Source organism: Phaethon aethereus, assembly GCF_964289735.1.
Source record: "Phaethon aethereus genome assembly, chromosome: 19".
Lineage (NCBI taxonomy): Eukaryota > Metazoa > Chordata > Aves > Phaethontiformes > Phaethontidae > Phaethon > Phaethon aethereus.
Genome location: NC_138595.1, coordinates 271,299 through 415,477, shown reverse-complemented (window position 1 = coordinate 415,477; position 144,179 = coordinate 271,299). Strand labels below are relative to the sequence as shown.

Genomic DNA, 144,179 nt, shown 5'->3' with positions numbered 1-144,179 from the left:
GACCAGCTTTCCTAGCCATGGGCTGAGCATTGTCTCCGCAGTTCTCTAGGACTGATTTCCTGCAAGATCTCACAGAAGAACATTTCTCAACACGAACCAGCTTTTCCTGGGAGAAGCATTGTTTCCCCCATGGCACCCGTCACACCACCAATGAACAGTGAGCCTGTGCCCAGACTTCTTCCACTTCTGATGGAACACTAGCTTCTGGAGTGGTATGAGGTTTACAGTCTGGCATGTTAAAAAACAAAATCAATGAGCAACCAACAACAAAAAGCCCTATTTTCCCAAGATCTGGATGTTTCTGAGAGCTGGCACATCTATTTCTGCACTTCTCAGCAGCTGACCTGCTGCTGTGAGCGTTCACAGGACTGGCATAGACTGCAGCCTGCTGTTCAGAGTCCTGCTGAGTCAGCTGTTCTGAACCAGCACATTCCTGCTGTGCAAACAGCTCTTCCTGCCTGCCCACATGACTGTACTTCCAGAGCAATCGTGCTATCACTGCATACGTTTCATGCAAACCACACATGCGGTTTCAAATCCCAGACCCAACATCACAAGAGGTGCGTCATATAAAGCCATCTTAACTTGTCAGACAATCATTCTTTTTGAACCAGATTATGTTTCATCTAATTTGTTGAAATAACACTAATACTCAGAAATACAAAATACCACGTAAGAAAGTTTGGTATGAGTGTTAGGAAGCTCCCTCAGGCAGGGGTGCACCTCTTCATTGGTGCATGTGCTAACACAACATAGCTTCATCCTTCCCTGGAGCCTTGGGTTCTCCTCTACAAATAATATACAATAATTTTAATAAGGTTAAGCCAGAAGACATGCAATGAGAAAGTACAGTACAAGGTCTAAACTCCTTTAAAAGTCAACGGGAAAGAAGGCTCTCTAAATCAGTTTTCAACTGTAGTTCTTTGTGCCCAAAAGGTTTTTCAAAATTCATGATAAATGGATTGCATGCCTAACTCCCAACTGACTCCTCTGAGAAACTGATGCCTGACTCATTAGGAGGCCTGGAAATTCCCACTAGTTACCCATCTGCACCTTAAACCATGCACATAGCTTTGGAAATCTGGCCCCACATCCTGTAAGTCTTAGAAAACTCCAGCCCAAAGGCTCTTTATAATGTCACTCCTTTGGCAATAAAGTTAGCAGCCGAATCAATACTGACACTGGGAGCTGTCTTAAACCTGAACTATGGATTTATTGTACCAAGTTCATGATAGATAGAGTGCAACTTGTGCAGACTGGCATCTTTGGCCTGTATCCATCTATGCTAAAAGCAAGTAAAATTCCAGTTGCTGTCTGAGCTCCTCATTACTCTAGTGCACAGAAAAATGGGGACCTGCAGCCTACCAAAATACTGCTGAATGGTTACTCACAAGGCACATCAAGCCTTGCTCCTGCCCTCTTTTCAAAGGCAGGATAAGAGTCCTTCCCTAGCCTACTCAGCCTTTCTGGAACAAAGCCAAGAACAAAAGAGGAAACCAGGAAACATTGGGTATCCACATCCACTCTTGGGAAACTGGAAGAGTGCTGGCTGAATTGCCATTTCAGATATTCAGATATGACCTTCACACACCCCCTCTGCCATTTAAAGTGCAATGGCCCATGTCTAGAACATTATCTCCGCAGTAAAACAGAGATCTTGGTGGGGGAAGAAAGCAGCAATACTCTTAGCTGACACAACCACAAGGAAAAAGAAAGCATTATAATAAGGGTGATATCAGAGCCAAGAGCATCAAGAAAGAAGCCTCTTATTAGAGTATGATTCAACAGTTTTTACAAACCTCCTCTTTCAATGGACTTCATGTCCTAGGGACCCCTAAGGCACTCAGTAACTGCTGCTTTACAGTGCTTATTCAGCATTTTTAAGCTTGCTAATCCTGTGTAGGATGAGTTCCCCAAAAATCTGAAAAGAGTCAAGCGGGGATAACTCCAAGAATATCATCACCCCACCAGTGATGACATTATAAATTAGTGGTGCCATTTGGGTGCAACATTTTATTATGCAAAGCTCTTTGCTGCATTGGGAAAAGAATGAAGCACCTGTCACGCTACATTATTAAAAGCAAGGAAGTTGCCATATTACATTTGCTTGATCTGCAAACCAGATTTTTAGCATTTTTGTTAGCAACAGGCAATATTTCTGCATATCCTGTTCTTTTCTCTGCACATATAACATAGCTGGAACAGCACTTTAAAGTAGCAGCTTGGATAAGTTTCATTTTGGCATCTTCAGCTGCATCACAGATGTACTGAAATGCATTCTGATTAAGCACTGGAAAGAAGACAACTTCAATACTTAACAATAGTGAAAGACATGACAGGCTCTTATTTCTCACTGCTGAAACCTGCTTGCAGTCTTCTCATATACCTACAGCTACTTCAGAGGTTCTTCCAGATTCCCAGTACAGTAGAGAGTCCAACATGTCAGACTTCTTTATCTCCATGTCATGCTGATTCATGTGAAGAGCTGTTTCAAGGCAGAACAAGTCCAGTTTCAACAGAGACCGGAACATCTCGGATGCAGGTTCACTTCCATGCTCCCTCAAGCTCCTTTCACTATTACTGTAGGTACATCTATAACGACCCACCTCCAAGCCTGTTTAAACACAAGAGGACACAAGATGCCTTGGGGCTTGGTGCCATGTGCTCCCAAATACATAGGCAGATTTACCTATGCATCTGTGTACCTCATACTCTTGCACATAAAGTCAAGGCTCATCTAGGAATCACCCTGCGGTCAGCAGGACGAACGACTACAGGCTGATCCAGTCTGCTAAGATAAAAGGCAGAGAGTATGTGTAGTCTAGACTGACCCTTAAGCATGACAGAGCCAAGCTTCCCCCCGTCCCCACCTCCTTCCTGCCAACCTCACTTGAAGCCCTGCCACTGCATGCACAAGACTAGCCCGTGTCACCCGTCTTGTTCTCCCACGCTACGCCTCACTACCACTCAAAATGGGACACGGGCATTCTTCTCATCTCCTAAGATAAAAGCATAGAAGTTGAGTGGGGTATATTAACAGGTCTGAATACTCAGATATGATACTAATGATACAAATATTGGAGAGGGTCCTAATCTTGTCACAGGTGGTTAAGATCACACTTCCTACAATGAAGCAGCACGTAACTGCTGCAGTACCATATTGGATGCTTTGAGCAGGTAGCATTACAGTTCATCTGTTCCTGGGATTGCAGGTTTGGAACACAGCTGTAGGCAACAAAGCACAAGGGGGTAGTATGGGGTTTCATTTACCAGGGCAACATCAATACCACTGTAGGTAATGACTATGAAAGAAACAGAAGCCTCACTTGTGCTTTGTTCTGCTAAGCAAGTTAGCAAATCTACATATTTTCGTAGAGAAAGTTTTCTTGATAGCATCAGACAAATATCTAGGCAGAGGAAAGAGTCACATGGAACAGGGAAGCGTCTAACAAGCCCAAACCAACCCCTCCAGGCTAGAAAGCTAAATGTGAAATCAATTCTAAACAAATTCAGTGCTTAGAAGTGCTATTCAGACGATCCCCAAATGTGTACTGGTCAAAATAAAAATGATTCAATTATCTCTGTGCACTACTTTATTTGTTTAGATCTTATCAGCTGATGTATGGTCTTGTTTAATTCTTTGAGGTGTATTTAAGGGAAACACTACTAAACCTCTCACACTTAATAGGCAAATAAACAATAATGCAGTATGTTAAACATTTTAATGACAGTTTGCATACTTACTTGCAGCTATTCCTTAACAGTTAACATTTGAGCAATATTTATGTGAATTTAAAGAGCAATTGAATTATACTCTGGAGATAAATGTGGTTTAGTACTCAAAACTATGTAGATATGTATGGAAGTATGTCTCAGATCTGTGACATCCAGAGAAGTCAGGCAATATATAGTAATACATCTGTGAAAAAAACACTAGAAAAATATATATTGCCTAAAGTCCACTGTAGAACATGGCAGTTAGTCTGTTAGATATAATTGCTGCTAAAACCTTGATAGCAGCAGTAGAAGCTAACAGATAAAAACCAAGCCTCTGTCATTTGAACTAACAGCAAAGTCTGTCAGCATACACAGTTCAGACCCCATCTAGAGAAAGCAATCTGTCTATTAAGTGATCTGGACAAGACCTGGCTTGATTTAACACTAGTGCTAACATGCTTCCTGACTTCAGGCAAGTCATCTCACCTCTTTGTACTACCCTTCTAATTTTTTATCCATTTCATTGCATTTCATCTACTTTCACCAGAAGTTCTTTCCTGACAAGGAACCTCAAGGTTAGGGTGCACAGGAACATTACCCTGTTCATTATACTATTGAGAATAGGGCCAGACATGTCATTGTCTAGAACTTATTGGTAAAACCACTTCAGACACCGTACCCTGCCATTACTTCAGGCTGCCGTGCTCAGCTCTGCATTGTCTTCTCCCTGCTTTCTCTTCTTCTTGTGTGACCAACCAGTGGCTATTGGAAAATCTGTATATGAGATAACACATGTACAACATGTTGATTTAGGGACTGTCCAGCACAAGACAGAGATGCCTGGGCAGTCATTATGCTGTCAGCCAGGAGCTTTAAGTTAGAAATGTGAAGGTATTATCTAGATGCACAGATGATATCTGTAGCCCATGCTATAGACTTCCTAAGTCCAGGTATTAGGAAAAAACTGCAGTCTTTATCACCTCTGTGGTCCCACACATTCAGGATATCACAGAATCGTTTGGGTTGGAAGGGACCTTTAAAGGTCATCTAGTCCAATCCCCCTGCAATGAGCAGGGACATCTTCAACTAGATCAGGTTGCTCAGGGCCCCGTCCAGGCTGACCTGGAATGCTGCCAGGGATGGGACATCTACCATCTCTGAGCAACCTGGGCCAGGGTTTCACCACTCTCAACATGAAAAATTTCTTCCTTCTATCTAGTCTAAGTCTACCCCGTTGTAGTTTAAAACCATTATCCCTTGTCCTATTGCAACAGGCCCTGCAAAAAAGTCTGTCCCCATCTTTCTCATCAGCCCCTCTCAGCCCTGGCAGCTGCAGGAAGGTCTCCCCACAGCCTTCTCTGCTCCAGGCTGAGCCCCCCCACCTCTCCCAGCCTGTCCTCCCAGCAGAGCTGTTCCAGCCCTCGGAGCGTTGCTGGGGCCTCCTCCGGCCCCGCTCCAGCAGGTCCATGTCTCTCCTGTGCCGAGGGCTCCAGAGCTGGACGCAGCACTGCAGGGGGGGTCTCCCCAGAGCGGGGCAGAGGGGCAGAACCCCCTCCCTCGCCCTGCTGGCCACGCGGCTTTGGGTGCAGCCCAGAACATGGCTGCCCTTCTGGGCTGGATACCGTACAGCCTGTAGCAGAGCTACACAAGTATCCATAGCTGAAGGGAGTGAAGAACAGACAGTTGCTGTCTGCCCTATCCCCTCGGAGCGCACGGCGAGGCTGCTGGCAGGCTTGCCTTTCCTCCTCCCGGAGCACACCAAGCCCTTACCCGCCACCGCCTGCCCTGTGTCCCTGCCTCGGTGGATTTTCGGTGCCCTGCGGGATCACAAGTGCAAGCAGCTCCATGAACAGGCAAATTGTTAAACGCAGGCCACTGTCCAGGATGAAGATCTGCATCCAAGACATCTGCTCTCGTCTTCGCTTTTCACATTACTCTGCCAGCTTGGTTTCCAAATACAATTGTTTCCTTGAATTTGCTTTCCATTTCGAGCTCTTTTTCCATGCAAATACTTGTAAAGACTCCTGTAGAGAATGAATTTAATTGCGTACTCTTTGTCTTTCTGCCTCTGGGGAAGTAAGCAACAGCACTCTCCAGAGCTCAGCAGCAAGGGCAACATGAAATATTTCAGGATGCAGGAAAAAACCCACAAGGTTTATTTCCAAGCAGCTTTAAAAGACCAAGTGCCAGAAAGCTGATATTTTTCCTGATTTAATGTCCCAGTCACAGTTTTCTCATGCTATTTGTTTAAAAGCCTGAGCTCCTCTTAGACTCTTACCTGGCTGGATGCTTTTGTTTTGAGAGGGGGGAAATTGCCAACTCAGCTGAAGGCATTTCTCTCCATAGCCACAGTAGCTGTCACACAGCACAGATCAGCTCTGGACGAGGCCTAAGCCAGACTGGGCAAGTGTTCTCGCTGTCACTAACGCTGCAGCGGGCAGCATGAGCCCCAGTGCCTCCCGGAGCAGAGCCAGGGCTGCCGTGCTGAGCACCCTCCCAGCCACACCAAAGCTGCCAGAAAAGCCTTGATACCACCACTGAGAAAAGACATTACATAGCTACAAGAATTCAATTTTGTTGTGAAGTTCAGAGGATGAAATAAGTTACTTGGAGCTCAGCTGGCTACTTGGGAAGGGGAGTTTTGCCATTGCCTTGTCTCTGTTACATTAAAAATAATGCCAACTGACAGGGTGATAGCATACTTAAATATCTATAAAATGAGGGAGAGAATATAGCAGCTTTGCTTCTACCTAAATGCCTGAATATTGTGGAATATCTGTTTTAAAATTTGTCTAAATGATACAGAAGCAGAATTTTGATAGAAGTAGCAGCAGCTCTTAGCATGATGTGGCTACACAATTTTCATTTAATTGAGTGTAAATGTTTAATTACATTAGGGATAGCCACAAGAACTCCTTAGGCCTATGAAGGCAGCCAAAAGCAATTTAGCACCTGGCTCATAATAGGGTATGAAATGGAACTAGACATCTGTGCATAATAAAATAGGCAAAACTAGCAATGTTCTACATCCAATTCACTTTGTGATCATTGACTGAGGCCTAAGCCATAGATTAAAACAAAGTATCTTCTTTTTGATGAGGAATCTGAGATCTATACCTTTCGGGACTTCTAAATTCAATTACTTTTTCTTATTTATTTTCATTTAGACATTCAAACTTTATGCAGTCAATATTAATACACTGCCAGAGGCCTTATAATTTATCTAAGGAAACAATTTGACTACTGCAGAGCAAATACTGGCTGCAGCTGACTTTTCTGGCCAAGAAGCCCCATCATCAATGGCTGTTAATGGTGAATTTCCTTACAGTGCCATAAAGGTAAGGGAAAGATTGCCAGCACTGTGCAAAGCTGCAACATGGACAAAGAAATGACTGGTAAGTTTTGTATCCAGTAGAAAGCACAAATTCTGACTACACCAGCATTTTGCTCCTGGTGCACAGCTCAGTCTTTACTCGTCGTTTCCTTTGCACTGAAGGCAGAGCCTGAACCACCTGTGAAGCATGGAGAGAGGTCTCTGCGGGACAGGCACGTCCCACACTGGTGGGCTCCCTTTGCTGGGAGGAGCATGGTGGAAGAGAAGTCCCAAGGAGGAGGCAGAGGTGCCAACTTCTGCTTTATTTATTATTTATTATTACAGGCTTGCACAGCATGACTAGTGCTGGGCTTTGTTTTCCCAGACTTTCCACAGAACTTTCTACCTTTCTGCCTTTGGAAATGCATATATTTTTATAACAAAATTCAGTGTTTAAGGGGTCAATCTCCATGGTTGCAGTTACATTTCAAACATCTAGAGTTTGTTTCCAAAACCACAAGAGAGACTTTGACAAGCTTTGTTCTGCAGCCCAGTCAGTGAGGAAGGGGAAAGCATGCCCAGGTGAAGGCATTTGCCTCAAGCTCAGGGACAGCACCCACATGGCCAGCACTGCTGACAGCCAGCTGGTCCCCCAGCTCAGAGCAAGGAAGGGAGGGGTCATAGCCTCTCCTTGCAGCTACATCAAAATTACATTCTCAGGCCAGAGATAGCAACTTCAAACACTAAGTTTTAAAATAAAGATGAGCAGAATGACAACACCATTTTAACGACCCTCTGCTTCAAGGATGTGACTTAAATAAAGCTGGACTGTTCACAGGCAGGCTCAGGCCTCTATCAGGACCACAAGTGACTTGCTCAGATTTGTCATCTTCAGGGAAATAGGAACTCCACAGATAGATTAACTCCAGGGGCTGTGTATCACGCTGGCCTCAATGCATAAATCATCCGTTGTAGAAGATAGCTGTACTCCTCTCCTGTTTCATGCACCCCACTGCTCACTGAACTACGGAGTCTGATGTCAATACACTGCTGCAGTTGCAGGCCAGCAATTCAGACAGGAACAGTTTGTTGGCACACTGCTCCCCAGCCAGCATTCAGAGGGCAAATAATGCAAATCCTTATTTAAACTCAAAAGTGGTAATCCAGGTCTTCATTCTCCTGTATGATCTCTTCCACCCTGTTTATTCTTCTCTCTACCCTTGCTGAATCAGGACCTAGTTCCCAATTGTGTCACAGTCCCTGGAGTAACTTTTTTACAGGTGCTCAGCACACACAGGGATGCCAACCTCCCAGCTGGCAGTACTGCCACACTCATTTTGCACATGTGAAAATGCTGGGCCAGAGGCAGGGAACCTATACCCCTAGCCCCTTTCTTCTGTCCTACCACTGCATCTTAATGTCACCAAAAGCATTTTGCACAAGTAGCAGTGAGAGCTTCAGCAGTCCCTGTGCTTGTCACTTATCCTACTAGGCAAACAGCAATGCAATCGATTACTTTTATAGAAGGTTTGCTTATCACAGTCAATTCCCTGCAAAAGCTTGTGCTGCTACAAATCCTAATTCACATAGAAATACCTCATAGCACTTCATTAAGGGAAGCAACTGGCAAGACTGTTTTCATAGCAAAATTCCAAGCTACAGGTTTACCCAAAACCAGTCCACTTCTCTGGAGCCAGAAAAGGAAAGCTGCTTCCTAAAAGGCAAATCAGAAATCTCAGTTTCTGCCTTCATAAAGGTTGTCACAGGGATGCCGTGATATGAGAGAAGTGGTGTTTCACTGCCCCCTGACTTTGCAGACTAAATGTGCAAACAGTAGCATAGTCAGGTTGCTTACTGCCATCAAACACAGCAAAGCAGCAATAACCCAGATGTCAGAAGTGCATTATGCACCATTAGGGTTTTTTTTTTCCTAAACGGCTTCATTGATATGCATGATGCTATATGCAGGACATATATCCTGGACCTACATTATTCCGCTTTGCAAGCGTGGGGAGATTTGTAATAATGAACTCTGCATCACAATGATATTTTGTCTGCTTAGTGGTGAATCAAAATTGAATATTAATTGTCCCAGAGAACAGAACAGAAGAGATGTATATGCAATTCTGTCATACTAGATACTGCAACTTTCATTTACAACATGGAAATTACCTTCAGTGTTGTGCCAACTGCAGTAGGATGGGCTCAAATCAGGCATTACCATGGCACACAACTTTCCCATGTCTTTTGGTAATATCCTGCTTGGCTCCCATTTCACTTTTCCAGGACCACAATATGCTGGTTTCTGAGATTCTTCTGCAATTAATACTACACTCAGACTTTTCAACTTTCTAGCCCTTAGCCCTTCATTCATTGCAGTACTACAAGTCATTAAGGGCAAGATCTTGTAATTTGCACTCCAAGAGTCCATCTCTTACTTGCTACCTCACTCTATAGGTGCCACACAGGTCTCCCAGTGCAATCTTTGCCCTCCACACTCACAACTCCAGCTGGCTTCCCTTTGTGCAGAGGCAAACAGTGAAACACTTCGTAAGATTAGCCCAGACTGATCTTTGAATGCTTACTGTATGTCCTTTACAGCACAAAATGGCTGCAATTTGTAGCCATTTTGTAACTTCTCTATATTTTCCTTTTGGATACCATATCAAGTGTCCTAGTGAAAGCCATACAGATGAAAACTGCTACATTTCTTTTGTCTAAGAAAAGCAAACATACAAGGTTACTCTAATACACTATTTCCAATAAATCTGCACTGATTTTTTCCATTTACATCCCACCTTTAATGATCCCCCCCCCCCCAAAATGTTCTAAAGTATTACATACTGTGGAAGTTAGTGTCAGTTAGTTTAAATCACTAAGGATCAAACTGAGTTAAATAGGCATAACGCACTTTAAAACCAAATTAAAATGTCTAGGCAGAGTTATGAATTAATTTAAGGAAACTTAATATTAAACTGGTACAATTTTCAACACAAGCGTATCTTGATGTTGCTAATCATATGCAGGAAGTGGTGTCAATGAAGATGTCTCCAAGTGCATTAGAGAAGTCTGCAACAGGGAGAAGAACGCATCATCACTCCGTCAACAATTCACTGTTCTCAGTTTTAGCTGCAAGGCAAGAAGAAGCCACTGTGAGACGGCACACAACAGGCCAACGCTGCGGCAGCTACAGTGTCTCAGAGGAGCCCGTAGTCACTGGCAGGCAGCAACGGCAATGCCGTGGGCCAGCTTCACCTACTAGCCCCACCGTTTACTCCAGGGCTATTCTAACAGACAGGTATTGGCACTTCATGGACCACAGCAGCATTCCAGCACCCTGCCTCAAGGCAGCTACATGTCCAGCAGCACTCCATCCCAGTGCCATCCTGTTATCGCCCGTGACTATAAACAGTCAATCTCATGCAAGTGATGCAGGATTTCATAGACTTTACAGATCAAAATGTCGTTCTGTAGCTAGAACAAGCAGATATATAATCTGCTTGGGTTGCAACCAGTTTGCTTTCTTTTGGTTTTCATTGCAGAAAAAATCTTAGCTGTACCTTGAAAAACAGCACAATGTACTAGTAGTGTAATTTGAACTCAGTGGTACTTAATATAAAAGGACAAGGAAAGTTAACAAGGTGTTGTTTCCCTCCTGGGAAACTTTTACAAAGTCAGAAGTAACAAATTTTTCCTGTCACTTGAAAACATGAGTCACAATTTAGGCTTTTAGCAGATAAACAGACTTGGAAAACATCAGTAATACATTTGAGTTACTCTTAGCACTGAATGCAAGATTTCTTTGCTGAGAAGCTGAATATATGGTTTTCCCGTACAGATACCAAAACATGTACCATTGTCACTATAGTTTAAGATTGACTTTAGGCCAAGTTTAAGCAAATTGAATTTAAGTCAGCTAGGAAGGAGTCTGAACTCAGCTGAAATAATCTACTAAACTGAGCTAAGAAACCTTATTGCAATGTTTCCTCTGCTTTAATGGCACTATTACCTTCTTGAGAAATGAAACTCAGTTGAACAGACTGATTTAACTTTTATAGGTTAATACCTAATGACTAAAAACATAAAAGCAATCTATGGAATAAGAGGTGGATACTATCATTAAGAGTTTCTGGAAAGACAGCTATGGATTAATTTTCACAGGATTATTCCTAATCACTGCAGTAATCAAGCACACACCCTCTTGTAAGGGAATCAGGAAGCCAAGGTTTCTTGGAAAACCCCTCCCTCCCACTTGTAATTGGAATAATTTTTTGGCAAGTTTCTTTAATAAAGGAAGCATTGAGGTAGGAATTGTATTTGCCATAGTCCTGTACTTAAATATAAGTGCAAGGCAATTTATTTCATTGTCAATGTGAAAAGAGTAGTAGTGGGAAAACAATTTGTGCCAGCCAGGCATCAATACAAAGCCCCCCAATCATTGCCCTGCCTTAGCTCACTGTTTCAGCCAGAAAAAAAGCCATACAGAAATTTCCTTAAAAATCAGTCATTAGCATTATAGAAAATCATTTTAGCTATTAATCAATTCACATGTGCTGCAACACAACACAGGACAGAATATTGGCATATGAAATCAGCTACGCTACTGTTTCTATGTACTACTCTGAACCATTATTTCTCACTCCACTGACTTCAGCATCCATTAGCATACATTGCTGATTTGGCAACTTATCTTGACTGGGTGATATTTGGTAATTATTTTACAGCCCTAGCTCCTGAAGTCCTGGGAGTACATCAAAAGTTCAACTTTCCATTGAGAAACAGAATGCAATTGTAGGCCTAGTAGTTAATACAGTGAAAGTGAGAAAAAGTAAAAGGCAAATATAAAACCTCAAAACATACATTTTGAACCCCGAGACATTCAAGGGCTCTGTACTGTTATCCTTTCTCACATGTGGGCTTGAAGGTATTGGACGTGGATCCCATATGAATTCACTACCATAACAGCAAATCAGCTGTCTTGCTTACAGCAGCGAAGGACAAGGTTGGAAACAACAAGCCTGGAAAAGGTTTGGGTCCTGATTTCTTCTACACAAAGGTGCTTTGGTTTACTTTGTCTTCCAGACACTGCTGCCTTTTGGGATGGAGCATTGCACAGGACAAATTCTTAAGTGGTTTTGGAGACTTTTGGTCCCAGCCAAGTGCCCACTGCCACCAGCACTCACAGGTGACAAAGCAGCCTGAACTCCTGGAAACTCCCCATGGCCTTAGTGCTGGAGAGCAAGGTGGGGTGCAGCTCCCTGTATAGCAATGTATACTTCCACACACGGCAGCAATGCTGAGCTCTGTTACAAGGCATCACTCAGGCACCAGTGAGAGCTCTGCATGAAACCCATATGAAGGTGTTTCTGATGGAGCTAAGGTGTCAAAGCACCCAGGTTTCAAATAAATTTTATAAATAGGTAATACAAAAAAACATAAAGTGTCAGTCCCAGTATGCTGCTAAAGAGGAAAAAATTATTCTGAAGTGTTATCCTGTTGCTAGGTTACACCATGCTGGTCAAAGCTTTTGCTCATTTCCCTACTAACTTCACCCTAGAAAGCACACAAAACACATGTTGAGCTGCTTCAGGAAGCCACCCTAAACCTGTCAAAGCCAAACCGTAGTCTATAACAGCTGTGTTTACTAGAGCAACTGTGCCTTGCCCACTGAGGCTCGTTCTCTTAAGTGTTGTCAGCTGTGTATATATGGACACAGGGAATTTCATGCAGAAAACAGTTTGTTAAATATCCTGTGCAACCAGCTATAATTGATCGAGCATTATGCCTGTGGTGAGATAATATTGGCATTATCTACTTTTAAACTCTGACACATCTGTATGGCCGTTCTGCAGATAGGTTCACAGCTAAAAGCTCATCCTTGAAAGCAATTTTTTGGTGAGCATACAAATGCTGAATACAAAGGATACTCTGCCTAGTGTTTCTTTGCTTTTAGGGATCAAAATCAGAGCCACTCACTGTTGTTCAGCCACTGCTATTCTAGGAACAGTACTATTCCCTCCTCTTTGAGGAGACCAATTCACAAGAAGGAAGAGGCAGGAGGTCAAATCATCTTGCATGGTACAAGCAGGGTATCTGGGAACACCAGACCTCAGAAGTAACTGAACTAATGTCATTTCTTTATCAGGAGATGCAGAATTGTAGCCCCCAAATTCAATGTGCTAGCAATGATTAACGCAATAACTTTCACTGTCATTAGCCCCTGTATACTTTATCCAAGTCATAGAAAGGACCATACAGGAGTTATAGAAGACCGTGCTCATTATTCCCTCTGAATCTTTAAGACACAGATAACTGACACCAGAAAACCAAGTGGTGCTGTGTGCTGGATTTGTGACCAAAACAGTGCTGATAACACAGGGGTGCTTCAGCTGTTGCTGAACTGCACTTGCACAGCATCAAGGCCTTTTCTGCTTCTCAGGCTGCCCCCCATCCAGTGAACAGGAAAAAGGCAGGAATAACCAGCTGTACAAATGCAGGATGAGAAGCAACTGCCTATGCAGCAGGCATGCAGGAAGGCATCTGGCAATTATTGTGGATGATAGATGGAATGTGAGTCAGCACATGATGTTGCTGCAAAACATCAGCTGGAAAGAATCCAAAGGGTATATCTGAGGTCTTAAAAACTTGGTCAGGAAAAACAGGTGAAAGAACAATTTAGTCTAAAGTAATAAGACTAAGGAAGTCAGGTACAGATGTAAAGGAAAAGGCAGCTAACATTAACATTAAAGGGTTCTTTTCGAGGGCAGAAATGCTAAATATCAAACTGTCAAGAGTATGCTCTGAGACAGTCAATCTACTACTGAAGATAAATGCATGTCTCCAATTATGTCTAAATGTTCATACAAGAAAATGGCTTCTCCTAGAAACTCTGAAGCACCATCTCAATAGGAGCAAATTTCTGCTCTTTGAAAGGGGTAAAGAACATTACATTCTACCATCTATCTCCCTAGGAAAAAAAAAAAATCTGTTAAACTAGTGAAGCACTCTATTTACTAAAAAAGAAATGTAATTACCTTCCTCTGAGAAATTCCCCAGTGGATCATCCAATTAATTAAAAAAATATTAACCTGTAAGGGTCAAACTTCCTGTATCTAATCTCAACACACCGTTATTTTGTTGATCAATTAAGAAAACATTCAGAAATATGTGGGGATGTCTACATAGCACATGTACATTTATATACTCTTTGGTAGTAATGTTACATATGGTAATTAAGAGGATCATAGGAAAACAAGTTTCTATTTCAGCATTATTTTAAGACCTGCAATTGTTCAATCTTACCCTACCAACTGTCGATCATTTTAATAGCACATATTTACTGATAACACTTCACTATGTGCTAAGAACTTGCTGCATTCTCCAAATCATTAACAACAATTCAGCCTCAGACCCCTGTGAGAATATCAGTGAGTGTACAAGTAGTTACCCTGGAGAGAGACTGCACCTTTTATCTGCTGATGCAGTTGCCACAAATCTCCAAAGGCTCAGGAGCAGGCATGAGAGCTATAGCAAACAGAATCCACCTGGGGAATCTTCCACTGACCAAGATGTTTTGCATCAAGTCCCTTTTGGAGCAGGAGCTTCAAATCTAGCTTCAAACACTGGTGACACAAACCTACAGGCAAGCTGGATACCTCAACTTGCTTTCTAATCAATGGCTTAATTAGAAACAGGCACACGAGAACATAAGTCATTTGACCAATTTAGAGGTCTACCTTAGAATGCAACAAACTGCAGGACAGATAGTTCATTTCTCTTTGTAGATAATAAAAACTCACTGAATTGATACATCAGGCTCAGGTCTGGGATTTCTACACTATTATCTCTGAAGTCTGGTGACATACCTCATTCCTGATGTATACTGGAGTGCTTTTTGTTAATTCAGAAATGCCACCTTCTAAGGGATCCCTTTCCGCACCACTTCAGTAAATGTCAAGGTTCCAGGCTGGCTAATATTTTGTTCAACATGCCTGGTATCTACAAAGATACTACTTAATATCATACAGGCCTGTGTGAGATGTTCCTAATGGCTGACCACATCTAAAACCAGAATCATAAAGGTATGGATGTAAAAAAAAAAAATCAGAAGTAGCCAGCAGAAAGAACCGCAACAGCACATCCACACACATCGGGCTGAGCAGGATAGCGAGCAGCAGCATAGTGCATGAGCACCTGCGTCCCACGGATTGACACAAACAGATTGTTCACTGCCCATCAAGCCACTTTGAGGCCAGTTGTCCATCTTCTCACTCATATAAGACACTGAAGACTAAATTCGCATTCTGTGCAATTATTTTTGGCTGATAATCATAATAACTCTACCTTTCCTGGAAAAGTACAGGAGACACTGTACTGTCACTGGAAATTAAGCATTAACCACTACGGAAATGGACTAATAATAATTTGTGTAAAAGAAGAGCAGTGAATTACCTCTAACTCTACCCACACATTTTTAGCCTTCAGAAAAGGGAATAACTTCAAAATAACAGGTAGAGTTTTCAACATTAGGAAAAGTGGGAGAGATGCATAATTTCAGTTAGTTTTTTCTTTTCTAATCTAGGAAAGTTTTTCCACAATTCCAAATTGATTGTGCTTCTTTCTGACACATCATTTGAAGAAAGGAAAATAACATCCTCAGCCGTATTTAGAGTGGGATATCTATACACCTCATTCTTTGAGCAGGTCTGAAATTCAGAAGCATTGCTAAAAAGCCTGATTCTATCAGAACCTCTAATGCACTGCAAATGTGCCATGCTTTTATTGACATTTAGTTTAGGGAAAAAAAAGCGTAAGTGCTCCAAAAGTGGTATGCTTTAACATTTTCAGAACTAAATGTTAAAAACCTCTTCATTTCACTACATACTGTAACAAACAAATTAAAAACAAATAATTTTGTTTGTCCGAAAAACAAATAAAATCTGAACATGTCAAGAGACCTTTTTTCTACCAAGAGTTTCCTAGGCCAGATGAAAAGAAAAATCTCAAACCTACAAGTCCTACAGAAATAAGAATTTGCACATCCCACTGAGTGCTATTAATATGCTCTGCAAATTTTATTTTTTAAATGGTTGTACAAATTAAGCTTACTTACTATATAAATCAGTAGAGCATCTCAAAAAAATACACTTCTTGCTATCAGCTACAGAGCTTACTTCTTTCCCTTAAGCATTATCTTGGAAAAGCTAAGATGATCACTCAACTGGCAATTATGTGTAACACTCCACACTGGATCACACTGACTGAATGTAGTGGAAAAAGTGTTATTTACCCCACACAGAATTGCAGCAAGGCTCTAATTCATGAGATCAAAATTAAAATGGAGCTACATATTTATTTTAGATATGCTGCAATTGTTAATTTACAATGCATCATTATCATCATTCTGTAAACAAGATTTTCCTAGTTTGATGAAATTTTAATTCAAGCCTCCACTCAATGTCTTCATGTTTGTAAATGAAGGAATTGCATTTAAAACTTAAATCTCCATCAGTGTTTAATTGCACAATTCACACAGGTAGAAAAGTTCAACAGGGACACCATGAATATTGGTGCAACAGCAGCACATTACCTAACTCGACATTTGACTCAATAGCCCGTGATCTTAAGTGGCATTGTTTCTTTCTCAGGGTGCAAGAAAGCTACGTTGGGAAAGAAAGTATTTTGTAAGAGGTACATTTACCAAAAACAGACTTTCAAGTACTTGAGCCACTCTTCTTGTTACAGATGGGACCACAAAACTCAAATACAGTTTACTGTGCTTAAATTCAGTGTGTTAATCAGATAATTTGGGAGAAAGGGCCTGATGGAAAAAGGCAATGAGCAGAGAGAGCTACTAGCCAGAGGAAGGGTGAGGAGGTTAAACAATACCACAGGACAGAGCCCATGGTACTCAAGTGTTAGCATAGGACAACGCATTCCCAGCCTTCGCTTAGAAGATTTGCTACCTGTTTCATACCCTAAATCTTTTCTGTCTTCCTTTTAACTAGTCCAGCCCATAGATGAAAAGACACTTTTCCCTAGAAGTTTTATTTGACCTACATTCAAACCATTGCATTTTTGCACAAAACTACTATTAAAAGAAATCACTCATGGATTATTTTATCCTGCATTTACTCAAATATTTAGAAACAGCAGCAAGGAATGAAAAGAGCTAGCAATAACAGTGGCAATGCTTACCACTTAGAAAAAATTTAATCACTGATGGTTAATGGTGTTTACTACTGTGGCACTTAGTCAGATTGGCATTCCTTTGGTACCAACCATAGACACATAATAGAAATTAAGATAACAGTTCAAGCTCACTGTGATATCATTAAATGATAATTTCTTCATTTATTCAGAGACAGCAGGTGCTTTTGACCAAAAGCTGCTCAAAGTGGATCTTCTGAACATTTGAGTGTTCAGATGCATGGCTGCAGTAGTCCAGGGACTTTTGTTAGTCAGGCTTCAGCATCCTTCTTCCAGCCCTCTTAAACTTCTATTTTTCTTCCACATGTGCAGGCACATATTTCTTCATAATTGCCTTTCCCTGTGCTTCTGCTCACTACGGAAGCTGATGCTGCATCCATCCCTCACTGCTCAGCAGTGAGGAATAGAAAGGGTCCCTTTTTGACCCTGAGCCCTAATAAGTATTTGCATGATGTCCATTTTTATAGCTTCCTACTAGAAGCATGTAATGGTCCATATTTATGTGCTACCCATTTAAGAAGGTGACACCATCAGAGCAGGAGAGAGAGAACCCCCTACCACTGAGACACTTTAATATGTTCCTGCTATCAGCAGCTCATGTAGAGCATCACTTTTCTTTAAAAGCTCTAATTAAGATATTTGTCAGGTGATTTGAGGGATACATTTCAGCTATTAGTTTACTTCATAATAAGCAGACACAGATGCTTCCAGCGGGGTGAACTGCAAGACAGAATTTGTTTCCAGTTCAAAGTTTTACCAAGTTGTGTATCCTGGAATCCACACCCCCCACACACAGCCTTTCACTGGGATCACGCTGGGTACTAGAAGTCCCACTGGAATATGTAAGAGATAGAAGCATCCAGGAATTAAAGAGGGAGCAATACGGAAATCAGCAGCACACAGGAGAAGACATCCTAGATAAAAGACACTGTAGCTGATTATCCAAGCTGCCCAGAGTTGACATGTTGTACTGGTTTCAGGCAGAAAGCCTGTAAGGATACAGGTTTTCTGGTACTTAGTGGGGCACTTCACACTGATCTTGAATAAAGATGCTTTATTCAGACTACACAGACTCTTAAAATTGTGAGAAGCCAGTAAGAATATTCACGCTCTCAGAAATACTTGTGGCTCAAAATGCCTACCCAATGACACACAAGCAGTTAGCTGAGGTACAGCTTTCCATCAAGTAAAATACTGTCTATGGTCCATTACACAAAGTTGCAGCAGTATCTGCTGCAGTACAGACAATCCAACAGAATGGTTTGTCCTCAAGGGATTAAGACCGAGGAGAGGAATCCAGGTCTGTCTGAAAACGACTAGCCTCACCAAGGAACAGTGATGCTAATTAATGAGATTGTGAAAGGTTTTCTCATCCTTCCTTTCAGCACAGCCCTAGGGAGTGTGGCATATTCAGACCATCATCAAGCGCACAAACCAGTTATTTCTGTGTAAACAGGCTTAAATTCAGAGCAATTCACATTATACTTCAGGATCTTAACTCCAACTCACATGATGTCTATGCAAATGGATAATAGCAGGACCACCACATTTTAGATAAATGGGAAGAAAAATCAGAACAATCATTCCCACCTGCACCAAGAGGCAGCCTCGTTATACATTCAACATCAAGTACCTCTCAACAATTTACTCAAATTATCAACCAGCATGTTCCAGTAAGCAGCTGTCAAGAAATGTGTCATTCTGATAATGTTCTACGTATAAAAGTTAAATGTTGATAGACCTGCTTGCAGTGTAGAGGAGCAAGAAGTCTCAGATGTTTCAGTTCAAAGGAAGTGGGAGCCTAAAGCCCTTCTGATCTGGTGGTGATACGCAAACGTATACTTATCCATCCTGCTGATTCCCAAGATATTCAAGCAACTAAAAAAACCTCATGACAAGCAAGTTAGCAATACTGAGGGTCATAGGATACCTGCAAAAAGAGTACACAGCTATAGCACATTCATAATAATACTTTCCCAATATATTCTTGGGACATTGGTCTTCTCGCCACTTGGGCTTTGAGTCAGACATTTTTGCATTTCTCAGTCCACAATGATTCTCTTTATGAATGTCCCAGCTTTTGAACACACTTAAGTCTTAAGTTGTTAAATCAGACAGTGCAACAGACATGGAAACTGAGTTGCACAAATGGTGAATACAAGAGAAGCACTTCAGCTCCACGCTCAAAGCCCATGGAACAAGCTGAACAAAAGATAAGGCAGATGCAGACTGCGTACAGAAACTTCTCCCCCACATAGTGTACTGCACCTATATGCCTCCCTTCACACCAGGCTATTTACAGATACCAATTTCTAGCCTGTTAAAGTGTCACCTTAGCTTTTTCCACCCTATTAGGGGATTTTCCTTATAAAACTCTTCAACCTTCAAGACTGATGGTCCAGGATGTATTTTTTCTCCTGACAGCATGCTTCTAACAGGCCCAGCAACTTTTTTTGTTTATATTTTCCTGAATTATTGAAAAGATTTGATAGCAAAGTGTGTTAGAAATAAACACAAACAGTGAATCTATAAATAGAAACATGCAGTACTAAGTCAGTCAGTGGAAAATACTTCCTGACATGTGATATTTGGTTCACAATCATTCTGCAAATTGGAAGTTGAAGATAAACTACTGCAACAAGAGATTGTCTTTCAGAAAAGTCAGTTCATGAAAAACATTATATGAACTGATTATTTCAAGAAGCCTCCCCTATCTGGCAGCACTATACTTTTCTCCTAAAAATGCTTGAGGATTGACTTTTGTCAGATAAAATTGTTCCAGCAAAAGGTCCACATACAGAAGATTATACAGTTTCCTAACATCAGCTGACATAAGGAGTCACAGTATTTTGTCTGTGTAGCCAGCAATAACTTAATAGTCTGATCCTCTGCAATGCTGATGTTTGCTTTGATAGATACCTTGCAAAAACTGCTCAGCTATTCCTGAAGTTCATGGGAAACAAGCTTCATTACACAAATTCCACTTCCACCTGCACTGAAGGTTTTGTGACCCCATGATCCCAGTCTTCCCACAGCATGGGAAGCAGAGTGGGGCCCAGGCCTCCGCAAGCAGGCACAGGGCATCTCTGCTCCCTCTGGAGCACGGAGAGGCTGTTACCACCAGCGAGGGTGCTGCTGTTCATCACCAGCTTGCCACTGACATCCTCCAAATTCATCCCTGTGTTCAACCGCAAAGCTTCAGATCATGCGCAAGTGGGAAAGCTAGGTCTTTAGCTGCAGTGTCCAGACAGAAGAGTAAGCAGATCTGCAAAATCTACTGGCAAACGAAGCCACAGGCCTCACCCCCCAATTTTCTCTCATAAGGAAGTTCCTCTGAGCATGTCTGCTCAAAGTTGATGCTCTTACTCCATCAGCAGAGACATCCTCAGCCAAGTTCAAGAATCTGTATTTCAGGTAATTTTCAGCCTTCCCCACCTTCAGAGCTCAGTGCCATTTCTTTGAGTATGTAATTGTTTGGATTCAATACAAAGAAAACTGTCAGCTGTTCATTTACTAAACCTGAGTGAACCTTTCCAGGAAAACCTGCCGGGGTTTATCGCTCCTATGTCTCACTTCTGATGATATTTTGCTCTTCTCCTACGTTATGATTTCCCAAATTGACCCTTGCCATATGCCCTGGGAAGAAGAAAGGTGCACAGCGCTGCACTCGCACACGCCACCCCTACGCATGGGAAGGGAGCAGGACTCATTAGAGCCGGCTTACCCAGCGAGCCTCACATTTGCTGTGCCTTCAGGAGACCTAAGCAGAGAACAGGCTCAGTACAGCCACTCACTCATTTTCAAGAGAGGGGAGTGCGAGCAGGCACCACATACTCGTGTCTGTCCTTGCAGGACAGATCAAGTGTTGTTAAGTTGCAGAGATGGTGGCGGGTATTGAAAGAACAAGTCACACACACACAAAGTCTGGAATTAAAAACATCTCCTTAAGTATTAACTGTAACTTTTAGTCCCACCACTTACCCACTCAGGCCTGACAGACTCTCCCGTTGGGGCTGCATGCATCTGATGAGCATGGCTGGCTAGTGGCCATCCCCAACCCAGCCCTTGCTTTCAGGGACAGCCTTGCAGGGCACTGCCTGGGCTATCAGATCCAGGCTGCCCTTCAGCAACAGTGAAGAGAAAGTGCTGAAGATGTGAGCCCACAGCGAACAGCCGCAGCAGCCCTGTTTGCGTGTTTACCAGCACCCAGCGCCTGCGGGAAGCAGAGGCAGGTCTGTGTTGTGGGCAGCAATACATTCTACTGACCCATGTCATCTCCAGCCCTTGCCCAGGCCCAGCTCGTGGAGTCCAGTCCCCCACCAGAAGCGGTGCTCTCCCGCGTCCCACAGGGCAGTGCCACTCCCTCGCGCCTGGAGGAAGCAGCACAAAATCCAAGCAATTGATTTTTATCCAGATCTCTGATCCCAAAGACAGCAATATAGTCTTCATCGCCATCACCACACTCTTCATTCAGTAATGCATAGCCACATTTCAAATACCATTACATGCTGGAAGAGTTAATCAAGCATACATTCAATTTGCAGCCAGCATAAGGCAAGAGTAGTATACTGCTGCAATGGCACAGAAGTTGCAAACAAAGCAAGAGCTGCAAGGGAGAGGAGCCCACTGAGACACGTGAAGTGGTTCCAGGGCCAAAAATGTATTGGCACAGGTGCTAGGCAGCAAGCATGCTCCCCACCATGAACTCTCCTCATAAACACAGAGGCTGAAACTTCACAGGAAAAGGGTGTAAGGAGGATCAATGGAACTAAAATTAACACTGAAAATGTCTACAGGGGAAGCCCAGCCCTTATAGCTGGTTGGCTGTATAAGGGGCATCACAACAGCTTTCTAGACCTATGCTATTTAGCCTCCAGCACAGGATTTTACAAGTTACTTTGAGATTTAACCTCACAGTGCTACTACAATCAGGGCAAGCATCAGCCAAAACAGGACAAATCAGCAGTAGGAGACCCAAGTGACCCGCCAGGCTCCCACGGCAAACCTCCAACTGGGTTGGCAATACAGCCCTGACACCCACAGCCAGGCTATGGTGGAGCTGGGACTAGTGCTCCTGCAGCACCGACAAGGAAGAGCATATAGACCCAAGCTCAGCTTGAATAGCACTACCAGGTCATGGAGGGTGTAGGGGACCCAAGTGAGGCTGGTTGTGTCCAGCTGGCCCATTACCACCACCAGGGCAAGGACACCTGTGGGGTCTTCCCAAGAGGGGTTCCTCTCCAGCTCCAGGGCTCCTGAACAAGGGGGATGGGGTCTGGACTCCCTCAGGCCTAAATAATGCATTTCTGAATAATGACACCGATTTACCTTTCTCTCAGTGTTTCAGTTAGACCAAATCTCAAAACTAGCAGAATCAAAGGGAAATCTTTCTACTGATCTCTCGGGCACTTTGGACTAGGCTCTTATGGAGCTATTTGTGGCACTTGGGTTTTATTCTGCGTTACAGATTGAACCTATTGTTAATCAATGCACCGGTGACACTATCAGAAAGACAATGTGACATTTCCATGCTACCAGTTTAAACAAGATTCCATGAAGAATTTGACCTTTTCTCAGTCAAATTATAAATGTCAAAATTGCAGGAATACATCTTTCAATTACCGTCACCTTGAAAGTGAAAAATGCTGGAGGAATTACACTTAAAATATTACCAAGCCCACATATATTTCAAATGCAATCTCCCCTTTCAGGATGGATTCTTCATTTAAGAAATGCAATGAATCTTACGCAACTTTTCCACACAACAGTGACAATATTGCAGATTAAGCCTAGCTTTAAGGAGGGGACGCCTGTGAGCTTGTTGGAGAACAGCAGGAGCACAGCTGCCCCAGGAGGGAGGACAAGCCAGGAGCCGAGGGTACGCACGGCACAGGCTGGGAACTGACTGCACCAGCAGGATACAGTCCCACAGCACCTGAGCAAGGCAGGACGGCGACAGTCACAGGTCCCACTGACAGCCCAGTCATCTCCAGGCCACACAAGACAATGAGTCAGAGCCAAGGTCAAGCTGAGAAGTCCAGTCAGGGAGTCTGGATGAGCAGGGCACGGGACTGGACATGGGTGTACTTGTGGCACGGCTTTGGCAAGGACCAAGGACTGGCCTGGTTGCAAATGGAGCTCTTGACCATGGGCAGAGGTTGCAGGGCAGGCTGGCTGGAGCAATTAGAAATGTGCCTGCAAATGTAATGATGTATTATTTATCTCAGAATTCTACTGAACTAGCAACTGCGTACAAGTGCAAGGTATTTTTTTTCAAAGTTGCCCCTAACAAATACTTACCATATTGTTTTGAACTTTGCATATAATTAAGGAAGGGGTGTTATTGGATTCCTGCTCAGCTCTTGGAGACCCTGTGCAATCAGTATAATTATATGGTCACCATGTGCAGACACGGTTAACTCCCATTCTGAAACTACTTTGTCAAAAAGTAGGTCTTGGCCCAGACAAGCCCTCTGGCTTGACACAAAAAAGTATCAGTAGGAGATTTACCTAGGCAGCAACAGGTTGGCAGTATTTTTAACGTAAATAGGCATTTGTATCCCTTGGATGGATGCGCACAGCATTGGTACCTCCCGTGGCCAGGAAGGGCAGCAGGGCTGGTGCCTGCCTGGGCTGCCCAGGAGCTGTGCGGGGTGGCCGGGAGGTGCTGGGGCACAGGCACTGCCCTGTCCCATGCTGCACTGCCTGGGCCTAAGGGGCAGGCAGGATTCTCATTTTTATTTCAGCCTGACTCTTGTAAAGCCCAGTTAAGAACTCTCCCTTCTGTTTGTCTGCATCCTAAAGGAAATCTGACAGCCTCTGCAGGAGCTCCGGCAGCTCATGCTGCAGCGTGGCAGGGCCCAGGGAACGCCCGTGCCACACCGGGAGGTGGAGGGTCCTCCCTGGAACAGCGCTGGCTCGGCGAAACGCACCGCTTCAAGCTGCATGGTCCTTCCTGGGTCAGACACACACCCGAAACCACAGGCTTGTTTGGATGGGGTTTGTTATTGTTATCACCATCTAAGAGGGCCTATGCATTGTTTTCTAACTGCCAGCACTGCTGGGGATGCTGTCAGCTGAGCCCTGGCTTGCAACTGCCCTACTCGGGGTGCTCACACAGGCCCTTCCTCTCCGCACACTCAGCCCAAGGCATCTTCTCGCCAAAAGCCACAGCAACCAGCATCATCCACTCCATCAATTACCACCAAGCCAGAAGGGATAAAATGCAGCATTGATTACTTTTTCTTTTCTAAACACATGCCTTCAGATTATCACTCGTGGTCCTTGTCTCCACAAGTTGCACACTTGTGTCAGAAGTATGCAAGGGGTAAAAGAGTTCAACTCAAAGTGATGAGACTCCAAACATTCTTCTCAAGAATATTATGTCCTTCCAGGTTTTAATCAGAGGGCAAAATGAGTCTGACATTTCATTGATCCCTTTTCTCTAACCAGATCAGCCAGCGGATGCATTCTTTTTTCTTCCCATGTTGGGGCTGATAGCTTTAATGTGTCTTGTATTTTCCCCTTAACAAAGATGTTTGTTTAATTCCATGATGCAAAAGGTATTTATTTTCTAACTGCTACTCAGCTGGGAAGAAATATCATTCCACAAATACCAACACCGTCCCACAATATTGTCCCAGAAACGCAAGAGGGACCCCACGAAAAGAGGGCTTTTTTTAGCACCACTCAGGCACATGTGCTGAGATGAGCACTGCAGAGACCTTACAGCGAATTAAGCAGGAGAGGACAAAAGTATGGAAATTACTAGCATGTTGCCTGCCATGCCAAGGCGAGCTCCGTGCCCAGGGGAAGCAGTTGGTGCCTGGAGGTGCTCATTTCCCTCCGGCAGCAGCTGGCTTCCCCGTGTGAGCGAGGGGTGGAAGGCACGGGCACCAGTAGCAGGGAAGAAGGGTCCCTGGCTCCTGGGGAACAAGCATCTTTCTAACACTCTTCTTTTTCTGAGGCTCTCACTTTTTCCAGAAAACTTGCCTCCAAATGAGTTCCCTAGGAAGCTGAAAGTAAAGCCCAGAACCAATTTTAAAAACGGAGCCAGAAGCATCCACAGAAAAGTTCGGTTTAAGGGGAAATGCTGCAAAGAATAAATGATCCAGAGTTCCTGCTGCTCTTTAAAAGACAAGTTGCATTTTTCCTTTTGCTTTCTCTCTCCTTTGAAAAGAATGAGACTGAGAGTCCAGCTTGTCAAAAAAGTAGCAAATATTTCTGTTCAAAGTAACTGTGCACACCAGGGTTGAAATTTCAGAGAGGCTCTAATCCTATTTCAGTTGCAGTTTACATTTCAAAACAGGCTCTTTCTCTGCAGAGGTGAATGTCAAGTGCTGAATCCATCCGTGTCACTGTACATCTGTCCCACTATCCATACACCCATGAAGGTATAGGATGTTCATAATTGTAGTATCTGAGCACCTGCTCTTTGGGGGAAGGATTGCTACTTTTAACGCAAAGAGTTTTAGCTCAGAAAAGAAAAAAGAATATATACCAAAGAGTCTATGAAGACCCCTAAATTTCAGTTGGTGCCTTCTTTGGGAAATGGAAAGCAATTACTACAGTGCTAGGTGATACCATAAAACCCCTAGATAAATGCATAATCATTTATTAATTACTCCTAATGCAGGTAGAGGCCCAGAAGTCCTTGGACATAGATATCCTACAATGAGACTATTTATTATGAATCATTAGCATGACTTCCTCAGATTGGTCTGCAAGGACCACCACAGATGAAGAAACAACTGTTTCTTCTCTTCCAGTTCTTGCTCATTTTATCACATCTTTTTCGTTTCTTATTCTTTCCTCTCACGGCAGCAATGCTGAATACTAACAAGACATATGCATTTAACCGTGCTCAGTCATTTCCATGCTAATTAATTCAGGTTCCAATATCTGCATTTTGTGCAGATTTGGTAAATACCCTTTAAACTGGTGATTTCATCCCAAATCTTCTCCTGTGGCAGAGAATATTTCAGATCCTGCCCACCTCTGCTTACGATGTCAGTACAGGGATTATTTTAATTAAAATGCCAGATGAGAAAACCATTAGAAAGATAACAAACAGGCCAGATCACCCATTACCCATGGCTGGTATATATACTGGATTCTAATCCAATTTATTAAGGTTTCAAGCCAGTAAAACAATTAATTTTAAAATGCATTTCAGTCAAGATTAAAAACTACTTTGTTGTGTGCTTTGTTTTTTAAGGCACAGGATGAATGAGCCACAGAAGACAGCAGAAAAGCATTTTCTTCTAGTTTTCGTTTATTAAGGACACAAATGCGGTGATTACTCCTAAGTGAAATTCATCGGAAGTCTCCTGGCTGTTTATATACAACTTTAACACTAGTTGAAATACTTCAAATACTTTGAAAGTGATGTTAGAAGACAGCGTTTTTCTACTGTTAATTGCTTTCACTCAAATACCTCCCACATTAAAACATCAGCCACAGAGGAAGATGTCATTATCCTGCTGGATTCAGTGTTGGTGCGGCCTCACCTTGAGCATTGAGTGCAGTGCTAGGACCCATAATTTAAGAAAGGTGTGAAGGTCCTTGAACATGTCCAGAGGAGGGCAACCAAGCTGTTGACAGGGCTGGAAGGAACATCCTATGAGGAGCAGCTGAGGACTTGGGTTTAGAGAAAAGGAGGCTGAGGGGCAACCTCATTGCTCTCTGCAGCTTCCTGAGGAGGGGACGCGGTGAGGGAGGTGCTGAGCTCTTCTCCTTGGGATCCAGGGACAGGGTGCCTGGGAATGGTTCAAAGCTGTGCCAGGGACAGTGTAGACTGGACATCAGGAAACATTTCTTTACCAAGAAGGTGATCAAACACTGGAACAGGCTTTCTTGAGAGGTGGGGAAGAGCCATCTCTGATGGAGTCTCAAACTGCAGAAATCAGGACTCCACTTACCCTCCTCCAGAATGAAATTAAGTTGGCTACAAAGAGTAGTTGACAATAAACAGGTATATTTTACAGTTCCACTACTTAATCACTTAGATTTGCAGTCCAGCAAGATTAATGTCTTGAAACCTATTTATTCTGACTCCTAGATATTCAGACTCTGTGAATCCAGACTAAATGGGACATACGTTCAAACCACATCTGGCTTTGAATCTGATTAAAGGACACCAAATTTTGCTGCATTTCACAAGTCTGGAACGAGAGCTGTACATGACAAAACATGACTGCCCAAAGAAGATTCTGCTGCCCTGGAATATTCTGTCCTTCCCACTTGCAGGTGGTAGGCAGCTCTTAAAGCCTTCAAGGGAATATTAAATATTCAAGAAAAGCTATTGAAATTATTAGATATGGGGCCACTATGCAAGTACATACAATATAATTACCTCATATTATGTATTTTACTGAGCTCAAAATTGTAATTATTATGTTGGGTTATGTTACTGCTTAAAAAAAATAGTAGGAAAATCAGAATGATGCAGGAAAAAAACCTCGTTACTGTGCAATATTAAGTGAAAGTACTGAAAAACAGAATAGTGTGTAATTAGACACAAAGCGTATCCAAGCAGATATTTACAGTCTTCATTACAATGCCAGACACTAAGTCAGGGAAGGCAAAAATACGCTCCAAATACAATAAAAGTCACCATCAATTTTGCATGCCAGAGGAACCTTTAAAATGAACAGGAAAAGACTGTTTCTTTCTGCAGATAAACTTCACCAAAAAATGGCTATTCAGTTGTGATGTATTCTGTTCTTTTGAGCACCTTTTTCACAGTTTTTCAGTTTGCTTTTTGGGAGGGAGAACAAAAAGGGGAGAAGGAGGAAAATGGAAACAAAAGAAAATACTTCTGTCTTTCCCAGCATAAAATGCATTTCATAGCAAAAGCAATCAGGAACAAGAGGAGAAAAAAACGCACCCTACTTCTATGCCAAAGTTATATCATGAAATAATAGTTTAAGACCTCACTGTATTCATAACCTCCATTTCAGTACAATTGCTGTATTCACCAAAAAGAAATATAGGGTGGCAGGGCTGGATTTATCATTGGAGTTTGCACGCTGCCGTAAAGAATGTCCTCTATTAATGAGGTTTAATAACAGCTGTTGGTTTAATAACCTTAGAACAGATCATTAAATTCCTTCACATTTCCCAGAAACAGATGGAAGAAATGCAAAAGTGTTAAAACATATGGGAGAACATATTGAAATCCAGCAGCCTCCTAGAGCAGCTAGGAATCCTAATGCTGCAATCTCTCAGTTTACACTGGTCTCCTCGCGGGTGCCTAAGGTGTGTGCATTGTGGAGATGATGTAAATACTGAAAAGAGGATAGAAGAGGCTTGATGTGCCATAGGGAGCATTTCTTCTGGCAGTTTATCATCACTTATGCTATGTTTGCAGGCACAGATTTCTTTTCCCCTCTATTTCTTTGTTAGCTTCTTTCACCGAGAACTTTGAAACATTAAAGATCCTCATACACAGAGGAATCCTTTCATCAAAGAACTGATAATAAGCCTGTGAATGTAGGTGACCTTCTGCATTTTCTAGAACAAGAAGAAGATTCATTTCAGGAAATGGGAATCTCCCAACAGCTTGAAAAAGAAATCACAACAGGTCCCGAATACAATTTTTTCTGTGATCAGGGACACTGTGGCGTTCATATATTGGCATATAATTTATGCACAAGTCTTAAACACTGCACGAGAATACCTAGGAACATTTGAATGAAATATTGTTGGTATTGTTGCTAATACAGGTGAACCATGGTGGCAAAACTCAAAGCAAACTTGAAGCCGAAAGCCACAAGGAAACTAAAATGGGAGCCCAGCCACTTCCACTTGATGTCTGCAGTATGCATGCTCCCTCCCTCCTTCCCTCCCTTTTTTTGCCATTTCCCGTTCATTTTGGCTTCCCACAGCATGTGGTAGAGCTCCATGAGGAAGGCCAGCATGGCCAGCCTGGGCTCAGCTCACTTGTGGAGCCAGGCAAATTCAACACTGTGCAACTTTCCACAAGTGCAGGGGAGAGCAGGATTGTCCTGATAGAAAAAAAGTAAACTAGAGCTGGATGACTACTGGAAGAAGTCTCCCTGTATAAATGAGCTGATGGCACACATGGGGAGAGCAATACAGCTGAATGCTCTTTGGTTTTCCTCTGGAAGACTATTCAGCCACCCATACAGCTAGTAATATTGAAAACAAAACACACCAAAAAACCCCCAAATCTCATGAATATAGAACAGATACAGATCTTGAGCTTTTGCAAATTAATATTGATTTAGGCCAGCTAGGGAATCTGTCCCCAAACATGTGTATCCAAAAGAAATTTCTTGCCAACAAATTCTTGGACAAATCACCAATAATGGATAACTGAAATCTCCTGGGAATGCTGGTGGCTCAGGTCTGTAATCTGCACAATGGAACTGCCGTGGTTAAAGGCAAGGGAGGAAATCTCCTGACATGAAATTCAGGTGCACAGGCTCCTGTTCTCATCAAAGCTGCTTAAAAAGATTAAAAAAAAAAAAAGGCAAGATGCTTTTTCCTATCAGAATTTTAATAGAATTTTTGATCAAATTTATTTGCAACTGATTTAAATGTAAAGAGCAGACTTCTTTGTAAGAGGCTGGATCAGGATTCAAGAGGTCTGGGACTGATTGCTATGTGATTTTTGAGGCAGCACATGCAATTCCTCTACACAGAGGCCAACAGAGCAAGGACAGCTCTCCAGCTCTGATCACCTCTAATGGCTGTAAATAAAACAGAGGCTGTCTCTCCAAAGGTAATATGCTTCTTTTTACGAAAAAATTGGTTATGCAATGATTATGCACTGAGATACAGGACACTACTGTGGATGTTCTTGCCAGGTTAATAAAGTTTGAGAGGAGAAAGGGGAATTTTCAATAGCACAGATGTAGGTATTAACTTTCAAACTTTGCAAATTAAGCGCTTGGAAGGCACGTAGGGTGAAAAATGCAATAAATCTATCATTATTAGTTCCTTGCTGTTATCAAATTACTCTGCCTGCAAACAGCTAATGATGACTAAATAATACTGATTTGCATTGATGTGTGCCTCAAGCTGTCCAAAGTGAATTCTAACTTATAAGTCAATTAGTCAGTTAGAAAAAACATGATTACAGACACAAAATGTTGCCCAATTTTCCTGTTGCAACTTCCCTTTCTTCTGATTTATATTGCTGTCATAGTTTAGCCCCAGCCAGCAATTAAGCACCACACAGCTGCTCACTCATTCCCCCCACCATGGTGGGACGGGGGAAGAGAACCTGAAAAAAGCTCATGGGTTGAGATAAAAAACAGTTTAATACAACAGCAAGAGAGAAGGAAACAACAATGATAACAATAATAATACTACCGACAAAGCAATGCACAAGAACAAGTGATGCCCAATAGAGCAATTGCTCACCACCCAGTGATCGATAGCCTGTCCCTGAGAAGCGATTGCTGACCCCCAGCTAACTCCAGTTTATGTACTGGGCATGGCATTATGTGGCAGGGAATATACCTTTGGCCAGTCTGGGTCAGCTGTCCCAGCCATGCCCCCTCCAAGCTTCTTGTGCACCTCCTCACTGGCAGATCATGGGAACCTGAAAAGTCCTTGACTTAGTATAACCACTACAGCTACTTAGCCCAAACTGAAAATTTCAGTGTGTTATCAACATTGTTCTCGTACCAACTCCAAAGTACAGCACTATACCAGCTATTGTGAAGAAAAAACGTCTCCATCCCAGTCGATACCAGGACAGTTGCTTTAACAGTTTTATAATGTTCCACCAAAACCTGTTTTTCCTGGATTCTCTAGTCTAATCCTTGCACTTTTTTCTGTGAGTTGTAATAAGCAATTATACCCCACTTGCTACAAGTCATCCCTGCCCTCTTATTGTATGTATCAGGTGTTGAATACATGGGTAACATAAATGAATGATGTTTTATTTATTGCTGAATCCTCCAATGGATGAGAACGAGTGTCCATAATTTTCCCCTTGCTGTGAATCTTGTAAAAATTTTTGTGCATTTCTAACAGCTCTCTCCAACAGTGAGCATCAGATCTTAATTGTGCCTTGTCCAGGGCAGAGTGCTAAGCCCACTGCCCAGTAATTTCCCAAGTCATCTCCATTTCTCACATTTTCTGTAGGGAAAGATCATTCCTTACTTGTGTTTCTCCACCCCGTGTCTGGCTTTGCACACCTTCAGCCCTCTCTTCTCTGCTTCTCTCCCACCTGGAAGAGCTGCAGTCCCTTCTGCTGCCTTCTGGGCAGAAGCTGCTCCTAGGTCCTGGTGATCATCCCCACCATTGCAGGTTGCATGCTTCCTCACTGTCCTTCACCCCTTCCAAGCTCGAGGGACTGCTGTGCAGCACTAAGCTAATGGTACATAAGAATAGCTAATTTAGAGCTATCCTTTCGTACCTATAACTAGAGTTGTTTCCTTCCCAGTGCATATACAGACACTGAATTTCATTTTACATGTTCCTGGTCAGCCATTTATTGAACAGCTGTAGAAAATCTTTCTGTCTGCTTTATTTATAGCTGGAAAAATACATTCACCATTTTACTGGTCCCTTTTTGCAGGGAAATGGTGACCAAGTAAAGCAGCAGGTCCTTCACAGATCTATTTGGTCTCACTTAGCATTTCCCCATTATGAAAATTACTAATTCCAGTCTTTTCCAGTTGTTTAACAGGACACTAATCATCAGGAAGACCTCTCATTCTGTAACAAGAGTATGACAGAATGAAGAAAGGAACAGATCCTTCTAATAATTTTCCCTGATTTGAATGGTTATAGCCATAGATATTGGAGTAGCCATCAGTGCTTTTCATAAGACCGTAACAGGTATAAATGATATTTCAAGTCACAAAAGGCATTTTTAAAAGGCTACAGCCCACACCACAGACCTTTCATATTCATGGAGATGATAAATGACCCTGTCAGTCTGCCAAGACAAGTCACATTTGGGTCCCTACCAAGCATCCCAGATGCTTTATGGTTAAAGCATGATCTGGAACAGCACAGAAGACTTTGGATCACATGGGATCTCTGACCACCATCTCCTGTTGCACCACTTCATGCTGTGCTACTCATTGGGCTCCCAGTGCCCATGACCTTTGGTTGTTAATTCTGTCAGGAAATAGAAATGGCCTGCATGGACCTGAAATCAAGCATTTGTCTACTTCCTCCAATGTCTTTAGCCTATGACCTTTTTCGTTTTTTTCTGGTTCCCTTTGGAAGACCCAGACAACACAGTAAGTAGAACCCTAATCAACACGCCAATTTCTTTTGAAAGCAAAATCAGAGGTATTTTCAGAAGGTCTGATTGTCTCTACAAAATTGTTGGCAGAATTGCTTTCATTTTCCTCAGATGCATAATTTAAAAAAAAAAACCTAATAGGGATCTTTATACTGGGCCAAATTTCCCAGAGGCCATGTTACTTTTATTAAACCTGCAGTAGGAATCAGCTCTGTCCTTTATGTCTTCAGCTTTTTTTCTGGATTCAATTGGATGTTATTTAAGCACTTCAGTGAAAAACTAAACAATGAACATCGGTCTTTCTTGACCTATATGCAAATTATCTCCGCTCTCTCTGCTCAAAAATGCCAGGTGTTTTTATCTCCTCTACAATTATCCGCTTGATGAAATGTCATAGCAAAGCTGTAAGAAAAACTGGGCTTTTTTATTTCCTTTTTTTTTTTAAGTCCTATTGCATTTTCTGGGTAAAGAAGAGGAAGAATGCTAAAATACTCAGAGCTAGGTCTTCAGCTGAGGCTAGCGAATCAAGACCCACAAGGTTTCAAACAGTTTAGATTTGCATCATACAGTACCGTGCCACAGCTGCACAAACAAGGCTAGCGCTATGTATCCTTGTTCCCAAGCACTGAAGCAGTTCTGCTCATCATGTGGCAGCAGCACAAGTGGCCAGTTCATGATGCGACAGGAGCACAAGTCAGGATTGGGCTGTAAAGCTGTCCCAGACATGTCTCACCTGTAGGCAAGGAAGATGGGATTTTTGTAGTGAAACCCCAAGAACTGCTAGAGGTTAAGGACTTACTGCAACACTTCAGAAATAACACAACTTGCAAAGCTCTAGAAGATAAAAATTTTTGGCGTAGGTACGCCTCGGCTGCAGCAGTACGTTCATGAACAGAAAAGTGCTCAGGATTTCAGCTCCCACCATCAGTAACATCTTGAAGGCATCACACAACAACATACAACTGCAGGCTGTCAAAGGCTAGCATAAGAAGAACGGTGATGATCACTCATTTGTGTGCAAAATTTAAATAAAATATCAGCAAGATGCCTGGAACCTGTGCAAGGGTTGCACAGCAGCCTTGTTAATTTGTGTTTATCAGCTGCCGAAAAGGAGACTGGTTTGAGAAAATACAAGCATAAAGCCCCTGGTATATTATACCTAGCTTGAGCTAAGGTCGTTGAGAGATTTCTTAACATCTTCCACACAGAACAAAATTAATACATGCAAATAAGAAAGATTTTACTGGGTTTGTAACTCTGTCCTCAAACTGGGAATAGTGAAAAAGTTGACAAAAATGTCCAAGTCTGTTCAACACCTAAAAGAGGGGGAATGAAACAATGCTATTTGTCAGTCCAAGAGTCCAGTGTAACAGCATTCTGCCCATATTGCACCAGCTGAAACTTAGCAGCAGATGTCAAGATGTCTCTCACACAAGGGGAAACTATCCTGCAGGGTAGACCTTAGTCTCCAAAAGACAGAGATCTGATTTACAGAAAACACAGAGCCTGCATCTATTTACATTCCAATAATTCTTTTTTTGTTTTGAGGGGTGCTTCTTTTCCAGCTAATTTGAAGATTACAGTTTTCAACTCAGCAGAGAGGCAGTTGGCAGAAGAAAATGAAGCGCAGACTGAAAAACAGCCAGACAGAACCTTAGTGTTTTTTCTTTTAAGCATAGTCTGGAATGCATACAAGGGCCAGCAATCTCAGAACAGATACGATTTTTCTTTCCCTGCTCTCCTCATACAGGCTCTGACCATGGTAAGGCAAACAGAGAGATTTTCCTTAGAGCATGAGGGATAAGTTTCAGTTTTCGTGCTGCTGACAGCAGTGTAACTGAGAATTAAGAGCTGATTTTGTGTATTCACCTCGAGGTATGATCAGTGAAACAATTTTTAATACAAGCAGGTGAAATTAAGATCTGATTAAGTCTGATTAAAAATAGTTCCCCCTTCCCTCCCAATGGTCTATGTCTGGGACAATAAAGGCTCAAAGGGAAGGTAAGTACCAAATCCAATTACTTCTCAGAGGCACAGCTGCGCACTGGAGTGCAAGTCATGCTTGTAAAATAGCCACTTTCTCTGTTAAAGATAAGCCTGAACTCGGAGAAATCTATGGAAACATAAGAGCATTTAGTAGTTCTGTTTCTCGTACTGCATGATGTGGTGAAACCTTATATCACACAGTATGCTTTTCTTTTATATGGCTTTCCACTTATATATCCCTAAGCTCTAAGCAGTCTCAGTATCTCCATTTTGCAGCTGGGGAAGCTGGGGAATGAGCAGGTAAATGCTTTGCCCAAAGTAACCCAGCAGATAGTGATAGAGAACACATTAGAAATCCAAACCATAAACATTTTACAGTCTTTTCACAGATGGAGAGAGGGATCTCTTACATTTTCAGTTTTTCTGAACAAATGTACAGGAGCTATGGAAGAATAAAAGTACCCAACACCAAGCCACTACAGTCTTCCTTCTTTCTCTATTGCACATGTGAAATAAAACTCTCCTTGCTAGACAGTAATGAGCTTTTCTGCACTTCTTCACTAGCAAGGTAGAGACACTAATTTTCATTCCAATGGAAGGCAAAATTGCAGTCTGAAATATCAGTACATACTGAGGATGTGTCCTGAACAGCAACACAATAAGACAAACAGTAAGTAGCATACACCTTCAGGTGATATTAGTTTGCTATCCCAGCTGGGACTTTCTCCAGGGCCAGCCTTCTCAGACTCCTTTGCAAAGGAAAGAAGTCTGTCCTCTGCCTTTCTGGGCAGCTGTGGCTTCCTGGAGACATTTTGCTGGCATGCTCAAGAAAGCAGCGCTACCCCTCAGCCAGGTTGAGCTCTTGAGGCTGGGGGCCAGAGCCTTCAGTCAGTGGGAGTAGGTAGGTTCAATGGTGCTGTGAAAGTTTTAAACAATTTCACAGCTGTGCATGAAGGATGTGCAGAACTGCTCCCAGAGGAGAGCTCCCCATGCCTCCAAAACGATGCTCTGAATAGGCTTGAAGTAATAATCGGATGGTACCCTGAGTCCCAAATAGTTCGGACTAGGAGCTCAGCACAGTCTCTCTTGGCCTCACTGTCTGCCATGAGCATCTCTGCTCCTTGCACAGATGTTCCTGCATCCATGTCCAGGTGGGAGCACAGGTCCCTGCAGGTATCTCCTTCCCTCCCAGGCTGGGGACCCCTGCACAGGGCCAGTATCAACTGGCGCAGGCCGTAGCAGCTTAGTGACCACCAAGAAGAGCACAGGAGCCAAATAATGGCACACAAGTGCCATGGTCTTTCTGTGTTTTCTCAGCTTTTGACAAGACTGGAGAGGTCTGGCCCCTTTTCATTGCTCTCTCAGCAGAGTAATCCTCAGTTTCTGCTTCACAGCCCTATTTGGTGTTACCTGGCTGCTATTCTCCTCTTCCTCATTGCTCACATTTTCTATTTACTGCAGACAGTAAGGAAAATGGCTACTTTTGGCAGTATTTTCTAGTATTTGAGGAAATGCTTTCAAGCAGTAGCTGAATTTTATTTACTATTTCCTTCTAGTCATTTCCTGAAAGGCCCAATTTGCCTTTCTATGGGCTGCCATACAGAGATCTGAAGGCCTGCCCAGGACTTACCCTGCCTACTCCAGCCCGACCCAAGAGCTCTCAGCTCAGACAAGCCACACCAAGCCCTGAGGTATCTCCATCTCTGGGATGGCCATTGGCACACACAAGAGGACAATGCGCTGGCAGTCAGGGCATGTGCACCCGGCGATGTGGCTGACCCAAACCCCAGTGATGAGACCATACTCACATTTTATTGGACTTGGACAGCAAAAGAGGTGAGGGCCTGAGCAGCAGCAGATGACATACAACAGAACTGACCAGATCCTTCCTGTTGAAAACATGTCACAGATCCAGGCCTGGGCATGTTGCCCTTGCCCTAGGTCAGTCAAAATGGCACCATTTCTTATAGTCTGTAACGGGGACAAATGGGCAATGTCAGCCTTCAGAGGAACACATGCATACAAGCAGCATTTTCATTTTGACAGGTAAGAAAGTACCAAAGCATGAAACAGACCTTCTATTTGGAGAAGAAAACACTATCAATAAGATAGAGGGAGAGAATTCACAAAGGCATTTTCCTCTCTCTGTGTTCCCCAGTAGGTCTAATATCAGTACGCCTCAACCCTCCCAAATGATTCATTTAACCTTCACAGTTTAATCATAACAATAATATCTGTCCTTTTCTCACAGCACCTGATGATTGCTGTATTCATTACAGCAGAGCCGTACATCCTCTGAAAGGAAGCACGCAGATGCTAGTCCACCACAAGGCACATATTTTCTCCCCGGGTTCTAGCCAAGTGTTTGGAAATAACCTTTCTAATATACAGTAACCACTAGACTGTAATAGCTTTTGTTCACCTGCCAAGAAAGGTTATAAAGTTTTGCAGGGATTTTTTCTAAGCAGATTCACCCCCAGTTTTAAAGGACATTTCCAAAGTCCTTTTTGCTGATTCTTCCCTCCCTGGTGATCCTCTGAGCACCACAAGGTGCTCAGGACTCTGCTGTGTGTGAGAATTGCATCTAGCATGGGTCTATCCTCCTGCAGGTGGCTCCTCAGACGCACCATGGTAAAGGTGGTCCGGGTGCTTGTGAGATGGACCAGACCCACTGTCCCCTAGCCCAGGGAGCACGTCACTTTGGTCCTTGTAAGTCAAGAAACTGAAAGTCCCTTTTGGGCTGTGACTCTGCTGGATTAGGTTCAACATCTAACCCTAGAGCGGGATCGACTTCCCACTAGACTCACATGCCTATACGGACCACATAGGCAGACCTGGGCTGCTTCGCTTCAGGCACAGCATGCAGACGTGAACCTGCCATCAGCCAAACCCCACCCCAGGAGTCCCAAGCAGCCACCACAGTTCCCTGTCCCGCTCAGGCCCTCCTTTACAACACATCACCCACTCTGAAATTAACAGCCATTAGGCAACCTGATACTTGTGAAAAATCTGTTTGGCAAGTCTCTGCATACTGAAAATACTGTAAGACCTGACTGCAAGAAAAGTGTCTCATCATAGAAGACAGCAAGAGCTGAAACCAGACCCTGTACCCACCCAGCACCTCCTCAGCAGATCCACAGGCTCCAGTGAGGGGCCCAGGCGTTTCGTGCCATGCTGGATCAATGCCACAAAGCAGCTGATCAGTCATTCCCACCCGCAGGGATGTGGAGGCTCCATTTTTCACATTCACAAAGTCCTCCCAAAACAGCGCAAACAACCTGCGAGGCCACTCAGACAATTTGTCCTCGTCAAGACCTCTTTTCCAAGGGGCAGCAATAGGTGATGGCAGATGGGAACCAGATGAAACTGATGTCTGACACACCACCCTCTGCAATTACTGCAAATAATAACCTCTCTAAAGATGACATATTCCTAATAAAATTGTGGGCGAGGGGGTGACTCAGAGGACCAGACCACGAGGCTGCAAGCAGCTGTGCCAGCAGAGGCCATGCAGTTGTTGCTAACGATGCTCAGGGCCTTGCTCCCTGTGACTGCCCTGGCCCGGGGGGGGGCTGCACAGGAGAGCCCCGGTCCTCAGGCAGGCTTGTCAGGGCTGCCACCATGCCAGGCAACGCATGGCCACAGCAGACGCCCAGCCGAAGCTGTGCAGCCGCAGTGCAGCTTGAGCACCAGAACGGGGACAAGAACCATCTCAACAACAGCCCCGCTCTGGTGATCTCTAGCTGCTTGTCTGCACAGGGCCCTCTGAAACACCCTCTTCAGTGTCAGCCACCCACCCTGTTGTGACCCTGCATGAAATACAGATGCCCAGAGAATATATGTATGCACACACGCTTGAAAATAGTCCAGATAGTGGTGCTGCAGCTCCTGGAAACCAGAGAATGAGTTAGCAGTACAAAACCAGGTAAATTCTCTTTTTCTGTGTGGCTTTGAGCTTCGGCATAGAATTGAGCCCTAATACACAACAGAAAATATATATAGGCACCTACGTACAAAGCATCATTCACACAATGAACATACGACTAATCTGCAAAATTACAGGCATCTCAAATTCAACTGACATCAGCTGTTTCAGGACCTTTACACCCTTGAAATCCTACCTTTACAATCATACACATCTACCTACTGCACCCCCAGCAGCCAGCCTGTGGCTATACCAGATTCCACTGGATCCCTATGCTGTCTGTCCCTGAAACACGATTCATGCGGATTCCACCCTAAAGTTAAGATGCAGCACACCTTGTCATTACTTCCATTTACAAATTACCTGTTCCAAAACATCACTCTCCCATGAAAGCCAGGGCATGATTTTTATTAGAGAGCACACTTTTTATTGCAAATTATGCCCTTAATAAAATTCATAAAGGATAAATATAAAGGAGAAAGGGTCTACTTCTTCATTCACCTAAGTCACAGATTACAGCCTACTTGTCAGATTCTTCCTTTCTTAGCTCCCCAGTAGGCTGTAATTGCACAGAAATCCATGAAGGAGGATTTAAAGGCTTGTGACAGGATAGCATATAGTGGACACAAACTTCTTCTGGTATATTATAATATAAGATCACATTTTCAGTTCAGGAAGATGAATTGTACATATTACTTGCTGAATTTAGAAAAAAGTGTCCACACACCAGCACAGGTCATGGGACAACTAGTACACATCCTGCTAATATAATCCCTCCCAATAGTACAAATATTGATCCAAATATTTGGCCTATGTAAGTCAATGGAAGTTTATTGACTTCTTCTGAACAACACCTGTTTCTATTAGTTCATGATCCAAACTATGAGTATTAATTTTCATCTACCCTGCAGACAGCTATGTTTGTGCCTTGCAGACTGAGCTGGCTGCACAGCTGAGGAAGCTGTAGTCACCAGCTGCTCATTACCAGCCAGAGAGGAGCCTATCCTCAGTGACATTTTAGCACGGTCCTGCTCAAAGTCTCTGCCCCGAGAGACCCCAAGCCTCAAAGTGAGATGCAGTACGTGAGCACACAACCATTCCTTGTATATACTGTCAGCATCGTACCTTGTCACCAGTGCTGTACTTCCACTGTGCTCCCACCACCACCACCAGGTACCACATCCCAGGCTGTGGAGGCACTTATGTCCAGCTGAGAATGCAACAGCCTTATATAGCTAGAGAGAAAAAGGGGAAAAAAACAAAATAAAACAAAACCAAAAAACCACAACAAACATAACACAGACATAGCACTTGTCCCCAGGGACATCAGTACAACAGGATCTCTCCACACAGTCCAGATGACTGAAATCTCTGCACTATCATTTGGCCAAAGATGGAAAGCTTGGTGTGGTATTAGCAAGGTTACAGTCAGATGCTTTAACTATGGTATTAAACATACAATAGACTAAAATGAGTCAAGCCTAAAAATCTGCATGTCTCCAAATTTATCTTTCTGTTACCCATCTGCAATGTCCTATATGTTGCACCTTGGCAGACCTAAAAAAAATCATCTAATACCTTCTGTACAGGAGAAGAGTTTAACTACAAAGTTTTGGCTTCAAGGTGATTTTAAAGGAGGGATTCTTAAAAGTTGTTTTCATTTCCTCCTAACTGTATTCGAACAGTACCATCTGTTTATCTAATGCAGTCTCTTGAATGCATGCTCCACTCAAGTCACAGATGCAATAGATTCATTAGGTCATTAATCACTGATGAATTGCCTTAAAAATAAACATTAATCTTTGTTTGGGAATTTTATTTTTCTGTTCTGATAGCGGATTAAAGATCTGCCTAGATATTAATGTTCCAAATAATATATGTTTTGCTTAGGTGAAGAAATAATCCATTAGATTCAAAAAGATAGTCTGATAACATGTTTTCATTATAAGATGTATATATAATGATTTAAGCATTTAATTAAATATTTCTCTGCCAGTCCAAGAGAGATCTTCCTTCTAGATACTTAAGACAGTTTAATGGATAAAAAGTGGTGTTTATTCAGCTATAATTGAGAAGATTAATACCATTTCCTTTTAAGACCAACTCCCATCCAGTTACCCCAGTTTCACTGACCTCAGCAAGGCTCTACCATGGCTGAACATCGGCTCCCCCAGATAAACACAAGCATCAAAGCTGGGACCCCACTGGACAGAGTGGCCTTTGTATGGGTACTTGCATTTAAAATAAGACAAATAAAATCCTCCTTCGTCAACTGGACTGCAACTTACTGCACATTGCCACATCAGGAAAGCAGGAGCTCTGAATCTCAAGACCTTGGCTCAGTGGATGTATGCATGCGGCTGCACACAGAAACCTTTACAAATATTTTTATCTTTTTATGTAATCTGCAATGGATTTTGTTAAGTTTTGTATCTCCCCAGTAAGGTTGGCACTGAATGCAATTCCCACATAAATAGGCTGACAGGCAGTTTATAATCCATCTACAATACACTGCACCTTCTCTGTTTACACAAATAATTCTAAGTTCACTCTTTCCAAAGACTTCTTTTTCTTCAGCAAAACCCAATTACAATATTAAGCCATAAACCCAGGTCTTGTCTCATTGTTTATTTATGGTAATTTTCATAAACAAATCGTTCCTGTCTTCTCTAAATTGGTAGCACAAAATGAACAAGTTTATCAAAGTCATCCCAAACTATGTATAAAGTAATTGTGGTTTTGTAAATCAAACTCAGGTATGTAATTATCGCAAATAGTATTTCCCACATTGCTCACTTGAGCAGAATGGCATTTCAGTGAAATTTTGCCTAGTAATTGATTATTTTCAAAAACCATAATTTCAATTCACAAGGATATACACAAGTTCATATGCTTTATTTATATACACACACTTCTACCTGCCCTTTCACATACGTGCCTACCACAGTGCATCATCAACAAACCTGGAAATTTAACCCCCATGGCTGTCCATTCTGTCACAAAGAAAACCTATAGGTTGAAAGGGTTACCTTTCTACACCTTTACACTTTTTTTTTTTTTTGCTTTTGTTTTGCTAATTCAGTAATAAATTGTGATTCTCATCAATATTAACATAACATTGTTTGTGAACATGTGTATCAGCAGATTTCAGCATCAGCTGAAAATCCATTTTCCATTCATCATTTCTTTAGAGGAAAACCTTGCACTTGTGCACACTCTTTGAGCAAGTCCTGGGAAGATATGTTAGCAAGGTAAAATTTATTTGTTAATTCTTCATTCTGTGGAAATGGTCTTTCATTCCAGGGCTCTGGAATTAAATAGTATATTTCATTTACTAGTAATGAATTTTGATGAATAAGTAAAAAATTTACTTAAGAATAAATACTCTTAAGTACCTTGGTACACTATTCTACTGTCATCATTATTATTACTCTCCTCCTAATCCAACTCTCTCTGATGTCAATGAGAAGACACAATAGCAGCCCTGGTGGTTGAAGTTCTTTGTTATGCAGAGAAACTTTTGCACAAGAGCAAACACTGTAAGCTTCTCATAAACATCCAGGTACATTTCTTCATCCCTAGCACAAAGCACCCTCCTTCAGAAGATGAGAAGACAACAAATATAACTTCTCTGACAATGATATGCTGCAGCTCCATTGCATGCTGCTTTTTAAAATGTGGGATACTCCTCATTGTCAAAAAACTCCAAGACTGACAGCAGATTTAAGACTGTTAATCTTGGTTGCAAACTGGTAAACTATAAAGGAGCAACTCAAGCACTACTGCAGGATAATTATAAAAGACCCACCCAAATCGGATCACATTGTACAAGCCACAGCTCAAATAGCTACCAACCAGCACAGGCCTTGTTGAGGAAGGAAACAGAACCTCCAAGACCTACAAGAAAAAATGCATCAGGTGCATCCAGAAATAGCCATTCTCTTTTTTGAGACAGAGCCCAGTACACAAGCTACGAGACCATAGTGCCTTATCTTTCTTGCCTTTTGCATTCCTCTGAGCTCTTCAGCCCCATTTCCTTTTGTAGTGATGACTTCAGATTTGAAAAACAGTTTATCATCAAAATAAATTGCTTATGCATCCTCACAGAGCATGCTTTCAATGCAATGGTAACATGTACTGGTGAGTTATAGGCAGTTTTAGAAAGGAAAGGTTCCCTTAATTCCGAGAAGTAGAATAGATTAGTATATTGCAATGAGGAAGCACAACATTTTATTATTGGCATCTGACAGTGTAACAGATTATTTCCCTAGATATATATCTGATCTGTACTTATTAGTGCCAATCTGTTATGGTGCGTAATGTAGTTATTAATACAGACCAAGCTCTGTTCATTCTCACAGCTATCAGTTTCAAATTCATGATATGCTTTTGTGTTTAACACATCACTCTGAAGCTACAATCACCAAATATTAATCAGCCAGCCTCTTCCTGAGCTCCATATCCCAAAAAGCCTGCTTTTTGCAAGTGTTTAGACTCATAAACAGCTTTAAGTGACAACCCTTTGGAGCTAATGAACAATGAATTAGAGTCTTTGTGCATCACTAACACTTTAGAAATAAAATAACTAACTCTTACTTATGAAGGACAGAGTATTCCTTCTCAAGATGCTGGGTATTTTACACTTCAATGGAAATAAAACTAGTCTGCAAGCACCTTAATGACAGTACACAAATTCCCTCCCTCTTCCCATTCAATAAGTGGGAATGACCCACCATCCCTACTGAAAGGTAGATGGAGACTGGGGAATTCAAAGCTTTTTCATCCTGTCTAGGAAATCTTTGTTCTTTCAAATCAACTGAAAAAATGTGTAGAGATCCACAGAAAATTGCTCCTTAACACCCATTTTTAGCAACCTGGAGGTCAGGACTTTCAACTGCTCTAATCTTTCTAGGTAAGAGAAAGAGCAAGTGCATCTCTGACATACCAAGGTACAGCATCATAAGGGTTTCTCTGTAAATCAAGGCCAGCTTCTTGAAGACATGCACCTCCTGCACTGATAGGGAAAGTAACTCCCTGGCACATCATCCCCCAGGCAAGCCACCCTCCCCACACACGCAGCAGGGGTGGCTCTCTGCAATGCCTCAGCTCCCATCAGAGCAGGCTTTGTCACAGAAAACACCATAGTCATCATAGCTTCACCATGGTAAAGTTCTGGGATTGAGGGTGTTCGTATCTGGAAGACATGCTGGAGATGCTCACTTGCCAGGCATGGCTTCTCTGCTGTGACTCTATACTGCAATGGTACCTCGAGCCTTCTGCCCACTGCATCCCTACCAGCACTGATTGATTCCCAAGTCTGTCTTTACATACAGTGATCAAGCCATAAAGCTTTACAATTACACTCTGGTATTGTGCAAGTTGTACACCTCAAGAGAGAAACTAAAATGCAATGAATGGCAAGTAAAATACACTGTTTGAATCCTATTAACTCTCATGGTGGGAAGAAATTTGCTTGGGAGGGTCTTAAATGAATGTTGACAGAATATTTTTTCTAAATGTGTTTCCATATCAACCCCTGATTTCCTCTTTGGTAATAACTTAGTGCTTTGTAATAAAATGTCATGGCTCCAGAGATGATTGCAGACCCACTGGAGACAGGTTCCACACTGCCTAAATTAGGTTTGCTAATCTTTAAAACAAAGTTGCCTTCAGAGGTTTTTAAATGTCCTGGACTATCCCAGAAACCTTGATTTACCACTAGTCTAAACCAACATGGATTTTTTTTGCCACCTCCACTGATGGAGATGTGAAGCCAAGTCACGTGACGCCAGCACCTCTGTTCCTAGGGTCTCTCACTCAGCTACAGAGCTGTGTGCAACCTCCTGGTTTGCTCAGTGAGCATACATACATGCCTGTATCCTGGGAGAGGACGGTGATTTCTCATGCATTGTGTTGTTCAGGGTATGTCATACGCTGGTGCACTCTCAAGAGCTAACCAGAATCAGCTTCAGCTGGGGCAGTATGGACAGCTATCCCCCAGGAGCTGCCCCGAGAACCTCAGCTTACAGCCGTAAACATTTGTGCCTTCTACACTCTTTTATTCCAAAAATTTATATCCAAAGATATTGTTTACCTGCAGGCTTATTTCTGCAGAATTTTAGAGGGAAGCTTGTCCCAAATAAGACCCTTGAGCTCTCTGCCTGTGCTGAGGCCCATGACATCTGGCCCTCATGGTGGTTATCCTGCAGAGATGGAGTAAATCCCTGTGCGCCTCTATGAGTCATGGCTTCACTTGTAAAAGAGACAGATGCCAAATCCTAATCCCTGCTTCCTGCTAGGCCAGTTGAAAAACAAACAACAAAACACAAAAACCTCCACACTCCACACAGCAGCCATCCTTTCCCCAGCAGAATCAGCTAATAAAGAACATAAAGGCACACTGAGGTTTTACTGGGTTATGCTTCAACCTTTATTACAAAGCTTATCAATTATTGACTTATATTGATTTGAATTATTCAGCAACCTTCTTTTATTTAAACAGGCATTTGGTAGCAGGGAAACTGGAATGAACCATTTCAATCCATAGCTCTATAATCTAAATAGACAGGCTTAGCAGAAATAAAAGTCTCATTTCACAATTAAAATTCATTTGCAGAACCCATTTCATCTTCTAAATTTGTTGCCATTCCTGAGGAATGGCATGGGATAGAATCAAAAAGCACCTTTTAGTGCTTGGTGCTTTTGGGCAGTACGACACCGTCCCCAGCGTACTGCAGCACCTGCAAAAGCTTAGCAGACAGCAACGGCAGAAGCGGCTGACGGGCACCCCGGTTTCCCATTAGCACTGCGGGGAGGGCAGATGACTTCTGCCTGGCTTGGGTAAGGTCCAGACTTGCCCCTGCCATTTGCAAAGCTGAGGCTTGTGGAGGAGCTGCTCATTCATCTGAGCCAGAGTCTGAACCTGCAAACCACAATTCTATCTATTCTCACTTAGAAACAGGTGTAGTGCTATCGAATTGAATCAACACATATTGTTGTTCTTTTCAACTTGAAAGGCAAGCATTTCAATCGCTACATCTTTGATCTTGCAGACACTTGATCCTCTGTGTTGAGCACAGGACTCATTCCACTCACAGGCGGGATGACTCACACATTGAAATTTGGAAACTGAGGATAAGCCTTTACAGGATTGTGACCAAAGGCATTCTGTCTTCCCAGTCAATATTTAAACTTCAGCAAACAAGTTTCATTAGGAAACTCGCTAACAGAACTCCCCTTGGCAAGGCTGGTGCATGCCTCTCACAACTTGCTGAAAGCACTGCAGTTGGCATGGGCTTTCTGAGGTAACTGGGCTGTACTGCAGGGTGTTTTTCTTGAGTGTCCTCCTCAGGATGACTCTGCAACATGTGTGTGTGCTTTGTGAGTCAGGTAAGACTCGCCACAATCAAATCATTTTAATTACCTCAATACTGTTTATGCACAGCAATAAAACAGACCTGTTGAAGCTGAATCATTAATCACTTGAGCTAAATCAATAAATAATTGTATGTGCCATATCACTGTATTCATAAACAGAACCTTGCAGACCTAGACATACTGGAAGTAAACAGTAACCACACATACACATGCAAGAGAGAGGGAAAGCCAGTGTTCCTCAGAAAAACAACATTTTTTCCTAAGTGCTTCATAGTAAGATCTGCAAAATTCCTGCGCTGTAAACTGGTAATTTATTCCTAAAACAACTACAGCATAATTTTAAACACTGACTGGACACACACAAGGGCACGCAAACATTAGTAAAGTGATCGCCATGTGCTGAATTGTAGCGGCATGGCCTGGGGTAGGCTCCAGCGCAGAGGCACAGGCACTGCCAGCACTTCAGAGATGCGGTCCTACCCATCGGCTGGTGCAAGCTGAGGGGTCTCGGGTGCCTCCTTGAGAGCTCATGTGGCCTGATGCTCACAAGGGTAAGCATCGCTCCACTGAGGTCTGTGCTTAAGTGAGCCCAGGCTTTTTCAGAGCAGAACATCCAGCTGGGTCCTTGAATAAAGGGCCAAGTGCTGATGGTCTGAGCATGTTAGGTGCACACTGGTTATCAAGCACTTTCAGAGGCCTCAGGGTAGTGTCAAATGATACCAGGAGTTACAACCATACAGGATCTATGCCCAAAGTAGATTAAAAAGCAGAAGCTGTGAGGAAGCAATAGTTTTTAATTCTTTTTCATTTTTATCCATTGTTGAAGGCTGAAAAATTTGTGGGTTTGTGATTTCCTTTAAACTACAAAGACTTGAAACAGCATTAAGAAAAGGAACTATGAAATTCTCAGATAACTCTGGGAGCTGGAGCTTTAAGAAGAAACACCAAGTATTGCAAGAATTTTAACAAAAATTACAAGACATAGCAGCACTGCTGCTTTAATGTCTTCCTATTCTCAAAATTGAGCCATAAATGCATCCTTCACCATGGTGCTTACCCTGAGACAGGGAGTCACAACCAGGCACCAGCATCCCAGCTCCTATAAACCACTTCTGCATTTTACCTGTTTCAGTCTCTTCAGAGACAGAAGTCTTCCTTTCTATTTTCAGCATATGTTTCCAGGACTGAAATTCTTGCACAGAATTAAAAAAAAAAATGCCCCCCTAATAAACCTACATAAGAAAATACAATTTTTATAGTGCATGAAAATAACAATAAAGATTTAAGCTTTTGTAGAAATCAATGAATCTCCCATTTCAGAAGCTTTTGTGCAAACAATATTTCCTTGAACTAATATAATACATTGAACTGAAAATTTTAACTTTAATATAATTGCATCAATAGAGCTGTCACATTCCTCCAAACAGCTACTCTGAAGATGAGATTTTAAAGCATGGTTCATAAATGTAGGAACAGAGAACAAAACAGCTTCTTTTTTGATAATTAAACAGTTAGCAGCTAAATTGCATTGTAATTGATTGGAAAATTGCTTTTTTAATGAGATTTAGTCACTAGGAAATGGCTTTTTTCTTCAATATGCCCAATGTGCATTGGGTCATTTAAACAGCAAATTGCCTTACTAGCCTCCTATTCAGACAGTCTAGATTCAACTTTCGGTAAGAAAAGACGCACCACCCAATAGATGAGTCTCAGCCTTTCCAGGGCTGGAAGCAGATGTTAGCCCCCATGACTGCTGTGCCTGGGCAGCAGACACCTGAAGAGGGCAGCCACAAGACTGCATACCAAGGAAGAGCAGGTACGAGAGCTTAACCAGAAAAAAAAAATAACACTCACATCCTGCAAGCTCTGCTCTGGCCCATTGCTGCAGATGGGAACAAGAGGCGATGCTCCATCCCCCAGCTGCTGCTGCAGCAGAGATGAGCACCCTGTGGCAATATGCCTCCTGCCTCGGCTCTCTGCAGCTGAAGAAGTCAGAATGGACAATTCTCTCCCAGCTGAATCAACACCAAAAAGACCCTAAACCTCAGGAATGTAGAATTTCACACTGTTCTGCTACAATATTAGCTAAACGCCCTTCCAAATGGCAGTGCTGAGGTCACCAAAATGAACTCTGAGGCAGTGCGATACTGGCAGATGGCATAACCAGCTTCCCTGCTCTGGCTGCCCATCACTAATCCCGAGGGGCACTGAACAGACTCATGTGCCCACTTTCCTTCGTCTATTGTTCTCAACTTCTTCAGAGCTCAGCAGGTGGTGTTCAAAATCAGAAATTGATATTAGAGTTTATTAATGCTGTAGCTCATGGAAATTCCTCTATACAAGCTTTTGCACAAAATAAATACAAACCTTCCTCAAAAAGCCTGTATAATCTAAACAGACAAGACAGACAAAGTGTGGGAGAAAGTACTGAAGTATCTTTTTAAAGATGTATTTTTAGGCCTAAGATACTACTGTGATTAGTACAAGGTAAAAAAAAAAAGAAAAAAAGAGTAGCCTTTCTTCAAAACTAGAAAGGCTATTAAAATAATTGTTTTCAAAGATACACTCAGGTAACGGTGCAAAAGAAATATTGTGCGCCTGTGTGAAAGAGCACTGGGTAAGTGTGTATTGAAAATAAATTATCATTTGACAACCCTTTAGTTAAATGAATTTTCCAAATGCTTCAGGAGAAAAAGATTTCGATGAATCCTGATTACTGTGAACAACCTATTATGTACAACAGCAAAAGCAGTATACAGTTAAGTTAGATTTTTATTGTTTAGTTTCCAAGATGTCTATTGATGTGACTTGGATTGCCATATAAACAGCAGTGATTGCAATAATTTGTTGCTACCATAGCAACAGACAAAATTAAAAGGGCAAACTACAAAGCTGAAGTGGCATCATGGTTGTAGCTTCTAATTGCACAACAGTAAAACAACGTGTACAGGATGGCAGCAGTAATTGCAGATATCTATGAAGCAGGTTTGCTTGCAGAGATCAAAGTCATTTAGGTCAGGTTCTGAAATCAAGGACCAGCATCAGCTCTTGTGTTTCTACCAGTTTTCTCTCTCTCTGTATTTCTGCCTCTACAGTTTTAAGTATCTGGGGAAGGGGTTAGACTTAAGAATAAGATTTCAAAGCAATCTAATGGAGATTTAGGCGATTTCTCCATCCTCCAGATTTCAAATTTGGAACTCAATCATGACTATTGTTCACCAGTTTTGTTTTGGACTTTAGGAAGTGGCAGAGAACAGATTTCCCCCCCCCCCCCCCAAAAAAACCAAAATGGAAAAATAATGCTGTTATGCCCTAATCTTGCAGCACAAGATGTAAATACACTCAAATAAAACCCACTGCCAGAGTTATTATCAAAAAGCATGAGAGCCTAGTTCCTGTAAAATGCTCTAAGGTCATATTTTAAGTATGTTTTCATCCTGTTTTCTGGCTTTGGCATAAGAGAGATGAGCTGAAAGCCTGGATCTGCTGGGTTCTCCAATGGACTTTGGAAAATGCACGTGATATTGGCGTCTCTCAGCTCCAGGTCTCTACAAGAGGCAGAAAAAAATTTCCCTCCTGCCCTCTCTGTCCTGCCTTATGTATTTGGATAAACTCTTCAGAGCATCACTTTCCTCCTGTGTCTACACACTCCTGAACATGATGGGGCCATCAGCATAGCTGGGGGGAAGGCGTAATACTCATCCAAATGATAAAAAGAAACAAAAATTCACCATCTTCCATCAGGCTTCCAGTAGAACAGAGACATGTGCTTCAAGGAGCCAGTTACACAAATTATGCACACAGAGAAAACACTGGTAAGTAGCAAAAGGGTGGAAGCAGGTAGTGTGTTGAAATTATTTCACTGAAGTGTTCAATCAAGCTAACTCAAGAGCGTCTTTGAAAACTGAGCCTTGGAAGTACAGGCTAAAGGTGGAGCTCAGATCTTTAGGCATGGCTGTAATCAGGCATCAAAACCATTTAACATTTCCAGTACTAGACAAGGCAGAAAATGTATATTAGCAGCACATACAAAGATACTTAATGATACATTATTGACCTCTGGTGAGTGTCAAGCTATGGAAATTCAAATACATTCTCTGTGCTATAAAGGGCAACTATAAAGCGAACTTTTAAATTTCAATTAATTTCATGGCAATTTCCTTTATCAGCTCTCTGCTCTAGAAGAAATGAGAGCCAAAGGCTGGGCTGACCCATCCTGATGGATCATCTGCTTTTGCAGAAGGACAAGCCACTTGGCCACATTAAGTGCCAGAAAGCTGAATTTGAGTCCATAATTGTCACACTCATTCAGCATTCAAGAACTGGCCAGGGGACCTTCAGATTTGTGACTTCATCACCTTAAAGAAAACCTGGCCTGTGAACACACTTTAGTAAAACTTAGTAGGTAAATTTTTAGCTGATACAGATAGATACAGCTTTATCTCAAAGATAAATGGAAGTGCTCTCAAACACTTCAAAAGCAGTTCTAAGTGTCACAGAAAAGTTCTGCTTTACCTGCACACCAAAATGGTGTGTTGCTTTAACCCAGGAGACAAAATGTCAATGCAGCATCAGTGGCCCCATGGCCAGTGTGACTGCACTCCTACAACTGATGGGGACTAGCCCACAGAGTGCAGACCATCCCTCCACAAAAGCTTGACACAGGTGGACATCAGGGCTTTTGCCTGCTAATCCACCTGTGCTCGGCCCCCGGAGTGCCATTTCTGGAGATGGTGGGGCAGTACGCCCGCTTCCCCAGGCACCAGTGCACTGAGCTTCCAATGCTGATCCGAATGGGCAAATAACGTTTTCTGAAATTAAACTACAGTGCCTCTAACGCCAGCCTTTTTCTTTTCATTAGCCTGCTGTTACAATGACAATGGGAGTAAAATAATCCTGCCTAGAGGTACCCCAGCCATGAGTGACAGCAGACACAGTAATGCTCATAATTAAAATATTTATAAGTAAAATTTCATTATAATTAACAAAGACAACTGTCATCTTTTGTTCCGATTACCTAAAGATATGTTAAAAGCAGGTTTGCATAATTAATTACCAAATGTAAGGTTCCTTACAAATTCTTGGAGGTTATTTCAGGCAGCTTGTTCAAGGAAGTCGTCTCCATAATAAACATTATCTGTCACTTCTGAGCTTATAAATTAATTATAGTGACATAAAGAGAAATACAGCTTGAGCATCAAGCGGAAGACAAAGCCCAGGAATTATTCTTAGCAATTAAAAAGCAAACTTAGAGGAAGGTGAGAAGCCTCTCTGCCAATTTAGCGAACTTCTGCAAGGCCGTGTGGCAGTTGGCCCCTGGAGCCGGAGGCAGCTCAGGCAGCATTTGGCCACACTGCAGAAGGAGCACTTTTGGACTGAGGCCTTTTTGTACAAGCTTGCACCTTTAGCCTTGGTGCAAGCTAAACAACACGCGCGCTCGGCCCAACTCCCCTGCACTCGTGCGTCCAAGTGATGTGCAGCCCGTTGCTGCCCACAGACCTTCACACTGACCACCCCAGACAGCCTGTAGTCCGATCCAATGCCACATGGGAACAGCTCTTTCAAAATACGTCCTCAGACCTTTGTCACCTCTCGCTTAAATTGAGCCCCATAGGAGTGCCTCCACTCCCTCAGAGCCGAGCAGCACCTTGATGCCTTTGCTCAGACCATCCAAAAAACATGAACATAAGTGAGCCATCCGTAAGCTAGAAGCAAATGGAGAAGCAGGCAGATGAAGAACCCACCTCCTCTGAAGGGTGTTTGCCTGAAAAGACCTGCAGAAACATCTTTGCTGAAACAGGCACAGCCTGCAGCTCAGGAGAACCAGGCTCTTTTCAACTCTGTCACTGAGCAAGTGACTTTTTTCCAAGGCTTTATTTCTCCTCCTGACTTCCCTCTGCCTTTCCTTGTTAGATTTAGGCATCATTTATTTTTAAAAGTGAATAAACCAAATATAAATAATATATAAAAATATTTTTAAAAAGAATAAAAATATTAAATATAAACCAGACCAACTGACCTTTATGGACAAATATGCAAATTTTACAAAATAAAATTCATTAATAACACTAGAATAAAATCTGCCATTTCAAGGAACTTACATCAAGTCTTTTTGTTGAATCAAATCTGCACATAGATCTATATGAATACAATACAATAGTCATCTGTCCTTTCTTTCCTGGGGAAATCATAATTCTGCAACAAATCTTTATTTTGAACTTCTGGACAAAGCTCCAGGACTCCTTCCATCTCTCCAGACTCTCAGACATTTTATAAATGTTGATGCCTCAATAGCTTCCTCTATGACAAGGTTTCTGTAGCATCTCCTAGGTTAGGACTCATTACTTCTCCCTAGCTGAGACACTCATAATCCACAGTTCAGCTTGAGCAAACATTGCTCTGCAGATCACCACAGCATGTTAAGAAATTATGTGCAACCCAGTGATGTGAGGCTAATATAAATCAAATAGATTATTTCACAGAGAGACAAAGTGGCAAGATTCATCTAAGGCAAAATAGAAATGGATGTGAAGTTTCCTTTCACAAATTAACTGATTAGGATGTGTTAGCATTTTATACCTCTATTACAACTAGAAGCTGGGAGAGCTGTGAAATAATCCCCACCAACAGTGCAAGAGGACAAAGTAGTTATCCTTACATTTTAAATTATAATTAATGGAAGAAAAGCAGAAGAGATGACCTCTTCCATCTGCGTTATTGCTGCATAGGCTCCTTCATAAAACAGAGGAATAGATTTTTTCTTCCCCCCCGGCCCCCCCGAGTCAAAATGTAAACTATGACTGTAAATAAACACATTGGAACTAATTGCAGTTGGAATATTAGAAGCTAATAAACCAGCAAGCTATCCCATCCATCTCCCTTCCAGCTCGGGGAGCTTGATACTGAAAGATGATAAACAGGTGCTCTCAGAAGTGGCCACAGCACAGCAAGAACTCCTCATCGGACAACAGGAAGTAAATATCCATCATCCACACATTCACTGATCATTGCTGTGTTTGGGGTGACTCCCTGTCCTCCCCCATCCATTTTAAGACACCCAGCACTGCTGGCATACAGCTGTTTTCCCAGCTGTGTTGGCACTTACCAAGCAGGTCCCTGCCAGCAGCAGGAGCAGAAAGCTCATGGGGGTTGCTGCCCTGGCAGAGGCAGCTTGATGGCCCCACAGACACCACGGTGGCTTCTAAAAATTCAAGCAGCAACAGGACAAGAGTCGCACTTTTTTGACTGGAAGTAGTCCATAATAAACACTTTAAACTCCTACTGTAGACAATCATCCTTTGGTAAAGTTTATTTAATACAAGGTTCTATTTATCACAGTTTATGCTATTTCTTTGGCTTTTCAAATAAAACTTTGAAGAAAAATATATAAAGAAGACCCAGTTATACATCTTATAAAACATGCATGCATAAAGGTATGTCATAAAAGCAATATAAACCAGATTTATTCCAACATTTTAAAAGTTCAAGCTCTCAATAGGGAAATAAAGTGAAAGCTCAGGCTTTTGAAGAATTAAATCTATTTCCAGTGTTTCTACCAGCCATGTTATACGTGTTTTAACAATGTCCACAATACTGAAGCACAAAATCTCCATGAAGGATGAGCAACTTGATACTGTTAATTTTAATGTCTCTATGAAACTATTTGCATACTTCCATATATTTTTCTATTTGTTAATGCCATAAAAATAAATGCTTAAATAAAAATATATTTGTCATTCATCAATTTTTAGCGCAGTCTATTGCTTTTCCAATGAAATATTCAATATGGGATTCATTTTTGTGTTATGTGTTTACATTTATCTGTTTGATATTGCAAGAAAAAGACATGTGTAGGCAACTCAGTTTAAAATCCCATTTTGTCACATTTCATTGGCCTCTCCAGACTGGAAATAGATGCCTACAGGTTTTGATATCAGAGAACATGCTTTTATCTATTTTCACTATGCATCAGTGATTGAGAAAGTCATTTAAGGAAGTCTAACTGGTATTTAAAATAAAGTGTCTTCTGCAACAGATTTTCGAAAAACATTCTACACATCCTTCCTCAATCAAGTTTGGGAAAATACTTCTGCTTATGGAGAATGATTTTTGCCCTTTGATTTATAGCTCCCCTGTCTGAAAAACATGAGATTAAGTGATTCTCTCTTGATGTTATGTTGTTGCTGTCTTAGTGAACCAGTCTGAACAACTTGCTTTCTTTGATGCATAAAGTAGCACAGAAGGTAGTATAGAAAAACCCCTTTTAAGGATTCCAGCTAAGCACAGACCCAGCATCATGCACAGGTACATGCTCTCAGCCAGTTAAGCACTCCTTCCCGTGGAGCAGCTGACGTTTTCACCAGAATATGGAAGAGCAGTTAGAAATACATCAGCTTTTGCCAGCATGGGTGCAAGAGGGGGAATGGGTCCCACCACACATCCTCACTGTCTGGGGTCGCACCACAGTGAAACCAGCTCCCTGCTCTCATGCCGTGCACAAAGCTAGGCAGCTCAGCTTGAGCATGTGGAGCGCAGCAGGCACTAAAATGTGGATGTCACTGGTATCATCTCATCCTTCCCACATACCTCTAGTCAGAGAAGTACCAGCAAAACCACCCCATTTCTTACCCTGCAGGGAGTACAACCTGTGTAAAGGAAGTCCTTCACCATCATTACAGCGAGGCCACTGTAAACAGCACCTATCTTAGTCACAGAAAGCTCTTAATGCTCCCTAGAAATAAAAAGTCTTAGCCTCCAAAAAACACTGCCATCACTCCCCAAGCTTGGACTTTCACACTGGTACCTGAGGATGACACACCAATGCAGGACACCATTCATCTGGTTACTGCTCATGCTATGAGACATTAAAACCACCTCTTCACTGAGTCTTGAGGATTTCAACTGAAAGACAAAGGTGGAAAAAAACTTCCAGAGCTTTTCAAGTGACCATTTAAAGTCTACTCCTCCACCTGTAAGGCTTCTGTACAACAGACAAACGCAATGTTTTCTTCCTCAGGACTAGAGGTCAGTGTTTTACAGAGCACTCTACTAAGTCTTCCCAACTCATTTTCTTTAATTTGCATTGCCCTCCCCCTCTGCCCACAACAAGGCTTCCTGCACAAAACTTAGGCACATCACAAGAATGAGCTAGTGTTGTGAGTAATTTCAGGGATAAGCAATTATTATGATTCCTCTTGGTCCACATCTTAGCTTTTTTTTTATTTTAATCATTCTGTGATGATTTTTAAGTAGCACCAGGAAAAAAAATAGCCTACCCTTTACTTAAAAAACAGCTTTTCAACCAAATTAATAGGTCACAAAAAGGCATGATAGGATTTCCATTCAAAAATGACAGCAAATTTACGCAGCACACAGTTTGAATTCCTGCAAATATTGAACACCTTTTCTGCAACAGCACTTACAAGCAAATCGCACTCAAGTCTACATGTATTTTTCTCCATGCATCCAAAACACCACAGCACAGTGTTATAGACCAACAAAGGGCACTTTTACAAGCCCAGAAAATGCACGTTCTCAGTGCCTCGTGTCAGCACCTAGTGACAGAAGCCGCCTTCCCAAATCAGAAACACGTACTTGCAAGATGGCCCAGCTGGAAAACTGAATTTTCACCTAAAAAGATATTTCGCAGAGAGACCTGTTTTTCATGGCAATTTTCTATTACTCACTAAAGTAATGCTTGAACTGACAAAACCAGCTTTATTGTCAACTAAAAAAAACCTCGCAATCTCTTTTTATGTGTTGGCTGGAAATTCAAGCTTTCTGCACAAAAATACAACATTCAGTTCAGCTGTAGCCTCTAATCTAAGTTTTCCTTCCAAGCTCACCTTGAAGAGCTCAGTAATTAGAGGGAAAGAAAAAGACTGCTAAGGTTCTCTAAGTTAATGATAGTTATTAAATATAACAAGTTTACTTGCATCACAGCAGAAACCCTATGGGTGTTTATGCAGTACACGCAGTTCATACTGCCAAGAAGCTGCACAGGTTAATCTGGGCACCATGCACATTTGCTGCTCCTGCTGCACCGCACGCATGCTGGCATCCTCCGCACCAGCAGCTGCCACCATCACAAGCCACAAACAACTCGCTAAACCAGCTTGCAGCCTCTCCACCAGTGCCCTTAAGGACAAGTCGAAGTCAGCCTCAGAAGCCACATAGCAGGGCAGCAGGCAGTGACCATCCCAGGGTCGGGGCATTGACACACCACCCATAGGGGAACATCCATATGGTCTCGGTATTCAGGGCACCCTGCTCAGACTGCCCCATCAGGGAGCAAGGCCATCCCAGGTGATTAATAAACAAGTGCTGCATTATTCAGAGACGCCTTTTTGTGAAGCTTTTAAAAAAAGAAGTAATAAAAGAAAGAAACGTTTGTTTCAGTGTTGCTTCAAGACAATCTCTATGCAGCTGCACCTACCTCTGCAGAACAGCCCAAGACAAGAATTAGCTCAGGACTGATCTGTGTACCAGCCACTCTTACTAGCAATTACCAGTTACTTTTAGACGAGCAATTTTCACTCCTCACCTTCACCTCTATGCAACGTTCCCTCTAACACCCACACCAGCTCTTCACATTGGCAAGCCTTTATAAAAAACTATATTCCCTATTCCTGAAAAGCAGGAAAAACATGGCACTGGGCTCCGAGCTCTGCGCAACAGGCAAGTTACTTCTTGTTGAAAATTCCCTATGGGGTAATCTGACCCATTACAATGACAATCAACTTTCAAGAAGTTTGAGCCTTAGGGATAAGTGACTTCTGGCTGGTAAAGGCAGAACGAGCTCTAAGAATCAAGAAGAGATGAAACTTTTATTGCATTTCATAGAAAAAGTTATTTTTGGCACAGCAAGTAGACTACTAGAAACAAGGCCATTCACCACCTTTCTCCTCTGAGGAGATGTCTAGAGGTACTAGAGGGAAGTGTGCCCCAGTCAAAATTTGATACAGCAGTTTATGATGTTATAACCCCATTCTCCCCCTCTGTGATCTCCGAATGTAACACAAGCATAAAATCTAATTTCCTCATACTTCCTCCAGTCACGGGAAACCAGTTTTTGATTTCTTGTGCAGGCCTGTGGGAGTAGCAGCATCCATTTCACAGAAAAACAAAGTGACACTTTCCCCGCTAAGAGACGAGCAGAAGGATCCACACATAGGACCGGCCAGTGCAAATCTTGCCGTTGCTTGCATGTCATGCCATCGGCTCAGATGTGTGGCTCATTGGGATTTTATGCATGGCAGGATACAGATTTCCACAGCCCATGGATGAATTTCCTCTGGTCTGCTGCCTCTGAAATGTTTGCCAGCACTGCAGGGCGATCCCTACCAACCTTAGTCCACTTATTTGTATGGCACAGGCAGGAATGTAGTGAAAGATGAATCAAGTTGCTCATGCTAACTGCGGCACGCAGCCTAGTATCTCAGCAGCCTCCATTTCCTCCTGCGCTCCGCATCAAGACTTGTTAGTAGGCTTGACTGAATTGATGCAAATTGCAGTGCTTTTTACTTACATTGCTATAACCTCATTTCCACACACTCCTCACATGGAAAGCTGTCACTACACCACCGTTCTGGACGTACAGCACCGAGAGGCTCAGAACTGCACTGAGGTTAAGAGGAAGTGCAACTGTAGGCACCAGCAGTCAAACTATCCGCTGCTGTCTCTAGCTTCAGGGATCTTTCAAGAAGCTGAATCTATGACTTCTCAGCTCACACGGTGTGGCGGACTAAGGCAGACTTGTTGTCTAGAACATCACCCGTGGAACACACATTTTCACCCACCTCCTGCCTTAGCGATCGCTTCCCGCCGCCGACGCACCCCGCGCCAGTCGCGTGTGGTAGGAGGGGACAGAGGCGCGTGCTACCAGGGCACCTTGCGACCGCCGCATCGGCACTGAGGAACGTGTGGGACGTGCCGTTTCCCCGGGCAACCCAAGCAAAGGCGGGACTGAAAGCTATAAAAGGCCGTGCTCAGGAGGGGTTGGCGCACTCTCCCACAGCGAGAGGGCGTTTGGAGGCGCGGAGGTGACTTATCCTCTGATTAACAGCTATCTTTCTTTGCTATCTTTTCCCTTTTTATCTCTTGCTCTCACCCCTTTCTTTGCCAATAAAGCTTGGAGCCTTCCCAACCGATACATAACCTTGTTTGTGTTTTAATCTCAACTGGAGTGATCATATCAAACTCTAAAGGTCCGGACTTTTCTGGATCCTTACACACAGCCATGGTAATAAGTCTTTGATAGCACGGATCATAAAAAGAGAAGCTGAAACATCAGCATAGTAGAGATCATCTACTCACGAAGATTGCTCTTCATTTTCCTGTAATGCTTTAGGCCGAAAGCTTCCAGCCCGCCCTCTGCTAGCGACACCAGCACCCGTCTCCTGAACAGAGATCATCATTGCTCAACAAGCACATCCTCTCTCCAGCAATGCCAAAGCAGTACATAATGCCCTCTAAAACCTTTTATACATCCCCTATTGCTGCAGGGCAATGCCCTGGCCACAGCTGAGTCCAACCAGGACCAGCCTCCGCAGCACACCTGCAAAACTTACTTAACCCTGTGCCCGCCAGCAAAGAGCATCGGGCTGCTGCCTCTTGTGCTACTTCCCTGGCATTGGCGTTTATGAAGTTCTGCAAGAAGGAGAATGCTGCCGTTTGTCTAACAGCACAGTTAAACCTCCACTGTTTCTTGTATTTCAGGTTGGTCTTTATCAGTATATTAAAGCTTTCCTAATTATATGGATTCCATTTTTAAAAAATAGTAATACTAAAATACTGAGCAGCAGCATCTCTCCATGCTGTGTGGTCACCATCAATATGTTGCATGAAAATCCCAGCTACAAAATTCACACCTGCACCAGCAATCCACCGAAACTGTGTGTGAGATACGTACCTCCTTTGTCCCCTAGGCTCCTATGGCATTATCAGCCCTAGGACAAACTGGTATCAGAAGTAAAAGAGACGTAATGAAAATCTTAACAATGAGAAAAATACAGGTAACATGAAGAGAGTTCAGAAATTGAGACAAATGCTTGGAAGAGGCTCTTGTTTAAGTCCTATCTCAGTTAAAGGAAAACTGTAAAGATTAGTAAAACATTTTATAAAATGTTTTTTGGTGAAATTGGTAAAACATTTTATAAAATGTATAAAAACATTATAAATATTTATATTTATTTTTGCACCTGTATATATTTTATACATGGTTGAGAGGATGTGTTTTCAAGCATCTGTAAATATTATATACACGTAAACACACTCAGCCTATGTGTGGAGAACTTGCACAGTTTATGGAGACAAGTGTTTGAAAAAGTCAGGTCCCTTGTTCATTCCTGCTATGACATGTCTTTAATGACCTCCTGATCTGCACTCTTTTCCCTCATGTGGTTTTTGTGCCACTGGGAAGGATGTCCCTCAGGAAGGACCTCCTCAGCTACCTCAGTGGACCCCCTTCACAAAGCATATGGTCAATTCAGCCCACTGCAGTTACTAAAATGACTTGTGTTGCAGCCGTGCAAAACGATAAAAGGACTGTGACCTGATAGTGAGCTGCTTCATTGCCTTGAAAGGAGTAGCACCTCTACTCCAGAAATGCCACTGGTGGTGGATGTCAATGCGTGCTGTCACCCCAGACTCATCCCTATCAGAGCCACCTGTGAGGAGTGTCCAGCGCTCCCTGCCCTGCACTTCTACATCAGCATCCCACCTGCAGCCGCTGCCTGCTTCAAGGATCCTCAAAAGGAAAATTATTTATACTTTTTTCATTAAGAAGAAAAAAAATTATAAGGGTTCCCTGACTGCCCACACTCTGTGTAAGACATATTTAGGAAAATAAGACCCTCTCCAGGTTCTGGCATATTCATTTCACTGTGACACTTCAGGCATGATTTAACTTCCCCCTCACACAACTTTTCTATAAAATCTCTACTCCAACTGTATTTAAGTCCTTTCTAAACACCTGCTTCTGCTATGATGCCCACATAGAATATTTATGGTGGTTATTCCCCTTCTGACGTTTGTCTTTAATTTGAAAGCATCTGTGAGCATAAACCAATGCTCCTGAACTGCGTGAAGGGATTCCCTTGCTCAGTCAGATCCACCACAAGCAAATAATGAATGCAGAAATCTGACAAAATGACCCATTAACTGTGTGCACAGCACCTCACACACCAATATCCTAAATTCGTCGCTAATTCTTTGATTAAGCACGTAACTGAGTAAGGCAGAAGTAAAACAGAAACAGCAAAGCCATGCTACTTGGCTGCACAGGCTCTGCCAGTTGCACTGGAGGAAGCATGATTCGAAAAGCACCCATCAAACCTAATCTGGTCATAAAGACTTCACACAAGCATAATTACTGACACATTAACCTGTAATTGATAAATCATCTCTCATTTATTTCCTCCTTGCTTTACTGGAGGCGGCACCTGCCTCGACATGGAAAAGACTGATCTTAGGAAATGACTGAGATGAACAGTTCCCTTCTTTCAAATGTTTGTAGTATTTTTGGTGTGATTCATCAGACTTGCGGAGGTCTACATCTGAGCTTGTTACTGAGACACCCTGTGCAGTCAACAGAGAAAACCAGGCCCTTGCAGGACACAGTCTGCCTCATCCTGAAGGAAACGTCTAAAATGAGCCAAAAGAATCACATCCCAGGGCCCCTGTTGGGTCTGAAAGACCTGAGGTTGTTACAGCACTGCAGCCCTGTGAGATTAATCTCATCACGGTCTACTGACTTGCGAATACTGATGAGTTTCTTTCCCCATTTTTCCCTAGATCACAACATGTGCACTGCAGCAGAATCAAACACACTGAAAAGCCTTTTAAGAGCCAGTCACATCCTCTGATTCAGACAGTAGCCTGATTTTCTCTTTTTTTCCTCACGGACGTGAACCCTTACACAACAGGTACCACCATGGCACTGCTTGCACTCAGTTGCAGGACAGTCCCCAGTCCTGCTCGCTGGAGTAATCCAGATGGTGATTACTGTCTTCGCAGGACCCAGGCACTATCATGATACACCCAAGCTGCACTGAGGCTTGGTCTCAGGGTAACTTGGAGAAGGGCTTAAGCATATCTTTAGTCCAATCAGCCACTGAAGAACTGACCGCAGACCTCCGGCTGCCTCTTTCACGTTGATGGGTACAAGTGCAACTTCCCAATAGCCAGTTTGAACATTTTTCCAGTAACTATCTCCATGGGCTTGCCAAGCCTTTGCAATCATCAGTCACAATGGTTATCATTGTACTTCATGGTGTAGAAATGAAATGCCACCTTTTTACAAAGCCAAGAAAATGTTACTGAATTTTTCTTTTAAAACCAAGCTGTTGGCCTGCCTGACTGGCATGTTTATCAACCTGCTCCCTACCTGCACCTTGTAAGGGGCCTGCATTAAAGAGTTTGCATTAAATCCAAGGAGGAATCTGCCAGGAACACTTCAAGAACGAAATGGCGTGACACATAAGGATGCACCGCTATATATAAGGCTACTGTCCTTTTAACATGTTCGTCTATCTTCCAGGGAACAAGATTGTTCTTGACAGCTGTTAATAAGAACCGATCTGAGTAGCTGCACCGCTTCTGCACACATCCAGACAAAGACAGCATCTAGGCCTACAGACTGTGGGAAACATGCCTTTCTGAAACCAAAGAAACACACAGTTCTGAAATTACTGGCAGTCACCCAGTTAATTTACTTTTAACACTCAATCCCTCTCACTGTTGACTTGTACTTTTACTGCATTTCTTTCTGAATTGCTCAGAAAAATGTTCATATACCATAGGAGATGACCAGTCCCAGTCATCTATCTAATAGTTTGTTTGGGTTTTGTGGGTTTTTTCTAAATAATAAAAAAAGTAGTTGGGCTCAAGTTTCTGCCAAGTTTTATCCCAATGTGACTCAATTCAAGCAACCCAGAAAGCCCTTCAACAGCAAATTAAGAGCCATCAATCATGAGGTACTATGCAAGTTACATAGTGTTTATGGTTTGTAAAAAATATGCTGCTTCTTTTTTCTTTAAACATGCTGAAGTGGTATGGGGGCCTTGCGTTTTACCCTCTGGATTATTGAAGAAGCCACATCCCATAGAAGACAGCAATAAGTACTGAGATACCGCATTGTCCTTTGCAACAGAACCACGGAGAAGCAGCAGTGGGCAAATCCAAAAACAGGTCATTCAGCTTCTCCCCATCAGCTCACTGCAGGGTATATTGTCAGTTTAATTTCTTTATTTAGTTCCTTCTGCTTCCCATAACACTCCTTTCGAATCACAACAGTATATGGGAGTAGGATATGCCAGATGGCTTTGCAATTTTTTGTACACACAAAACTTCTGCCTTCAAGCGAGATAAACCTTCAAGCAAAATTAGGATACACACAGCACACAGTGTAGTGGAGGAGACACCACCAGCATACAACACCTAGGAAATGGACAAATACAAGGTGTGCTTCACTCTGGTATCTCCTAGATTCATATTAAAGTTTTCACTATGACAAAAGATTGTTTTAAAAAAAAAAATTATGGAGAGGCATGTAGGTAAGCCTTTACCAGGGAAGGAGGGTCATGCAGAAATGGATTGCCTCCTGCCACTGCTAGAGAATAAAAATGTGTCTTAAGCTTCAGGGTAAAACACTGAAATCTCAGTGTATCTGAAACATCAGCAGTGTTTCTGGAATACGATGCCGTATTCTCTGAGTACCTGTCCTGCTGAAGCTGAGCATTCTTTTCTTACTCAGAAATACATCTTTAATCTGATAATAATTTTCTGCTTGGTAAATACAACCTATCTAATTCTCTTTAAGAAACAGACAGTATCAAAACATCCTCATTACCAAGCAGAATGACTGCTTATTTTCATAGTTTCTCTAGTATCTTCCAGTTCTTTCTCCCAGGGCAAATCTAGGCCAAGCTCTTACAAACGTTCCCTTTGAACAGGGAACATTGATTCTTTATTGCCATCTAGTGACCAAAGCCATTTCCACTGTCACACCAAAAAATCCCTGGATTACAAACCTGGGGAATTTTGAAACCGACGAGAGCAAAAGAGAAAGGAAGCCTGCTTCTCACTGTTAACTGTATGCTACCCTGTTCATATCCCTTATGGACCCTCAGAGCTCAGATTTGCAGTGTGTAGGCCACTGCCGCTTTCATAACAGTCCTTTGTCTCTGCAAACAAACAGGTCCTTTACCCTCCCTCTAGAGCGCAGCAATTTAGAAAGGCGTCATTCTGCAAAAATGAGTAGCCGTGTTTTGTCCCCAGCGAGCTCACAGAGCTTGGGAACAGGGGTCACCTTGCTGGATAGGGTAAGCACAGCACCTCCAGGACCAGGGCAACATTTGGTGTAGCTGTAACAGCTATTTCCTCACCTTCGGAGAAGGAAGGTGTTAAATTTTGTTCAGGTATTTTCAGAATCCTTCAGAAAGGTATTTTCATTTGGCTTCTATATTCTGGGGTCTCACACGTGGTTCTCCTGCTGAGACAAGCTCCTAGCAGCTAGCTCTCGTATCTGCACCCAGGGCACCGAAGCATGCCGGAGGAAGACTTTAGGAGTGCTCCAGTCCTTGGACGCTTGGCTTGCTGGTCTCTTCAACCAAATGCTGTTGTCTTTAACCTCGCTGGGAGCCTGAAGTTATTAATTACTGAATGGTCACAGTGCTAAAGCCTGCGTAGCCTCAGAGCGGCAGGGTGACGGCGAAGCGCTGCTGCGCAGCCCGGGAGCAGGACACACATGCTGGCGAGGCGGCACCGCCCCGCCCGACCCACAGCGTGGCCTCCAGCCAAGGGGCAGGTCAGCTTGTGCGGGTGCCACCGACAGCCACACGCTGACACTGCGACACAGATTTCCAAAATAAGCCCTGCTGTGCTTTTTCGTGCAAGTATCGCTTCCTTAATAAGCTAGGCCTCCCTCCACCGCCTCCCCCAAAACAAGGTTGTAAGGGTAAAGCTGGCCTTGTGCTCTCATGTAAGTTTTGTGACACTTTTCAGATGCAGCCACTTTGGGTCCTGTCTCGCAGGACAAGGTGCGACCCCATGGCTGGCCTGTGCTGTCAGGCTAACCCATGACGAAGTGCAGCGTTAGTCTGCAGCTGCCTTGTGATAACAGGGCTGGTGCAAGCACTATGCCCTTACCTGCCTGTTCCTGGCCATTTGCTGTCCTGTCTGCTAAATTGGGCTGTTTCTAGGTGCAAAGCATCTTCCTTTGCATTTGGGCAGCAAAGCTTTCAAAGTTCCTTTTCAAAAGGGATGAAAATGTTTTCACATCTTCCTCTGTATAAAGATTTAGATTGTGGAGCATGAGTTGCCTGCCCTGTTTGTGTCCAAACTTGTTTTATTCATTTACTGTGGATTCTCTTCAGACTATGTTATGCTTACCAGCCCTCTTCAAACAGACCTCGAAGAATAGTAAAGAAAGAGTTCCTGGGATGCCTGATAAATCCAGCTTTGCTGGAACCTGTAGAGGCCCCAAAATACACAACACAGTAAGAGAGCTTATGCTTGTGTGGAGATCCATCAAGTCCGTTGCTGGGACATGTATCAAAGAATACTAAGAATACTGAACTATGTGAAAGTCTAATGAGTGTAGAATAAAAGAGGATAAATTTATGCATAGAGGCTTTAACAGACATGCTTTCACAGCCCTTTCCTCTGCCCTCAAATACAGAAAATTCCGTTTCAGAGCACCATGTTCAATGTTAGACCTGCTTACCAGAAGTTCAGAACAATTTATTAAAAGCGTAAAATAAACCTCAGTGAGAGCACTGTCTTAGATTGTGTTTGAAAATCCCTTCTTAAATGTGGTCAGAGTACTCCCGCAAGCTTTCAAAGGCAATTCACTAGACACTGATCAGCAAAACAGCTGGGACCACCAGGGAGTGGAGTTACGTACTCTTGGCCTTTGAGTAGCAGTTGCAGATTCAGATTAATGAGGCCCGAATGCATGTAGCAAAAGCTGTTGATTGTTACAAACAGTCTCTATGATGCAAAGGTTAAGGGAGCCTGAGAAGTCACTGACATAGCCACTGTCCCACTCAGCATGCTGGCACTAGCCCAGTGGTTACAAGGCTGGAAGCATCTACTCTCGGAACGTCCACTGGTGCATTTCAGCTCAGTCATGCCCATATAGACTGGCTACAATATGCATAAATGAGCCTGGGCCCTTGCTGATGCACTGAGAGAGTTTATGAACTCAGCCTGACTTCGCATCCCACGTGTGCTTGTGCATAAATGATGCAGATTTCAAAAACTTTAGATCTGAGAAGTAAGATATTACTCAAATTACAGGTCAGCATATGTACATTTGTTCCAGCCATGAGCTTGTAAGATTGAACACTATTAAAGGCGGATGAGAGGAAAATGGCACCTTGTAGTAAAATTGTTCTGTTAACATGTTTTAGTGTTTATTGATGTAAGATGCCAAGCAGCAAAGGCTGCTTCATAAACATTGACAGACATTAGCATAAAGCATCCACTCTTCATGTTTAACTGTTCCACCATTGGGCTCTATCAGTTTCCATTTGTGTGTCAGAAGATGAACACCCTCAGTTACACTTGGATGTGTCTACAACCTCCCAAGACTAAGCTGTTTGAGCTAGCCCTAGGTTCAGTGGTTCACTGAAGTGAAGGAGAGCAGGATTTAATGTGTTTTAACTTCACTGGGCCATGCCCTGAAAAACACTAAGGTCTCAGCTCTCACTGAGGGCAAGCAGAATTGGTGGTGCTTAACATGACAAGGAATTCTGAATTCCTTATTTCCTTCTTGCCCACAGAACAAACATTTTTAAATAAGCTGCTCTCCTTACTGAAGTGGGTGGAAGAAGAACGTTCCTAAGGCAAACTTAGACAGAAATATTTGAAATTACAGCAGCTGTTGAGCCCCCATCACTTTTACAGTTTTCTGGTGAAACCTTTTAAATGTCTCTCTTGATAAGGAATAAAAATCTGAGTCGCTCTTTATTCTTGATCCAGAGTAGCAAGTCACTTTTATTTGTTGATAAAGCTACTGCATTTTCAGTGCCTTTTGCTAAAGCTGAGCTGAAGCTTCAATCTGAAGACATGCCTCTATTTCCAGATTTAATCATGAGTGCTGTAGAAAGAGTCTTCTGTAAAACAAACAAAGCCCAGTTATGAGTGTTTTTAAAGTTTCTGTTTTACAGCCTTCCTATGTCATCACTCAGTTGAACAATATAAAAAACCCACAATGCAAGTCAAATAATCCATGTAATTACCATGTACTTTTCTTTCAAGACTAGAGTCCTGTAATTCAAAACTAGACAAACGCCCTATTTCTCACTTTGGTGCTTTCTCTCTTTAATTTACCAGGAAAGTCTTATACAGAGAAGCAATACCTCATTTACTAAACCAAGTAGAAAAAAAGGACAGATTGAGAACAACTGCTTTCCATTTCACTTAATTAATTGGACCGAGAGGAAAAAATACTGCTTAGGAACTGAAAAGCAGAGGGGACGTTAGCAAAGAGAAGTGTTAAGATTCACAGCCTGTCTGGGACAGGGTGAGGAAAGAGACTTACTGCCTATGGATCAGTGCAAGCTCAACTGGAGGTATTGTCTGTCATAATTGCATCAGTGCTTCTACTAAATATGCAATTTTTACTGTGGAGAAAAAATAATTTTACTTCTTGTCTTCTGAAACTATTCTTTAAGTCTCCATTCAGTGTTGGAGCAGACAGACCTGCGACAGAACATCTGTTCTGTGAAATCTTTTGTGCTGATCTCTGCTTACAGTAGGGAAGGTACTGCACTGTTCATAGTAGCATAACTTGAGAAACACAATATGTATTACTCTGAGTCAAGAGTGAAAACATACTGGCTCTGAAGCAATGCTTGCTTAATGCAACCTCATGGGAACCCACTGTGTTGGAATCTAAAGAGCTTTGCGATACACTGAGTAATTAGCTTTCCTAGATGCGCTTCCTTTGCAAAACATCCTATTTTTCCTATTAACCCAATGTAGAATAATCCTGAATGATGAATTCTATTCTAAGTTTCTGAAATTCTGCAGTACCTTTTTCTCCATGGCTTGATTTTTGTTTCATCCTAGAATTTTTCAAAGATGTCAAACGTAGACATTTGATCTAGAAAAATAAGTAACAGTCATCTCAGAGGAGGATTTAACATTATATTCAACATACCATCATATCCAGGAGGGAGGCAACTGGGCCCCTTTATTGGGATGGAAATTTATCTAGAGCTCCATCTCTGATGCTGCTGAGATATAATCATACTATTTGCTTAGCAGGCCCAATATCAGCCTTCGTCAAATAAAGACTGTTGCTGAAGACTTTTCAGGATTTGAGTTTAAAATTAATGGCTTGAGCCATGGTTATTATTTTCCTAAAACTTAAGCAGACTATAGGCAACGGATCTTGTTTGTGTAGATGTGAGCATAAATAGTCAATGGAATTAACAAATTCTATGCTTTACAGAGAGAGTGTACCTCTGCCCAGCATTTCAAGAAGCTATGGAATTCAGAAATGGGCACTGGGACCCCAAGCAGTGTGGAGATAGGTGACTCTGTAGGTACGGTCCTTTGCATGTAGGAGGCCAAATCCAATGTGTCACTTCTCACCTCATGCTTCTGAAGGGTTGGAAGTGGCAGAAGAATGTTGCAGTGGGCACAGGTCACCAGCATGTCAAAAGAGTGTGTGTCTTTAAGAGCTTGAGGTGATGTGGAAAGTCCGCCTGTTGTAGGAGAGGGAAAGCCAATCTTTTTGTCCTTTGAGGGTTTAAGCAAGGTTTTGGAGGTCAATGAGCGGTCCCTTTCTTTCCTTTTGGGACGGACATCTTTCCATGCCATTGCATTCTCGGAGCAGGAAGAGGGAGCCAGGGAGGAAGAAGACTGTGGTGGATCACTGCTGAGTTTTGAAGTTGACTGGCCAGCAAGAACTTTTGTCAGCTTATGGGCTGCATTGCATTTATTCTGTTAAAAGAAAGCACACATAATGAGGTGAAGATTGGCATTACACCCAGCTTTGTCATATATTGTCATTTGTGACAGACGTGAGTAATGAGGAGGGACAGTGGACACCATCTCACAGTGATGCTTCAGCTGAATACACTGTATCATGAAACTATAGTTTGAAGAGCCAAGACACATTGCCCTTTCTTACCTTTTAGCTTTTTTACCTTCTAGCTTTTCAGAGAAATAACCTGGCTGGAAATTAAGCACAGACCATTCTCTTGTTCAGTTTCAAATGTGCTTACCAGATGTTGGGGGTACTGATCATCTGGGAATTACTTATTGCACTTCTGACAAAGATTGCCACCACTACTTTCAGATGGAAAAAAAAAAAGAGAAACACAGTACTGACCCTAGTCATCTAGACAGGCTGCTCAGTTTTCTAGAGAAACACAGAATACTGATTCCACTAGCCAAGAAGGAATTAGAGCTGTGACTACATTTTGCTTTTGGCACCACTCAAAACAATCCACCATCCCTTCTCACAACGTTCAGGATATTTGAAATTCCTCTCCAGCCCCATGTTTTGTGTCTCAGGATGCTTCACTCCTACTCTGGCCTAGCTAATTTTATAGAGAGCAAAAACCCCTAGCAACAGTTTATTTTGCCAGCCACTGCACCTACTGATGCCTGTTCTTTTCTGGAATTATTGACAAGACTCATGAATTTTTTTGTCTTGACATACCCTGTCCAATACCTTAGGCCTAATGAAGCTGCTCTCAACTTAAAAGAAATCAAGATATGCATCACAGGCTTTATATATGAAATAGCAGGAAATTCTAAATCATATCTTTTCCTGTGTGACACATAGGAAGAGGAAGAAGTTCTACTTATTTTCTGACAGAAGGAATTTCACTTCTAGGATATAGAGGAGGCATAAAAGAACATGGCCAATGAGCTACCCGTCAGTGGAACCACTCTAGCTTTACAATAACCAGCATAATAGAAAGCAACACTTGGCCCTTCCACTGTGGTTAGTTAAACAACAAACCCCTCCAGCCTGGATTACTGAAAATTGTAGAGCAGGCAGGAGAGTTGACCCAGTCCATGACAGTGAGGAATTTTGCTTACCAGTGGGGCAAATAAATGTTGCATTAGTGGATGCTTCACTCGTTTGAAAGTTCACATCCTTCTGATAAGACAGACCACTGTTCTGACAAATATCTTTGTGTTTGTTCTGGTCTTTGTACATGATGTATTTGTTACTCTCCCAATACCACTCTGTTCATCTTGTACAGGTGTTCAGGTGTTCCTGCAGCTTGTTGAAAGGCATTTCAAGCTCACAGATCTTGCATTTCATTGCTCGTTTGTGGCATTCCTTGGTCTGCACATGAATAGAGGAACTGATTGCAAATTTTCTATCAAAACTAAGAGGGCATTGGGCAAGAGCAATGAGTGACTGTTTAAGGGGTATCTACACAACCAAATGCGGTCTTAGCTGGATTAGGAGTTTGCCTATCTAGACTATCTTTAATTTAGGACGATTTAAGGCAAAATGGGAATCAACAGCAGTGAAGATGTTCTTTGTCAGTACAGGTTAGCAGCAGAGCACAAGCCCACTTAGAAAATTCCAATACTTCAGCTACCACCACCAGGGGAAGTCTTGCTGTGTCTTCACTGCTTTGGTTCCTTGAAATGGTTAGACTACAGCTAGCATGGAGACGCTGCTCTCACTTCTCAGTCCCTGCCAGTTCTTTTGTGTATCTCCTCCTTAGCTGTTTTCTTGACTCTTACTTTGTACAACCACTCCTTTGGAAAAGCAGGTAATATGAGTGTGGAGGCAGGATGGAAATGTCTTTGAAAAGCCTTCAAAGAACATCAGCTTGAGGTGCCAAGGATAAGAAAGCAATAGATTATCTCCTGGAACAGACTGTCCCATCACAACTGGATGGGCAACCACCATGAGATATACTTATTTACAAGGGGAAAAAGGTATGCCAAAACACTGCAACTGTTGAGAGGTTTAAGTTTCTTCATGGTCCAGGATGTACATGTTTTTTGCTGTTGAACCCATTAGTGTGACTCTTGGTGGCTGGTCAAAGGGATCAGCCTAGTATGTAGAAAGTACTGCACACCATAGTTACGTCATGATGCTCCAACTAGTACTGCTGCATGCTTTGGTAACAAAGACTACATCTGACCTGCAAAAAAAACATCCAGTAGTTCACTGGGAGCATAGGAGGATGGTTAATGCTTTCAGATGTCAGTACAACTCCAAGGTACGGAGATGATCTTCCTGCCATTTTCAGCCCAATCATTGACAAGCTGTTGGTGAATTTTTGTTTCTCTGTCAGGCCTGAGCTGTGTTGATGAAATTTTGAGGAAAACAATGTGGTGGGTTGACCCTGGCTAGACGCCAGGTGCCCACCAAAGCTGCTCTATTGCTCCCCTTCTCAGGTGGACAGGGGAGAGAAAGTATAAGAAGCTTGTGGGTTGAGATAAGGACAGGGAGAGATCATTCAGCAATTACCGACATGGGCAACTCAACTTGGGGAAAAAAAATAATTTAATTTATTGCAAATCAAAACAGAGTAGGATAATGAGAAATAAAACCAAATATTAAAACACCTTTCCCCCACCCCTCCCTTCTTCCTGGGCTCAACTTCAATCCCAATTTCTCTACCTCCTCCCCTAGAGCGGCTCAGGAGAATGGGGAATGAGGGTTGTGGTCAGTTCATCACGATGATGCTCAGTTGTTTCTGCTGCTCCCTCCTCCTCAGGGAGAGGACTCCTCACACTCTTCCCCTGCTCCAGTGTGGGGTCCCTGTCGGGGTTTAGCCCCAGCCAGCAACTAAGCACCATGCTCGCTCACTCCCCCCTCCCCCAGTGGGACAGGGGAGAGAATTGGGAAAAAAAACTCGTGGGTTGAGATAAAAACAGTTTAATAGGACAGCAAGAGAGAAAGAAACAACAATGATAACAACAATGATAATACCAACAAAGGAATGTACAAGAACAAGTGATGCCCAATACAGCAATTGCTCACCACGTGGTGATCGACAGCCCATCCCCGAGCAGCGATTTCTGCCCCCCAGCCTACTCCATTTTATGTACTGGGCATGATGTTGTACAGTATGGAATATCTCTTTGGCCAGCCTGGGTCAGCTGTCCTGGCTGTGTCCCCTCCCAGCTTCCTGTGCACCCCCAGCCTTCTTGCTAGCAGGCCAGCACGAGAAGCTGGACTGTCCTTGACTGCTCAGCAACAACTCAAAACATCAGCACATTATCAACATTTTCTCATCCCAAATCCAAAACGTATCCTCACATTAGCTTCTGTGAAGAAAACCAATTCTATCCTGGCTGAAACCAGGACAGTCCCTCCCACAGGAGACAGTCCTCCACCAACTTCTCCAGTGTGAGCCCTTCCCATGGGCAGCAGTTCTTCATGAACTGCTAAAGCCTGGATCCCCCATGGGTGCTGTCCTTCAGGAACAGGCTGCTCCAGCATGGGTCCCCCCACGGGTGCCGTCCTTCAGGAACAGGCTGCTCCAGCCTGGGTCCCCCATGGGTGCGTCCTTCAGGAACAGGCTGCTCCAGCCTGGGTCCCCCCATGGGTGCCATCCTTCAGGAACAGGCTGCTCCAGCCTGGGTCCCCCCACGGGTGCCATCCTTCAAGAACAGGCTGCTCCAGCCTGGGTGCCCCCATGGGGTGCCATCCTTCAGGAACAGGCTGCTCCAGCCTGGGTCCCCCACGGGCTCACAAGTGCTTCCAGCAAACCTAATCCAACGTGGGCTCCTCTCTCCACGGGTCCACAGTTCCTGCCATGAGCCTGCTCCAGTGCAGGCTTCCTGCAGGTCACAGCCTCCTTCAGGCTGCAGATGGAGATCTGCTCCAGTGTAAAGCTCCATGGGATGCAGGGGCACAGCCTGCCTCACCATGGTCTTCACCATGGGCTGCAAGGGAATCTCTGCTCTGGTGCCTGGAGCACCTCCTGTCCCTTCTTCTGCACTGACCTTGATGTCTGCAGAGTTGTTGCTCTCACATATTCTCACTCCTCTCCCTGGCTGCAAATGCTGTGCGCCCTTTTTTCCCTGTCTTAAATATGTTATCACAGAGGTGCTACCACCATCGATGATGGGCTTGGCCTTGGCCAGTGGCGGGTCTGTCTTGCAGCCGGCTGGCATTGGCTCTATCGGACAGAAGGGAAGCTTCTATAGCAGCCTCTCACAGAATCCACTCCTGCAACCCCCCTATCTCCAAAACCTTGCCGTGCAAACCCAATACAAATAGATATCTGATGATTCTGCAGCAAGCTGTCGTTCTGTGCGAGGATCCAGTTCTCAAAAGTGCCCATGTGAAATGGAAAGCATGATGTGAAATAAAGTGTGTGTATTCAAAATTTTGGCTGAGGTTTAACTTAAAGGTATAGGTCTGATATTCAGCCAGTCTAAATCATAATAGCCCCTCTGAAAATATAGGAGGTATGCTGGTTGTCCATACATTTGCCATGACAGCTACACTCATGTGTTCTGTTAAGTAACTGAAATCAATGGAATTGCTAAAACAATAAAACTAGTAAGACAGAATAAAAAGTCATGCCTGTGTATTCATGCTTCAACATAGTACCTCTAACTACAGGGTTCTTAATGCTATACTAAAAAATTGCCTCAGTGTATGAAGAGCTGGTAAATTTACTCTGCCAGTTCAGTTTTGTTAAAAAGCTGCACTGATGTCATAGCTTTGTACAAGCATGGTTTATATCCTCTAATCAAATCATTTAAGTTGCATGCTCTGGCTAATTCACAAGCACTAGAAGCACGTATCCATATCTGACCTGTAATTTGTATTGCTGGGGAAATGGGATACCACAATGGAAGCTTTATTCTCTTAAGCTGAGTGTGCAATAAGATCCAAAGTTTCTGTAACCAGGCCTGAAAGGTCATATCAGACCCTTACAGATTTTCTGGTCAAACAATTACAGAAGTTCAAATCTAGTTAATATAGAGCACAGTACCATGAACATACTACTTCAGGGCTGGCAGAGCTTTTTGCTGTTTGCAAGAAAACCGTGAAGAATGTGTAGTGTTCCTTACCTGCTGATGTGCTTCTCTTTGATGGTCTTTCATATCCTTTTGGGCAACTGGTTCATCACATTCTGGACAGAGAGTGAGAAACCGCAAGCAGTGGGCCTCATGGAGGGAGAAATTGGCAGCAGACACATCTCGTTTACTACCGAGCACATAAATGGGAAAGAGAGAAGAGTAAATGAACTGGTGTGGTGGGTTGACCTTGGCCAAGCACCCACATAGCTGCTCACTCACCAACACCCCACCACACACACAGTGGGATGGGGGGGAAATAGGAAGAATGGAAGTAAGAAAATTTGTAGGTTGAGATAAAGACAGTTTAATACTTGAAGGAAAGAGACGGGAGGGAAACAAGTGAAGCAAATGACATCACTCACCACCTCCCACAGACATACCTATGCCCAACCGGTCTTTGAACAATAGCCAAATTTGCTTTTGGAAGCAAAAAAACCCAAGCTGCTTCTTCCTCTAATGCAGTGTTTATTCCTGAGCATGATGTTACACAGTACGGAATCTCTCTTTGATCAGTTTGTGTCAGCTGTCCCAGATGCATCCCCTCCCAAAATCTTGCTCACCCTCAGCTTATTCAGTGGGGGTGGGCAGAGTGGGGGAAAAGAGAAAACCTTGACACTGTGCAAGCACTGTTCAGCAAAAGCCAAAGCACTGGTGTGTAATCAACACTGTTTTAGCCATAAATACAAAACAGAGCACCATAGGAGCTGCTATGAAGAAAAGACCCAGTACAGCTGGTTACAATTCAACTAGTTTGTCCATAAAAAATAGAAATAAGTATTTGCCTTTCTGATTCATCTTAACAAGACATTTAGAGACTGGATTCTGTTACTCATTCTGTTCTGCCGTATTACCAGGAATACTTCTGAAAGGGACAGGGCAGCTGCTGGAGCCTCCTGGTATATTTGTCCATCAATTGTTTCAGGAAAAGCTCTGGCTGTTGTTTACATTGTTTACAGCTGTGGAAAGAAAAGAAGGGCTTCTCTTCTGGTTGTCATCTAAGATGACATCGCAAAATCTACAGCTCTTTGGCTCCCAGTGGTCCAATTTAAGGTAGCCTGGCCAAGCAGCTGCTCTGTTCAGATGAAGGCCACCTCTGAGCTGAGATACACAGATGTCACCATGTTCAGTGGGTTCAGGAAGAGCCACTTAAGTTTATCTGGGAAATCACTTATTTGATTTTAGTAATTGATCTGTTCACAACATTCGCAACAAGAATTGAGATACAGTTTAACAGGGCTTGGTTAAGACCTCCTGAAGAAACTTCCAGGTGGAAACCTTAAGCAGTGTAAAACTTCTGCTGCTCCCCTTGAAACAGCTTTGGGATAGCTGATGTGCACACCAGCTGATTTTCTGCCCTCCTCTGCCAGCAGGCCCTGGGACCCTGATTCCGTCTTAGGATGTCCGCCTCACAGCCCTCACTTCAGGCTCGGAGATGTGAGTGCACCAGGCAACAGGAGGTGAGGTATATCCCTGTCCTTTCAAAGCCTTTACTACAGAGGGCCCAGGACCCTGCGGCAGGAGGTACTGATGCCTGACACAAGAGAGCAACGGTTGTCAGGACACGGCAGCTGGAGGTGGGCCCATCAACCTTTCTGGCCTACAAGAGTAGGAAGGCTGCCTGAAAGTACAGGTACACTTCCGGCTCTGCTACTTCGAGATGTGTAAGGCAGAATAGCTGATGCCATCTGGGCTTTCTGCACTAGTCTTTATTCCAAACTCTGACACCATGTCTGGGCCACAGAACCAGTCTGCCCAACATATTTGCTGGTCGCTCAATGTGGAGGGAATGGCCAGGATGAGGCCACCCAAATTACAAACAGCGCAGCCCCAAGACAAAGCAGCCACAGCAAAAAAGCTTTGGGGCAGTGAACTCTTCTAATTTTCTTAGAGAAGGTCAGTTGCCTCAAGGAAATCTGCTTTGGACACAAGGAGAATCCTCTCATGATCATGAGGGATAAGCAATGGAATGGATTCCCTGTGGGAATGTGTCATCTCTGTCACCAGAGTTTTTAAGAATTGGTTAGAGGTATCTATCAGAATTTTTAGCAAAGTAGGTCTGCTAAGGAGTCTGATCAGTGTGCAGGAACTGCTTTATTCAAAGCATCCTCTACAACCTTTTAGAACATAATGCACAGGCTCTCTTTGTGCAAGGCTAGGCATTGATTTTCCTTTGTGACCAAATAAAATTGAAACTAAGCTCATGCTTAGTCTTTCTGTTTGACCTTTTTTTTTAATTGCAGTGGTTCATAGTCTTCATTCATATAATGTGCCCAATGGCCTAGCTACTAGTTGAGACACACCAAGCTACACTATCTTAAGGCCCCTTTCAGCCTTCTGTTCTATGAGTGATGGCCAATTACCCTGAAAAATGAGTATTTTATCACTTAACTGCAAATACAGCAACAGAAAGAAACATCAGCCATGGGGGAATGCTGGGTTTAGCATGGTGCATGCACTGCCAGGTACTGCAGAATTACCCGCAGTGATACTATGTAAAAAGAGAACATGCAGCACAGGAGAAGGCTATGGAAGAAACCTCTCCACGCAACCTGGAAATGTGAAAATGCATACAAAATATATTTTTTTTACTACTCAATGGCTAGTGTACACCCCTCCTGTGGTGTGGTTCTTCCTCTTCTCCCCCTGTTACAGAAGACCTAGATAACATTAAGGAAAATCCTAGAAAACTTTTGAAATCCCCACACTTTCTAGGAGTGGAGAGGGAGAAAGATCTCTTACCAATTCTTGCAGAACCTGCTCTCTTCTGTCATGATTTTTCTTTTTATTCTGCTAGATATCCTTTCTTCTAAGAGCAGAGAGGAAAAAAAAAACGAAACTGAAAGCCTCTGTTGCAGTAACTCCACCCCAAACAGCCGCTTAGCCAAAAATTCTTTAAAGGAGAAACGGCAGCATTGCCAGACAAGTATTAGTTTTCAGTGCAAGTTCCACATACAGATCAGTTCACTAGTCGTTAGCGGAACTACAGGGTGTCATTTCCTTCTTTCCCAAATCAGTTTAATTACAGCAGCCGGTTTATGCAGCCGGCGGGGTTGCAGCACGGAGCTGCCTGAAGCAGTCGGGGGCAGGGGTGTTCCTCTGCCCCACTGCAGCGGGGCTGGCTGACAGGCACGTCAGGCTGGACGGGGCTCTGAGCACGCTGCTCGAGTTGAAGATGTCCCTGCTCACTGCAGGGTGTTGGACTAGGTGGCCTTTATCAAGGGTCCCTCCCAACCCAAGCCCTTCTGTGATTCTGTGATTCTATGGTTCTACTCCACGCTCTCTGGCCCATGGCCGACGCCTGCCGAGTAGCCGGGTGAGTCTGTGGCTCTCTGAGGAGGGAGGCAGCAGGCTGTGGCAGGCCAGCCGCGCCCCACGGATGTAGCAGTGGAAGCAGTGTCCTGCTACCTCTGTCTTCGTCGCTGCTTCCCCAAGAGGGCCACGGGGAGCCCTCCGGCCACCATCTCCCCTCCACGCCCTCCCTGCCCATCGTCCCTTCCTGCCCCACACCTGTGCTGTGAGTTGTGCAGGCGCAGCACCAGCACATGTCCACAGAGGAGCCTGCACGGAGCATGGCAGCCCTGCCTGTGAACTCGCCTGTCATGGTATTTTACGGATAACGATAACATTGCAGTCTACTGGGTCACGGTCTGGGCAGGAAGCCAGCAGAGAGGGAGAGGAAGCACCCTGAAACAAACCCTTGGGCGCACTGCAGTCCTAGCATTTCTTGTACCTGCTGCTACAACTGATCCCTTACAGCAATATGACGCAAGCAGCTCTTTTCTGTTGTAGACCCTGCCCAGTGTGGATCAATGAGATACAGGAGATGCAGAAAATATGAACTGACCTTCTTAGTCTGTAAAATGGGGACAATAATATTAATTCTTCTACTTCGCAGAGGTATTGGGAAGAATCGTTCACTAGTATTTGCATAATGTATTGTAATGCCATACACAACAGATGTCCCAGATGTTACTCAGAAATTGGTGTGGTTCATTTCCCATCCAAATAACCCCCTTCTGTCCTCCATTTTTCTCTGGGAAAAATAAAAGAAGAAGGAAGCCCAATAAGGCATTATTTAGACCTGGGAATAATGAGTGTTTATCTGGATTTTGTAACACAAATTATGTAATGAAGCAGAGAAAAGGCTTTTGAACAAATATGTTAATGAGATGGCAGCTAAGGGAGAGGTTACAGAGTTGCCAAGTCTGAATCAAAATTTTTAATGTGATTTTCTTTTGGTTTTTTCTTCTTTTGTAGTCACTAGCCTGCACAGCATTTGAATATGCTTTAGGGCTTCGTGCAAACTATATGGGAAATACCAGTTCTAGGTCAAGAAAGCCTGATCAGCAACACACACTGACTGAGAAAACCCCACTGACTCAAAATTCATAATGAGGGCTTTTATGTAGAAAGTTGTTGGGCACAGGGATTGTACTGAAAGGACTGTTCGTTCAGAGCCTGAAAAGATTTTCTTGGAAAAATATCAGATGCTCCACTGGGAACTTAGTTGAAAGATACTCCTAAAGCAACACAGTGGACTGGCAGTGTCTGGAAAGTACTGATTGGAGGGAAAACGGAAAGTAATGAAACAGTGATTTTCTCTGAGTGCTGGTAATAACTCTTTCCATTTAAATTCTGTGTAAACCTTCCAGTGCATAACATTCTTGTACAAGACCTCTTCTAGGCATCTTTTTAAGTCAAGCATCACATAGAGGTAAGTTCTGAGATGGTTGTTTTTTAAATGTGATTTTCAAAAGCCTGGGTAGAAGACACTTCTTTTTCTGCTAAGTCCTAGAATGTCTCAGGGTCAGTTATTTCCATTTTTGTTTCTCAGTGTCAAGTATGATAAGTCTTACAGTCCTTGTTTAATATAATTTTGTTTAAATTTTTGTACCTCTGGATGTTGCATGGAGCCTGCAACATGAAAGAACTTCAAAAAGAATGTGAGGAGAGTGTTTGTCTGGAGAGGGAATAGCAGTTATCTAGGTCAAATGGACGGCTTTTAAACACACAAACTGTACTTGTGTGCTTAGGTAGCGTTTGAATTAGAGATGGGAAAATATAATTATCTGTCATTAAATTAATCATCTGCTACCTGTAAAGACCTTTGCCACAGACCATTCCTATCCAGCAATAACAGCAGTAACTGGGATGATTGGCTTGTAGCGAATAAGATGTATCAGAAAAGCAGCTTCACGGGAATGACCTAAACTATACTAAAATTTTTATTTTCCAATTTTTCCACCTGGACTGATGACCCTGGAATTCCTACCTTCTAAGAGGACTTGATTTCTAGTCCCTTTCTACTAACCCAAACTGCAAGTCAGCCGTTGTTAACTAGTCTTCAGCAGTGCTCCACTTCTGAGTGGATCTCTTTACAGTGGCTCACATCATTGAATCTGGTATGTGAAGTACAAAAGGGAAGATTGCAAGACTCTGTATGTGGTGTGACAACGCTGTCAAGTTCATCTATGAATTTGCTTTCTTGAAAGGTGCAGCTGTTCCTATCCCAGCTGTTACTGTTCAGCCATAAGTGGCCCAGTCTCTTCAGCTGGCTCTGGTGCTCACTGAACACTTCACTGAACCTATTCAGCTCACTAACTCAGCAGAAAAATCTTCTGCTTGCTTTGTCAAGTTAAACTCCAATGAGTCCCAAAGGCATCATCTGAGAAACAGCAAGAAAGCCAGCGCAAGTCAGTGGCAGTGAGTCATGAGGTGGGCTTGGCTCTGTTACTGCATTATACTCTTAGGATGCTTTAAAATACCTGCGTTTCTTAGGGTAGAACAGCAGCAAATGAGAGCAGTGGTGTCTAGTAACCAGGGAAAGAGATTCAGCTACAAGAGACCTGATTCAGCTCCTGGTTCCACTTCGTGTCACTACCCTTGCCTAAGTCTCTTTGTAACACAAAGACTTGAGTTGCTTTGTAGATGGAGTTAAAACTTACTACCAAGAACAAGAGCAGCATATTATTCAATGTTATGGTATAAAAATTTAGCCCAAAGGATGCTACAATCTCCTGCTCCTAATGGTGTCTGCAACCAAAAGCTAATTTTACCTGCCGTCTTTGAACCAGTAGTTAAAGACTGTGAAACCACACATCTCACATACATATTTGTAAATACTGCTCTGGTCCCTGCTATGTTCAGAGCAGTACAGACTGGAGGAAAGGATTCTTTTTTCTTGACAGCCTGCAGTTAGTGCTCAATTAGCATGAGCTGAATTTCAGGCTGTGGGAGGTTTTTGTTTGAATGCTGTCTTTGAACCATCTAAAACTCTTCCTGATGGAGGTTTTGCAAGCACGATGGGCTCTCTACAGCTTCCTTTTGCCTGGCTGTCAGACTAGTTCTGGAAAGCAAGCAGCCAAAGCTTTGTCTGCCTTCTTCTTGGCACAGTGAAGAGGAAGCTCCTGGGCAAGTTATGTGAAAGAACTGCCATTCCTGTAGCACTCATATCCAGCCAGTGCCAAATGTATCTGAGTTGTAAGCATAGATTGGGGGAGACAGGGAACAGGTGGAAGACTTGCCAAATCGAGCATGCTCCTCTGTGCTTCCCTCTGTTGGTGCGTGCTGATCCGTTAGAGAGCACTGCCCAGCCTTGGCCTGCATTGTAAACTGCTTGCTCTTTTCCCTCATTTCATCCAGGACTGCTCTCCCCCTCCTGCATCTTGACTGTGAATGGAGGCATCTCCTCTCTTGTCCTCACTCACTATTTTTCTTCCTGCCCATGTTGTTGCTGTTTGTGATATGTGCGTATGCGGTTCTAACATCTGAATTCAGTCAACTTCTCGGCCTCCTGGTTCTTACAGCAGAGCATGAATCAACACATGTACACCTCCAATGGTTTACAAAACAGTGATGGAGGTATCTTAAATACGAAGTGTGCAGTGTCAGGATGGCTTAAGCAAGGGGGTAACAAGGTCAGAATTTACCTTTCAAGATTACAGGTTCAGTTCAAGTGCAGGACTTTGTCCTTGCTGCTCTGCAACAGCCAGCTGCTTTGATTGGTGTTAGCTGAATTCCTAGAAGACTTCCACAGGAACTGGAGTTGGCACTAATTTGATTTCTTCTCAGCAGAGTCAGCACAGGTATTTCTCATGAACAAATATTTCACATGCACTCCAACAAAAGAAACTGCTCTCCTCCTGAAGCAAAACTCTAGAAAAACAGCTTACTTTTGCAACAAAAAAAAGTAAATAAATAAAAGTTGCTCATTTCCATGGTCACACTTAAGATTTTTCCCAGTTTTTGCTTTAGTCAGAGTGCTGGGAATGATCAGCCTTTAAATTTAGGTTTCTAAACTCAGTTTATCAGTGCTGGTCTTGGCTCATGAAAAGATTACAGTTGCTTAGTTTGGGACCTGGGTCTCAGACAAAAACATGCTCAAATAAAGGAGATTTAGACATGCTTTCTTCAAATCTGGGCTCAATGTTGTTCCTAGATCTCCCTCTCTCATTCAACTGGTATAGTCCAGACAGCTCCACCAGCACTGGGAAGTGGGTATTTATCTCTAAAGTTCAGGTACTTGCTGGTCTTGACTGACACCTCCCTGTTTTCCTCCTTTGCTCCGTCCTTTCTGCTCTATAATCTCTTGGGAGGCCTGCACCATATTCCCATCCCTGTCCCAAGTCAGCTGTTCCCAGGAACCCTAGGGAACATTGTGTTTCTCGCATCCCTCCCCTTCTCCTCCCAAAGGTACACCCTTCTGCTTGACAGTTGCTGTATGAACAGCAGAAGAGGGTACTCTGCTATCTTTCAATCTTATTTCCTATTATTCAGATGCTTGTTCTTTTCTGTAAATCCTTTTTTTGTTTTGTTCCATTTCATAGAATGTACTTTGCATGGCACACTGAAGGCAAGTTTGCAACAATTCTGCACAATAAGGAAATACTGATTCTCTTCCCTGTATTTTACAGAAGAGGATACTGGGGCATGGACTGGCTAACTGAATTGCCCACAGGAGTCCCTGATCTCATTTCCAGGTACAGCAAGCAAGTTTCTTTTCACAGGATTAGTCCATCTGAAGGTATCAACACCTGTTCATGGCTTTTCTCTTTATTTTCTCTTTTCGGCACTGCATCTCATTTAAACAAGAAGGCGGCAAATCATATTTGCACTGGTCTATCAAAGTAAACTTTAGTACAACTCCTTTAGAATTAACTCTTTGCATTTTCTTATTTAAGTGCTTGTAGTCCTTTTTCTTTGTTGGCTAGGGACCGTTTTTTTGTTGGAGACTGGCCACAGGATTGCACGTTTTGGCCGATTCCCCATTTTCTGCTAGGCTTTGCGCCGGTGTGAAGTTCCCTCTGTGTTGGTAAGTTACCCAGAGGGACTGCTGCTGAAAGTTTGAAGATTTGGAATCTGTCCAGATCCGGTTGGCTACTATTTTCCTTAGTGGACATTCACTGCTTTTTACAAACAGAACAGTAACATTGGAGTGTCTTGTTTTGAACTTCTGTCTCTCAAGTTCCTCTGGTCAGCAGAGGACAAATAGCGCAAGCTGTAGTCAGAGCTCCCTCAGTACTTGCTGTGGAATCTGAAATTCTTTATTTCTGTGAGTAACTGCTTGGTAAGACTGTATTAAAACACTGCAGGATCAAATTGTCAATATACAATTTATGCTGCCTTCAATTTCAGGTGGCTGTTGAAATCCCAGAAGCAGAACATAAAATATCAACAAATTATTTGTCTTCAGTCTAGTTTCCAGTCCCTCCAGTTGTTCCTTTCTGCCATCTTCATAGGGCTTGCCACCCTTTCAGTAGTGCCATCACTTTTAATTCTGTGGCTACACTGTAGACATAGAAATGAATGACATGAAAAATAACCTTTCAAGTTAACCTTTCTGGGTTATTTTTAACCCAGACCGCAGACACACAATCGCTCACAAAACGATAGGCAGTGAAAAACAGCCATGCATGCCTGCACAGACCTTTGTTTTGCGGAGACCTGCACTGTGGTTTTAACTCTCCATTTCCCCAAAGAAGCTCAGTCCTTCCTCACCATTGTGTACATGAGTGAGAGATGATCCTCCCTTGGCGTCATCAGCACCTCCTGAAAGTCCAGCGCTTGTGAGAAGCCATGTGTCAGCACTTTGGTCCCTGCATGTAATAGTCATTATGAGAAGCTCTGCTTACTGGCAACTTTCTGTAGACTATGAGCAGGGAGATTTTTCTTAAAACATTCTCACAACTGGTGTGATAGGTTGATGCACAGCCATTAAGCAGCTTTCCTTGTTCATAGAGGGTCTGCAGAAGCACAAGCACAGACGTGGACGTACAAAACGGGGAAATGGGAAATGCCCCAGGTGACGCCGTACAAAACGGGGAAATGGGAAATGCCCCAGGTGACGCCCCGGCGCCCATATGATGGAGCGGGCCGGCGGACTCTGACGCGGTCTGGATCAGGCTGAGATCTCCCAGCTGGCGGACATGGGCTGCGGGCACCGCGCCCTACAGGGCCGCGGCCGGTCGGCCGTGGGGAAGGCGGGACGCCGCACGGCCGGGCGCGGAGCAGGGGCGCTGGGCTGGCGCCAGACCGGCGGCTCTCCTGCGGCTCGCTCGTTCCTGATCCGTGTCTGCACCGCTACCCGGCGGCCCGGCCCCCGTCAGGGCGCGGGCGGGCCCGGTGTCCCGTCAGGGCGGCAGCGGCCGGCCCCCGTCAGGGCGCGGGCGGGCCCGGTGTCCCGTCAGGGCGCGGGCGGGTCGTGTCGCCCCCCGCCATGTCCCTCCCGCCGCGGCCCCGCCGACCCGTACTTAAGGCGGCAGCGGCGGGCGCTGCTCCTGCTCGCGCCCTGACCGTGTATCCCCACAGAAGATGGCCCCGACGTGCTTGCGGCCCCTGCTGAGGTACCGGTCCTTCGCCATCCTCTTCCTCACGCCGCTGCTGCTGCTGCCGCTGCCGGTCGCTGTGCCGACGCGGGTAAGTGCCTGCGGGGCCCACGCGGGGAACAGAGCCCCCCCCCCCCGTCCAGCCCCTGCTACCCACAGGAGCCTGCCCCTCTCCCCCCCAGGTCCGGCCCCTGCTGCCCAAAAGGAGCCTGCCCCCCTGTCCCGCAGGTCTGTGCCCTGCTGCCCGAGAGGCCCTGTCCCAGCCAGCCACACAGGGCCTTGTCCGGGCTTGCGGGGCACCCGGCCGGCTTGCCCGCCTCGCGCAGGGCCATGCCCCGTGCAGCACTGGCCACCCGGTGCGCCTTCGCCACAGCATCTGCTTTGCCACCTGAGCAAGCAGTGCCTGCTCCCTGCCAAGGCAGTTCCTCTTCCCCACAGTGGACTGAGGCCCATCCTTCCTGCCACCTGGTCCCCGCAGCTTTTCGGTGCAGCTCACTTCGCTACTCGCTCCCAGAGCTCAGGAACGTGTGGTGTAGGTTTTACTCCCAGATGGTCTTCAGACACTAGTGCTGGGAGCTGCGCTTGCAGAGGAGCTCTGTGCTAATCTCTGTTCGTCCTGAGGGTTGTGCCACTGCCAGGACTTGGGGCTCACACAGACCCAACCCATCTTGCAAATTAGATGCAATTCTTTTTGGGCCAAAGATAAATATATGAATAACTGGCCTGCACATTTAGAATTGGGTGTTGCATTATCTAGTAATGATGACAGTGGACTGAGAGACAGGACTTCTGGGTTCTCCAGTTCACTCGGCTGCTGTGGTTCTGAGAAACTTTTAAGGAGTCTTGCTGAGTGGCATTCTTCATCAGTGGTGCAGTCGGAAGCCGTGCATTGTGTGTTATGCAGTGATCGCAACAGGGTTTCAAATGCAATATCCTCCAGCTCACATCCATCTTATTCCAGTGATGGCGATGGCACAACTCCTTTGCTTTCAGTGGAGTTATACCAGCATGGAATTGGAATAGCCCAGTGAAGAATTTGGTATTTAATGTTTTGTGGCCTTCTTGACAAAACGTGAAAGCTCAGTTTATAGTATTTTAGCTTACTAGAGCTTTAGAGGCTATTCTAATGCTAAAATAATTCTTTCTTCTGAGTGACCTGTATTGCTCAGTGTGTTTTAAAGTACAGGAAAATGTCATGCATATTTATAAACAAAATTGCCAGCCCTTCTGGTTTACCTGTGTAAGTAATATCAGCCCTGCCTTTCAGTTGACTGCTAGTGTTTTATAGAAAGAGGAATTCCTGACTGTTAGGCACTACTTTGATCAATACTGGGAAAGATGATTTCTCTAAAAAAATAAGTATGTCTTCAGCTTTCTGGAATTTGTAGGAATATTGTGTCATCAGTCTAATCTGGGAAATTAGAGTATTTCAGAATTGGGGAGTAACATTTCTGTTAGTGATTGCTTTTTCAGCTCTCATTGAGAAGGCAGATCACTGTGTTTCCTGTCAACTGTCCAGAAGACACCAAAGAAACATTCTGTGACTGTTCCCTTAAATCACAGATAGATATAGCTATAGATACAGTTATATATTTAACTCCAGGTCTTTGCTTGTTTGAATTGGCTGTGGTTGTTGAAGTTAATTTATAAGCATGGTTGTATTTTTTAACTTCACGTAAATTATTTACTCTCCACTCTACAAAACCAGTGTTTCTTCTGTATTGTGAATTTTATTCACTTACGGTTGTTTGTCTGTCTTTCATACTGGCAACAGATTAACCACAGTCAGTTCTAGCACTTAGTTACTGTGGTATAGCATAAATTGTTTCATGAGCTCACCTCATATTTATTAATGGAAGAGATTTAAATGGGATCTGTCTGATATCTTTTAGTCTCTGAAGAAATATTTTTTTCAAAACCTGTGCTGTAATTAATCTCCTGGAAACCTGAGGGAAAAAGAATTCAAATTACTTACAAAAGCTGTTTTCTGGTTCTTAAGGTTCTTAGCAAAATGAAGGAAAACACACCCCTACTTAAATATCACCTTTTTTAAATGTCTCTGTAACACCATTTATTTTTGCAATAAAGTCCCATTTGTTGTACTAGAATAAAATCCTACAAACACATACTCTAAATATGAGCAAATTCTGAACTACAGAACACTGACTTAAGCTTTAAAACACTGTTTACTGTTGGCTAATGAATGCTTGCTTCTCCTAACAATTTTGAAAGTATAAACCAAGGAAGGCTAGGTTACAGAAATGCCTGATCAACAGTATAAAAAGACATGTTACAACATTTCTAATCTAGGGAATCCCAGTATGATTTGGGAAAGTAATTAAATACCTCTAATGTGCTTAGTCACCCAAAAAAAAGGTAAAAGAGTTTTACTTTAAGAGTTACTTAAAAAAGTTAAGAACTTGCACATTATTCAGTGATACAGTTTCTGAGCGCAGGTGTGCTACTGGACACACTTCAAAGACTTGTGAATTTCAGACAAGCTAATCATCTGCACTGGAAAATTTGGACATCCATTTAAAAATAATTAACTCAAAATAGAAATGCCCAAATCTGCAAACAGTATTAAAAATTCTTGGCTCCTAGATGTGAAATCTGCTTACCTCAACTGCCAAGAGGTTATTTGCACACTGCAGACTGTGTTCTTACCTAGTTGTAGAAGGTTTGTTTTTCTCACACCCTACATCTTGTGTGGGTGCATTAGGACAAACACTGTGGTGAAAAAGATCTTTTCATGCAAGTGACTTCAGAACAAGGTTTAAAAGTACAAGTTTAAATCCTCATGTCTCTGCTACCTATTTCAGCATAACTTGTTAAGCTACAGACAATGGAGTGTTTGGACCCCTTATAAGAGCTACCGATGTGTTTCTTATCTTTAATAATAGTTTCATATGCTTAAATGTGTCTTCCATTATGTTGCAGGAGGCCAAATGTGCATATATCATCATCATCATGGCTGTGTACTGGTGCACTGAAGTGATCCCACTGGCTGTTACCTCCCTCATGCCTGTGGTATTTTTCCCTCTGCTCGGAGTTCAGAGTTCTAAATCAGTAAGGAACAGTTCTTGCTCAATCCAGATCTGATACAGGGATACCCGTTGCTCTGATCCCCCATCAATATTTAGCAAACAAGTCTGATGATAGGAAAGCGCTTCAGTTGTGTGGTGCTGTTTTTGAACATGTTGAGCAGTGTTCAGGATTCCTGTATGGGAAGATGCTGAACTAAATACACATTTGCCCAAAATGTTAAGGGTGTGGGGCTTGAGGTCGTAGAGGGGAAGGTCTGTTTCTGGGCGTGGATCCTGCTGGAGAGCAACCCGCTAGTGCCAGCAGCTTGTGTGTTCATAACCCATCCCATGAGAGAGCAGTGCTGACATATCCTGTGGGAGATTTCAAAATGCATGGACAAACTTCTGACAGGGTGAACAGCATGATGCCAGCAAGTACACTGCGTCCCCTCCAAAGCTCGTTTTGGCTCTTTGTGCTAGTGCTTTAGTCCAAGGGAGACAGGCTGTGTTTAGGTCCTGTAGCCCAGGTTCGCTACTGGCCAACAAGCTGGTAAGGACAGGTGTGCTAAAGGTGCTGAGAAATCCGGTTTGGAGCTTAGCATTTCTAGTACCTACACAATACTTTGAGCCCCTAACAATGCTTTAGGAAACTGCTGTCATTTTGTACTTTATTAACTCCTGATGATCCAAAACAAAGGTTCATGATGCACAAAGAGCCCCTGCACTAGACAGTTCAGCATTTAAACAGGGGATCAAGAGTTCAGGAAACTGGAGGTAGCTGTGAGGCTGCTACTGCTCCTTCTGCCGATGTTGGGATGGGGCCTGGTGCAGTAAATGGCTTTGAGAGGATGGAAGGCAACATGTACTAGTGAAGCTAGCAAGAGGCAACATTTGGGCCACTGAACTACCTTCTCTGTCTTGCAGGTGTGCTTGCAGTACCTAAATGACACAAACATGCTCTTTCTTGGAGGGCTGATTGTTGCAATTTCTGTTGAACAGTGGAATCTTCACAAAAGGATTGCGCTGAGGGTCCTGCTGATTCTTGGGGTGAAACCTGCCCTGTAAGAGTATTACATTATTTCTTCCTTGCCTGTGACAATTTAGCAGAGGCCTAGGGATGGTGTTTAACACTCAGCAGAGAAGGGAGCCTTTAAGAACCTCTTTAGCTGCACTTGTACAGAGCTTCCAGAGGTGAAGTCCGGCAGCAGGAACAGTTTATTTGTCCTTTAGCAAAAAACCACCATCTGCCTAATTTCTAGATGCTTACCATTGGGGACAAAATGATGACAGACTTAATTATGAGCAGACTAAGGAGCTAAAGGGCTTTCTGGGATTCCTTCAGTGAAGGTGGCAGAACTGTCCTAGAAGGGAATCTGGCCCTGCTTTGTATTACTGGATGCTACACACATCCCTGCCTGGGCTCTACTGTCAAAATTACAGTGACTACAAAGCTTAGCAGCATCTGTTTTCTTTCCTCCTTTGTCCTCTATCTGTTTCTCTCTTTTCAGCCTCATGCTGGGATTTATGATAGTCACTGCCTTCCTGTCCATGTGGATAAGTAACACAGCCACCACTGCTATGATGGTTCCCATTGTCCAGGCTGTCCTGGATCAAATGGACAACACGGAGTATGATGTGACCATGATGGAGGAAGCAACCGGGCAAACAAATACAGTGATTGAGCTGGAGGAAAAGAATGCATCAGATCCCACTTCAGTGCATGGTAAGGGCCTACTCAGCAGTGAGTTGATTTTGCTGAACTTGCTACACTCAGAGCTCCCTGACCTAGAAGGAGTTCTCTGCACCTTTTCCAAGGAAAGAGGTTGGTAACCTGACTGAAAATCCCTAAATGCATGACATGTAGGTTTTACAAAATGGCTTCCAATTTTGGTGGCTGACATTTTGTTATGCTTAGTGCTAAATCCCATGCAGATTGTTATGTTCTTTCCTTCAAGCTGGGGTCATCCTTCTATAGTTTCTCTAGACTTAAGTGCCTGCTCAGGGAAGTGACAAGCATATCCTGTGGGAAATACCATCCAACCCCCTAGCATCCCACTTTCTAAATCTTGTGATTATCAGTGGGGATTCAACTTCTAAGCCATGTAGGAGTGTTAGAAAAATTTTGTGCAAACACAACCTATTTTGGTTCTGAGGTAATATATATCTCTTTATTGAGAGATATATTCCACAGATTATATGTGGAAGTGGGGAGAAGAAAGAGGAATACTTTAAACGCTACATGGAAAGTAGCTGGTGTCATTTGACTCACAGTAGACAAACTACTCTTTGGAACACTTTAAAGTGTGATCTTATCCTGATGCTTTACTCCACAAGGCCCTTCTGTCAATGCTGTGGTTCTGCAGTAGGTTTCACTTGACTTCAACCATGCGCACAAACTCAGTCCCTCTGATTTCAGTGCTCTGCTGTGCTATAGCAGAGGGGTATGTTATTAAATACTATTAAAGATCTCTTTCAGAGGAGGAAGGATTGTCTTGGGGATTTTCATGGAGGTGTGATTTCACTGAATTAGCAAGTTGATCTGCCACAATTCCCTTTGTGACTCTGCAAGAACGAGTGAAAATGGTGGTGGTGCGTACTGTGTCCCACACCTCAAGCCTTCTGCCTGGGACACACCATACCCATTTTCTGGCTTACACGTCCATGGAAGACACAGTGTAGAACGGTGTTTATGTGTCCCAGACATTGCCCTGTTATGAGATTGACTAATAACTGCCATATTTGTTTGAACTTTGGAGACATAGTTTAGGTACAACTGTGATCTCTGATTTTTGGTTGCTTCATTTCTTACCTCACTTGTGAAGGGAGAATGCACTGTGATTGTGCAAAGCTCAGATGCAGTGTTTATGTAAGATGTGCAAGCCCACCAGAATGCCACTTGGTCACAGAGTGCTCTGTAAGGTTGCTCATTTCTAGCTTCCAAACAGTTATATAAAAGATAAGTTTTCATATTTGAAAATGCTCTTTTTAATGTTGATTCTTGACTCCCAAAACTAGACTTCTGCTCTAAGACCAGTAATAATAATTTTGCTGGCTTTCTGTCTACTTAGAAGGATCTGCTTGGCTTTGCTGACTAATTTATTTTAACGTGTAGTGAAGGTAATAAATGCGTGCAAAAAATACCCTTTAGTATTGTTGAGTTGGTTGAAATAAATTGCCATAAATTCATCGTCCTGCTCCATTAGTCCAGTCAGACTTCAAGATTAGACTGTTAACCTCAGAGAACAGTGGACACAGCAGCAAAATTTCACTGCTGGTGTAAACTGACATAACATATTGATCTTAACAGTTATGCCAGGAAAGAATTCGGTTTTGGGTGGGGTTTTTTCTGCCCATATTCACAGCTGTTAAAGCTAGTTGGGTTCTTACTGTGGTATTGGAATGGTTCCAGTGACTGCAATATCTGGCTGGTGGTAAGCCTCTGTGTGAAGCCGGAAATTACTGCTGAGAAGCTGTGGCACTGACATGGACAACAGCATCCTCGGATCATGTAGACCCAGCCTGTCAACCTTCAGCACCTCATGAACACGAGTCCAAAGTATTTAGGAACATATCTGTGGTGTTTTTTTTAATTAAAATGAATGACATACACAAACTGGAAGCACTGAGCCTGCAGACCCTGTCCTGAACTCTCTGCGTGCTTGCTTTACTTGAGGCAAGTCATCTTCTTTGTGTCTAGTCATAAGCAATGGACAAGTCCCTGACGACCCCAGATCTTCTGAGGAAAAGAAAATGAGGAAACGTATATGTAAGGGAATGACACTTTGTGTATGCTATGCTGCCAGCATTGGAGGAACTGCAACACTCACTGGAACAGGACCAAACATGGTATTGAAAGGCCAGATGAATCAGTAAGTCATTCTTGCTGTTTCTTACACAAGCTTGCTGTTTCTTTTACTTACAGGATCAAATACGATCTTACTGTTTCTGTGACCAACTGACTAGTCTTAGATGACAGCTTCAGTTGCAAACTGTAAGCAATAACCAGTTAATGGACTGAGAGTGAGGAATGTGTATGAAGTGATAGGCCTCATTTTTCTGCTTCAGCCCCTTCTTGGCAGCTATGTGCTGGTATTGTAGGTCTCCTGAGAAACTTCGAAATACTTGCTGCTAATCAGCAGACAACTGGTTGATCATGAGATACTGGTTCTTCTGCCTCCTCTTTTTCAACCAAAATGCAGCACATCAGCAGAGGAACTGTAGTGAAGAGCATCAGAGAATGTATGATTAACTCGTCTCATAAGCTAAAAATAGCTTAGCCTCTCCTATAACATTATTCCTCCATGCTGTGGCTGTGGAAACTGTACAGATACAGTTGTAAAGGAAAGGAGTTATCCACAAAATACTCCCTTTACTAAACTGAGTTTGGGAATTATTTAAATGAAACCTAATCTACAGTGGAAATTTTGCAGACTCCACAACAGTCCCTCAACATTGCTTCCTTCTGTTGGTAGTACTTTAGCCTCAGCAGCCACATTACCTGTTGGTTTTAACACCCATCTGGAAATTTGCTATGGATATTTTTCTTAGAGTCATAATTGGTGGGCGCAGGGAAGAACAAAAATTGTTATTCTTAAAATGCTGGCTTCATTCTTTTAAGCCAACTAGCAACTCTTGTCTTAGATTTACATGTATAATTGTCACTAGCGCATATGAAAGGGAAAATAGATTGCTAAATGTTTTGACATTCATACAGAAAGCATTTTTCTTTTCTTTTCAGGTTATACCCTAACAATAATGATATTGTGAATTTTGCTTCCTGGTTTGCGTTTGCATTCCCAAACATGATACTGATGTTGGTACTAGCTTGGCTTTGGCTACAGTGCTCCTTCATGGGACTCAAGTGAGTATTTAACTTATTGAGTATTTAACTCACTGAGTAAACCCCTCAGCTAATGCAGATCAGCTTACTGAGAAATCTGGATAAAACAAATGCACTGACAAGTTATTATTTTTGTAGCAGAGAGCAGTTCCATTACACAGCAACTCATAAAATGAGTAATTTTATTACTGTAACTTTTGAGGTCTGGAAACCTTTTGTGTTTATGGATTTGCACTAAGCTTTATTTATAAGCTTTATATGTTCTTAACATTCAGACAGAATTGCCTTTTTAATTTTCAATTTCATAGCTGAGAATTTCAACCCTAGGAGAGCTAGCATATCTGTTTTGCTACCCTTGATTCAAAACTGAGTTTTTCATTCCAGGTTGCTCCAAACTGGAGAGACTTACATCCATTCATAGACCCCATTCTTCTGTGAGAGCTGGCATGTCCCCATGAAATACTTTGACACTGTTGTCAATTCTTTGTTCCTGGCCTCTGCTGTAGTCTGTGTCTGTCCCCCGGAGTGACAGCTTCGGAGTGGCAAGCATGTTAAATCTGTCTAATAATATGGTCATACTTACTTACACTATTTTCTTCTCCCTTTTTCTTAAAGCTTTAAAAAAAGCTGGGGCTGTGGGACAGAGAGAACTGCTAAAGAAAAGGCTGCATATAACGTGCTGAAGGCAGAAATGAAGAAATTAGGCCCAATCTCTTACGCTGAATTCAATGTCCTCCTAATGTTTGTCGTGCTGGTTCTCTTGTGGTTTTCCAGACACCCAGGCTTTGTAAAAGGCTGGGCCACCAGGCTCTTCCCAGAAGGAGAAAAGTAAGTTTTTAGGTTTTTTTCCATCCTGTACCCTCTTGGCTGTGCATCAGATTCCCTTGCTCTTACATTCCATTTTTACTGCGGGGTCATTCATTCCAACCTTATCTGAATTCACGTTTGCTGGGCTTGATCCTATCGCTTGTGCGTGAGATCACCAATTGATCTGTTGTTTGACAGCTTGTACTACAATGAAGGCTGGAGACTGGGACATGGAGCAAGCTGAACGTCCTAAAGGAAAATTCTGTAATGCTGGTCTCAGTTACACTGATGTACACGTTAGTATTTTGTTTGTATGAGCTCCAATCAGTTGCAGTGTCATTTGAATATTTGATAATATCACCTCTAAACAATAGCTTAGAACTCACTGGGAAATTGATTCAGTCCTTTGAATGCCTTCTTCACATAATGTCCGTGGCATATTAAGAACATTAAATGTACAATGGGACATTCATGTCTTTATACATCTTTCTTTGAGATACAACTATTGAATCTTGGCTTCACCACAGAGAAGGAACCCTGCTCTCAGGACTTGTCGTCATCTGTGACTCTGGTTATTAATGCGTATTGTAGCTAGTTACTTTTATTACTGTATTTGTGTTGTGGCAGGTCTGAGAGACCTCAGTCATGAACTAATGACCCATTTTGCTAATGTACAAGCCCCAACCAGGATGACAAAGAGCAGTGATTGCCATGCTGGAAGACAGCCATCTTCTAGGAGAAAGATGTCTATTTTCTAAGCTATTTTCTCTTTTCTTCTTTAGGTATATCACTGATTCTGCTCCTGCTGTGTTTATTGCCCTGCTACTGTTTATCCTTCCTGCTAATAAACCCAAATTCATAGGCTGGAATCCAAGCATGTCTGACCCTGAACAGACTGAAGAAGGTATTTAAAAGAGGAATTGTAACATTGTGGAACAGTTAGCCAGCTCCAGCTAACAGCAGAAATGTGTCCTGGATTTGCATGCGGTTCTTCAGGGTAGCTCACCTCCCTCACGTCTTGGGCAGGGCTGGGGTGTGGTCCCAGCTCATATTTATTACCTTTACCCTGTGCAGGTTTCTCAGTAATATGCATCTGCCTGTTGGATCTTTCCCTAGCATCATAGAACAGGAGACAAAATGTCTTCACTCTCCTAAAACATGTTCTGCTTTTCATTTCTCACTTCAGATATAAAAAAGCCATTTTTATCAGCCCCGCTGCTAGACTGGAATGTGGTTCAGAGGAAGATGCCCTGGAGCATTGTGCTGCTGCTGGGAGGAGGTTTTGCTTTGGCTGATGCAAGCGCAGTATGTCCTGACATCTGTTTTTCTCTGACTCAAAGGCGAACTTCCCTGGTGTGTTATCTAGTCCTGTATTACTGGGCATGCACCCAAAGCCAAACCCAGTAGAGATGTTCAGATCTGGAGGCAGATCTGTGAGGAGGGGTGAATGTTTGTGCCTCTTTTTCAGGAATTTGTGTGCTCTGACCAAATTTCTTCAATTTGTCTTACCTCTTGGAGGCTGCTGAGTAGTTTGGGATCTTCACTAGCTGGACAGACCAGAAAAGCAGCTTTACTTAATTCTAATATCATCCCAATCCCAGCCCTGGCTGAAAAATAGAAGTATAGATAACACTTGTAAGATTTTCAGAACCGTTTGAGGTTTGTTTAAAGGATATATCACTTCAGATTTAAACGAAACCACTACTGAAGTGGTCAGGAGGAAAATCATTGTGGCTAGATATCTTCCAAAATTCTGTACAGTGGGGTTTCTTGAACTTCTTGTCAGTGGCTGTTGCCAGGCAATATGCTGCATTCCGTAAGCCCATGGTTTGATCCTGTATTCATAAATTCATAGAAAAGGCTTCTGAATTCCCAAAACAGGAAAGAATGTTGAGGTGAACCATATTGTTTCTTTCATCACTGCTAAGATGCATCTAAATCAAAGCAAGCCTTAGCTATCAACAGTGCAATGCTTTGGGGAAATTCATGTTCAGATCTAAATTTTGTGGCTAGGTAGTTTTAAACCATGGGGCAAATTAAATTAAAGCTCTAGGGACTTACATTCATCTACATACATCATACATAAGTTATTAAAAGCTCCAGAGCATTAGAAGCCATCAAGTCAAAGGTTTTGTAAGCTGAGTCAATCACTGCCTATGTTGCTACAGTAGAGCATTCATACAGCTTCAGTATCTTTAGAAACCTTAGAAAAACATGCCAGGACACTTCTGAGTGATACATTAAGTATTTGCAATAGTCTCGGCAATAATTGTTTCTGTTAGCAAAAAACCATAATTTTATAACCAAAGTGTGAGCAAGTATTTGGTGTCCTAGTTAAACCACAACATTTGGTTTCCATAAAAATAAGTATTATGGACTCAGTATTATGTCTAGTTGGCAAGGAATTTCTTTTAGTGTTTGTTACAGATCATTGTACTTTCCTGGATGGTGTTTATATAATTCAGGAGTCATTTAGCATGATTTGGTAGGAATGTTACACGTAACATGAGCCCTTGTTCATGAGCTAGGGGTTCTAAGCCTCACTGAAAACCACTTTTTTCTTGTCAGAACTCTGGGCTCTCAGCTTGGCTGGGTCATCAAATGACTCCACTAGGATCAATCCCACCATGGGCCATTGCAACAGTACTTTCACTTATTATAGCTGTCTTCACGGAATGCACCAGTAATGTTGCCACAGCCACCCTCTTCCTGCCTGTCTTTTCATCCATGGTAAGATTACTTCCATCCTGTTATAATATCAACCGGGAGATCAGTTAAACTGACAGTCTCTAGAGGCAAAGCAATATCGTATTTATTGTCTTGAATGTTGCTGCAACATTAATCTGAAAGCCAGTCATGAAACAGTCCACCTGACAGTATACCATAATGGCTACTGATTTTAGCTGGTGTTCACCGCTATGTTTATAGCATCATATGTAGACAGAGAGTGGAAATGCCAACTTTCTCCAGTCTGCCCTACTTACATGACTGAAGCCTGAGAACCAACTTCTTGGGGGAAGAAGCTAATTCAGGATGCCTACCCCATGGTACCCTCACTGAAAGGAAGCCAGTTCAAGCCTCCTCTAAGGTGTGTCCCTTGGCCCTGGAGAAAGTGAAGTGAGAGTCACTTCTTTAACACAGTCACTTCTTTAATCAACAAACATCAGTTACTTCTGGTCATTTTGTATTTGAACCATCATCTCAGAACTGGAAAAACACACACACAAAAAACCCAAACGAAAACAAAATCCAGCACTATTCATCCCTTTGAATGGTTCCTTCATCTTCATGGTTTTATGCTAGAATACAGAAAATGGTAGGCCTGATTATTAGAAACGTGTCATTTTCCATAGGAAGCCAGAACAAACATTTTAAAACTTGTGGTGGAAAACCTGATAAATGTTGCTGCCTTTTCTGAGCAGAATGGAAATTGTAGCATAAAGGGAAAAATAGGTTACTTTGTTCTTTAATTTGGAAAGTACAACTGCTTTATTCTAGACTGCTTCATCAAAGTAAAATTATCCCAATCGAGGTGCTGAGCTATTAGTAATTTAAATTGGCACTTAAGTTCTGAGTCCCACAGAGTTTATGTAACATCTCGGAGTATTACTCCACATGTCTTGGTGATTATAATCCCATCCCTGTGTTACCCTGGCAAAAAGTGTGGTCCGAGGTCAAAGAAAAGACTGTTGGATAAATTTGACCAGAACTCCAAATTATACCATACCACAGAGCAAAACAAACAACAAGAAAGACTCAAGCATTGTTTTTAAATATTGTGGGAAAGGAAACGAGAGCAAAATTATCTTTAAGCATATGTGGATTTCAGAATAAAATGGTTGTCAATTACTCTGATAATCTAATACCAGGAAAGAAAATGAGCCTGTGTGTCTCCATGGGAAATGTTCTGTATGCTTTTCTTTTGGAACACCTCCAATATGTCTCTCCATTTCATTGCAGGCTGCATCTATCAAGATCCATCCTTTGTATGTTATGCTGCCTGGTACTCTCAGTGCTTCCTTTGCCTTCATGCTACCTGTTGCAACACCACCAAATGCGATAGTGTTTTCCTACGGCCACATCCGTGTTTTGGATATGGTAAGATGATAATTACCTGGTCTCTTATCTTCAGCTCTCCATTGCTTTTATCCCGAAATATTGTGAGAGTTTAATTTTCTTAGCCAAGTAGTTCAAAAGTACTTTGAAAGAGCTTTGAAAGGAAGCTCTTATGGACTGTAACTACCACTCTATGCCCCTCTCTTATGGGGTGTTAATATTCCAATAAAGGTTTGCATCTCTGAAGTAAAAGTACCTTTCTCACAGGCTTTGGCAGACATACAGGCCAGCCCAATTGAAATTAAAAACTGACAAGTCATAAGTCTCTTAAACACTGAAGGGTTAAAATGCAGTCAGTGCTTTCCAGTCAGTCGTCTGGGGCTTTGGCGAGTGTAGCTGAAGCCTTGTTTCCACCACGGGAGCTGAAAGCAGAAGGTAACAATCAGTTGCCCTAGGCTCTGGTCCTCTGATTGTCTGCAAGACCACACAGTGCCAGGTTCTGTACCGAACACCCAAACATTATCAGTTCTCTAACTGGAGACTTGAAGGGGGCAGAAGCTGTTCTTTAACTAATAACAGCAATTTCTTATACATGCCTTAAAACTCCTAGACTAGTTATACAGCAAAATGTTCAAAGGCTTTGCACAGTGTGTTCCCTGGTATTTCCACCTAAGCAAGAATGTAGGGCAGTGGGTACAGTGGCTATTTCTGTGATGTAGTTGACCATGTGTCTGTCTTGTCTATGTACAAATAGGCCCTGCTGCAATTTGCTGTGCTGGTGTTTGGTCATTGTTTTTGGTTTGGACTTTTGTCCTCACAGGTTAGATCTGGAATAGTGATGAACATCATTGGAGTCTTCTGTGTCACACTGGCCATCAACACATGGGGAAGACCTATGTTTGAGCTGGACACATTCCCAACCTGGGCAAACAGCACAACTAACCAGTGAGCAGTGAAGAACTCATGTGTTAAACAAGGAAAGGACCCTTAATACTACTCCCTATTGTCCGAAGCCCTATATAGAGTTTCAGATCCAGTGTCAGGTGTTTGCTGTCGTCCAGGAACCACACATCAGTTTAGGCATGAACCAACTCAAATTTATTCCGGTCGTGCTAAAACCAAAAGTGCTGTTTAATTACACAACCCTAAGGATCATGTGTCTGGATCATAAGTATGATCAAGTAATCCGTTGTACCTCTGATCAAGGTCGAGATTTAGAATTTATCAAAACTTTAAATAAAGAGAGGGCAGGCTGTTGTATCAAATGGTTTGAACTATGATATCACTGGTATGTACTTGTAAATCATTAGTGTTGAACACTGCACTCAGGCAGGGGCTGAAAATTCATTAACTATTACGTATGTCCACAAGTCAGCAGCTGTACAGAGAAATCTCTGTTGTCACTTATCTAGTGACGAAGAAAGGAGGAGTACCTTGCGTTGTGTTATGTTATGTTTTTAGTCAGGCCTCAACCATGTGGTGGAATTCTTCCAAGAGAACATCCAACACATTTTCCGTTGCCTTGTTTTCACTCCCAAATCTCGCTGCATTTAGACACCCTTATTGAGGGTTGAGATAACATAATTCCATGCTGGTCATGATTCAGCTGATGTCTTGGGCAATGATGAATTAAGGCTGGCTTTGTGTTTCTTGCACAGTGGCACTGGCAGGGCCAGGAGCCTTTCCCCCTTTCTGCCACAGGGTGTGGTTTCACATGCTAACGAGTGTTTTGTTAGTGCCAGCACAGAAATGACCAGTGTCCTGGAGGACTTCACACCTGTTGTGAAAGTCCACGGATTAGCCCCTGATGTGCCTTATTAATTAATTCTGGAATTTTGGAGTGGAGACAAGGCATGAGAAAGGCTCTAATTGAAGGCCTTGTAAGAATTTGGGGGCCCAGGTATTAGGACTTGTGCTGGCTGACAGGAATAGGAGTTGCCTTGTGTACTTTGGAATTCAGGTCCTGTGAGAAAAGTGTTTTGTAGCACCTGTTTATGTCATTTCTGAAGCAGAAGTAGTCTACAGGTGTATTTTGTCAGTGGTATGTGGATGCTTTTCATTCAGCCCTGGAGATGAAGTTGGGTGGGAGGTAAGGCAGTGTGTTACAGTGGGGAGATCTGTGGGCATGACCTGAGTTCTCCCAGGTTTGCTGTGCAGCCTTACACAAGACTGTTCACCTCTTTTTGCCTCAGTTTGTGCCTCTGAAGCAGATGTCATGGTATCTATCTACCTCACAAGGGTGTTGTGAGGACATAAGGGTCAAATTCTGCACCCATGGTGATTCCCCACCTCATGATAAGGGCTGCAAGGTAGAAGTTATAGAATCATAGAATTCTGTCCCGAGAATTCTGGCCAGAAGTTCTGTCCCCTACCATAGTAGTGTGTGTAGGATATTTAATAGTTTTGTCATTAACATGAATGTTCCTTGGAGAACTGGAAAAAATATTCATATTTTTGTCTTTAAAAGTGAGGAAAGTGTTTATCCACAAAATGACCAGGTGCTTTTCTGAGCAGAATACTACTTCAAGAATTATTTTATTTTTGTGCCTTTATGTTCCGTGCTCTTTCAAGGTGCTGGGCACCATAAATTCACCGCTGACTGTTGTTCCCAGGTGCCTCCAATGGCACCCTGTCTACCCAGCTGGCTGCATGTGGTGCAGCCTCATACCTCTTCCATGGAATAGTGGAGCATGCGGATAAGCACTGTTCCACTTGCGGAGTCTATCTAAGGAAGAGGCCAGTTCTAGTGCCAAGTGCTTTGGTCACAGGCATTTGTCACCACCTGAAGCTTATCACAGTATTTGTTTGAAGTAATTGAAACAAAGAACAGTTAAGCACCTTCTGTGCTTTGGCAGTCACTACCTAATGATTTGCATCTGTAGGTATCTGAATGAATTTGAGGAAGGGAGTTTTTCTGCCTTCTGATGGACTTCATAGTATGAGGACATTTCACCACTGCCAGGTACTTCATGGTGCTTGCTCTTCACTATTGCAAGTAACATATAGTGGAGTTTGCATGGGTGGGTAACACTGAGCTTGCCTGTCTCAATTGATGGAGATCAAAACTCCTAAAACCGGTTTCAGCTAAAAGCCACAGGACAGACACTTCCCTGTCCTGTTTACATACATATGGGGTAATAAAGAATGCTGGTTTTATTATAACTGGTGTATTTGATGTGTCACCTCTCTGTTCTGTTAATAGCAAATGTTTCTTTGTGGGACATTTTTATAACATCCTGTGATTGATTTGTATTTAATTTAAATGGGCGAGTTGCAGAATTAGAGCCTGGCAAATAAAAAATTACTAGAACTGTCTCCTCTCTGGCATGGATTGTTTCCTGTGTAATACAGTTGGACAACTTGTTTCTACACTAGCTTCCACTGTAGCATGGTATTGGTCCAGTAAGATCCAAGAGGCTACACACCATAGAGAACCAGTGCAAAGCAGAGATTTGGATACCACTTTAAGTACCTTCAGACCTACATGTCAGTGGTTCTTCCTTTTTCTTCAGCTAAGTGATAACTCAAGTTTCCATCTTTGAAAGTGCTCAGGTGGGACCAAATCAGGTGGCATACCTTACAAGTGATCTCATTTGTTTCATAGTAAAAGATTCTAAGAATCTAAGAAACACAATTAGTTTTTAAGAATTAATCTTGTACAAGCTCTCCGGTATAACAGGCATGAACAGGCTTTTCTTCAGCATCAAGCATGCATGTCGTCCTGTTCCAGTGCCCTAAGTAAATATATGTGTTATTTACAATGGGTAGTGCAAGGGCAATTGATTTGTTACTGGAGCTAGGTTATATCCTCATCCAGCATTGCAGGATGAGTATCATGATAGATGATAGTCCTAAGTTAGTGGCATAAAGGAATCCATTTGTCCCCCACTTCAAAGCAAGCAACACCAGAGCCGACAGAGAACACAGGAGGATCTTCAATGTGGACTTTGTCAGGATGGGTTACTCAGCCACACTGACCTAGAAAACAGTTCCTGTTTTATCATATGTGGGCAGAGTGTGATTTCTAGTGGTTAATGGGTATGTCAGCTGTCCAGCTAGCTTAACAGCAGGCAGTGCTGCCTATAAGGAGCTAAATTAATGCTTTCCTATTTTCAGTTCACTCTCTATAGAATGTCCTTGACTTTTCCTTTCTTCTCTCAGAATACCAAGTTGCTAATATTGTTTCTGCAAATGTTGAATGTCTCAAACCTGCAGAATCATGTTATGGGCTGCTGTTATACAGGGCTTGTTCCTGCTAGTTCATGTATCTCTGTGCAGACTTATTCCCACAAATTACTGGCTGTTTGGGAATGGTTACGTATGTGTGAATGAGTTCATGAATGACCAAACTCCAGGAAAACATACAAAGGGAGGACAAAGGTATTTCCTGCCTGTGAGTTGAACATCTAGATCTGTGGAATGGAGAAGGAAAACCTTTCAGCATTCTTTATATGATCTAGAAGTCACCAAGCTGAAAAAAAGCACCCAGCCAAAACAGACTCAAGCCTTATGTGGATGCAAAAGTCCTCCCCTTTTCTCTTAAGTACGAGTATGTTCTTCTTTGGCCTACTGTAGAGACCGGTGTGAGCCCTAAGTCTGAAGTACGGCTATGTCATGCAGGTCACCTTTTTGGTTGGTGTCATCTGCTGAATTCAGAGTAGCAGGTGGTTCATTCCATCTGAGTTCTGATCTCACTTGAACTCACTCTTTGGTTTATTCTGACTTTGTTTTCCAGCTCAGGTGTGTTACCACTTGAAAGAGCAATAACTTGGTTGTAGCCAAAAATACATTTGCTGACAATGTGTTGGAATTGGACGGTTGGTGAAAATCAGACCAGAAAAAAAAATCACTGAATCAGTCATAGCCAAAATCCAGCAGTGATTCCGTAACACAAAAGCAACTCTTTCTTTTTAGTCATGACATATTGTATACATTTTTACATACTTCACATATTTTTTTTCCCTAAATGTCTGTGCTAAATATGGAAAGAAGTGTGTAGTAATGAATCCTGAACACTTGGATCGAGTGAGAGGCAGTTTTCACAATGTTTTCCCAGTGTGGGTGAATAAACGTGTGACTTTAGCACAGTCTTCAGCCTGGTTATGTCACTGTGAGGTCTCCAACACTTTTATGCATTGCAGCACAAACCCAGCAGCCCATTACTGGACGTTTGCTAGGCTTGGCATTTGTTTGCATGATTTAATGGCATGATGCTGGTTTTCTTTTGTCTGGAAGAACCATCCCAGTGGCAGCTCTTCTGCATCAGATCGACCTTCACTTTTATGTGTCTTTGCTGGCCCCTTCATGAAGAGTCTGTGGTATAAAGAGGACTCTGCCATGCACTACAGACTGCATCTGCTTTGCAAGACATGACTGAAGATGTTCCTGTCCTCGAGCAGAGCACTTGAATCTCTCTGATTGATCTTACACAGTTGTCAGTTCTACAGAAGTATTTGCAGAATACCACAACTTGATGGTGCCAGTTGCTAGAGGTGAATATTAATGACCAAACCAGCACAATGAACAATAACATTGTAATCCAAAGCCTAAATATAACACAGTTTAATTTAAATAACCATGATAGGAAAGGGGAGAAATTTGTCAAAAACTGGTATTGTAGAGGAGGGTGCTAGCCTTACTGTGTTATTCATTACTAAGATTCATTCTTTACTAAGATTTTGATTCTAACATTTCCTGCATAACTCTGTTGCTTCTCAGTTAGAGTTCTTAGGGATAGATTTTATACCTCCTCTGGTCTTACTTTATATCCTGCTAAGATTTTTCACCTGCAAAACTGGCAGGAGGCTTTTTAATGCACGTTCATCTGGACAGCCATTAAAATCCGGCTTCTGCTATCAACAGAACACTCAAGGAGGAAAAAAGAAAGTTCCTACTAGGTTGATGAGCATTTTTTAAAGATTTCTATCTAGATGGTGGTTACCTAAAGATTGCTTAAAGGTTTTCTGGATGCAGCATTTTACACCACTGTCTTGTAGCAAATAAATGACAACATGAAATGAAACTTTATTGAATTCTGATGATGTAGTTTGTGAGTTTCTTTTTGTTTGTTTGTGCTCATAACTGTTTTGCTTTAATGGTCATCCATGCCCTTTATTTTTCAGACTGAGGTCTATTGAAATCCTCATGCCTAGGAGCTCTTCCATAGAGTTGCACTGACTCCACCCAGCTGACAATCATTGTGTTTGAGCTACTAAGGCCAAATGCTTTCCTAATGCCAGCAAGTTCTCTGTGTGCTAGGCTTTGCTTATACTTTTATATGTATATGTATGTATTATATATGTATTATACACACAGATACAAAGTGGGAGAAAGTTAGGTTCTGAGTGTTTCACATGAGTCTAGACTGCTTAAGAGTAAGTGTATAAATTAGTACAGGAAACTGTGTGAAAAGACTTGTGAAAGTACATGTATTGAAGAGAGACAGCATAAGCGTAAAGTAAGAAGCCAGAAATTGGCTTATTAAGGCTTTTTTTGGACTCTACTCAAACGTTGGTTAACTTCTCTGTTTCAGTCTGAAATGTTGTACTTCATGCTTATCAACCTGTAAAACTAGCTAGAAATACATCCTGCTAATTCATGCATGAAGACAAAGATTAAATTATTTGCCTAATTGATGAATAAACTATGTTACTAAAGTCTGTGAGTTCAATCAAATTGTACAAAATTTGCTGTGATTCTTGCAAGTTTTATGTCTTTCAGTCATGCAGGAATCCCAGCTTTTCTTGGAAGCAATAAATAAGCCTAAAGCTGTGACAGCATGGGAGAAAAGTCTTTGAATATCAACTCTAAAGCCTCAAAAAACAGAAGATAAGTAATAGGAACTCAGTGTTTCAGTTTTGAATTACTTAGCTTTAAATACAGACTTGCAATTTTGAGGGCTTGGCTTGTGATTTTGTGCAGCAATTTGCAGTGCAAAGCAATACTGAGTCCATGCTGATAGAATGTGGCATTTGTCTATTATGCGTGTTGTTCCCTGGTTTTCCCCTTGTTGTTAAATACCTATGCCATTTGTTGCAGTTGCACATGGATATAAGTCTAAAAAGTAAACTATATTTATCAACAGACAGTTCCTGTATCTTTTTGTAATAGATTTCTCTCAAATATTTTGTTATTTAATCTGTGGTTTAGCATTCCCGTGTAGTAACTGTGAACTTGATATGCTGAAAATAATGTATTTATTTATCCTGTGTTTTTGCATCACTAGTTAATACCTGTAGTTTTTCATGGTGAAGGAGAACCTGCTTCTTCCACAGGGAAGTGTTGTGTCCTATATGGAATAGAGGTAAGTACAGCCCTCACCATTCAGAGGCACAGAGTAAAAGGTAGGCAAACCATGCTGCTCTGAGGTGATTTGGGACTGCTTAATAAGATATTTGGTAGGTCTTTAAAAATAGAGCTGACTACACTGAAACTGTTATTTGCGCATTTAGGTTTTTCTGGAGCACTAAGTCAATAGTTGCCCATTCATTATGGTGTAAATATGGACTGTAGATTTTGGCTATAAGAAAGAGACTGTTTCTTCTATAAGAAAAAGGGTGTTATCCTTCCTATGTTTACTTCAGTACTTTATTGACCCACGTGAAATTACTCGCTAGCCTTATTTGGCACACAGGTCTTCAAGGAGTTTTCATAAAGTGTTCCAGGTCAGAATGTGAGCCTCGTTACAGTGTTCATAAAACATTATTTTTATAGACAAACCATATTCTTGAAAGAACTGAATGTTCCAGATACTAAAACTAGTTTGTTGCAGTTTCATTTGTGAACTATTCTTTGTGAACAATAACATGGGTTGGGTCTTAGCAAATATTTTAGCAAGCCAGTTGAAGATCAAATTTTCCACCAGAAACAAAGTTAACAAAATCTTTCAATTAAAGAATGATTGTTTCTGGAGCAAGTACCTGTTTTACTTCAATATTTTGTCTTGGCTATACAGTCAAAAATCAGAAGCCTACGATTTTTTTGTATGCGTCACTAAGAATAGTTTTCCTTCAATTGGGGAAAACAATTTCCGCTGAAAAAGAGGGGTGGGGACAGGGTGGGGTGGGCAGAAGAGAGGACACTTTAGCTCCTCTTTGAAGAACAAAAGCTGGGGAAAAAACAACATAAACTTTCCTGGGAGCATCCTACACACACAAAATTGTCTTACAATGCCTCATTTCAGAGCTCACCTTTTGACTGTTTTCATTCATATCTGTCTACAGATGTAAGTCAGATCAATACAGAGCAAATCTGAATATGTCAGTCTAGGATACTGAAAGTTAACACAAGTTAAAATCACACCTCTGGAAGCTCATACTGGGCAACAACTTCACCCTTGTTTGAAGGGTGGGGGTGGTCAAATAAATAAATCTTGAATTTTTTGGCAGGTGGTCTTGGCCCAGCTCTTTGGTTTTTTTTTTTTTTTTTTTTAATTTTGAGGTGACTTAAATTCATGATGACCAACATTTTAGGAGTTAATTAGGTGCAGGTGTCCTTCATGAAACACCTGTCAGGTCTTTGCTAATTTATGTGTCTCTCTGTAGCAGCCATCCTAGCTATGTGGAGTTACTCCACTCCACTCGAATTGATCCATCAGTAGGTTGGGGTCTGCACAATAAATTAAGGTCAGGACTCTCTGGCTCCTGAGGAACATTTAAGGAATGGAAATTACAAAGGGTAAGTAAGTGGTTTGTTTTGGTTTGGTTTTTTTGGGTTTTTTTTTTTTTCTTCCTTCCCCTGCTGTATCTTGATGCCCCATAACGGCAGTAGTAAAAAGATCAGAAAAAGATGCTATTAAATATTGGGAGGCATGAATGCCTATACTTATTAATGTTATGCAGATGAGAGCTCTAAGTTCATACACTTTATGAAGCATTTATAAAACCTGTGTAGCAGGGTCACTGTAAATAGAAGAATGTAAAAACCTCTAAGAGTGAGAGTGCTGGAGCTGTTGCAGTAAAGCTCCACCAGAAAGAGCCTGTAATAATGGAATCTGGAAACCTCTTAACAGATTAACCAAAGATGTACATGATGTCTGGACCGTTGTGCTAATACTTACTGCTGCAATTCTTGCACTCAGAAGGTGGTGGCAAGCAATTTTAGGAATAAAGAGCGTTTTGACTATTCTTCCAGAACAGGAATACTGCTGTTCAAAGTGTGGGCAGGACCCATGCACTTCTCCTTTCTTGTTGTTTCTGAATGCTCCTGATAGAGGAGATGCCTGTTCCCGGACTGGAAAGAACAATCTGTGAATAACATCTACTAAACTGTTCTGCACAGGAGCTATTAAAGATTCGGTTGGACTGTTTGGTGGCACTCATCAAGATAACTGTAGGTGAAAGACAACAGGAAAAATTGTTGCTGAACAGCTATGATATCATGCAAGAAAACTGCAGAGCAGCTGCCATGAGTATGTGGTGATTTAAGACAAAGCCTGGCAATGATTTCTTCATTTTCCTCTCTCTTTTCCAAAATACTGAAATGAGCCTTTCTGTGCAAGGAATAGAGATGATGTCGGCATTTCCAGCAAAAGAAAGTGGTATTCTTGAATACTGTTCCCAGCAATGTGGCCTTATTGCCTCATGGTGAGGTTAACTGAGACTTCTCAGCACAGACTGTGATCTTATGGCAGTATAGTCCAGGCTTAGTCCCTTGACAGGAATTCAGAGACAGCAATAACAAGGCAGCACCCACTCCATGTTCAGAGGAGGTCCCACTTTGGTCCCTACAGCAGACCACTGGAAACACAGCTTTTGCAGTTACACTGCCAGTGTCTATGTGCAAATATTTCCAGAACCTCCTGGCTGATTCCAGTCCAGTTTCCTGGATGGGGAGAGAGTCTTGGGGTAATATGTATCTGGTGAGAAGAAAGAGACCTGGTTACACCCTAATGATGGGAACAGGTAGAGAGAAACTCCGTAAGAAAATTTTGATTACATAGAAATCATCTGCGTAAGGAAGTCTGCTTCTTTAGTTCTAGTGATCCCAGAATGACACTGCAAATAAAATTATTGCTGTTTACTGTTCAAAATACTAGTCTTCAGAGAAGATCCACAGGTGATTCTGGTGCAAAGCTCATAGGAAAAGTGCTCTGAAGACACTGGATAGGTAGGGAGATGTTCTTAGGAAAGCAGGAGCTGTAATACAGCACACTGAGGTATCTTAGAGGGGAGTGTGTTTACCCTTGTGTGGGGATAAGGATAAATAAAAGTAAGCAATGCCCTGGAAGATTGCCGAGATATTCACCTGGGTGTAAAGAAAAGATGTACGTCTCCAGAGAAATGAGCAGTGCTCCATGAGTAGGTGTCTATTGATATCCATCACAGGGTGTTCGTTATGGAGATCATTGCCACTTAGGTCAGTATTGCTTATGCTAACAGCCTCTTTTTTTTTTTTTTTTTTCTGCCTTGCCAGCTTTAATGCTCACACTGCATCAACACAGCATCTTCCAATAATAACGTGGTAATTTTTCACCTGCTTAGAGACTGAAAAGAGCAGCACTGAATGGATTCAGCCAAATGATGAATCCATTACATGGATTGAAAAAGGTGACTCTGGATCCCAGCTGAGCACTCACTCAACATGTACCCCTTCTCCCTTTTTTAAGAATTACCTCAGCCTCCTGGTGAAAAAGGATGAAGCTGATTGATTAAAATTATATATGTTGAGAATTATTGGGCTGGATTTTCTTTCCAACGTCACCGGATCTTCATGCCTGTAACCGCACTGAAACCAGTGGAGATACTCTTCTTTTCAGCTAGCATATGTATATCTTTTGTTTGGCAAGATCTTGGTGAAGAAAAGTGGATTAGGTGATTATCCCAGGATGCTCATCTTGCACTAAAATTTTCAGCTTTTCCCTCCTTGAATTTCCAAAGCAAGTCTTATAGTTGGGGTGGTGATTGACCCAAAGCCCAGTTAAGGAAATTGAAAGTATTATATTGTTCTTAATATGCTCGTAAGAAAGCAAAAATAACCTAGGATCAGATCCTGAGACTTTTTTTCCCCTTTTCTTTTTGCAATGGTTAAACTGAAGGACTGCAAGGTCAGGCACCTCAGAAATTACAATTATAGTGAGAATTATAGTTTCACATTTTTCTTAGTTTTAGTGTTCTATATAAAACTGTACATCAAAAAAAAAAACTTGGGCTTTTTGTTTGTTGGTGTCTTTCTCATTTTTGTTTGGGGTGCTTGGTTTGTTTGGTTTTTTTTTAACACAGACTGGCCTGCTAAAAGGAATAGATTGAAAAAACAGTAGGCTGTAGTCACTGAGCTAGGAAAAACAGCCAACAAACAGAGATGATATTAATTGTAAGATAAGCAAGGAACCAAGAGAGTTTGAAGAAACCACCCCAGAGAAACTGTGCTTTTATGGTAAATAATCTCAAAATACTTTAATTAAAATTTTAACTCTGCAATACAGGAAAAAAAAAATTGAATGTAATGCAGGTAACATGTCAAGGTGTGCTCCGTACTGTTGTGGAATTATTCATAAGCTCTAGGTTACTTCATGTTACTTAAGTTTACATGATTCAAACATACTCTACTGCAGGCCTCGCATTCAAAGGTTATGGGCTTTGCATACAAGAGGTATATGTAGATTTACTCCTGAATGCTGTATAATCTTGGCTATAAGCACGGACAGGCTGGCTAGCATGCAGCTAAAGAGAAGGTTTATATTCTTACCAAATATTGATGTAGGCATCCGTGAAACTAACTATTTGTGCACCACCTTTGCAATGACCAAGAATTAAAGTTACTTTCATCATGAGTGGGTGAGGTTGTGGGTGAGTGTACAGAATATTTAGAGCTTTACTTGCTAGGAGGAAGTAATCTCGCTAATCCTATTTTCATTATTGGAGACCATGCATTTCCAGCGCTCTTTTCTTTATCTATAAAAGTAACTGCACTATTTCTAGTATAGATAGATTTTCCTGTGCAAGAATAGTAGAATGTGATGTATTCTCCACACACCACAGCCCCCTCCTCACCCCCCTGCAATTCTCTTAAGTCAGGCAGTTGAGATGGCGATATAAAAGCTAGAAATAAATTGCTGGGGTTTTCTATTTAGCCCGAATGATTTAATTAACATTACTCGTTTATTATCAGAATTTTAACTCCTGGGATTTCATGGCTTTGGTCCTTCACTGACATGAACTGCCAGGTCTGTATAAACTTCAGCTGCTTATCCAGTTCATACCTCGGGAAAGTTAGTCTTGAGTCTGAATCGGTATTGCACACCAGCATGTATTTCCATGCTCTGCTATCACTAGCATTAAAGTAGCACTCACAAGCCCAACCTTTTGAAGCCTGGCTCTCCACATAATTAACATTACTTGGTTTTGAGAGATCTGATTTGCTAAGGCCCCAAGTAAGTCTAGAGCTCCTTCAGATCTGATCTTGCAGATTAGGTTCCAGCAGTTTGGCTCATTCAGCATTTTAGGGATGCGCAAGTTGAATGCTCTCGCTTGTCTACCATCAGCTTGCTTTCTCTAGACCATTATGCCAGCCCCCGCCTTTCAAAACTTCCAGAAAGACCTGAGGTTTTGACCTCATTCACTACACAAGAACTTGGTCTCTGAGCTGTCAGAGAAGCTCTGTGCAATAGCCCACTACTAATTTCTGTTGTTCATGTTCGGAAATAGGAAAAAAAAAAAAGTGCAGGATTAACATTTGTGCCAGTTGTAAAATCTACAAAAAAAAACCCTGCTACCTGCTAGTCTAGTATAGACAAATCCTAGGTAAGCAAAATTTACTCACAGTACCTCTGTGTGTGGCTCATCTGGCTCTTGAGCTTTCAGGCTATATTGGAGGAAAATGTCACATTCTCAAGCCTCTGTTGTTAGCTGTAGTGCCAGGAAACTCCCCCCCCCCCCTTTTTTTTTTTTAATAAAAAAATACATTCTCACCTAAGGAATATGTTGCCATGCCAGTTGGCAGAGCTGTTGGATTATTAAGAAAAATGTCCTCACCTGTAGTCTATGTGATCATATCTGTTAGTTTCAACACCAAATTAACTATTTGCTTCTTACTTGTAAAGTAAAGGGGATGCATTTTTCATTAATTCCAAATTCATGCCAATGATTTCCTTAGTTTTATACACAATTCTTCCCGGTGTTTTCCCTACACCCTGCTCAGTGCCGCAGTAGAAGAGCCTAAAAATGAAATGGTGTAGAAAGTGGATCAAACTACACCATTATTGGAGTACTATTTGGAAAATGAAATAACTGTAATGGTAATCCAAAATATAATGGAAAATAAGTGAAATTATTCATGTTTGCACCCATTATAATATAGATAACATTCCGTTTATTGTTCTACAAGCTTGTCTATGGATCTCAGACTTGAAGTATTACATTCCTTCATTACTGGGGAATGAGTTTGTTTCTGGCCTGTTTGGCATTCAGCAGGATACGAATTCCTTCAGATCAGGCCCCGTATATCCTGGCTCACTGCAGAATTCTTTCCTTAGGACACCTGAAAAAGGGCTTCAAATGGCAATCAATACCTTTGTGAAGATGTTCCTTGTAGGCCATTGTTCTCAGGTTCAAAGCATATTGCTGCTGGCAAATGGCTGACCACAAATTCAGACATCAGCCTTCCAGATGTCCTAAGAATAGAAGACTGACTTGTAACCAGCTTATTAAAGAAAAACATAAAATGCTTTCTGACACTTGACATTTAATCTTGAATTTATCTTTGCTTTCTAATGGTTATCTGAAGCTAGAGGAGTATCATAGTCACATAAGTAGACATTCCAGCGTCTGCAATAAGCCACAGTCTTTTAAGTCTTTTTAATTCCACCAAATTTACAGCTCCATTGACTGGTGTTTAACAATCTTCAGACGAAGATTGTTCTACCATGACTGTCATAGACTGGCTTTTGACATGCACATTACCTGCCAGTTTCTTGACCTCAAAAAATAGAACCCAGTGAACAGTTAAGCCTTTAATTAAATATGTTCTGACAATTGTTTCAGTCACTGATAACTATGATCTTGTTTCTATTGAATTACAATTACAACATTGGAGTAAAAAAATTGCAGACTTTGTACTGGTTTGTTATAAATATAACATAATGCATACTCTGTTCTCTGTTATTTAACCATATTTGAAGCAGGATACTCTTCAGTCTGCAGAATTCTGTCTTGCATTCTATGAGTAAAATCCTTTAAGATGTCATTATCCATGTCAATAGAAGTTTGTACTCTGTTCTAAAGCAGATGGGTAAATGTATGAACAAAAGGGAAATGTCTTGGATTCCAAGCATTGTGTATGAAATGCTTACTGTTCCACTTGATTGGTTTTCAATCGAGATGGTTCTTTTTCAATCTTGATGGTTCTTTTCTTTCTGATGCAAATGCACTATATTGTGGTGTCATAGATAAACCCTTTGCAACATCTCACTTCCTCAATGTTCACCTTCAATATCTGACAGCACTTCAGACAAGATTTTATTTTCTCCTGTGTCTAATGGAGTCTTGGTGCCTTCATGTCCCAGAAGTGTCTCCGTTTAATGGCTGTGTCTCTATGCCAGTTCTAACGATGTTATATTGTACTTGTCATAAACCATTCAATTTTCTAAAAAGCATTATTGCCAGTGCAGTACTAATCAACATGACTAAAAGTGCCAGAACCTAGCCTAATAGCTTCTAATATTCTCTGAAACCCATGAGTTTAAGCTTAAATAAGTGGTTTATTTAATAAAACAATTATTTCTTTTAAATAAATTAAAAAAATTTTAAAAATAATAAAAAAATAAAAACATTTAAATTTAAATAAGTGGAAGGCATATCCAGCTAAAAATTATATTTTTGTCAGTTACAAGTACCCAGTGTGGAAAACACTGGGTGACTGAGATAGGTAACTTTAATTAAAAGAAGCCCTCAGAATCAACTCTGAATTAAGTCATAGACATGAACATGCAAGATCTTTATCCACAGGAGATATTTTGTTATCAATTTGAAATGGAATCTTCAAGTATTTCAAAGAATCAGGTGCCTTTATGATATCTCGAGACACCCTTTTTTTAGCAAGATGGAGGATACTTCATTTAATATTTAAAAAAGTCCCAAGTTCTGTGTGGCGGTTGGAAAAAGAGGTTGAAATCCAGACATTGAGATCAAACAATTGATGATAGTAGAAACATCATGTTATTTCATGGACCTGGAAAGACCTTTTGGTATCCCGGTGTCTGTGGTTTTCCTAAATATAGCATTTACAAAGATAGGTCACAAACTTGATTTTATTGTCACTTAGCTACTATCTGTAACTACTACTGCAGCCATGTGTTATTTTTTGAATGCAGTTTTCAACTTTCAACAGTTTAATTTGCTTAAGGTAGAAACCATTATCTCATCTATTTCTGTTTCTTAGATAATGTATCTGTGTTTTATATATAAATCCACTGTAATTTTAGCATACTCTGTCAAAATGTCTCCGAAAAAAACAAGGTTCCAGAAACAGTTTTAGACAGACGACAACAGCAATGGCAGTCTAGTTCCTAAAAAGGATGAACTGAGGCAGCAATGTTGTCCTGGTTTCCCAACAATATAGAAAATGTCTGGCTCACAGTCATGTATGTTATCACCTATACTCTGAAAGTTTGATTCAGCTGATATTTAAAAGCGGAAAAAAAATCCAACTTTTCCTCAAGAATGTTCTTAGCTATTCTACTATGATCCTGGCTTTCAATTTTGTTCCCAGTTTTGGTGTCCAAGAAGTGAGTTGTTTGACTTAACTCTGGCAAGCCTACATAGTAATTTATTCCTGTGACCAATCCTTTTTTAGGATTCTCTCCTCTGAAGTCAGTCTTGGGAGAGAAATCACATTCCAGAATAGCAATGCAGACACGTGGGATCTGTTTGATCTCTGCTTTTAGCCCAAAGTCTGTGTTTACTGGGGAGTGACTTGTTATGTTTTGATATAGTAATGGTAGTATTCCTCAACCACTAAAACCTTGTCTAAAAAAAGCAACCCTATTTTATTAAGAAAAACTATGCATAAATCCTTTTTTGATGGTTTTTGTAACCCAATTCCCAGGGGAAAAAAATCATACTGCCTAGGAAAAGATAGTATTATAGAAAATTGCCAACTAAGATGCTGAAAATAGTTCAACAAATGAAAATAGCAAATAACTGAAGAAAAAAAAAGGCGGGGGGGAAATCAGTCAGGTTTCAGGTAAGTCTGTATACAGTGTACTATTGCAAAAGTGCCTAATAATACAATTGCTGTGGCAGTGAATCTAAGCTAGCTTGACAGTGCTAAACCATTGGGCCTTTTGTTTCAGCCAAGTTCTGAAAATTGAATATGTAACACAGGACAGAACTGCAACTTCTGGAATAAATTTACAACCTCAGAAGCTGGGCTCCTCTCCAGGGTGCTGATGCAACAGTGCAGTTCTGCTCTGTGCTTTTGGACAATTTGTTTATTAACTGCTTTCACTCTGATCAATTTTTTTTTTTTAATTAAAGAAGAATTAAGTGCAGAGGTCGATTGAAATCTATTTGGCTTATTGTGAAGTTTCTAGGAAAACCAAAACAAAATCCAAGCTCAAATCTCTGTCCAATATGCAGAAAGAAGAAGAAGAAGAAAGCAAAAACATCCCCCTCCCCAGTTTAGTATTTTAGGGTTGAGTCTCTCCATTTCCTTCTGGAAATCTCTGGAAGTGACCAACAATGGCTTGTCTAGTACAAAGTTAAAAGTTAAAATTAATGTTCTGCAAATGCAAACACAAGATGATCCTCTTTTTATCCTTCCCTGCTCAAGCATTTATCTACCTACATGGGGAAAAAAACACGACTAGAACATTGATCCCAAGGCTAGCTTCTAATGGAATTGGAACAGAATTGCCTATATGGTAAAAGCTCCCTTACATGACAGAACAAATCATTACTCCAACATTAAGTTTCTTCAAAAGTTTGTTTACTCACATTGTACATCATTAAATCTGTGATGATAGAGCATGAACAGTTCAGATCTGGAACATGAGTTCTTCTTGAGAAACCTGGAGGATTGATGACTCACTAATGGCAGCAGTGATAAAAATATAAATGCAAAGATCCATGGCAAAAAATGAGCACTTCAAGCCATGCCGCTGCCTCTCAGAAGAGCAACAACAGTGCCAGGTAAGTAGAATGAAAAATTCTAGCCTTGAGATATTCATTGTGGGTATAAGGCAGACTGCTTTCCTGGTAAAGACCCTGTCTAGAGAAAAACCCTTCTACAGTTCCACTGAGAGGGGACTCTAACGTGAGCTCAGCTGGAGGTTCAGACATGATAAAACCTCCACAGAAAGAAGCCGCAGAAAAACAGATTTCATAAGTCCTGCTGTTCATGGATTTACTTGGCTTATTTTCATTTCTGTTGGTGCATCCTAGCTCTAATAAATGATAATAAATTATATTGAATTCTAACCTAAAATATTTTGTGCAGTTAGAAAAGCAGTAACCTCTTAATATACATCATAGATAAAAATGTCAAATAATCATTTCCGCTTGAATTTTAAGTACAGAACACTTGTTTTATATCATAAGCACCAAATTGCTTACTGAAACAAGTAATTCTTAAAGCTTTTACTCCAATCAATTTTGCAATGTCTCGGTCTGAAATTATTCCACATTTGAAAAAGACTTCTGCACCTGCTTTATAAGTCCATCATTTCTGGAAGATCAGTTACGTTTAATCTACTGATCCCCTCCAGAAATTCTGTTGCTATTGCTTTGGGGCAGTACAGAACTCTGAGAAATGCACTCTTAAAAAATGTCCTTACTCATCTACCAGAGGATGGGTCACATGGCTGATGTATAATATCTGGGTAACATCGATAGAATGCTAACCTTTCCAGCCATATTACTGCTAGAAGGAATAGCCTCTTTTTGGTTAGGAAACTAGCCTGTAGTCGTACAGATGTTATCTTTATGCGTACACTGGATCCCATTGGAACTAGCATTGTACATGTGACTTTTTTTTTTTTTCCAGATGGTGAAAGCTTGCAGAGTTTTGGAGACTGCTACATAATGGTGGTAAGAAAAATTTTCAGAGATTCATTTGTTTTGCTTGCAAAGTTTTCAGAGTGAAGTGATTGATGAAATTCAAAAGTTCTTCAAAACTGAACTTTGGTTGTTTAAAAATACGCTGGAGCTTGTACTTTGATTTCTGAGTACTTTGAATTTTTACTTCTGCCACTTTAAAATTTGAAGTGAGCTGCAGCAGACCACAGGACAGCAGAGCAACTTGAAAAGGGAGGAATTTTTCCAGTACTATATTCAGGCTGAGTTTTTATTTGGATTTTGAAATCTCTGAATATTCTTTCCAACTACAGATATTATATGCCCTACTACTTTGATCCCAAGAGGAGGTATTCCTTTACCTACAGTGGTAAATGGATGATGCCTGTTATACTCGAAATCTGGAATCCTGTGTGTCTTATCTACATGTTTCTGTCTAATATCGTTACGGAGAAAACACTGAGCAGCGTACCTTTCCCTCGGGAAACTGATGGAACACATTTTTTAGGAAACTGAAAATCTAAAATAACCAGCATTTGTCCAAGTCATGTTATATGAGTATCCAAAAATGACTGCACAGTTGAGGAATCCTGTCATCATACGTTTGAGAATGATGAAGGAAAATTTTCACCAGGAACTCTGTTTCCCATGGGAAAATTGGAGCGCGTGAGGAGCAGGCAGCACCGGATCGATCGTTCCTGCTCTCCCCTCTCCCTGCTAACGGAGTACGTGGCTCTGGAGCCCCGTCCCGACCGGCCTTCCCGCTGCTCTCGGCGGACCAGCACAAACGCAGACGGCCGGGAGCGAGCGTCCCTCCCGGCCCCACACGTGCCCCTGGCCCGAGGCCCGCAGTGCTGCTGGCCGCGCCGCCTTCCCCGCCGGCCCCGGGAGCACGCCCCGCCCGGCGGCCGGTGGCGCCGAGCGAGGAGCCGCGGCCCGGCCCGTTGCCAGGCAACCACCGCCGCCTTCCCAGCGTGCCTCAGTGCCGCTTCCGCCGGCAGCAGCTGTCTTCGCCGCCATCTTGTGCTTGGGCGAGTCGCGCAGCCTGGCGGGCCGTTATGGAGGCAGGTGAGTGGTGGTGGTGGTGGTTGTTGCTGCCTCCCGGACGCTCGGAGTGCTGGGTCCGGCGGGACAGCGCGGTGAGGGGCGGGCAGGCCGAGCGCCTGCGGCCCAGGGAGAGGCCGCCTGCGGTCCTGCCGCAAAGGGGCCGGCGTCGCGCGGCCCTGGCGCGCGGCAGGTGCTAGAGCGGGCTCTGAGCCCGCGTCCTCGGAGAAGGGGGCTTGGGGCAAACTCCTGCTGCCCCGCACGCCCACGGGCCCTCCGATTTTTGCATGGTCAGGCCGGCTCCGGCACCCCGTTTGCTCCGTTGCTGTCGTCCGTGGCGCTCCTGGAGGTACCCGCGGCTCGCGTCCTCCCACAGGCCGTAGGAGCGGAGATGGCGAGAGGGCATCAGAGGGCGCTTCCGTGGTTGTAGAGTTAAATCCCACTTCCCCAAAACTCTTATTAAGAGTCTTTACCCCGGATGACACCCTGACCTCGTTTTTAACATTTGCCCTTGATTCAGGAATCGGAGCTGCAAATGTGGTAGCACAAAGCCTTCAGTCAGTCCCAGTCTGTTGTTCACCTTTATTCGTGTGGAAAGCATTGGTTTTCACAGCTCTTCATGAGCCCTGGGCTAAGCTGCTATGCCTGGATACCCTTTTAGAAAAAGGAAGGTGTGTTTAGATGCAACTTTTTCAGAAGCATGTGCATCCTGGTGTTAAGCTCTGTCTGGCTGCCGGTGGGAACTGAAAGTTTGCCTCGTAGTCCTGTGAAATGAGTGGTCTCTAGTGGTAACAGCAGACCTCTGAGAATTGAGAGCCCATCTTCCATCATAGGGTTTTTCTGTGTGTTCATGATGGTTAAGCCTTACATATTCTCCTTATTGTTACCTGTGTTCTCAACTTATGTTGCTCTTGTATTCTCTTGTTCAAGTTTCTTATTTTTTTATGGACATAGCCATTTCTCTGTAGTATAGAAATGCTCTGAGGTATGAGATGGAGTCACTAAAGAATTAGAGACTTGTCACCACTATATAATGGCAAACGGAATTTATCAAATTACTATCACCTGATTTTTATGTCATAAGTTTTATAAGCATTACATAAATAATTGCTCCTACTTAAACTATTTAGTTTTTGTTGATGCTAAAAAATTTAAAAGAACTAAAGGCAGTGTGGGCTGTTTTAAACAGATTAAAAATTACTAGTTTGTAAAAAATAATTTTAAATGTAGAATCATCATTTACATGGATTTTTTTTCCTGTTAGGATCCCCTAGAGCTTATGTTCTCAGTGAAATATTTAATAGTCTTCAAAATTAATACAAGTCATATGGTGAAAATAGGGGAGGGAATATAATAACCAACCTGGATCAAATAACATTGTTAACATCAATAGCGAAGAGGTATCTTTTTCTAGAATACAGTGACACTGCAAAAAAAATTAAGATGCTTTACTTTGATAGCGTGATTCCAAAAATAAGAAAGTCAGTTGATTCTTTATTCTTCTCTTTTGGTATGGTAGCGCCCAGCTTGTATAGTTATAGGCATAAATGCAGAAATTAAGTTAATTTCTTATGACCACTGCTAAACAGTCAAAAACTGTTAGTACCCAGCTTTGATTTGGTATTGCGTTCAACTAAGTGGGCTGTTCTTCCACGTTTCACCTTTCAAGATGGGGACTGTTTAGTGCAATTTCAGAATAGTTAATGTTCAAAGGAATCTTTGGAGAGCATTTAGTCCAACCCCTTGCTCAAAGCAGGGTCAACTAGACTGGATTGCTCAGGATATTGTCTAGTGAGGTCTTCAGTATCTCCAAGGGTGGAGATTCTACAGTCTCTCTGGGCAACATGTTCCTACGATCAACCACCTTCACAGTAAAAGTAAAAAAAAAGCAACACCCCCACCCCCCTCATCCTAAACATATTTAAAAGGTATTTCCTGTATTTCCGTTTGTGCCCATTGCCTTTTGTCTTTTCTCTGGGCACCACTGAGAAGGCTTTGATTCTGTCTTCATTCCCTCACATCATGTATTTGTACATGTTAATAAGATCATCCCTGAGCCTTTTGTTCTTGAAGCTGAACAGTCCCAGCTCTCTCAGCCTCTTTTTGGATGTCAGAAGCTCCAGTCCCTTAATTATCTTTGTGTCCCTTTGCTGGACTTGCTCTGTACGTACATGTCTGTCTTGTCCTGGAGAGCCCATAACTGGATGCAGGACACCAGATGAGGTCCTACCAGTGCTGAGTGGAGAGGAAGGATCACCTCCCTTGACCTGCTGATAATGCTTTTCCTAAAGCAGCTCAGGATGCTGTTGAACTTCTTTGCTGCAACAGCTCGTTGCAGGTCATATTCAACTTGTCCACCAGGACCCCAGGTCCTTTTCTGCAAAGCTGCTTTTCAGAAGGTGGGTCCCTGGCCTGTACATGGAGCTATTACTCCCCAGGTGCAGGACTTTGCATTTCACTTTGTTGTACTAAAGAGATTCCTGTTGGCTCACTCCTCCAGCCTGTTGAGATCCCTCTGAACGGCTGCACAACTCTCTTGTATTTCATCCACTCCTCCCAGTTTTATGTAATCTGCAAACTTGCTATGTGTGCAGTCTGTCACATCATCTAGGTTATTAATAAAGATGTCAGACAGCACTGGATCCTGTATCGACCCCAATGGTATACCACTGGTGATTGGTGTACGTTGTACTGTATGAACATTGCAGCATTCTCACTAGTGTACTGTATCAAGATATCTTTGAAAAAAAATGCCTTGCACTACTTCTAAAAATACATACAACTAGGATTTCAGTGGGCTGTTCACAGTTCCCTATTCTTACCTTCTTAATTTGCCCTCTACAGATATTCCAGGCTTCTTGCTTTTCCCTTTTCCTTTACTCTAAAAGTGTCAGTGGGCATTCCTCCATTCTTTGCACTTGCTTGGCTTGTCAAAAAACTCGCTTGGCTTGGTTAAAAAACCCCAACCCAGTGTGTGTGTTTATGCAGGCCTAACACTGATTCATGTAATGAAGTCTTAGCTAAATGAATTTGTATTTATTATGGGGAGTTACTGCTTTTTCTTCTGTTTAAACACAGTATTTCTATTTGTATGGCTCAAACTGAGGAAATTACTCTCAAATCTATTGTGTGCGTCCAATTCTTACTATTTTTCTTGTGTATCAGATGATACAGGAAATAGACTTCGATTCCAGCTGGAGTTAGAGTTTGTTCAATGTCTGGCAAACCCAAATTACCTCAACTGTGAGTACTTAAAAGTAAATATCAGGATCCTGAGGAATGAATATTGTTTAATGGTGTTTATTATTCCTGGTAATGTTAAACAGGGGAAAGAGAGAGGGCTAAACAAAGAGAAGGGGATTGGTCTTTCACAGCATAAAGGTAGTCTGTAAATCATTTAATTTGCCTAGATTTCTAACAAGTGGGTTTTTTAAAATGCCAAGTGTTTATTGGTTGAATTGAAAAAAAAAAATAGTGCATCTGTCTGGTAGAGAAAAAATAAGTTCAAGTCTGTAGTTAAAAAGTGATGAGTATTCTTTTATCTGAAAACAGTTTTACTAATGTTAATAATACCTTCAGGTACTATATTGAATTCCCTGCCAATTTTGATGCTACAGTCAAAATTTCCCATTTAAAAAAGATGTTCTCTTGCTTGCTGTTGTATGAAAACTACATACCATAAGGGAGATGAAACTAGTTTATTATGCCTAATATGTTGACATAAAATGTATTTTTCCCTGTGTTTTTTTCATTTTGAATTATCAAAATTTGATTGTAATGATAAAGTTTTGACGAAAGTGCCTCTTTGTATAGTTTTGTGAATATATATTCTTCAAGTTTGGCAGATTTTTTTCACACATCCATAACTGACAATATCTTATTTGTCATTTTATTTCAGTTCTTGCACAAAGAGGCTACTTCAAAGATAAAGCTTTTGTAAATTATCTTAAATATTTACTTTATTGGAAAGAACCTGAATATGCAAAATACCTGAAGTAAGTGTTAAAATCACTTAGTTTTCTGCATTTGAATAATTTGATGTTTACCTCCTGTTATGTACTGTATGGCAGTGTGTCAGTGTTTAATTTCTAACTTTAACCTTACCTTTGTCCTCCCCTCTGTGTTTATATGCAACATAAATCTTTCTGTTTCCAACAGTCCAGTTGTAGCAAGAATAGACAAAATTGTGTCTTTCGAGAGTCATGCATGGAATATTCCTTTTGCGGACTCTATCTGCAGTTTACCATTTGTTTAAAATAAAACTATTGTATGCTACAGAACTACTCCAGTAGGTCCAGTAAGGACATTTTAAGAGTGATTTTGCATTGTTGATGCTTACACGAAACACAGGATGACTTTGCATTTTTGTGAGCGTGCAAAATCCTTCAAATTTTGGGAGAACAGTTCTTTATTATATTCTTTAAATGAGCTCTGGAAACAGATATTGTAGTTATGTATTTGTTTTAGTAAAACCTAGCCATTAGAAAAGCTATTCTAAGCAAGCATGTATATCCATTTATAAACTGCTACAGGACTCCTTGTTTCCTGGCCTAATACTGAAGTGTTTAAGTTACAGTGTGTGGAATATGTACAGTCTTAAGTGGTTTGAATCAAGTAAAGCATATACATGATAACTAAAACAATGAACTGCATAATTATTGGAGACTCCAGTTTTAGTGCACCTTGTAAAAACTTGTATTAAAGCATGTTTATTTTTAATCCAGGTATCCTCAGTGTTTGCATATGTTAGAGCTGCTCCAATATGAACATTTCCGCAAAGAACTGGTAAATGCTCAGTGTGCTAAATTTATTGATGAGCAACAGATTCTTCACTGGCAGCACTATTCACGGAAGAGAATGCGCCTCCAGCAAGCACTTGCAGAGCAGCAGCAACAAAACAACACCTCTGTAAAATGAAAAATGCTTGGAAGAGTGATGACAAGGTGTGCTTTGTGTCAGCTGAAGTATTTACAAGAGAGGAATGAACCCTTTTGTAGGTTTGGCTGTGTGTGTGTACACTTAATTTTTGATTTATCAAGTGGCTGTTTATTTTTGTTTCCCTTTCATCAACTTCTTTAAAGATAGAAGACTGATAAACACCTACTTCTTCTATTTATTTTGGACAATTTTGTAAGAGCATTACTTACTGTAGTTATTGATTCCTTTTGATTTTGAAAACAAAACATAGTTTTGAGGGCACTGACATTTAAGTATCTAACAAAAAGTGTAGCTCAGAAGTCTTCTTAGGAGGCACTTTCCCTGGAGAATAAGGATATGTCTCAAAGTGTGGCTACGAACTTCCTCATACTACTTTTTACAACTGCAGGATGAGCAAAGTTGAAGTGACGACATTGTACAGAATCTAAATTGTGGATTTTTGCTTTGAAACCGAGCTAAACTATTACTTGTCATTTCTGTTTACCTGGTAATCATTGTTGCTGGGGTTCTTAGAGTTTTCCTTAACAGCATGTTTTAGAGATAGAAATCAAAGTGTTATGAGGTAAGTACTGCAGGAGTGGAGCAGAGAGAAGCAATAATAAACGTTGCAGATGCTCAACAGAATGAAATAGGCTGTAGCTGTATCTATTCCATTAAAGTCAGCTTACTTTAATCTTGGTTTTCTGCCAGTGAAATAGTGGCTGCTTCTAGGCTTCTCTACAGTATATGTAGTGAAAACAATTTGTGTTACAGAAAAAGGTGCAAATGCTTGCAGTATTGGAGAAGCATTTGCCATTTACTCCTGTACAGTTTTTATTGTAAGAACACAGATCTTGGTAGCTGTCAGATTTAATTTTCATATTTTAGATTGTATTTGTGCTGCATTCACGTTGTATTTCATATCTTTGTAGGAGCAGGTACTCCAGCTGTTAACCCTTAACATGTGGTCAGTGACACCAGGACTGTCAGCCATTAGCTTATCAGACTGAACAGATAAGCCATTAAACATCTCTGGCACTGAAAATTTATCTTAACAGCTTCAGTAGCTACGTAAAGGCAGATTTAGGAAGAATAAGCAGGTTTTTTGTGTTCCTCCTACCCTTCTCGCCTCCCTTATTCACTATTAAAGGTATAACTTAGTAGTTAAGTCTTATTTTTCAGTAATTATAGGCTGCTCTCTCTGTCTATAACATGAGCTCAGCTCCTTTGAAAAGAGACCGTTTGCAAACTCAAGTTTATTTAAACATGAAAGATACAGTTTTTCGTTGCACGATTTTAGTGGAAGGTCTGGACCTAGAAGTTAATGACACTTATCTTGACTAGTCTGAAGTAATTAACCGTGACAGTTTTAAAAAATGTTAAGGATTCCTTGAAAGGACACTGCAAGTAACATGAGATTAACATCTTCATAAACGATTGACTACTAGAGGATTTAGTCTTCAGTAAACAACATACGTACAAGCTCTGCTTTAAAACATTCTTCTTCAACCAGCTTCTGAGGCTGAAAGAAAAGTTAAGATGATTTAGGGGCAATTCAAAAATCTGTTCTAGACATACTAACATTAGCCATACTCCAGCAATTGTTTTTCCAGGGAGCGTGAGGGGTGGAGCAAGCAAGGTAAGAATAACTGAAAAATGCCTGAGGGTTTTCTGGCCTTGGAAGAGGCATTTCTAATAAAGTAACTGCCAATTTAAATAATATGCACAAGTTAAAATTTGAGCTGTAGTCTGTTTGAATCAAGAGTATACTGCACATAACCTGGTTTCACTCCCACAATTCAGCATTTGGATTTTTTTAAAATTTGAGGAGCTGCAAGTCGGGAAATTGTTGCTAAGAATTTCTCTACCTGTCACTGACTAGATGCTAAATGTACGTATTTTCTTTACTTTACTATATGTTTCTTATAGACAACAAGATACAGAAAGCAGATGGGCTCTCTCTTGAGGAACTGTTTGAGGCAGGAAGAGTGCATGGGTGGGAGCAGAAGAGCTGTTCCTAATTGACTGCTCTTTCTAAACAAGATAGGGTATCAGAAAACATGCATGACTAATTCATTTACAGCCATAAGCTCCTGCCAGGTCCCCACCTGAATGCCTGTAGATCCAGAACATAAAATAAGTCACTTACTGTTCCGTATTTAAGTAATGTAGGCACTCCTGTTAGTTTCAGATTCTTCCTGAATTCATTGTTGGGATCCTTCCAGCTGTTCAGGAAGAAGGGGTTAAGCACAGCTTGTAGAGGTGCAGTTTGAAGTTAGCCTGTTAAAATTTCTTCAAAAGGATGATTCAAAGGACTTTGCCTCGCACCTCCCCAACCCACTTCAGAGAACAAGCATGCAGCTAGTTTGCATTAGGGAAGGCGTAGACATTAAAACTAAAAAAAAAAAAAAAAAAAGCTTAACTCCTTCCAGAAAAGGACGGTTGAGTCCGTTGTTTTAACAGGTTAACTTCCAGGCCACTAATAGCAAAATTATATTAGTTGCTGGGATTAAAACAGTTACTTACTGGGCTCTGTCTCCTACTAGGCAGTAGATGAATACAGACTCATCAGGCATGTTATGAAGTTCCTTCCTCACAACTGGTTCGGCTAGAGAGTAATTTTAAAAATCTGTTAGTAGTTAATACTTTTACTGTGCTACAGAATCACACAGATCTACTTTGACCAGCAAAGATGCTAATTAATGTTTTGTCTGCTTCAGGCTGTGTTTTGTTTCATCTGGTTATCCACAAGCTTTGCAGAATTTACATGCTCAGTGTTGAAGGGACTGGTCTTTGAGTAAAGGCCAATTTCTGCTTTAACAAGTAAGAAAAATAATCCCTGTCTCCTGTCTGCATGAAAGCCCATCAGAACAGCGGTAAGGAGCTCCCATATGTATTCTGGCATACATGATCCAGAAAGTTCACTGCAACATTTTCTGAGGAACTGCCTTCATATTCTACTGCCAGACTGTAGGTCACTTTTGCGTCTTGATCTATAAAGCAGAGGTGATCTGATGGTAAGATTCACACCTAATTGTTTCCTGGGCCTTTGTATCAGCCTCTGCTGAACATGTCATGTTACATGCCATTCAGTGGAATGTGACTAAAAAGCGAGAGCAGCAGACAGCTTGTTAGCGAGGCAGCAGCTTTAGCCAGCTCCTAGTCACAGCCTGTACTGCCAGTTAGATTCACGAGCCTGGTAACTGCAGCTAAAGCTCGGAACGTGAACCTCGCCCGTGGTTCTCGCGATCCTCGGTAACGACGGCCGGGTACGGAGGCGGGATGCAAGGCCGCTCTGCACCAGAAGCTGCTGCTAGCCCATCTGACGTGTGCCAGGAAGGGCACCCGGGGCTTCTCCGGCTTCCTCAGGCAAACGGGAAAGAAACAGCGCGTACCCGCGGGCAGGGGCAGCCGGCCCGAGAGGGGTGCAGTTAGCACGGTCCCGCGGGGCCGAGCGCCGAGGGCGCCCCCGCCACCGGGGTCGCTCCACTGCTGCCAGGGGGCCGAGGGAGAAGGGCGCTCCCCCGCCGTCCGGCGCGCCGCCGGCCACGTCTGCCTCTGTGCCCGCCGAGGTCCCCAACAGCGGGGAGCGGGGCGTGTCGCCCTCCGCCCCGGCGCGCCCCGCGGGCCTCACCCGTCACGCAGTCCGGGCACCAGCTCCTGCCCTCGGCATCCTTGTCGCCACAGAAGAGCGCGAAGATGGGGCGGCCGTGGTAGCGCTGCGCAGTCTGGACGAACTCGGGGTACCCGCGGACCTGCTTCTCCTCCCAGCCCATGGCGCCCGCGGGAGGAGGAGGAGGAGGAGGTGGCGGGCTCCGCCCCTGGCCCGCGTCGGGCACCGTAGTTCCGCGCCGCTCTCGCTGCTTCCCGGCGGCCTCTGCGGCGGCGGTTGCCAGGAGCGGGCTTGAACAGCGTCCGGGTAGGTCCCGGCCTGGGCCTTATCCGCTTGTCCTTCCTCAGCGGCCGCGGACGGGGCGGCCTGCTGGTGTGGGTCTCGCCCGCCCGCCCGCGCGGGATGCTGGTGAGGGCGAGGCGGGGAGCAGGCTGCCGGTGGGCCGCGAGGGCGGGAGCTGTCGCCGACAGGTCTCACTTGCGGGCGGCTGGAGGGAGGTTGTACCGTAGGGCAGGCCCTCTCGTCGCGAGGGGTGCGTCGTGACCAAAACCTGCAAGGCCAAACACGCGTCTGGACTCCGAGCTGTGTGAGACCAGAAGAGAGGTACGTGCAGCTGAGCTAAGGAGCAGAGACAAAGTCTGTAGTTCAGTCGCGACAGAAGTTTTAACAGCGTTATGCGTTGGATCCTGATAATTTTTTAATTCTCGGAGGCAAATGAAGGAGACATAAGTTTCGCTTTTATTTTAAGTCCTTCTCTGTGAAGAAGTTTGAGTGTGCCCTTGATCTGTTTTCCTTTGACACTAACGTTTTTTTGTACAGACCTGGCTGCCTTGAGCACTGCTTTAGCCTCTCTTGCTAGTCTGTTTGCATTCCTTATCGTTGCAGTATACTATTTTCCTTTTAGGTAGGTAATTGCTATAAAAGTTCTGCGGCAGTCGTATGGCTCATAGTGTGAGCCTCATAGTCTGTAATGGTGCTCCTCAGCTCTCTGGGGGTGTGTGTAAAAGAAGGATACGAATCTGTAAATTTTGCCTTAAGAGTCAGGATTGTACTCTCCATTTTGTGTACCACCTTTTTGTTTTGTTTTGTTTTCCATTTCTATATGCCTCCTCAGGTTGGTTCTCTATCAGTTATTCACATCAGACCTGGGATTGCTTTTGAGAGGCAGAAATAATGTATGATTCTTCTTATGTTCATAGTTGTAATTGTAAGGTAAGGGACAAATAACTGGATCTTCAGCATCAAGCCAATGTGATGGGACCAAGCAAGCCAACTATGTCTGATGCTACATTTGCATTCACTACCCAGCTATACAGGAATGAAGCAAAGGCTTTACAAACACAGGTATTATTTGACTTCCGCAGCAATGCTGAACTGGTTTTCATTTGTAATCGTTAAAAAAAAAAAAAATATTATTTTGACCCATTTCCTGAGATAGCCCACTAGCAAGTGTCAAATTCTCATACTTGCTTTCATACATAATCTTGACACTGTCCTTTTGTAACAATATAGATCTGAAACTCTATCTATAAGTGTTATTTAGCTGTCTGGGGTGGTTTAATCCCAGCAGGCAGTTAAGCACACAGCCATTTGTTCACTCTCTGCCAGTGGGATGGGGAAGAGAATTGGAAGGGTAAAAACATGAAAACTCATGGGTTGAGATAAAAGACCGTTTAACAGGTAAAGAGAAAGCTGCGTGTGCAAGCCAAGCAAAATAAGAAATTAATTCACTACATCCCATCACCAGGCAGGTGTTTAGCCATTTCTGCAGCTCCATCATGTGTAACTGTAACTTGGGAAGACAAACACTGTAACTGCGAACATCCCCCCTTCCTCCTTCTTCCCCATGGCTTTTATTGCTGATCTTGATGTCATATGGTATGGGATATCCCTTGGGTCAGCTGGGGTCAGCTGTCCTGGTTGTGTACCCTCCCAGCTTCTTTTGCCCACCCCGGTCTACTTGCTGGCAGGGCAGTGTGAGAAGGCCTGGACTGTGTGTCAGCACTGCTCAGCAATAATGAAAACATCGATGTGCTATCAACATTGTTTTCATCATAAATCCAAAACATAGCACCGTACCAGCTACTATGAAGAAATTTAACTCTATCCCAGTCTAAACAAATACACTATCTTTACCTCTTACTTTACTACATGGGAACAGGCTCTAGAAACTTTATTCTGGTACCATGTTTCAGCTTTCCATTTCTCCTTCATCACGCATCTCCTTTATAATTTCTCCTGTTACTTTTGTAAATTTAGTAATGCCTTACTAAATCAGTATGATATAATCATAGCCATTTATATTACTAATGTTAATTGTTGTTAAAATTCATTAATTTCATTGTCAGAACTCTTAAAAAATCTTTGTAAAAGCATTCATTGTCCATTGCCCAATCACTTTGGAGAAGATTTTTCAATGTGTGTACCCTCCTTAAGGTGCCGACCCTAAGTTGCAGTAAGTGCCTAATGTTACTTACAAGATGATCTAAATGCTTAATTCAAAATAATTTTTAATACTGGCATTTGTCTGAGTGGACGGAATGCCTTGCATACATTGAAGAAGTACCATTATGACAATGCATTCTAATATGAAAGAAGATCCATTTTCCTTACTGTTACATACTAGAGGTACATCACCTGTGTAAAGTGTTCTGTGTAACATCAGCTTTTTTTTGCACTTTGGAACAGCTCCAGTTTAATAGAAATGTTCCCGCAGTTCCAGAGAACTTGGCACTCAGATTCTCTAACCCCCGTCCAATTATAATAGAAAAACTGAAGGCATGCAATGATCAGAGAAATCTAACTGAAAGTGAGGACCCCAGCGTAAGAAGCTCTGGCATGTTTTCAGTGATATCTGAAGAGAGACTAAAACTGGCTATTCATCTAGCCAGAAGGGACATAAAACGAAGACATCTTGAGGAGCAAGTGAAACAGCAAGTGTTTGGAGATGCTGTCAATAAACCATTGTTGGTCCAGAAGTCACAACAGCAGAAGACTAAAAGTCCAGAAAACAAAAATACACTGAAGTCTCAAACTCGCTTGCAATATCAGCAGAAGCTCTGTCAGCCTTCCAAAATGGAGACTACCACCTCTGGTCCTAAAGTTTGTCTCTACACACCAAGTAAGGGAAAGCTAATACCAGCTGTTTTGGACTCTCCACCCACCCATGACACAGGACTGGACCCCAAGCCAAATGTAAACAAAAGAGAAGATAAAAATATGCAGGAAATCAGACGGCTGCAAAAGGAATTGAGGAGCTATGTCCAGAAAATTGAAGAACTGACTAAAAAAGGTGTAAGACTGAAAAATAATTACGTTATATAAATGTAAAGTAGTTTCTTGATTTGGTGGGGTTTTTTTTTTTTTTTTCTGTTTTTTGGCTTGGATTAGAATCCATGTTTAGTTCTGGATTTTTGAGAACCATTTACTTTTTTCAAAAGTAGATAGAAGCTAGAATGGCTAGCCAGTTTAAGCAGTAGCAGAGTTTAATATCTCTGAGTGTTTGTGGTGAGTTCCAGTCTAACCTGCAATGATAGTAAATTAGCAGTAGGCTGTTTAATAATGTGGGTGAAAAAATATTAGTGTCTATAGGCCTATTGGCTAGATATTCAGACTGCAAAAAATAGGATCATAATTAACTGCATTCTTATTAGTGATGAGAAAAGGGGCAACAGCTGGTAAAATTTCATTTCACAAGTCTGACTTGCCTAATTTATGGCTGTGCAGTAGCATGATTAACGTGCTTTCTGATACTGTGTTGTGGGCTAATGCTTGTCGGCAGCAAAGCGCCACATACCTGTGCTCATTTCCCCCACAGTGGAACAGGGGAGAGAATAGAAAGACTGAAAGTAAGAAAGTTTATGGGTTGAGCTAAGGCTAGTTTCATAACGGAAAGAAAGAGGAAGAAAGAAAAAAACAAAACAAGTGATGCAAAGGCAATCAGTCACTCTCTCCCACAAGTAGACCCAGTGCCTAGCCAATCTGAGAGCAATGGCTACCTTCCCCCGCAAAAAATCAATTTTTTATTGCTGAGCCTGGCATGAAATATTCCTTTGATCGGTTGGGGTCAGCTGTCCTGGCTGTGTCCCTTCCCAGTTTCTTGCACACCCCTAGCCTATGCACTGGCAGGGCAGGGCTGAAAAAAGAGAAAGCCTTAGTGCTGTGCAAGTACTGCTCAGCGATAGCCAAACCACTGGTGTGTTATCAACACACTTTAAATCATGAATCCAAAACAGCACCATACTGGTGACTGTGACGAAAACTAACTCCATCCCAGCCGGCCTCAGTATACACTGCGTTGGTTCTTTTGTAGTAACTAGCTGGAGCTTTAACCATTCCTAACTTTGAGTGCTTTACCTGCAACTTTGTCGTAAAGCTAAGGGGTCACGTGATTTTGTAAGCTATATTGTGTAAGAATGTTTAGTCAAATTGTAAATAGAAACATGACGTAGAGTTAAAATAACTAGCTTGTATTACTGCTCAAGGGAGCCCTGCAAAATATATGATACATTGTGTATTGGTTCTGCATGAAAGAGGTTTATTGCTAAATTATGTTTGTTATCATGGCTTAATTGGGATTTTCCCAGGTTAAATTAAGACATAAAACTTTACTTTTCATGCTTTTTAGGGAGAGAGAGAGAAATTTTAGATCCTGATAAAGAGCAACAAGTTTACACTAGGAGACAGAAACAAGCTGCACGGTCAGCTCGGATGCTGTATGTACTCCAGCAACAGGTAGGAACCAGCATTTTAAATTGGGATGTATAGTAGCTAGTTTATTGTGATGAATTTGACAGAAACAAAGTGAAAAAATAGAAATTCAGTCAGGTTATCTCTGAACTTCCATGGCATTCTAGTTTAGATCTGAATAGTGTGACTAATTTCTCTCATGACTGGACAGAGATATGAGCAGCACTGTTGGAAAACTTGGACTTTCATTCAGAATACAGTGAAGATTAATTGTTCATTTATAGACATGGAGCTAATTCTGACTGAATTTCCCCATCCCTCTCCTTTCGTGATAAACAGGTGAAAGAAATTCAGGATGATTTAGAGAAACTGAGTCCTCATAAAATCAAACATACTAAAAAGGTAAGATGTAATTATTCTTCAGCCTGTGAGTAACTTACTGACAGGAAGTTTTCTAGCTAGTTGAGCTTGATTGTCTAGGATACACCTGAGCCCTCTCCAGAAGGGATATTTTCTTTGTATCTTGCACCTTTCTTCTCATTCTCACAGAATTATGTCTCACTTGGTCTGATACTGCCTTTGCTGCTTCCCTCTTCTCCTCAGTTCTTACCTGTCTACAGTAAACTGGAAAGGAAGGCTGTTGGTCTTCCGCTTTTATGTGGCTTTCACTTACTTCTTCCACTTCCTTTTCTGAATAACATCGTGTTCTACTCTTGACTACTTTTTTAACTTCCTGTTGATGTCACTCAGTCGTCTTATCCTCCTTTCTGATTTTCTTCTCTGCTCAGCGTCTTTCAGAAAGGTAGTACTGACATCATGCCTACTGTTTGGCCAATATTGTCCTGTTGTTTTCTTGCGCTTTTCCATCCCTTGTATTTTCTTCTGTATCAAAAACTGGAGGATTGAGAATGTTCTATGGTTGTACAATTGTTGCACATTAGGGTCAAGCCCATGACTACAGTACTCTGTTGGTATAGGTAGCAGAAGCATCAGAATATGTTATAACCAGGCTATTTTATCAGAAGCTAGCATGATACTTGATAGGAGTACTGTTGTGTACTACTGTCAGTAGATTACTTAAATGCCTCTTTTGTCTCACAAATGGCCTCATATCTACCAGAATTATCCCAAGCCTGAGTGTTTCTCCATGAAAGTTTGGCAACAATTCTTTGAATAGTATCAGTATTCATAGAAAGTATAGCTATTAAAACATTTATTTTTCATTTTTCCAGTCTCAAGCAGTATCCAGATTGGCGGCAGCACACAGAGCAGCTGTACGAGCCTTGCAGGCATTTGCCAATCAGTTTACAGATCAAACAGAGCAGCAGATTCCTACGCACTACAAGGAACTGGGCAGCCTCATTCGACAGCTGTCTCTCTGTTCCGCTAAACTAGAAGTGGATTCTTCCATTTCTGACATTATCATAGATATTTTGCTGCAAGTTGAGGTAGGAAGAAACATCTTCTTTTTGCTAAGGCAGAAAAGATGTAGTGAAATATGAGACTGCAAACTATAGTGTGTGTTCATGAAATGACAGAATATCTTACTCTTTTTCATTATTATTATTTTTAAGGCTGTATTTTCTAATGTATAAGTATGTTTCTAATGTTCCTAAATAATGGTGGTCCAAAATAGACTTGCATCCTGAACACCCAAGATACCGGCTGCTGTTCTTGTTGATGCTGTTCCTGTCTTTATTGGCTCTCCTGGTAGAATGAGGACTGGTGGTGATAGTGGTAACAAAGCACCAGTTTCTGATTTGTTTGCCATTTTCAGGACTGAAAGAATTGCATTTTATACATTGGTGTAAGTTACGTGTTTATTGCTTTGTGATGCGTGCTTTAGTCATCTGGATTAGTGATGAGCATCTGAGCCTCATGCATGGTGGTGGGTGCAGAATTGTCCAGGCAGAAGATAAAGTTGTGGCTACAAGAGTTACTTAAGCTCTATGCCCTTCAAATAGCTTTCTGTTAGTGATATCTGATGTCTTAAAACATGTTGTTGGTATAATAGAGAGGTTCTGATTCATGTTTCCTGCTGCAGTTTCTACCTACAAGATTTTTTTTTTTAAAGTAGGAACGTATGTAACCTGAACTATCATGAAACCGATATTTAATTAATTTGAATAAAAGCAACTGATAAAATAGCCATAAGATGTTTTATTTTCCTTAAAATATTGTTCTAACTGTAAGAGCTGCATTTTTATTTTTATCATTCTGAACTACTTATGAGAACAGTAACAGTGCTAATTGCCTGGAAACAGGAAAAGAGGGTTTAAGTTTGGACTTAGCATTGGAAGAAGTGTATCTTACCACAGTCATATGGGCAGTTGGTTTTTTTCATCTGTAGCCTTTGTGTCCATTTATTTTTGAACATGCTGTAAGCAGATAATTTGCTGGAGTCAATTGTAAATACAAAAATACAAGCCTGTTCTGTAAGGTTTAAGTTAATAATATGAAGAAGCTTCTGTATGAGCAAGCTATCAGGAATAATCACTACCAGAAAAACCAAACCACACAAAAAAAGTTCCAGCTACTTAGAATCTCTTGAATTTGCTTCTCATTATTACATCAGGTTTACTGAGAGAGTAGTTAAAATTCTAAATATTTGGTGCAGGATCTGGATTCACTGCTGGAGAAGAAACAGACACCCAAAAAAGTGAAGAAATGTATTTCAGCATCTCGGGGCAAATCTCCAAGGAACATTGAGACATTTCCAGCCAGAAAGCAGCTTACATCTCCAAAAGGAGAAAACAAACCTCTCATCTTAAAGGGGCTGCATGGGCAAGAACCTAGAAGACCTCTAGCTGTCAGAAGTCTCTTGACTGGTTTGTATTTTGAGTTATTAAATAAATTTTTATCAGTTAACTTACCATCTGCAGATCTATTTTGTAGTATGTTGGTCAGAAGTGCGTAACAGCCCATATGTAGTTATTAGACTTAGATAGCCTTGTTACGCATTTTTTTAAGTTTAACCTGCAGTTATATGCCTCTCTGTAACTATATTATCCTCACGTTCTTCCTATTTTTGTCCATTTCTTTTACGATGGGCTACACTTGGATTGTTTTTCTGCAGTGTACACCTAAATGGCAGTTTACAAGTTGACATTAGTAGTGCATACAGAATATTTCCAAATACCTACCTAGATAATATTGTATAAATATATTATTTTGGAATGCAAAGTCACTGACTGTTAGCAAATCTCCAACTAAGCTATTGTTGTTTAACTGTTTACAGTGAAAAGATATACTGCAGCCTTGGCTCAGAATTCTCTTGGTTTGTGCAGTTTCTCTACTTTTGAGAGGTGTGGCTGTGTTTTATTCTTGCCAGTTCATTAATGTTAATATCTTAAACACAGTCATCACAGTTTCAGTATCTAGAGACATGTTAACTGACAGTAATGCTGAAGACTTTTTTTTTTTTTTCACTAATAGTTTGCCATGCAACATTTGGGAATTTGTTTATTGCTCTTTTACTTTGTATATGAAGGGAAATGGGCTTTATTCTTTCTCAAGGTGTTGTGAGATAAATACCTGAAGTATTTTGAAACCTCATGAAAGCCAGTATAGCTTATTACATTATTATATAACCTTAATAATTATATATTAATTGCTTTTCTTTTTGGAGTGTCTTTCTCATACCTCATACTGTTTTTTACTAGAATAGTAAGTATTTCTTTCTACCCCTAGGTAAGGGCGAGAAGAATTCTATGAGATGAACTAATCTTTGGCAGTCCAGAGAGACAGTATATTGACAAGCATCTAATGGTGCCCACATGTGTTGCTGCCTAAAAATGAGTGTTTTGTTATCACTGCCTAGAACTCATATGGCAATTACTACCAAAAGGCTTTCCCATAATTTTCATATATATGTGTATTTTCAAATAGCTATATATGTATAAATATGTATATGCACACAAACCCCAAAATCTTCTGTTCACTGAAACGGTGTAAGAAAGATGATTTATTTAAACATGCCAGGAAATACAAGGGTTTTTGGCTTCTTTTTTTGTAATTATGGTAGAGCTTGAAAGTTCATGTTTACATATACCTAGCATAACAGAAGTATCAAACATAGAAATAAAGCTGATTCTCGCCCCTTTCAACTTACAGTTGAAAGTTTATTTACTATTTTTGATACAGATAAATATTGACATGTTGCACATATTTCAGCAGTTCAGAAGGCAAACAGTTGTGCTCATATATTGCACAATAAATTCCAAGAAGAAAATGACCCACCTACTCCAGAGAGAAATGCCAGTTTACAAGGCAGTATAGATGCATTAGTGAGAGCTAGAGCTGTAAAAAAAGACCCCGTCCTGGAAAATGGCCCTTTGAAGAAGAAAGGCGTGTTATTATCTGCAAGATCACAGGTATGTAAGTGATAAAAGCATTTATACTTTTTTTCTACTTGTCCTCTGAGATTTGTTATATAATGTAAGACACTGTCAAGCTTTGTACGTCCTCACAATTTTTTTTATTTTGAGCTAGGAGGCATAAGAGGATAAACTATGTCATCTGCCTATGTTATTTCTAGTGGTTATGACTATTTTATCAAAAGTTTTTTATAAGTAGTGTTATTGTTCCTTGGAAACGCAATGAACAACTATAACAATGAATAACAATTAGCAAGGAAAGCTTTCACCAAAACCAGTTTCATATTTGAAATTAGCATGGTTATTTTTCAACTTGAAATTGAAGTTGAAATATTTTCCTCCTATTGGTCATCCTCTGTCATGAAAAATGCACTCCACAGTAATGTTGTGTTAATGCTAACGTTAGTAGGAGGATAGAAGTTGGGTAGATTTACTTCACTGATTACAGAAATCATAAAACTTCACAATATAAATTCTGGTTTCTGGTAAGTCCTTCTTGCAACCAGCAAGAGGCTTCTGAAATGCAAACAAATGAGTTCTCTAAAGAATATTTCAAAGTGCTAAATTTTGCAAAGAATTGGGTTTATTAAATGCCTTTTTTCTTTTTGCCTTCCTCAGAATATCACCTTCAGCTTGAAAAATCAGATCTGATACAGTAACATAGATGTATGCATATGTAACTTTTACTGCTTCTCATATCTATCTATCAGTGACCAATTGTGAGCAGGAAAATTAAGCATTTCAATAATTCATACTAGACTGGGACTAGTCTAAGTATCCTTGTAGCAAATACAAATATGGCAATATTACAGTTTCATGGCTGAATAAAATGTTACCTTGGAAGTCTTCTATTTGGCTTTATTAAGAGTTAACATAGAGTCAAATTCTGTAAATTTTGGATTTTTTTCCCGGGAGAGCAACACTGGAAAAATTGGAACTTTGCAACAATAATAGTTGCAAGATTAAGCATATGTTCTGTTCAGGCACAGTTGGACTTCCCTTTTAATTAGTTGTAAAACCTCCACATGTCTCAACTCTGCAACAAAGCCATGACTTCAAGACAAGCTGAAGCAGAATGCAAAAAACATTAAAAATTCAACAACTGGAATATATGTTTTTAATGTGATTGTGTTAATTTTAAGGGAAAACCGAAATCTCTAAAATCAAGACAGGTACAGCCTCAAGGAAAGCATGCCCGATTTCAGGAGACAACTATAGCTTCCCAGCTAAAAGAGAACAAACGACTTGTTAAGGAGAGCAGAATACCCTGCATGCCTCCAAACCCTACACCTCTGCCTGTTTCACCTAAGCGGTATGTTCGGAGTGTAGTGGAACCTGACTTTATCCTCCTTTCCCATGGAAGTGCTGCTATATCTGTACTAGTGAATAGGATGGATTTGGCCTGGCTGTCAGGCCATGAAGGCAAGTGGCACAGCACAGCTTGTTACCGGATAGTTGTATTCTTTTCCCACTCGGCACAAAGTGGCCTCATTCATACAGCCTGGGAAGAGCCATTACTTGTGCTTTTTCCTGGATCACGTCCAAGTATTGTCTGGGAGTCACAGGCCAAGCCGCGCTAGGCAGGGCATTTACAAAACACACAGTAAGCAGAATGAATATTCAGAGCACTGCATTAAGAAGGTAAATATTACCTCCCCGTTCCAGAAGGATAAAATACATATCTTTGTCCTAGCCAGCAATAGAGTGCAGGTTAGTTTATTTTAAACTATATTCAGCATCCTGTATCTCAGGGCTCTCCAAATTTAGTTTCCTCTGGGACTGCTGTTTGTGGCAGTTGAAGCAGGAGATCCAGCTGCTGATCTAGCTGCTAGATCTGTACTAGGCAGTGTGCATGGTAAGATGAGAGGTTCCCCCTCTCTGGGCAGTATTTGTGGATAGCCATGAAATTGCCTGTTTGCCAGTAGCAGAAACATAATTGAAGATCCCTGGTTCTTAACAGAATTTCCTGGCTTATATGGTCTTAAAGTCAGTATTAATTTTCTTTCTAAAGTTTTTTACAAGTTTTCTAAACTGATACTCAGAATCACATGATTTCATTCTTCAGTTGTTAGAATGTGCATTCTGTAGCCCTCTGTTACTGTTTTATTTTTGAAGATTAGCATGGCTTGAAGCAGAAACCTCAAGAAGAGTGAAGGTTCTAACTGACCTTAGCAGAGGAGAAATGAAAAAAAAGGCAAAAGTTGATGACTGGCTTTGAAGAGCTAATAAATGGTGTCAGATCTGACATGGTCTTCCAAAAAGTACATTTATGTGTTTGGGTTTTTTAAATTACTGTTTTAATACCAAGTTTCAGAATGGCATTGTCATTTGTTCTTTTTTGTGTAGGTCACAAAGTGCTTCTCCAACCCAGTATGCAGACAAAATTGAGAAGGCAGTACGGGAGCGCTTAGAACCTCTATTAGATAGAACACAGGTAGTACAGTCAAGCTCATGCCACTGTTTGAAGGATGCCTTTAGAGCTGTAAAACATTTATAAAGGGGCAACACTCTTTCTTTTCAACTTAATGCAAGACATATTTATGTGGTCAACACAGTTTTGGACATTTGGAGAGTGTATTTCCATTTCAGTATGTGGGTCTTAAATTATTGTAATGAAGTTTGGCAAAGCTGCATTAAATTTTTTTTTGTTAGCTTCTTGTCAAGTAGATGTATTTTTAAGTTGTTTTTGAATGGTCATACCAGTTATATGCTGAACATGACTAGACTTGATATGATTATTTTAATAATCCTTATAATACCTTATTTAATGACTAAATAAATTTGGACTAGTACTATTAATGACTAATAATACAGAAAGCTTGATAATCATGAGAGGATTTACGTTTTATTTAGAAGATCAGTCTCTCCTTGGAAACAAACTGTCATTTGAAGGATTCTTCATTTATAAACCACCTTTTAACTCATGCAGCTGAGAAGGAATATTCTATTTGTATGTCATAGGGTAAAGCTGTTTGACATTTAAGATGTATTTTTATCTTTGCCGTATAGCATAATGCATCTGGAAAGATAGCACTGATTTCCCAAATTTAGCAATTTCAACTTACATAAGCCACATCTTTAAAACAGTGTCATTATATGGGCATGTGTGCCTTCTAAAGTATTGTTTTGTAACCATGTACAATATGAAACAATGAGAAAGCCTTTCTAACATCTCTTTTGCATACTTTTTGCTTGATGTGACCTTGAATGCATAAAGTTGCTTTGCGGGGAAAAATGTTTTCATACAAAACAATACAGGTAAATGAATAGTGATACTTGAAGCTGCTGTGAGACTGTTCCTGTGTGATAGGTTAAGTGTGTGTGTAGTGTTTTCTAACATGAGGGCCTTCACTTCACTTTCTTGAATTCCTGGGTGATCTCTGAACCTGTGACAGTTTCATTTTCCATTTGGGAACATAGTTGTTTAGCAAACTTTGTCCATATTAATTGATTTTGGTTTTGGTTTTTTTTGTTTGGTTTTTTTTTTTTTGGTAGGAACATACTAAGCCGATTTTGTTGATTTGGCTTCTTGTGTGGGTGGAAGGAAAACAGGAATTTATTTGGTTTTTCATTTAAGGGGAAAGTTGAAATGACAATTGGGTTATTTCCATGAGCTGCTGTAAGAAATGTTTGATTTTTAAGCATCCTTTGCCCCCATTTGTTTTTGGGTTGTGGTTTTTTCTTTCTTGCATTGGCTGTGTGGTTTTTTGTTTGTTTGTTTCTGTGTTGTTTTTTTTTTTTTTTAAATAGGAGGTTGCAGCAAATACAGATATTCTGAGTGAAAAGCTATTGGATGATCTTTTGGAAGATACTGCTCAGGAGCTGTGGAGTATGGAGCAGCATGAGAGACTCCAGACCAAGGCTCTGCCTATGGCTGACACTCATAGTCTGGAGTCAATGTTGCAAAGAATGGAAGAAATTGAAGTAAGATTTTATCTCTTGGTTGGTCTCATTAGTGCCAATTGCTTGTTTACTTACAGATAATACAATTTATGGACAGTATCTACCTTCTTAAATGAAGCAAGGTCTGACTGGATCAGCGTATGAAACGAAAGACTGTAAGGAGTTTGCATGTCCAGCAAAATTTAGTGTAAGACTGGAAGAAGGTTTGCCCTAATGGTTTTATTGCTAGCTTTAGAGTTGTTAGACCTGAGTTTGCTTTCCACCTCAAGACTTTGTGGCTTAGGTCATCATATGTGAATGAGAGAATCAGTATGGCAATTATGTTGATTGTCTCACAGATTGGAAAGTATTTGAATATTAATAAATTTTTATTTTAAATTTTTTAATATTAATATAGGATCCTAGTATTCTAGTAGCATGAACATCTCAAGGAAACATGCTCTGGCAATCCAAAATATTTTACAGGGCAACATGGGGAAGTCAGACAAATACATGGTTATCTGTGCCTGTATTTATCCATCTTTCTGTGTAAATATTCATGGGTTTGTAATTTACTTGACTTGAACTTTCTCATATATTGCTTTCTTAAAAATTTTTAATTGATCAACTTTTCCATGGTTTTTGATTCAAGTCCCATTTCCACCTTCCTGTTCAGTGAAATTTATCGTAACTTAGAACTACTGAGTTTAGTGCCATTTACTTTTAGAGATCTATTCATAAGCTGAAAGCATGAAGTAGTGTCCTTTCCATATGAGGCACTTAAGCATACATTTGAATTCACTGTTGGTAAGGCAGAAACAGTGTGAAGGCCCTTCAGATGTTTGGCCAGCTGCTGTTGCTCTGAAATGGGAGGAGCATTATAAGGTACTGGCAACTAGTTGAGTTTTCAGGTATGGCATTTTGAAAAAGATGATTATCTGTGATTTCACCCCCCTACCCTTTTTTTGTGTTATGCAAAATGAGACTACTTTGACCAAGGAGGATCATGACCTGCTTTCCTATTGCGTGATAACTACTACAGCTGAACTGCTAAGTATGTGTTGACTGATTAATTTTGTATATTCAAAACCAGAGATACCAGGAGGCTGTACGCAGGAGATTTACCCAGATTGTGTATAGTGATTCAGAGCTCTGGGCTCAGACAGAAAAAATGGGTAAGTGTCTTTTTAATGCAACTTGTTTTTCCTGTAATCTGTATCTTTAAAATCAAAATCATTGGATTATGTGTGATCAAATAGCACCATCCAGACACATGTTTTACTATAGGTGTTCCTTTCAGAGGACTATTCCTAAAATATAGTTCTAAAATCAGTATTTTAAAGATGAAGGATCTCTTCTGGATGCGGGCTGTAATTTTCTACTTGCCTTTATCAGGGCTTCATTTGGATGGAAAGCACTGCTGGTGCAACTTAGCTGAGGGATAGGAATCTTCAACACATACTTCCAGTCATCAGGTGTTAAGTTTGAATGTTGTCCCTTTTCTAAGCAACTGTCATTCCTTAGCTTAGATATTTTCTTTTCTACCAAAATGTGAGTAATGATTTTTGTGCAGTGAAGATGATATTCCATAAGTACATACACTCCAATTCATCTTTAAGCTACTTAAATTTACTCCAGAAGACAGCTAGTTCACTTGTTTTCTTGTTAAGCCCTTCTTGACTTGCCTGTCTTCAGTTTTGAGAAAGGCATTGGCAAATCTCTAAATCTTAATCTTGAAAAGAATATTTAGTGTGTACTCATTTGACTTGATTCCTTTGAAACACCATTAAATACTTAACAGTAATAATTTTCGTGCTATTCAACTATTTTTAAGAGTTCACAGGCTGAAGTAAGGTATAGTGAAACAGTCTCTGTTCCTGCTGTTGGTTTCCTTAGGCACAGGAGCAAGCAGATATTTATCTTCTAGTTTGCTTCTCCCATTTTCTTTCCTTTGTTTTGAAAAACTATCAGTTTAAATGGCTTAGAGTTCAAGAGTAAATGTTAGGTAAATATTAGTGCAGCAGTCAATCCATGACAGTTTTAAGTTTTTCTGATAGTACACAGAAGATAATATTAAATTACTTAAGCTTAGAATATTTTTCTCTTTCTTTATTCCTTTCAAGTGATGGTGATGATGTTTCTACATCTTGCAGCACACATGCAAGTTTAATTTTTATAGCCTCAGAAAATCTGGATTTTTCAGTACAGAATTCATTATCCGATGTGCTTCAGCAAAAAGTATTTAATCCTTGAAAAAACCCACAGTTTGGTACTTCCAGTTCACATTAATCACATTTTTCCTGCTTGTTTTTATTGGATAGAAAATAAATGAAAGAATGTAAAGTCCTTCAGATGAAAGATATAACTAACTTTTCACATCAGATTAAATTTTTAATTGAGAGGGACGTAGGTAATAATAGTTGGAAACTGTTCACTAATGTAAGGTAGCATTCCGAGCAATAGTTTGATGTTTCCCATACATAAGTGTACATACTTTAATATTTTTTGCCACAATGGCATGCTAATAAGGATGACTTATGCTTGTTGTTTTTCCCATCACCCTGCTCTGTTCTTTATCCTGCTATTTGATTGAGTACAACAGTGAAGCTACACTGATTTTTTTTTTTTTTTTTTTTTCCCAAGCTAAGTATCTGATCACATACTGACTTTAATGGAAAAATGGAAAATTTCAGAATAAGACTGGTGAAGGCTTAGCCCAAATCTTAGCTAATCTATGATTCTATGATCTTGTTGGATTTTTTTTCCATGTCGTGTATTTACTGCCAAGCTTAATAGACTATGCTAGTTTGAGTGGTATTTTCTATCTTTCATCTAGAAGTATCCACTGACACAACAAACTATTTATACTAAAGGTAGGATTTCTGAAATGCTCAGCTTTAATACACTGAGCTCTTGGAAAAGCTATATTGAATTTACATTCTAGGGGCTTGTCACCTTCAGTATTTTACTTATCTGAAGGACTTCCCCTTAAAAGAAGCAAAAGCCTTTGTGAGAACTTACCTGCAGTAAATGTATTTTTTCTCTTCTAAAGAAACATTTTAAATGTTATTTTCTTCCTTTTAGAACAACAAATTGCATCAGTAGCTAAAAGACCTATATCGCCTCATCCAATTCAGATAACCAAATTAATTGGATGCACAGAGCCAGAAATGGACACTTTATTTGAAAAACTTTTTGATGGCAAGTAAGTAGAATATTTGCCCCTACACTAAACTGTGCTGCATATGAGCTGTGTGTCTTCATTATAATGTTTTCACTACAGAAAATTATTATTACTATTTGAAGAGATTTTCTGATCCTTCAAAAAGATACTTGAAAATCTAGTTGTGGCTTAATGAATATTTTATATTTTCAGTGATATTGATGAAAACAAAGATGCAGAGGAGAAATTGCAGACTGGAAATTACATTCTGCAGCCATTGACTCGGAATTCCCTGCAGAAAGAACGTCATGTGTCTCTCTCTGTGCCAAAGCATATGCTCCAGAGCATCTTGGATTATAACAGCAGATACAAGCATCACCTAAAGCTTATTTCCCATGAGGCGGTAGGCAGTTTCAATCCATGGCAGATTGCTGAGAGGTATATGAACTATGTGTTTTTGAAGAGAATGTATCAACTGATGAACAGGTTTTTCTGTCCTTATTCAGGAAAGGAGTGGGAAGGGGACCATTTAAATTCCAAATTGAAAGCCAGAAGCAGTTGGCTATTGGACTTTCTCTCTAGTTGTACTTGGTGTTCATGGATTTTTAAGGTAGTTGGATAAAACAAAAGGATATGGAAGCAAAATGCCCTGGAGGAGTGATTATTTTTCACATCTTTCTATGGTGTTACCACAAAAACAACTGTGTGAAATATAGGGTGCCTTAAATTATTTTCAGAAGACTATCACCAACAGGTAAATTGAAGAAAAACAGAATTAACTTTTTTTTTTCCCCCCGAATGAAAAAGAAATCAAGCACTGTGCAAGTTTTAATCTTTGTGGTGAGGGATTATGAAGTTGATGTTTCATGGAGCAACAGTAGATACTCTTTAAAAAAACACCACTGACCTTAGTGCAGATTTCAGCGCTTCCTTTTCCACAAGTCTTCATACTTCATGGAGTTCACTGTGGGAAGTGTGACATAGGTGACTTACCATCCCTTAGTACAAATAAAAGAAGGGAAGAAGCAATAAGTAACAGTCTCTCTGCTGTTCACTTCCTGGCAAAGAGAAATGGTTTATCACGCTCAGTGTCTACCAAGCAAGCAGGGCAACGTAAGCTGAAATACCCACCCTTGCACTGAAGCTTGGATAAGCATTTTGATTGTTCAGTAACAGGTGTAGCAACTAAATTATATCACTGGTTATTGTTTCCTTGCACTTTTCTTGATTATTGACAATTGCCTAGAAATCATTTTCAGTATGTATGATATATTTCAGAAATCACCTATTGGTCTTGTAAAGTCCCAGCCCCAAAAGAGCATGGATATACAGGCTGACCTTGAACCTTGCTAGTCCTGCTCTTTGAGAACTGTAGAAAAACTGGCACAACATCAGTTGGCATAGAGGGGCTGTTGCCCCTGCAGAGTGGCAATCAGATGACTTCTGACTATGGGAGGAGAGAAATGAAGAAGAAAACTCTGGAGTATTAAAAAAGAATTACAAAAATCTAACTTCAGTCTTTGTAGATGGAGTGGCTTGCCATAATTGTCTGTGTTGGCAGATTGGACATCAAGCTTGGTTGCCAAGAGTTTTTAATCTTCTGCACACATTTTTAATGTAGTAGCATTGAAATCGGTGCTGTAGCTCATTTGAATGACATATGGCATCTGCATCTGTGTTTCCAGGAACAGATCCTGCAATATTTGAGATGACTTGCATGATCATGTGTGGTGATGGTTTTCCCAACTGTGGATAAGTAGGCAAATGTTTTAATAACTGTGGTTAGACCACTGTATTTGAATCTACTGAACTAAACCACTGAAATATGCCTTGTCAATTCTCAGTACTGTCATTCTGCCTTCTGAACTGTACTCCTTTTTATAATTCGTGTGCGGCTGGGTAGTTCAAGGACTGGCACCTTCTTGGGATTGGCAGGTAGATTAAATGGCAGTGAATCTCTCCTCCTGACAGCTGAATTCCACTGCTGCCATTTGCCTGATACACATTGTTACTTGAAATCAAACTGCAAATGCAATCTGATGTCCAGCATGCTTCATTGACTTATTCTTACCACCAGAGGGTATTATAAATCTATTTATATAAAATAGTATCACACAATGTTTAAAAGAAACACTCCCGTGATATGCTTAAAAGATCTTAGAAAGACTAACTTTATGATACTTTAGAATATATGCAAAACTGAAGAGAAGCTTTCAAGAGGCCAGTAAACAATTGTGTTCTTACACTAAAATAGTTTTCCCTTCTGTAACATCTATGGCCCAGAGATCACTGAAAATTGAAATTTCTCATCTCACTTTTTCTTAATCTTTATTGCTCTCAGTAAGGCCTGATTCAGTGGCAGCTAAAATCAATAAGCAGCTTCCCATTTACTTCAATGGCCTTTGGATGAGCACCATTGTATGTTAACTCTTACTCCCAAAGCTGGATTAGTATCTAAGTGTTTCAAAAAAGGAAGCAACTGAGATCTCTCAACACTCTTAAGCCTGAAGTATGTTCTTTGCTATGAATCAGACTGAGGAAAGAATTTCTGATATCTTACACAGCACATATTGGAACACAGATCTTTTCTTGGGCTAAGCAGTAGAAAGAATGAGGAAAATGAGTATTTGCCTTTTAAAATCAGAGCATTGATATCAATGGTATAAATGACTGGAATTTGAAATCTGACTTTCTGAACCTTTTATTTATTTCCCTCCCTCTCCCTCAGTCTTGCAGAACAACTAACAGAAGAAGCCCTATGTGATGTGGCAGCAGAGCTGCAGGATGTTTGTGAGGACTATGCAGAAGCTGTGTTCACATCAGAGTTTTTGCAGCCAGCACAGTAAATGCTTTCAAATCTGCCCCGTTATCAAATGCAATGTCAGCCTCAGTCTAACAGTCTTACCAAATGATCTAATTTTTCATGTTCTTTTAAAAGTCTGTGGGATTCTGTTCACCAAATGAATTCAGTCCATCAAGAGTTCATCTCGGGTTTTTATAAAGCCATTATCATTATGTTTTCCTTTTCAGACTTTATAATACTGCATTTATCAGAACTCTGTTTTTCAGCCAGTGTTTCAATAGAATGAAGTAAACTGTTATAGGTGAAGTTTATATATTTTGATAGGAATACCGATCCATTTGTATACCTGTATTACATCATTTATTTTTATGTGTGATCTTCTTACTAGAATAAAATATTGGGAGAAGGACTGGGTTTAAGCAGTGTCACAGACTTAGCTGTACTATGCCTCAATTTTCTGCTTTAAGTGGAGAGAATCTGACTTACCTACCTCATAAGGGAGCTATGGGTTTTAGCGTATTCTTCTCAGTGAAATGTACTGAATATATCTGATAGTTGTATTGGAAGAATGAAGCAGTATTGATATTTCTAAAGCCAAGATGGAACAGTCTACAATAAAAGCTGTTTGGTTTGCTGTTTAGAGCTTTCAGTATCATGTAAGACAGATGTTGTCTGACCAGCATGCTTAGCATATAACCTAGGATTAGTTCTGGGGTTGCGGCTATCCAAAGAAAGGATCCTCATGGCACAGCATTAAGTAGATGTAAATGCTTAGTATTGGCTGTCCTCATAGGCCAACAGCCAGCTTGGACTCTTGCAATCAACTTCTGAATGTAGTACCTCTTCTGTTGGTTTCTGAATATCACTAGTACATTATGCACAGACAAATGAGACCCTTCAATAGAAGCATACGATGCAGATTTTCTTTTTCTTTCTTAAACTAGTCTAAAATATTTTATCAGTGTTTAGTGGTCCAACCCCATATTCCTTACTCTTAACAATCCCATTGAAATCAAGAACAACAAAATAAATGATCAATTGTCACTTCTGCAATATTGAATGAACTTGTTCGTTTCAAGTAAACAGTGTACTAGTTTGGGTTATGCCTGGAGCCAGCAATAAGTAATAATTATTTCTGGTAGTATTCTAGGGAAATGCAAATTCAACCCTTGAGGTAACCCAAAAAAACAATATGACAGTCTGTTTCCTTTGACAATTTCTCCAATAGTGTTCAACCTATAACAGAATAATTTTTAGCCTTCTAAGATTGTTATTTCCTCTAATGAGAACATACATTTTAAAAATATTTTTTTTCATTGAAGCCTGGTTTACTATTTTGTTTGTCTTGAAATTTACACCAAATGTAATCGTGTAAGTGTTACTGCTGTGTGACTTTGCTGATGTGTGATTTCTATAATTTAAAACACTATCTTTTTTATTTCTAGGATTATAGAGACAAGCCTGTTTTTAAGTCTGAAAGATTAAAGCCCTAGTGTCTCTATGTATGTGTATATATACTTGTGAAAGTATTTTCAAGATATTTTATTTTTTTAATAAACACTTGTTTCTTAGGACTGAACATAGTTTTAATGTAAGGTAACCTCCATCTGAACCCATTTGGAATAGTCAGCACCCAACATGCAAGGGAGTACCTGGGAACATTACAAGAGTCATACTACCATATGCCTCAAAGTAATATGGTCATCTTTCAAGGTAATCATACTTTGTTTCTTAAATCCCGTGGTGCAGTGAGTGGTATCCTCTGGCTCATGATGCCAAAGTGAACTTTTATTATGGATGAGAATTTTGTGGCATTTGGCTGCCGCCTTGGAGCAGAAATGTGTGGAGAGTGAAGGCTTTAGGTAGGATCCCTGACTTCACACTCTTCAGTCCTTCCTAAGGAACTTAACTAAAGGATTTTGTAATGTACTATTTACACATGCAAGCGGGACAGTTATGAAGTTTCTACCCTGAAAAATTTCATAATTGTAGGGCTTCATCTTAAAGTGATTCTGCATGTCACTGTTTCTAAGGGACAAATTGGCATCAAGCTGGATAAACATTATATATATGCATAATTTTTGTCACAGTATGTCGATAGAGACTATATGTGGGGCTGAAATGTACAACCATAATACCACTGCAGTTGTTAACTGTGCATCTAATGAGTGATGTTATCTGGCCATTAAAAGCACTATCATGCATCTGAGTCCATACTTTAAAGTTGAATCATGGGGGAGTACCAGAAGCAGTTTCAGATTTAAAAAATATTTTAATGGTATAGATAGTTAAAGAATACATTTTCTTGGGGACTGGGCTGTTTCTCATTGCTG

The 144,179-nt window shown here is 41.7% G+C and overlaps 5 protein-coding genes across 5 annotated transcripts; 3 read left to right on the top strand and 2 right to left on the bottom strand.

Annotated features, from left to right (window-relative positions):
• Window positions 1-66,736: 66,736 nt before the first annotated feature.
• XAF1 (XIAP associated factor 1) lies at window positions 66,737-76,285 on the bottom strand (the record flags this gene model as incomplete). Its single annotated transcript, XM_082008709.1, is given in 11 exon segments — window positions 66,737-66,871; window positions 67,366-67,716; window positions 68,001-68,030; window positions 68,034-68,064; window positions 68,808-68,980; window positions 68,984-69,079; window positions 69,840-69,854; window positions 69,858-69,896; window positions 72,790-72,925; window positions 74,074-74,179; window positions 76,204-76,285. Coding segments are annotated over 11 exon segments (1,194 nt in total).
• A 6,320-nt stretch (window positions 76,286-82,605) lies between these two features.
• Window positions 82,606-96,414, top strand: SLC13A5 (solute carrier family 13 member 5). Its single transcript, XM_082008441.1, has 12 exons — window positions 82,606-82,713; window positions 85,563-85,691; window positions 86,573-86,709; window positions 87,157-87,371; window positions 89,346-89,517; window positions 90,387-90,509; window positions 91,104-91,316; window positions 92,078-92,199; window positions 92,482-92,600; window positions 93,864-94,025; window positions 95,256-95,393; window positions 96,172-96,414. The coding sequence occupies exons 1-12, from the start codon at window positions 82,609-82,611 to the stop codon at window positions 96,298-96,300; spliced, it is 1,764 nt and encodes a 587-aa protein (XP_081864567.1). The 5' UTR covers window positions 82,606-82,608; the 3' UTR covers window positions 96,301-96,414.
• Window positions 96,415-112,440: 16,026 nt separating this feature from the next.
• Window positions 112,441-119,320, top strand: MED31 (mediator complex subunit 31; the record flags this gene model as incomplete). The annotated part of the gene is made up of 4 exons (XM_082008560.1): window positions 112,441-112,477; window positions 117,569-117,646; window positions 118,302-118,398; window positions 119,128-119,320. 4 exons carry the CDS (start codon window positions 112,441-112,443, stop codon window positions 119,318-119,320), a joined length of 405 nt encoding a protein of 134 aa, XP_081864686.1.
• Window positions 119,321-120,773: 1,453 nt separating this feature from the next.
• On the bottom strand, window positions 120,774-123,349 carry TXNDC17 (thioredoxin domain containing 17; the record flags this gene model as incomplete). Its single annotated transcript, XM_082008498.1, has 4 exons — window positions 122,955-123,349; window positions 121,847-121,928; window positions 121,470-121,545; window positions 120,774-120,842 (listed from the first exon to the last, which is right to left on the bottom strand). Exons 1-4 carry the CDS (start codon window positions 123,094-123,096, stop codon window positions 120,774-120,776), a joined length of 369 nt encoding a protein of 122 aa, XP_081864624.1. The 5' UTR covers window positions 123,097-123,349.
• A 483-nt stretch (window positions 123,350-123,832) lies between these two features.
• KIAA0753 lies at window positions 123,833-141,889 on the top strand (the record flags this gene model as incomplete). Its single annotated transcript, XM_082008479.1, has 15 exons — window positions 123,833-124,277; window positions 125,622-126,225; window positions 127,561-127,667; window positions 127,962-128,024; window positions 128,855-129,070; window positions 130,240-130,450; window positions 131,796-131,995; window positions 133,141-133,310; window positions 134,114-134,198; window positions 134,340-134,432; window positions 135,749-135,922; window positions 136,974-137,055; window positions 138,965-139,085; window positions 139,257-139,481; window positions 141,772-141,889. The coding sequence occupies exons 1-15, from the start codon at window positions 124,188-124,190 to the stop codon at window positions 141,887-141,889; spliced, it is 2,559 nt and encodes an 852-aa protein (XP_081864605.1). The 5' UTR covers window positions 123,833-124,187.
• Window positions 141,890-144,179: the final 2,290 nt, after the last annotated feature.

Coding starts and splice junctions, on each gene's coding strand:
- SLC13A5 (XM_082008441.1), top strand. CDS start 82,609: ATGGCCCCGACGTGCTTGCGGCCCCTGCTGAGGTACCGGTCCTTCGCC. Junction 89,518..90,386: donor TTGAAAGGCCAGATGAATCA/GTAAGTCATTCT, acceptor TTTTCTTTTCAG/GTTATACCCTAACAATAATG. Junction 90,510..91,103: donor TGCTCCTTCATGGGACTCAA/GTGAGTATTTAA, acceptor TTTTTCTTAAAG/CTTTAAAAAAAGCTGGGGCT.